Below are 144,179 nucleotides of genomic sequence, written 5' to 3' on the forward strand. Positions count from 1 at the left end.
AATATTCCATTTTTTATACATACCACATTTCTTTATCCATTCATCTATTGAAGGGCACCTAGGTTGGTTCCATAGTTTAGCTATTGTGAGTTGAGCTGCTACAAACACTGATGTGACTGCCTCACTATAGTTTGCTGATTTTAAGTTCTTTGGGTATATGCCAAGGAGTGGGATAATTGAGTCAAATGATGGTTCCGTTCCAAGTTTTCTGAGGAATCTTCATACTGCTTTCCAGAGTAGTTGTACCCAATTTGCAGTCCCACCAGCAACCTATAATTATATCTTTTTCTCCACATCCTCACCAATATTTATTGTTACTTGTATTCTTGATAATTGCCATTCTGACTGGAGTGAAATGAAATCTCAGTGTAGTTTTAATTTTCATTTCTCTAATTGCTAGTGATGTTGAACATTTTTCACATATTTGTTGCCCATCCATATTTTTTCTTCTGTAAAGTGTCTGTTCAGTTCCTTTGCCCATTTATTGACTGGGTTATTTCTTATGTTGATTTTAAGTTTTTTGAGTTCTTTATATATCATGAGATTAATGCTCTATCTGAGGTGCAGGTGGCAAAGATGCTTCTCCTCCTTTGTAGGCTCTCCGTCTCCATGGTTTTTGATTGTTTCCTTTGCTGTGAAGAAGCTTTTAGTTTGATACAATTCCATTTATATTATAAGTGCTTTAATTTATTTGGTATTCATAATATAAAATTCTGCTAAAATAATATTAATGTCACCTCTTCCCTTTCAAATTTAATCATTTCCCTCTCTATTTAGTTATAATTGGCTAGAAAACTTAAACATTAAATAGGAGCAATGATATATCATTTACTTGTGTTTAATTGAAAATATATTTCCAGCATATGATGGTTAGGATATTAATTTAGTATATAAAATGAAGTAGCTACCTCATAACATTCTTCAGTTTTGAATATAAGTGAAAATGTGTTTTATTAAGAGGCAAGTAAATAATCACTTTATTTTTCTCAGAATTATAACATTGGGCTGCATTCACATATTTCCTAATGTTACCTCATGCTGCTTTCTTGGTGTAAACACAATCTAGATATAATTATTGATTTAATGTGTTTTTATAGAATAAATTTACTATGTATCTTCTTTGTTCTTTTTTCATTCTATATAGGAATTACTTATTCTGTATAAGTATATTGAACTTTCTCTTAAAATGTGCCGTTTTCATTATTAGTGGTCAATTTTCAATAACTTCTCTAATATTTATTCCAATTTTATCATTTTTAAAAAATAATTCTAATTTGTTATTCTGGTTTCAACACTGTTTACTTTAGACTTTTTAATACATCTACAACTATATATATATATATATATATATATATATATATATATATATATATACCTTTTATTGTGGCTTTCCATTTGTTAGCCTTGCAGGTAGTTTATTTATGTTATTGATTTTCCTTGAGTTTTAATAATCAAGCCTACAGTGCCTTTTTATTAGCTTATACTTTTAGTAATATTAATCGCTTACTAATGGAGTTATTTTGATCTCCTATTAGTTTGTTGAATTGATTTTTCTTAACTACCAAAATATATTGAAGGTATGCTGCAGTCCGGCTGCAGCAAAATAACCCAAGGGGTGACGAACAACTTGTCTCAAAATGGCCATTTTTCCTCTTGCCCTATCTGCCTAGGGACAAGCAGATTTGTTCCCATCCTATATGGACAGGCAGCTTTTTTTCGCCACTTACCCCCAAGTGTCCCAGGGCTCCCCGCAACGGGCCACCAGGGCCACCATCTGCCGCAGTCCAGCTGCAGCAAACTAACCGGAGGGTGACGAACAACTTGTGTAGATTGATACAGCAGGAGTAGGAGCCGTTTATTGTAGGACAGGAGGGGTATTTATACGTTCCACACAGCTTATCTTAATTAACATAAACTAGATACAGCAGTCAACCAATAAGAAATCTCCACACTTAATGGCTCCCTGGCTCCACCTCACAAACCACTCCCTCTGGCATTTTGCCAGAGAAATGTTAGAGTCTATAAACAAGTATGGATGGCGCCTGGCATTTTGCCAGGGGGAGTGGTTTGTGAGGTAGAGTCAGCCAGCCATTAAGTGTGGAGATTTCTTATTGGTTGACTGCTGTATCTAGTTTATGTTAATTAAGATAAGCTGTGTGGAATGTATAAATACCTCTGTTGTCCTACAATAAATGGCTCCTACTCCTGCTGTATCAATCTACACAAGTTGTTCGTCAACCCCCCGACCCCCTACCCCCCATTAGTTTGCTGCAGCCAGACTGCGGCAAAGGTATAATTTTCTTCTGAACATTTTTCTAATATATTTATTGAGTGCTGATTTTTTGGAATGTGCAACTATGTTGGTATATCTACATTTTATAAATATGTTAGTAAATATAAGCAAATATTAATTAATTAAAATAGTAATGACAATGTGTACAGCTAAAACATGTGATAAAGTTAGCTCAAAAGTTGAGAATACAGTTAGTAGAGCTAAAGTGTCATAAGAATTTGGTCCATTCAGAAGGAGAAAAGTAGTAATTTAAGAGAGACTCAATAAATCAAAGACTAATTTTGTGATGATCTCCAGGAAAATCATCACCCTGCTCCATGCAATCACAATCTACAGCTAACAATCCAGGGGAAACAGAAAAAAATATAAAATACCTTTGATTAACTCATAAACCAAAAAAGTGATTAGGCAAAAGAGGAAATAAGAACAAAAGGGAAATTTGGAAAAAAGAGCAAGATAATCTAGATCCAAATAGATCAGTGATGATACTAAAAGGTAAGACAATTCAGTCAGGGTAAAAATAAATTGACTTTATTATTACCAAAAAAAAAAAAAACCCACCTAAATACAAGAAAACATTAAAGTAAAAGAATACAGAAGATATGCCCTGCTTCATTAACCAAAGAAAAACTGTGCAGCTATACTAAAATTATATTTAAAAAGCTAAAGCTAGAAGCACCACTGGAAACGCGAATAACATATAATGCTAAAGCTGAACAGAATGAGAGGACATAGCAAGATTATAGCTTTGTATACCAGAAATACAGCTTCAAGATGCAGAAAGCAAATATTCACAAAAATGAAAGAAAAATTTACAAGCCCACAGTCATATTAGGATGTTTCACCACACTTTTTTTGATAAGTCACTCATAAAAGGGACAGAATCAGAAAGTATGTAAAAATTTAAACAATACTATTATTAAAAATAATGCAACCTACATAAATAACATTCTAACTACCCAGGAAAATAGAATATGTATTTTCCCCAAGGGTACATGGAATATTGAACAAATCAAATCTTCTTGGACCACAAAGTCAAAAGTTTGAAAATCATTCAGAATATTTCTCTGACCAAAATGGAATTAAGGCGCAAGTAAATAACAACAACAACAAAGAAATTCTCAACTGTTTAGCAATTAAATAGCATTTCTAATAAGCCCATTGGATAAGCAAATTGACAAAGGAGTAAGATAATAATTTGAGCTATACAAAAATGGAAATAAAGCAGAACTTATGGAATGAAACTAAAGAGTGGTAAGTGAAATTTATAGATTTAAATAATATTGTGATATAGAAGAAAGTTTAAATACTAATAATTGAAGAATTAATCTCAAGAAGCTAGGGAAATATCAGCAAATAAAATAAGAGAAAATAAATAATAAAGAGGTTTGCAAACATGAAATAGAAAATGTGATCAGCAAAGTTCTCAGTAAAACCAAATTTAGCTTTTAAAGCAAATTAAGAGAAAGAAAGAAAGAAAGAAAGAAAAAACAAAACTAATAGGACTGATCAAGAAAAAAGGAAAAAAAAAACTACCAAATTAAGAATTTAATAATGGGGGATCACTACATATTCTATAAAAATAAGATGTTAAGGGGAAAGTAAAATAGACTTTATTTCAATAAGTCAAGTATTTAGATAAAATGTACACATTTCTTTAAAATGTAATTTTCTATTTTTTAATGGTAATAGGAAAAATGAGTAGTTCTATAGCTATTTAGGAAATTAAATGAAATATGAAAATAATATTTTCAAATAAAACACCAAATTCAGATGTTTTCACATCTGAAATTTTCTAGACATATATATCCAAATTATAAATAGTATGTGTGTGTGTGTGTGTGTGTGTATAAACTTTTTCAGGAAATAGGTAAAACTACTTGAATTCATTTATGACGTCAGCATACTCGTGAATTCAATATCTGACAAGGATTTTTTTTAAAAAACACAAATTATATGCTGATGTCTTTTATAATCATACGTGCAAATACTCTGAGAAAAAATGTTAGTAAATCAAACTCAGTGTATGAAAAGGAGGACATACCATGTTATATTTGCAAGAATGCAAATATTGTTATATTTGCAAGAATGCAAAGGTAGTGTGACACTAATAAAGTGGTTTATGCTAGACTTCCTTTTCCTGGTCAGGCCCTTCTTTCAGCTGAATCATTTGCCTATTTTATTTCTTGATTTTTTTTCCAATTTTGTTTTACATATTATTGAGATTTTTTCTTTCTTTTGACTTTCAAAAAGCCTTGCTAGTGTCAGATGAAGGTGTCTACTAACCATAATTTCACATTTTCCTTTAACAATACTGGGGAAAAAAATTGACCGAATTATACTGTTATATTGTGTATATGGGTGAATGGAATCCCACTATTACATATAATTCTAAAGCACTAATTAAAAACACTTAAGAAAAATGCTCAGGCAGCTTTCAGTAAGCAGTGTTAGGCACACAATTTTCCGATTGGATCAATTTCTGAACTCTCTAATTCAGGATTCTTTGTGAAGTAAATTTCTGTATAGCTTTCCAGGCTTCCCCTGGTGGGAGTTGAGCAAACTCCTACATCCACTGAAGATTACATTAAAACTGAAATTATGTCATTAAATATTAAATCATTTATAGCCAGTCACATTGTCTCGGGTAAAAATATGTAGATACATCTTGAAGTAAAAGCTTAATGCATCTGATTTGTACTGGCGATTGCAGCCCAATGGGAATAAGTTCGAAGGACTGCAATCACCACTGCAGCACAAGCAAAGAGGCTCTGGCTTCAGGTTCTGATTTCTGTAAAGGCAGAAGAACACATACAGGAGTGCAAGGATGCCTTTTGCTTTGTCTCACTGGATAGGTCCATAGAAGCAGAATGGAACTACTGAATCTCAAATAGTCTAGGCCAGGAAGATGCTGAGAGGGCATTTATTCTGATTACCTCAGACCTCCTATGCCTCATTGGTCAAAGTTTTTCTCTTGTAAGATTGACTTTCCTTCACTTCAAGATGGCTCATCTGTTTCAGCTCCAGTCAATGAAGCCAAATGCTTCTGACTGCTGCGTGGAACTTTCTCTGGATATGTAGTGGCAGGAGAAGGAAGGGTCACAAAAGGTGGCAGTAGGTGACGCTGCAACAGTTGAGATAGATTGACAGCAACTGGGACCAAAAAAAAACTGGTCTTGGAAAGTCAGATTAGGTAGAAAAATATGAGGTAGGAAGAAGTGGTGCCAGATATACTCATAATAGCCTGATTTGCCTGTTAGACACTAGAAATACATCCTATGTTTCTACAGTGTTGCCTTATTAATGAATAAAATTATTTCCTGGCTTTGAATGTGATACTTCAGAACACTGTTATATTGACTCCCTGACTTTTTTTTTTTTTTTTTCAAATTTTATACCACTACACTTTAGATATCTGGGGCAAAACACTCCCCATCGTAACCAAGCTAACCTAGCAGCTTAATATCCCCAGTAATTAGTCTTCCAGAAAACATAACATAAATTGAAATCCTGAATACATTAGTAAGAACAGTGTTAATGCCAAGCTTTATCAAAGCCATCAATTTTACCCAAACCCAGTTTTGTTTCATATTTTATAGCACTTATATATACTCATTAATTTTTTAGAATACTATGCACTTTTCAGACACTATGAAACCTGCTGTGATTCTTTTGAAATGGTTACAAAACATATTCATCGAAGATAAATTTTTAGAAATCTGAAAGTTGAGAGTGGATGGTTAGAAATAAGGAATAGCTGTGAGCAATATGCTAATTAGTTTTACAAGTTTGTTAACACTTTTATATCTAAGCTACAACAATGCTGGGACTCATATTGCCATAAGAGTTGGCTGTTTCCTTTTAGCATCTTCATGTAATCGTGTTTAGGAAATGGATTCAAATTTAACTTGCCACTCAGGGCTCTTAGTAAAACTTGGAAGGAGCTGCTTTTCAACACTCTCCACTCAGCAGTCCCAGTGGGCCTGTGAGAAGGATTATGTTCTTCCGACTCTTGGCCTAATATTCTAAGCCGTCAGTGCTTGGCCAAAGCTCTTATTACATTAGGAAAAGTGAGGATCTGGAAGAGGCCATGGCCATTCTTTTTGAGTAAACAGAGAAGTCCTTGGGAGGGTGCTTGCTTTGGCTGGTGCTGGACAATGATGCAGAAGTCAGGTGGTGAGGGAAGGGGGTGCTGAGTGAGGAAGCTGCTTCCTTCACCTGCTAGCTCAGGTGCACAAGTCCCTAAGTACTCTTTTATTATGCTGATGCTAAAGGAGTATGTTACTATTCTCCTGTGAGCTTAAACTTTTTTTCTGATTGAAGCTGTCCTTAAAATTTAAATTCCTGGACCCCACTCCATATCTACAAGGTTTTCAGTAAGTTCTTTCTTTCAGTAAGTTGCTTTTTTAAAATTAATTTATTTTAATTAGTTATATGTGATGGCAGAATGCATTTTGATTCATTGTACACAAATGGAACACAGCTTTTCATTTCTCTAGTTGTACATGATGTAGAGCCACACTACATGTGCAGTCATACATCTACCTAGGTAATGATATTCATCTCATTCTGCCATCTTTCCTACCCACTGTCTTTTCCTTTTCCCTGTCTCCCCTTTGCCCAATCAAAGTTCCTCCATTCTACCCATGCCTCTCCCCACCCAACCCCGCTTATGGGTCAGCATCTACTTATCAGAGAGAACCCTCAGCTTTTGTTTTTTGGGGATTGGATTACTTTGTTTAACATGATATTTTCCAACTCCACCCATTTACCTGCAAATGTCACAATTTATTCTCTTTTAATGCTGAATAATTTTCCATTGTGTATATGTACCACAGTTTCTTTATCCATTTATCTGTTGAAGGGCATCTAGGTTGGTTCCACAGTTTAGCTATTATGAATTGAACTGCTATGAGCATTAATGTGGCTGTGTCGCTATAGTGTGCTGATTATAAGTCCCTTGGATATAGACTGAGGAGTGGGATAGCTTGGTCAAATTATGGTTCTATTCCAAGTTTTCTAAGGAATCTCCATACTGCTTTCCCCAGTGGTTGTACCAATTTGCAGTCCCACCAGCAATGTATGAGTGTACCTTTTTCTTCACATCCACGCCAACACTTATTATTGCTTATATTCTTGATAACTGCCATTCTGACTAGAGTTAAGATGAAATCTTAATGTAGTTTTGATTTGCATTTCTCTAATTACTAGAGAAGTTGAACATTTTTCATATATTTATTGATTGATTGTATATCTTCTTCTGAGAAGTATCTGTTCATATCCTTAGCTCATTTATTTATTGGGTTATTTATTTATATTTTTGGTGTTAAAGTTTTTTTTTTTTTTTGAGTTCTTTATATATCCTGGATATTAGTGCTCTCTCTGATGTGCATGTAGTAAAGATGTTCTCCCACTCTGTGGGCAATCTCTTCATGTTGTTGATTGACCCCTTTGCTGAGAAGAAGCTTAGGAAAACTATCCCATTCTCAATAGCCTCAAAATAAATAAATAAGTAAATACTTGGGAATTAATCTAACAAAAGAGGTGAAAGACCTATACAATGAAAACTACAGAACACTAAAGAAAGACATTAAAGAGGACCTTAGAAAGTGAAAAGATCTCCCATGTCCTTGGATAGGAAGAATTAATATTGTCAAAATGGCCATAATACCAAAAGCCTTAAGCAGATTTAATGCAATTCCAATTAGAATCCCAACAACATTCCTCAGAAAACTTGAAAAAGCAATCATAAAATTCATATGGAAAAAATAATAGACTCAGAATAGCCAAAGCAATCCTTAGCAAGAAAAGTAAAGCAGGAAGCATCACAATACCAGACATTGAACTGTACTACAGAGCTATAGTAACAAAAAACAACATGGTATGGTATTGGCAGCAAAATAGACATGTAGACCAATGGTACATAATAGAAGACACAGAGACAAACTCACATAAATATGGTCATCTCATACTAGACAAAGGAACCGAAAACATACATTGGAGAAAAGATAGCCTCTTCAATAAATGGTGCTAGGAAAACTGGAAACCCATATGCAGCAAAATGAAATTAAACCGTATATCTTACCATACACAAAGCTCAACTCAAAGTGGGTCAGGGACGTAAGAATTTGACCAGAGACCCTGTGCCTAATAGAGAAAAAAGTAGGCCCAAATCTTTTAAGTCCTTTGGGTATAGACTGGGAATGGGACTTGCTTAACCAAACTCCTAAAGGACAAGAAATAACATCAAGAATTAATAAATAGGGCCTGGGCACTTAGCTTAGTTGGTAGAGTGCTTGTCTCCCATGCAGAAGTCTCTGAGTTCAATCCCCGGCACCACAAAAAAAAAAAAAAAAAAAAAAAAAAAAAAAAATTAATGAAAGGGATGGATTCAAACTAAAAAGCTTCTTCCAGCAAAGGAAACAATCAATAAAGTGAAGTAAGTTGCTTTTCTAATATAAAACTGAAGTTTGAGGTTAGCTCGAAATCTAAAACTTAACAGGTTGTCCTCCAGAGGTTAGGAGAAGGACTCTGTGACAATCCACCTGAACTCGGAATTTAGGCTGGGGTGATAATCTCACTGATCATGTTAACTGGGTTTTAAGCCTGCAGAATTGGGGATGTACTAGTTTTTAAAAATAAGTATTTTCCCAGAGATGAGAGCCCTACTTATTACAGTCTAGTCACTCCTCTACAAATGGAAAAGCCTAGACATCCTTAATCAGAATCATCTTTGTTGAGTTTTACACTAAATGTCAGAGAATTATAAGCCTAATTGTTCCCAAATCATTAGGACCTGTGCAAAGCAATTCAGGATCTTTAAGTTCCAAATCAAGTAAAGACTAATTGGATCTTAGATGGACAAAGAATGAAGGAACTAGGTTAGGATTGAGGAAAACCATCAAAAAGAGAATCTGGCTATGTTCAAGCAAACATTCTTTGAGTTGACAATAAACTGCATTATACACATACTCCATTATGTCTCTGACTTCAGTAAATAATTGACCTTCCATGAAACAAACACCTACCATAAGTTTGAATCTCAGCTGAAATATGTATGGTATTCAAAGTCACAAAAAAAATTAAAACTGTAGATAACATTTTAAACAACTGATTTTAGGTAAAATGATGCCATTTTGCTCCAGCAACAATTTTCAGTTTTCAATTGTACTATCACCATTCTTTTGGTCTCAAAGTCCCCAAGACTCAGAAATAGCTAGAGCAGTAATACATTTCTTATATTATTTTCACCTTTTAAATGTGTTTTCAGTTTTTTATTCCCTGCTCTTGTACTATTGAAAATCATTACCATTACAGCAAGACAAATTTTTGTACCATTACAAATACTGACATTTATTCTTAATGACTCTGTGTATGGAAGCCAAAAAGCAATTGCCATTGATTTTATGTAGAAAGTTCTTTTTGTCACAATTATAGCATTTGTGGAAATTTTAAAATCTGCAATTGTAAATGTCTCATAAGATAAATTCGCAATTATCAGTAAAACACAAAATATAATTTTCTAAAGCAAGCTCTTTTAAAAAATAAAATCTGGAACTAGTGCCTAATTCTGTCTCCTAATATGTTGTTCATTTTCTACTAGATTCCAATATAAAAGCTCTTTTTCTTTCAACTACTCCCTCCCAAAGTACAGCAAAGATTTTCTTACATTCCAAGTTCTTAAAACAAATTATCTTATTGAAATAAAGTTTAAGCATTGATTTCATAAAAATTACCTATTGTCTGCCTGGAGCTTCAAAATGCATTTCTTTCCCTGAAGCACTTTAGTGGTATTATTATTATTTTTTTTTTACAGTAGTGATTTTTAAACCATCTTATGTACTTTCTGCCAACTCATTTCTCTCTTTTCCTTACCTTTCCTATTACTGGGTTAGGAGAGGCTCAAATATTTAATCAGGAAGAGAATGAATCCTAGCATTTTTTCTTGTTTTTTATTTTAACATTGATCCCCATTTCTAAATAAAAATAGAAATATAAGTCCCTTGCTCTTAGACCTAACCAAGCCAACTGTTAGAGGTTTATTGTTGAAACTGCTGCATTAATCAAAGCTTAGCACTTCAGTGGATGTTCGCTTTCATACTACTGGGGATTGAACCTAGAGACTCAAGACACATGCTAGGCATGCACTGAGCTATATACCTCCATCCATTTTCAATTTTTATTTTGAGACAGGGCCTTACTACATTGCTGAGGCTGGCCTTGAACTTTAGATCCTTCCCCAGCTTCCTGAATCATAACCTGGGATTACAGGTGTGCACCCCCATTCTTGGCCCTATTTGATCTTTTAATGCACTTATCACATTGCATTACAAGTCCTACTTATTCATCTGCTACCCTTATTTAACTTTGAAAGGTGTCTACTTTGTGCCAAGCAAAATATAAAGCAAATAGAAGGTGTGGAACCAACATTAATGTAAATTAACAACAATAACTCCCTTGCTGCTTGCCATTGGGGAATTAAAAAGAAAAGGCCTAAGGACATGTTATCGACTTGTTCTTGGCCCTCTGTTATCTTAAATGTCCCTTATGAAACACATCTTCAGTTGTACAACGAGAGAGTTGAACTAACTTGTCTAGAGATTATGGTTAGCTCTGAGTGTCTAAATAACATGATTTCTGTTCTGCTTTCTAATGTTTGAAAGGAGAATCAAAAAACAAATTTTCTTCTTATACATTCTTTAGAATTCTCATGGACATATATATAAACTAAACATAATGATTAATTCTATATGTTAAATTGACCATACCCTGGGATGCCCAGATATTTGGTGATTTTGTTATCTGTGAGGATGTTTCTGAATGAGGTAAGCATTTGAGTTAGTGAATACTGAAGCAGATTGCCCTCCCCAAAGTAAGTGGACCTCTTCCAGTCTGCGGAAGGCTAAGAAGGAATTCATTCTTTTCTAAAATAAAATAAAAAACTGAATATCTTCTGCCTGACACATTGATCTTCTCCTGCCTTTTGACTGGGATTCAAACTGGAATGATATCATCTAGTCCCCTGAGTCTCAGTTTCACTGACTGCAGATCTTGGGAGACTCAGTTTATATAATCATGTAAACCAACTGCACACACATATAGCCAATATTAATACAATGAGTAATTAATAAGGGGGAGGGGAAGCAGCAAGGAATGGGAATGGAGAAAGAGTAGACATATACTCTTAAATTTAGATTGAATCTGTTCCAATATAGTAATTGAATAAATACAAAAATATTGAATATGATTACTATTCTCACAAAATTTACAGCTATAATGACATTAGATTTCTGACCAAAATTGTATACAACACCTTATCTCCCATTAGGAAAAAATAAAACATGGGAGTGTAGGAATGGATGGTTAACTGGATAGAGACAAGGCTGAAATTGAACACCAGGGGGCAGTAAAATGCAGTGTATCTACATTCTTGCTATAAGGGAAAACTTCATTTGAAAATTTCAGTCAGACATGGTTACAAACACTCTATGTGTGCAGATTCTTGAAGAATAAGTTGAGAAAATTCTCTAAGAAATAATGTTCACAGACCATAGGCATTTAACATGGAATAATTTCAGTTTCACTAGCTTACACTGTAAATGTTCAATATAGTTAGTGACTACTATATTAAAGTAGTAGGTATGGAATATTTCCACCATTGCAGAAAATTATTTTGGATAGCACTGAACCACAGAAACAGCAACATTAAAAACAGATCTCTTCAGAAGATGTGCCAGAGAATTGAACCAGGAAAGTATGGTGTCAACAAACAAAAAGTTTCAAAAAGGAAACAATACAACAGAAGTGTATTCTGGAATTTAGAGAAAATTCTTCCCTAACTATACACAGTACCTCCCTCTTCTCAATATCTTAATAGGATGACATGATTTTTCATCAGGGAAAAGATATCTTTTTAAAAATGAGGCACTGAATCCCAGTGGCTCAGGAGGCTGAGGCAGGAGGATCAGGAATTCAAAGCCAGCCTCAGCAACTCCGGGAGGCCTAAGAAATTCAGTGAAACCCTGTCTCTAAATAACATACAAACAGGGTTGGGAACGTGACTCAGTGATTGTATGCCCCTGAGTTTTATCGCCAGTACCAAAAAAGAAAAATGAGGTGCTGAATTGTAAGCTATGATTGTACATAATATCATTTAGTTAGCACAGAATCATTTCCAGTTGAAATTTTCATAGTGTGAATTTTGCAAAATCTTTGTGAAAATAAAAACTGAAAAAAAGAGAAAAACTAATATGGCTCTTTATGGTGATATCAACTACTATCTCTGTACACTTTGTAAGGTATTTTATTCATACAAAATGCTCTTATTGATGACCTAGCAAGAGTATTTTGTTGTAGAAAAATAAAAAGAGCCTAACACCCCAAATTCCCAAATAGATTGAAAGAGTGAATGGGTGAAGGCAGAATCCTCAAATACAAGCTATTCTCCCTGCAGAACTCATGGGGTCTCACTGTGTTGCCCAGGGTGGACTCAACCTTGCCATCCTCCTTCCTCAATCTCCCCAACACCAGGGATTATAGGTGTTTGTCACCATACTGGGCTAAGATATTCTTCTAAGAAGGTGGTATACAAAAGAAAGAGATTATCAGAACCCACTGAAAGACCCGAATTTTGTTTGCTGCACCTTTTACTTTTAGATTAATTGAGAAGCCTCAGCCTGGTTCACAAATCTTATGACAATAAGTACAAATCATTCTGGCTTGAAAATAAAGAAAAAGAGATGAAAACTAATTGAGCAAGGTTCCAGCAGACACAGGTATGAAAAGGAATCAGGAGGAGAGAGAAGAAAATCTTAGAAAAGAGTACAAAAGCCTCAGTCTTGTTAGTTAGCCCAGAATCATTTCCATCACAGGGAGGGAAGGCAGATGGATGGAGAGACAGCACTAAATAATCAGTTCAAGAAATCCTGCAACATTGTTCACAGAGCTTCAATCAAGCTTTCTCCAAACATTTTTGCTAAATATGATCTCTACATAGAAAAGCACATTTGTAAAATATCATTACCTTTTTTGCTGGATATATTTGTAAATAGATTATAAACTAATTTATCAACATTTATTAATTAAGCACTTAGAAGCTGATTGTGCTTATTACTGTTTTCATATTCTTACATGTATTTACTTGTACAAAGACCAGAACCAGCAAAGACAGACTTTGATGCAGTATAGCTTTAATGATTTAAAATATTTAGTACAGTTGGTAATCTTACTTTTATTTGCTATTCCTGATGCATAATTTATTTTTCATCTTTCTCCAGCATCTCCAAAGTCCTCCTTGTACTTTGCAGTAAGCAGTCACAGTTCCTAGGAAGCCTGTTTAATTATAATGCAGTACTATTTCCTTAAACCTGTCCATGTTGATTTTACTCTAAATGAGATGTTTGGAAATTACTTTGTTATTCTGTTATTGCTCTGATTGTCCTATAATAAACTCCAATAATAATAAACTATAACATTTTAAGTAATTAACATCAAAAAACCTTATATTAGTTACATCTTTATTCTCAATAACTTTAGACATAATTACATTATTATGTTATATATATATATATATATATATATATATATATATATATATACATATGCAATTATGTTAATATATGCAATTATCTTAGATCTCCAAAATTCATAATTTTAGCTCCTATAGTCCATTAGTCAAAACTAACAACCATGCATAAGGGTGTCTAAGACACTGAGACATGGGAAGGAAAAATGACTTTCTCTGACCTTTTGGGTGTTACATTTTGGAAAGAAGATAGAAATTAAACAAGTAATTACACAATTAATAACTTGGCTACAATAAGCAATATAAAAGCCCACAACTGTGATGATAGGAGATAGCAAAGGATTCCCCAAGGATTTTATAAAGGAAAAATGGATAGTTGAAGGGAAACTAACACAAGAGACAAAATGGCTTGCAGTATCTTCAGAGAAGTAGCTGACTCATGATTAAGTGACTGCTAACTCCTTAGGCTTTTTTATAATAAGCTGAAAAGAAAAATCTGATTTCTTATCTGCTTATAAACATTTCAGAATGATGAATTTAGATGATTAACTTTTCACCCCTGCCGATATTTGCTGTGCAAACTGAGATGCTATTGCTCCTCCTGGAGTATGTCAGTTCGAGTTGATGGTTGATCTGCTCAGAATTTCTTCCTCCATCATCTGTAATGAGGGAGGAGCACTATTCTATTTCTGCAAGAGATGCAATCACCTCTGGAAAAGAGTTGCTAACACAGGGGAGGGGACAAAATGGGGTCTGCCACCTGTCTGGAGGATGTTGCTGGTTATGGAGTGGAATTTGGAAGAAGGATGGAGAGAAATTTTTCAGCTATAGCTACAAATGTAATTTCACTTAAGACAAAAGCCAATTAAATATCTGGTGGTTTTCTGGAATTTCCCTCATTTCTGATATGGTGAGAGGATTAGGGGTTTTTGATATCTCTTTGTAGAGTCATCCTTAAATTGTCATTTTGTGAAATAAACAACTCTGTGTTTATTTTTTTTTTTTTCAGGTAGATTAGAAATAAAGCAAAACAACTACAAGCCTGAAAGTTAGGACTTTTTAAAATCTTCATATTGATATGAAAATTTCCTGGGAAATTATATATTAGCTTCATTTTTAATTTATTTTATGTTTTATTAAGTAAAACATAAGCATAGTTTAACAAGCTGGTCATATAAGATAATCAAACCTTTCTTATCTGCTGGGCATGGTGGTACATTCCTGTAATCCCAACAGCTCAGGAGGCTGAGGCAGGAGGATCATGAATTCAAAGCCAGATTCAGCAATTTAGCAAGAGCCTAAGCAACTCAGTGAGACCCTGTCCCTAAATAAAATATATATTTTTAAAAGGGCTGGAGAGGGGGCTCAGTGGTTAAGTGCCCCTGGGTTCAATCCCCAATATCAAAAGCAAAAAATACTTTCTTATCTTCCTGAGTTCTCCTTCCAATAATCAACCCCTTAAGTTATTTTATTTTATTTCATCTACAATATCGTACCAAATTTACAAATAATGCATGAATGCTGATTTCTCATGATTCATCAATTTTAGATAATCATCTATAGTATTTATACTATGAAAATAACATTTTGCCTCTCTTTTACATGTGAATATCCTTCCAATGTGACAATATGATATTAATTAAATCTACTTCCATCATATACATAATTTTGCTTCTGCTAAGGCAGAGAGTACTATAATCATATTTCTTTATAAATACACATTTCTCCTTTTCTTAAGAAAGTTAATATTTGGAGAACTTCTAGAATTTCTTAATTTTAATAACATTTATTTAGATATTTTCACATTTTCAATTTTTTTTTCTGTAAAATGCATGTATCTTCACCTGCAGTTGGAACTTGAATGATCTCAGAAACTGTTACACATCTGGCACATCTTCTTCCATCACTAGTGAATGAATGCCTCTTTGCACTTCTCCCTTGTGGAAACCCTATTTATAAGATAATGGGAACATTTTAATTTGTTTGCTTTTGCAATACCGGGCCTCATCCATGCTAGGCAAGTGATAGACCACTGAGCTATACCACTCCCAGCTCCCAGGAACCTTTTGTTTTGCTTCCTCTTTGGATATTTCATGGTTCCTATTGACTTCTTAAGCCAGAATGCATGAGATTATTCTTATTTCATAGAATAGATTGAGGTTGTGTGTATTTAACAAAATACCACATAATTGGTATTGTTAGCCTCTTACTTCTTAATAGGAGGAACATGATATCTGTCTGTCTATTTAGTGATGTTAACAAGTTTTGTTGTTTTGTTTTCTTTTGTTTCAAATGACCTCATTTTATAACAACCCGCTCTTATGATAACTAGTCATGTGAGACTTAACCCATTCCTGGAAGATAGACATAATCCCTTCTGAGGATAGTGCCCCCTATAACTTAACTACCTACCACTAGTCCTCAACTACCAAATCTTCCATTTCTCAGTACTCTACCTGGAGACCAAGCCTGAATACCTGAACCTTTGGAGGACAAAACACAGCTGGACAATAGCACCTTATGACTGAAATTTTATATTCTTTGAGCAAAAGTCTCCCATTTCCCCATACCCCAGCCCTTGGTATCCACGATATTTTATATATATATATATATATATATATATATATATATATATATATATGTGTGTGTGTGTGTGTGTGTGTGTGTGTGTGTGTGTGTGTGTATTTCACATATAAGTGAGATCATATAATACTTGTCTCTATATATCTTATTTCTTACTTTCATTAGATTTTATTTAAATTTACTTTCTGTGTCCCACTGTTTCTACCTCTATTGAGTTATTTCTTTCAATAGTTTTTTTTTTTTTTTTTTAGCTTCCTTTCTGCTGTGCAGAAGGCACTCCTTAAATGCCCAGGGATATTTTTTTCTTTTGTGATCAGTAGGAAACCAATTGGACCCTGAGAATTTCTGCATATGTTTAAGGGTTAGAGATGCAAATCCTGTGGGCTACAAGTCTTTATTCTAGATGACCTTGTAATAACTTTTTTTTTTAGAACATCAGAATGTATCACTGAGTCTACACTGTGGAGTAGGTCACTATATCAGAGAAAAAATTTATTACTTCATGCTCCTCTATGTTTAATATTCTAGATTTCAAAGACTCCATGTTGCAAATTTTCTAGAGAATATATTACTTATTTTAAATTGAGGAAGAGGGAAACATGATGAATTTAAAGGAATGACTAAAATCTGTTGCTATGCTGTTCAATTAGGTGTTCTTCAGTATCAGTTCCTTCCTGATAATTCTAACCTGAGTGGGGAAGAATGTCTTCTGATGAATTTGATTACGCTTTTGGAAGCTGTTAACGCATTAAAAGTTACAACATTATTCTCATTTGGTCTTTGGCAGGGGCAACTTTAGATGCAGACACAACATGACAGAGATTGCTAGTAATGCCCTAAAATGTATCATTACCTTTTCCTACGTTAGTTGAAACATTGATTTTTTGCTCACTGAATAGGCATGAGAATGGGCTGGCCATTCCCCCAGGCTTTCTCCCAACCAGTGATGTGTATGATATTATGTTCTAACCAATAAGATATGAATTCAAGAATATAGAAAGTAAATCTGATTTTTGCTATTCCCTTTTTCCATTGCCTGATAAACATCCTAAATCATGTGGAAAAATAGTACTTCACTACAGATGGCAAGTTCACAGGATTGAACAAGCTCATCTTCTTGGCATTTCTTAGCTCTGGGTTATTTAAACCTGGACTGCCAGGTTATACAGAAATAAATTTCTGTTGTGTTTAAATCATTGCTTTTTTTTTTCTTTTCCTTTTTCTATAGCAGCAGTCAAATCTGCCTTTTGAACAGGATGTGCACATGTCGAGTGTTTCTCATACTTTCATAAAAACAGCAACAGGACTCCCAGATAAATCACAACAAATTGCAATTTTATAATTATATGTTTTTCTTTTAGTTTTCCCACATGAAAATGCTATGGGCCTCTGCCAAGCCTGGCTAGGAATTATTTGATAGATAATTGTTGAACATGAAATTGCAAATGCAATGTATTATAGTCAGGAACATTTTGAACATAAACTCCTGATGTGTCTGTGATTTTTGTAGTCAGATTCCTGGGGCCAAAGCAATATTAGTAAAATAAATACAAGCAGAAAAATGTCCAACTCATATTATATTAGTGTGTTTTTCCAGGAGAAATTCAACATATTTTTTTCTTCCGATTTCCAATATTTAGTTTACATTTTTCTAACATGTTTTATTGATTATGCCTATACTTGGAAGATATTTGTAATGTCAAACTGAGGCAATGTGTTTACATGTATATCTCAGAGGATCTGAGAAATTGGAACCAGTTTAGAAATTTTTCAGCTGATAATTAATGTTCTAAAAGGGTTCTTATCTACTCTTTTTTATAGAGAAGTTCAAGTGGCTCTTACCATCAATTACCAGTTCTTTCATTTCTGAGAATCCTTAAGAAACAAGCTGTTCATTTTGTTCCTCTGTGATTTTCAGACAGCTCTTTACAATTGTTTCTTTTTCTACTGCCAGGTCCGAATTCTTATAATTCTGACTTAGAACAAAGTTGAAGACTGTGACAAGGTTCTCTTGGCACAATTCCAGGAACTCAAACCACAATAGATCCACAAGTAAATTTTTATGTGTATTCTTATGCACGTAAAAATAGTGATAGGGAACTGATTCTGGTTTTGTAGCATCATCTTGTATATGTATTTAAGAGTGGTAAAAACTGGGGGACAAAAAGGGATCATAGATATTTTCCAGCAATGCTAGCATGACACTTGGAATATCAATGGGTACTTGCAAAGAAAATATGAAGTCTTAAGAATGAGAAAATCCTAAACTAAGTTATGTAGCTTAGCGAAGAGCACTTGCCTAACATGTGCAAGGCCCTGGATGTTATCCTTAGCACCATAAAAAAATGTATTTTAAAAAATTATCATGAAATTCAAATGCTCAGGACAACCAGTTTCTAAAATATGTTTATATTTTATTCATCCTTCAAAAGACATAGCCCTGTATTTTGACAACAATCAAAAACCAGTTTCTATTTTTTTTTTTTTTTATTATTCCACAATGCAGACTAAGAAATCATCCCCTATACTTCTCACACCAACAGCTTTGAGGTCTGAATAAACAGCCCGGTTTAAGGAGGCAGAAAGGAGAATAAGGCTCCTGGGGAGATGGCTGATTGAGGATAGCTTGACAGAGCAGCTTTCTCTTGATAAGGACAAACATGTGGCTCTAGAGCATCCACCTTCTAAATACAAATAGAAAACCTAGCTTCCTAATTTTTGTATTTTGTTTTTTTTTAACTGACAAATAATAACTGGGCCTGTTTTGGGGGTGCATTGTGATATGCACACATTGTAAAAAGACTTAACCCAGCTAATTAGCATATCCATCAACTCACCAACTTGTTTTTTTTTTTTTTTTTGTGGTAAGAGCATTAAAAAATTTGTTGCAGCAATTTTGCAATCTGCAATACACTTTTAATAACTGGGTCACTGGGGAGTGCAATAGGTGAGTAAACCTTCTTCTTCCAATCTAACTGAAATGTTTTACTCTTTCATCCACATCTTCCTTTTCCATCCCCTCCATGGCTTTAACCTTTGGTAACCACCTTTCAACTTTGTTTCTGTGAGATTGATTTTTTTTTTTTTTTTTTTTGGCTTCCACAGTTAAAATTGACCATGTAGTATTCATCTATCTGTACCTAGCTAATTTCATTTAGCATATTTTCTCCAGTTCCATCCACACTATTGTGAATGACAAAATTTCTTTGTTAAGACTGCATAGTATTCCACTGGTTATGTGTACCACATTTTTTTCTACCCATTAATCTGTTAATGAATTTGTTCTAATTTCTTAACCACTGTGAATAATGCCAAAATGAACACAAGAGCGTAGATATCCCTTTGACATACCAATTTCAGTTGCTTTGTCTATGTACCAAAGTAAGAATGTTAGATCACAAGTTAATACTATTTTTAGGGGTTTTTTTTTTGAGAAATTTCCATACTCTTTTCAAAACATACTCATTCCCACCAACAGTGTGCCCTTTTTTCCACATCCATGCCAACACTTTTTATCATTTATCAGTTTGATATCACAATGGGATATTATTGCCTTTTACCTGTTAGAATGGCTATGAGGAAAAAAAAAAAAAAAACAGAGCTGCTTTTTGACCTTGAGTGCTTATTCTGAGACCCCTGGCATTCCTCACATGCAAGTTTGGACTTCCTGATTTTCACCATTTCTTTTCAGGCAAGTCTGTGCTTTGTATGAAGTTTCTGGAGCATGTTGGAAATTGTCATACCTATACAATATAGCAGCATCAACGTATGTTTGTGCAGCATATTAAGCAGAATGAAATCACAACAGCAAACAATTCTCATGTCTTTCATGTTACATGTGCTGTGTGGCGAATCACCACTTTATTCCAGAAAAATAATGTAGTGGATTAAGTGATGCTTGGATCATTCCTTTAGAAAATTAACTAGGTACCTACTCAATTACAACCTCTATTTAAAATACTTTGACACAGTAGGAAATAAACACCTCCCAGCTTTCATGTAGCATGCACATTGTACAAAACAATACTTTTTATTTATTTCAAATATTTTAAGTTTTCAGATAATTTATATCAGATAAATTCTATGGAGAAAAGCAAAGGAATTTTTCTATGATGAGGTTCAGCCTGGGTGTGGGAATTAAGAGTGGAGGTGGTGTGAAGAAAAGGACAATCTATGGCGGACAAAATCAGAAATTTGACTGTTAGATGTTCATCCCAAGCACTACTGCATCTAAATGAATGAATCATACGGTTCTTAAGAAGGATAGCAAGAGTTCAAGTGGAGGGCAAGACTGTCAACCATAAAATCCATAAATAAGAATGTCCATAAAGTCACATGATTGTTATCAAAAGAAAAAGATAATAAAACTGGAGCACATATTTCAATGGGGGAGGCTCCACAGCTCACTATTAAGAACTTCATCATTGTAAAACTACTTCAGGTCCAGTAATATTATCTGACAGTGTTGACAAAATATTCATTCCAGAACAACAAAAAGTTTGTGCAGCTTAGAACATACATTTCAATACCATTGGTTTTCCTTTATTTGCCTCATTTTCATAATACTGGTTTACAAATCTTGCAATCGGTTGCCTGTTCACTGCACATTGTATAAAGCAATACTTTTTATCTATTTCAAATATTTTAAGTTTTCAGATAGTCAACTATTTTTAAGTTTATGCTATGTTTGAATACACTAAAAGATGCATAGAATTTTACTGGGTAAATGAAAGTCAGGTTGCTTTAAGACAAAGTTCCATGCACTGGAAAATGTACTTGCATTTTCACTTCAGTAAAGGAAAGATACGCTTGCAATGCATACATTATCTATGGAAAATAAATCAGTGATTGTTTGACACTACAAAATAATTATTGCCACACTTAAGACATGATTATGGTAGGGGGTTAAATTGGGGTTAAATGCGCTTATCATTCAGAGATCTACACCGAAAAATTTTGTAGAAAATGATGTGATGTCTGGACAAGATAGGGTTATAAATGATTGTTCTATGGTGTGGTAAAATTTTTCAAACTCCCTTTGGGAAATAAAGTCCAACACACACTTCTGCCCTTTACCTCCAAACTTCACTGCAGCAACTCAGTGTTCTCCACCATGAGTTAGTTTTCATCTGTACCTCGTGTTCCAAATCATCAGATGTGGAAAGACATATACAGCAAGAAAATCATAGTAGTTTTCAGCAACTCTTTCCCAAAGAGCTACACTACACATACACACAACAGCAACATCATAGACTCCGGATATGCAGATTGGGAAGCTGAGAGACCATTACCCTTGCATGCTCTATCTGGACAGCTAGGCAAGGCGAGAGGACAGCAACTAAAAAAAATGAACCTGAGTTTCTCTCTTCCTCTCCTACTCCTCTCCCTCCCCATTTCCCCCACCAAACACAAAATTGAGCTCTGTCCCGCTCTTCCTCTCCTCTCTGACTTTTCTCCAGCCACTCCATTCCATCATGCCCTGCAGGTTGTCGCCCCCCTCCCTCTCTTACCCCCAGTCCTCTCTCCTCTGCTACCTCCCTCCCCAGCAGCTGGCGCAAACGCTACAGCTGCTGCTGCTATTGCCTCTGCAGCCAATCTCTGTCAATATCACCCCGCCCACGCCCGATCTGGATTCTGAAGTCGCGCACTGGCCTGGGGATGAGGGCGGGGGAGAGAGTGGCGTGGCCAAGAGAGGGGAGGAGGAGTGGGAAGGAGACAAAAACAGCTTCCAAGCAGCTGCCGGCAGGCGCGGCTGCACTGGGCATCTGGGCAGGAGGGGTCTCTGGATCAGTGGCTGGGGAGCCGCCCAGGTTGATTTGGTTTCTAGCTAGCAATTCAATGGGGCCGGTTTACTGCTGAGCCATCCTGGCCCGAAGGGGCAGCAGCTAGTGAGGACAGACGCCAGGCTAGCAACACCTCCTAAGCAACCAGAGCTGAGGAGACCAGAGATTGGTGAAGACACAAACCCAAGAGAAGGAAAGGCCTCCAGGGAACCTTGCTTCACAGGGTTCCCACGGGTGCTGGTGGAGACCTGTCCCTGGGTCGCAAGTAAGTGATTTTTCTTGCTATGGTGTCCAGTCTGAAGATGGTGATAGCTGTATCTGCTGCCAGATTTTCCCACCCACCCGGCTGCCTACTCCATACAATGCGTGGGGTCTCCAACAAAACTGAGATCAAGATTTTGGCCATGAATTAAGAGAGCCAGGGACTCCAAGAGCACTAGTGGTCTGTGGGTGCTTGCTCTGCATTGTATGTGTGGTTAGTTATCTCTTCCCAACAGGTAACCTTCTGAAACCAAGGTACTATTAGTGTACAATTTCTAGACACCTTCTATGGCAATGGCTTTTATATTACATGACACCATGATAGTAGAAATGGAATGCAATACTTCTAAGGAATCCAGTCTCCTTGTTCTATGTATCTTAGTAAGTTCAAGATTGTTATTTTCCACAGAAGAAAAACATCAGTATAAAAGTAGAGGCATAAATGTGATTGAAAATGCTTAAACAACTGGGCATTTTGGTTTTGTTTTGTTCAACAGCATGTTTTTGATTTGTGTTGTGTTTGTTTCTTCGCTTTTGCATTGTTTACATCAGGAAGATGCATACCTTTGGAGGTTTTACTTTTTGTGGGAAGAGAGTTGATGTACACTGTAACCAGAAGTGACTCTGGTTATGGGCTACCTCCAGCACTTGGGACACTGGTCAAAGCAGAATGGATGCTGAATCCATGTGGAATTATCCACTGATGGACCACCTTCATTCCTGGAAATGTTGGACTGAAGTTTGGATATTGGCCAGGAAAATATTTTGAAATAGGAGGAAATTTGGGTGTTCCTTTTTGTGGAACACAAAAGGATTTCCTCTCACCCAAGAAATCATTCAAGAGAATGTTTTATGGTAAATTTAGAAGGAAACTGGGCCATCTAATAAACAGAGTTACAGGCCCTGTACCTGCTAAGACTAGCCCCAGTTAAAGTACAATAATCCAGCTGCTGCCTTTACAGGTAAGGAAGATATTACCTACAAGGAGTAATTTCATGAAGTTGTCTAATTAACAATAGAACTGTAAATTCAATAAGGAAATCTTTGGGATTTTGAATTACAAATCTTGATCTCTATTTTTGTACAAAAGAAACAAATTACTGAGCTTGATTAAGGTTTATTTTCTTGATTTATAAATTAAAAATCAAAAAGTTCTGTTAAGAACTAATTGACAGCAGTTACATGAAGAGTTTTATGAAAGTAAAATTTTATATAACACTGTTGCTTATATAGGGAACTATTTTATGTTTTTATCAACTTCATCATTCCAATTCTCAAAGTCTAGTACAATATGAAAAGAAAAGGTTTTTCAATTGCTCTCTCTTGAATGACTAGAGGAAGTGAAACTCAAAAACTGTCACTTGCCACTTGTACAGTTATAAGCATGTTCCAAACTGTAAGCCTTCTTTCTTGCAAAAGGGTGTGCTTTGGTTAGGCAATCATTCTTACATACCTTTAAATATTCTATAAATATGCTTTACCCTCATTCTATTTTTAGTTTAAAATTATATTTTAAGTATGTGATGTTGCTTCCTAGGAATGAAATCATCAAGTATATTGGATATTGCTATCTTTGTTTGGTCCATAAATTAATAAATCAGTGTTTAGGCATAAATACTCTTGACTGGAGAACTCATTAAAATTTTGCACTCAAGTGAGAGGTATTATGAGCCCCCTATTCCTCTGTGGATATGTTTAAGTGATAGGAGAAAGATCTGAAATTGGACACAGGCTCTGGTAAAGGGGCTAACTGGTCCCAGAGGACAAGTTCAGACCCTGAAACCCATTGCTACATATTGGTCTCCATTGAAGACCTGGAAGAATGAAATTGTTAGAAACTGGTCATTCTGTTCCCAAAATGTTATATGGTAAAGAATTTGGTAGGATAGTTGATACACATGCTTACGATTTTACCTAAGTAGGATGATTGCAAATCTAAGCATACTAGAAATTAAAACAATGGTATTTTGTTCAATCTCCTATTTAGGGAAGAAGCATCCGGATACACCTCATACATGACATGTATCTTGCAACCAGGGTACTCAGAGACAGATCTGCAACTCTCTACCTACCACCTGAGATTCTTGAAAGCTTATGATGCAAGGATTAGTGTAATATAGACTTTCTTAATTTCAGCAAATCTGATTCTATTTTTTGAAATAGAATAATTTTTGAAATAGAATAATTAGAATCTGATTCTAATTATTTCCGCTAGCCACTCTCAGTATTGGTCAGTTGAGAAGGACATTTGTAAACCTTACCTACTGCCACTGGCTACCAGGAGTGCACTGTTACCTGTCATCATATGTGACTCAATCGTAGAAACAGATCTCATTTTTCCCTGACTTGGTTCTCTACTTTTGTGTTAGCATGGGCTTTGAGGTCTCATCTCTGCGACATACAAAGAGTGAACCTTTGAGGGAATGTTTTCATCTGTGCATTTGTGAAGATATTTTTTATCTGGGACACATCTCATTTAAGATCCTGGTTTCCATACATTTATTTAAAATGCTTTTTTTTAAATAAACCAGTCTCCATTTTGCTGTACTCCAACCTTATATCCTAGAAAATAGATAACCCTATTGTCTTCAAAGTATTTCTAACTTAACTGACTCAACCTGAAGCTGGCTGAGAATAGCTAACTCTGTGGACAGCTCAAAGACCTTGGTAGAAAAGCTGAAGGGAGGGTCCCAGAAAGAAAATTGTAAATTGAATGTCTGAGATTAGGATGAGGAAAGGATATCAGATTTTAAACTAGAACCTCAGATGATAGGGGTCTAGGGGCCATAGTCCCTGGTTGAATATACTGTGCTCAGTGAAATATTCCATCCCTTCTGCTTTAAATGTTAGGGTGAGCCTTCTAGTCCACCAGTCTCTTACTCTCCAAGTTCTTCCAGAGCCTTCATGGTCTAAGCACCTGATTACAAGCTAGAACTTTGGCTCTCATCCAAATTTACTTTCTGCCCTAGGCCCTTGAGCCCTAGGGAAGGAGATATATATATATATATATATATATATATATATATATATATATATACATACATATATATATTTCCTTCTATATTTTAATATATATATTTTTGTCGAACTTATAATGAAATAAAAACTAACTCATGCTTACTTCAGTACATTTCAAAACTCATCTCTAATTGCTCTCCTATTTGAAAAGGACATGGACCTATATTATGTTTGTTTCCACATTTGAAAATCTAGAGTAGCTTTTGTGGGTAGGGGAGATAAGAAAAACATACTATTTCATAGTTATCAGGAGCAGAGGTATTTAGTTCCAACAGGCCTCTAGGGTTCTAGTAAATGTGCCAAATCTGGAATTTAAAGGAACAAATAAACAAAAAAAGAATTTCGTAGATCCAGTGGCATCTAAAACTGTAGACCAGAAGGTCTCAGGGTTCCTAGTGAGTAAACAAGTTGTATTCATAACAGGATCTCCTTTGTATTACTCTAGCAAAGACAAGAGTACATTCCTCCCTTTTGAGCTCTTAAATGGCCTCTGGCCAGATTCTTCTGGTCAAGGGTCTGACTGAGTAGGGCCATAGGAATGGTTCTAAAAAGATTCTGGCTTATTCCCAGCATGCTTGTTTTGGTAGACTGGACAAGCACAAAATGGACATTTTCCTCACATCTGTAGAAGCAGAAGATCCTTCTACAGAACCATGCTGCTTTCATAGGGAAGTTTAAATGAACATGTTTTAAACCAGAGCAGCTTTCCTTCTTGTTCCTGGAACTCTTCCCTGCCTCCTTTGTCTGCCTAGTCATCAGAGTTCACCCTGGGGAGACTCATCCTCCACAGAGACTTTACCTATGCTATGTCTCCAAACCCTCAAACTTCCACTGAGCTTTCCTTGGACTCTGTTTCGTAATTGAATTTGAGATCAGGTTCTGTTCTCAGGAGTTTGTCTTATGTCTAGTCTTCTAGTGAACGTTGACAATGCCCATTGGAATTGGAATGTGTGTGACTGCAGTCCTCCTCCCTGGAAAAGAGACATCAGCAAAGACCTCAGCTCCTGGTTATTTTAATAAAGCTTCATTAGAATCTAAATTTATGAAGCTTTGGGGCAGGGGGATTCAGTCTTCAAAAGGCAATTTTTGTATTTGGGAAAAGATGGGACTTGCACCTTTGAATGTTTACTGGTACTCATTTGTTTATTGAACTATTTCCCTTTTTGTTGTTGTTGTTTTTTAATCCAGAGGAAATTCTGGATTGATATTGTTAAAAACAAAATGGCAATGCACATGACAGACTTTTGTTCTTTTTTAAGACTGGGTAGTATGCCAATTGTATACGTATATCACATTTTCTTTATGCAATCGTCCTTGATGGACATTTGTGTTCCTTCCATATGTTGGCTATTATAAATAATGCTATAATAAACATGGTAGTACAGATATATCCTAAACATATGGATATCCATTCTTTTGAACATACACTATTTTTGCAACATAAATGAAAAACATAGATGACTTTTTGCTAAATGAAATTTGTCAGGCATAGAAAAAAATGTAGCTACTCCTTGGTATTTAGGCAGTGGGTTCTTAGATCCCCTGTGGATGCCAAAATCTGCAGATTCTCAAGTCTTATATAAAATAATGTACTATTTGCATATAATTTATGTATATCCTCCCATATACTTTAAATCATCTCTAAAGTTATTTATAATATTTAATACAATGCAAATGTGTGTAAATAGCTGTCACGTTTTATTGTTTAGGAAATAATGATAAGAAATTGTCTGTTCATGCTCAACACAGATGCAGGTTTTCTCCAAAAAAAATTTTTTTTAAAGACTGTGAAATAGTTTCTTTATTTAATCAATACAAAGCAAGGACATTGGTAAACAGATGTTCTGCTGTCAGGATGGCACACAGTTCAAAGTAAAAGTCTACAAAGTAAAAATCTACAAAGCTGATGTTGTTTTCTAGGGCACTGAGACCTCAATTGCTGAGATCTGGGGTATGATCCTCATCCAGCATATTTCACTTAACTATGTCAATATTTGCTAAGTCTTATTAGCATTTATGTCTATGATCTAAATGGTTTTGATCCATTGTTAGTTGAATCTACAGTTGCAAACCCATGGCAACAGAGGGCCTACTGTGCTACATGATCTCATTTATAAGTATAATCTAAAATAGTTAAATTCATAGTTAGGGAATAGAATAGTGGTGCCCAGAAAATGGGGTGGGGAAATGGATGGGGAAAGAGGAAATGATGTAATCAAAATGTACAGTTTCAGTTAGGCAGGAGGAACATTTTACTGATTTGGACAGCATGAGAACTATAGTTAACAATAATGTAGTGTATGTTTCAGAATTGCTAAAACAATGTTTTAAGTATTTTCACACAAAGAAATAATATAATTAATCAGTTTAATTCAGTTATTTAACAAAGTATGCATATATCAAATGCAACACTGTACCTCATAAATATATACAATTACAATTTATCAACTAAAGGGCAAATACAAACTTTAAAGCTGATAATCTATACTTGTTTTTGAGAAGGTTGATTATTTCCAATTTTATTCCTCAAAATAACATATTCTAGGAATGAGTTGGCTGAAATTTTCAGAGTGAAGGAGTTGAGTTCAAAATGAGTGGATTCTAATCATTAATTGAAGAATAAGACCTGCAGCCAAAATGTCTTGACCTGAGACCCAGACATAGCTGCAGGCAGATTCTAGATCCAGGGACAAAGTGGCAAAAGTCATCTAACTCAGGCCAGATAATCTGTCTACCAAGGACAGGTAAAACACTCAGTATTAGATGGTCAAAGCCAGAATGGAAGTAATCAATGCAAGTGGAAAAATAATGCTTTCCAAAAGCAGAAAGCCAAGCTGAGAGAGGATGAGGGGAAATTTAAAGAACACTTGTTCATACGGATGCAAAATTCCAAGTGAATCAGTGCCATTTAAGTCAAACTGTCTTTTTTTTTTCAAAACTTCAGGGTGCAAACTTTTCATTTCTAGACTTTGAAAATACATTTGCATTTTGAGTTGTGTCCAAGCAGTATGGAAATATTAACTGGGAAGCAGCAGAATTCCCTACAACTGTTTAGTCTCTTTCCAAAAATATAACAGTTTATTTACTTCAAGAGCAGAAAATACTAGGCACAAAGTACTGCAGTTAGACAGGAATAAATTTCAAGACATCTACTGGACAACAAGCTGACTATAGTTAATGACTTCTTGAAAAAAGTAAGAGTGTGGATATTGCATGCTATCACTACAAAAATAGCTATTTGAGTTAATGCATTTGTTACTAGTTCTACCGTGTATATATATTTTAAAACATCATGTTATACACAATAAAAGCATACAATATTGTCAATTTAAAAATAAATAGTTTTGCCCGAAATAATGGTGCATGCCTGTAATCCCAGCAACTTGGGAGGCTGAGACAGGAACACCACAAGTTGAAGTCCAACAATTTAGCAAGGTCCTCAGCAACTTACTGAGCCCCTGTCTCAAAATAAAAATAAATAAATAAAAAGGACTGCAAATGTAGCTCAGTGGTAAAGCACCCCTAGGTACCAAAAAAATAAAATAAAATAGTTTTTAAAATTTACCCAGAAACAACTTTACATTTTTCTCAATTTTACATTTTTCACTTAATAATTGGTTTGTAAATCTTTCCATATGAGCACAGATGTATCTATGTCTCCTTTTTATTACTGACTAGTAGTCTATGATAGCAACATCCGAGTGTTAATTGCATTAATCCTTTATCCTGTGCACTTTGTTTCTCTCTGTTGAGCTAAAAGTGTGTTGTAATAAACATACTTACAGATATGACTTCTCCAAGTTCTGAAAAAATTTTCATAAGGCAGTTTAATTGTTGGGTCAGGGTACATGAAGCTAAGAAAGTATTGACAAATTTCCCTTAAGAAGAAGAAACCCACCAAATTGCACTCTTACATGAACTGTATGAGGGTGCCTGTTACCTCCATGGACCAATCTTCAGAAGGTCATATCCATTGAGATGAATCTGCATTATCCCTCTATAGAGTTTTACTATTAAAATTATTGATTATGTTAATTCTATCCATACCCTTCAGAATTTCATTATCTTCAGTCATATTTCCTCACAGGCTTCTACTTCCTAGAAGTCAATGAGTATATTTTTGAAGCCTCCCGTAAAAGAAAAAAAGTAGAGCATTGCATTTAATATCATTTGAGATCTAATCCCTGTGGGGAAAAGGAATTCTAGTCAAGAGTGCTTTAAGGACAAAAGGTTTTGCCTCAGAGAATTTAGCTGTGAGTCACTGTGCAATGTTGGAAAAGTGAATTACAAACCATAATACTAAATGCAATGAATTAGCTCCATCCCAAAATAGTTGATTTAAATTGGTTACTAAATGACCAAATTTGTCATAAGGTATGATTCCTACATTATGAACAATATAGATTCTATGTAATGATTGCATTTCCTTTATATCTTTCACTTATGTAAATGCTACATTTAGTCCCAAGTTAACTTATTTCATCAGTCTTACTATTATTAAAAAAAAACAATCAGTTATTTGAATGTCATTAGTGCAGTAGGCTTGGTACACTGTTCATGTCTGATGCTAGTGTACAATTGTTTCAAAATACCTTGAAAACTATGTGAGAAGTTGTTTTCTCCTTATTTGCTATTCTATGTCCTCTTGAAATTGGATTTTAGGATATTATCCTTAGTCTAGGGATCAACTGCCCTAATTTTTTGTTTCAGTTTTCTTTATTCTTAACTTACCTTGCTTTATGATTTACATTCTTGTCTGCTAGCCTGATTTTTCTTGAAATTCATTAGCTAGATGTGTGTGTGTGTGTGTGTGTGTGTGTGTGTGTGTGAGAGAGAGAGAGAGAGAGAGAGAGAGAGAGAGAGGTACACTCAGATGATATATCACAATTTCCCAATTCCTCTGGCAGAGCTAATCTAGCATTTGTTTTCTCTTCTCTTTCCAGTTCCCAGAAAGCATGTACATTGATTCTTCAGATGCTACAGTTTCTATTCCTGTAGATAGGAAAAAATGGGCACAAAGAATCTGTGAGTGCTGGGTGCCCACATCCTACATGGGGAGAATCTGTCTCTACTGTCTGGCTGAATTACAGGCAGGAGTCACATTAAGGAACAGGGGAAGCCATTGGGAGTGGAAGCAGGAAAGATGACTTCTGGCATCCCCTTTACAGGAGAACTGAGGGGAAAGAGCTTAGGTGCCCAAAGAGATGAAGAGAACAGGGATCTTCTGTTATGGAATATTGTTAGGCAGGTGTTTGCCCCAGCAACTCTGATTTATGCTTTCTATTTGGCATATTATCCTATATAGATCCACTATCCTATTTTTTTTTTTTTTGCTGTTGTTTCATTTATCTTCAAACTCAGCATATCAAATGAGAAGAAAAAAATGTACAAATGTGTCTTATTGCTTCGTAAAGGCAGTTGGATGAAGTGTAATTATCAGCCAGTAGGGTTGGGGGTTCTTTCTATGGCACCAGAAATTGAACCCAGGGACACTCAACCAATGAGTCAAATTTCCAGCCCTTTTTACTCTTTTGAGACACAGTCTCCCTGTGTTACTTAGAGCCCAGCTAAATTACTGGGGCTGGCTTTAAATTTGTGGTCCTCCTGCCTCAGCCTCTTTAGCTGCTGGGATTACAAATATGTGCTACCATGCCTAGCTCTAGGTTGGGGTTCTTCAGCCTGGCAGCCTTCATCAGAATCATCTCAAGGAACTGTAACCTAAGATATTCTGAAGTTGTCTGGGTTGGACCATGGGCTCCTAGGTTTTCAATATAAGCCCCAGGAGATTTCTAATGTACAGACAAAAGCTAGTATGATCTATACCACCTATATGGAGAGAATTTTCTCTCTCTCTCTACAGCTCTCAGTACAAAGGTGTAGATAGGTGTTGATAAGAGTACATCATCATTTAGCCTTTTTGTCTTCTCAAGGGCTTCAGAATTCATGAGCTACAGATTTGACACAAACACATCTAGTCTTCTTCCCAAAGTCTAGTACCTTGGTGAAGTTTTATGTCCATCTAAGCTAACACAGAGTCAAACTAGGTATTCGCCTTCTTTGTTTGGATTTACATGACAACTGTTTCAAAACTCTTTTGTTGGTCACAGATTTAGGATACAATTTATGGATCTATGAGCTTAATTCCATTGCTGAGAAACTAAGAAATAATAGATAATAATAATAAATAATAGAAGTGGACATTAAGGGAGGTCAGCAGGTTCTGACAGTTTCCCCAAAGTTTCAGAGATACTAAAAGCTCTGAAATTTTTAAAATAGAGATAGAATTCAGATCTTCCATCTCAGGATGACTAGTTATATTAAGCACTTCAAGATCAAGAGCAAATTTTAGATTCTAATCCCATGAAAGAGCCTCCTTTGTATTCCTCTGGGAAGTGACAGAGGGCACTTTTCTTTCACTTGTTGATCCCTAATATGGCCACTAGCCAGGAATTTTTGGTCAAGGATGTAATAGAATTCTAGGACAATACTGGCTCCTTCACAACTTGCTCATTTTAGTGGAGTAACAAGGGATAATTCAGAAATCCTAGAGGATGAGTTCACAAAGCAGTGGATGTGTTGAGAACATCTGGGAAAACTGGGGAGACTGAGTGTTTTAGAATATTGGGTTGGATCACTTTCTCTGGGTGACTGGTAAGGATCCAAAGACCTTTTTTGACTTGGAAAATTCAAGTGGGAACATTTAAGGCTGTATTTTCTGTATTCTTGGTAAACTCCCTTTCTGCTGGCATTTCTTATTGGGGCAGGAGGCCCTTGAGAGGATCTTTCCACCACTAATCTGCACCCCTTCCTGGCATTTTAGCTACCACTAAGCTCTTGTCACACTCATTGCACTTGTAAATTGGAATCAGATGCAGGTAGGAGGATTTGGTTTGGTTATCTGGCACAGTTTGTGTTCTTTTAATCCTATTATGTCCACTGACTGTGTCATCCTAAAGCTTAATATGCTTGCTCCCATCCAGAAGAAGATAGACATTAATTGATTATTCTTGAACTATTGGACAATGACAATCTGTAGAATCCACCAGTGTTTGGATAATTTTAATTTCAGTCTCTGCTCCTCGTGAAGATTTAATCATTTTCAGAAATGAATAAGGTTGAAACTTCATTCTAATTTATTCACAAATCTGTTTCAGATTGTTCTTAAATTTAGTCATTTTATTTCATTAATACTTAGAGGACTATTGTCTAATATCATGCTTAGCACTTAATAACTATATGTTCCACAAATGAATGTCAAAAAAAAAATAACACCCAGTACAGACTGAATCAAAATTTCACATTATACATCATATATATGTATAAATAGTATGTGTCAATCAATAATTTAAAAATACATTAAAAATGATTACACCATGGATAAACTTATTGCCAGATAGGGACATATCAAACTGAAGGAACAGTCATTTAAAGAAAAATTGGAGTTCACTTAAATATATATGAAATAAAAATAAAAATTAAAATATAGTGAACATGATTATATTGTAGAGAGACTTACTTGTTTATACAACTTTTTTCAAAAGAGAGCAAGCATATCCAGCATTTTCCAAGGAATCTGAGAGGAATTAAAATGAGGGAAGTAACGAAGATAGAGTTAAGCAATCTGGAAAGCTGGAGGCAGCAAAATCACAGAACAGGGATCCAGAGTAGGTTTATCTTACCTCAGGCAGATATATTTAGGAATCTTGGCCAAAATTTGCACTAAGAGACTCCAAAGATACATAAATGAAAAGTCATTTAAAATGGAAAATAAAATGGTCTCGGGGTAATAAAAAGTTGTAATGAAGTGATAGCATCCTGAAGAGATGCAAATACAAGAATAATCCCAAGAGTATCAACCAGTTATGCAACAGAGGAGGCAAGTTTTGAGATTGGAGCTTGTGTTTGCACAGAATTACATGACCATTTCCTACCAGATGTTAGGTCTGTTCAGCTGGCTGCCTTTTGGTCTTCCCACATAGAAATAGCTCTTTCCCTTGGGAGTGGAAGTCATTAAGTAAAATTGTGATATGTCTTGTATTAATCTGAAAACAAACAAACAAACAAACAAAAAATAAAACAAACAAGCAAACAAACACCAGATCCTTATAAACCTGACTAGACTCTGGGAATCTACAGAGAAGTATGCTACACTTTCAATTCCCAGGAGTCATCATCCACCAATATCAACTGTTCAAGCTGGGTCTCAGGACAAGAGAAAAATGAATGACACATTGAGTAGGGCAGAGGATAGGAGTGAGGAGGCTTCTAGATATTTAAGACTTTTGTAGCATGGTGGATTTTTTCCGTTGGACATGTTGGGTTGCCACTCAAAGCCTATTATTAAGGTGCTTAAACATAGTTGTAGACAATTGTTAAAAGAGGAAATACAAGCAAACAACTTGAAAGTAATAAAAATGAAATCTAAAAGTCTGATGAAGAGAGATACAAATAAAGCAGAAGAAAATGTAAAAGAATACATAAAGAACTTGGAATTTAAAAACCTATTTAAGAAAGCCACAGTATTATATATGATCATTATAACTGATTCTTATTATTACTTTGAGCTATGAGTAAAAAAATAAATTGTATTCTTCACATTCCTTGTGTAAATTCCAATAAATTATATAATTATTTCAATTTAAAAGATGGTTAAGCTTTAGTGCTTTAAAGTATTAAGAACAATGGTAACTAATATTTATTGAAGTTATATTTAGGCATTTTTCTAGATGCTCTTTTATTTAGTTAGTTTTTTATACTGGGGACTGAACCAAGGGGTACTTAGCCACTGAGTCACCTCTCTAGCCCTTTGTTATTTTGTATTGTGAGACAGGGTCTTGCTGAGTTGCTTAGGGCCTCACTAAATTGCTGAGGCTGACTTTGAACTTGTGATCCTCCTGTCTCAGCCTACTGAGCTTCTGGGATTACAAGTACAGGCCACCATATGGCTGGCTATATATTTCTTAACTCATTCATAATTGTATTACTCTAAGAGGTAGTTATTCTTATCTATTCCATTCTATAGTTGAGAAAATTGAGTTTAAGGACTAAAGTCAAAGAAAGTACCACATTTAAATCTAGAAAATCTAGCTCCAGAACTAAACATTTTTTCCCAAATATTTATCATAAGATACTTCAAACATATAAAAATATAAAAATTTTTGATAGGACTCTGCAATCAATAATTAGTATCTTCAACTACCATTTTTAGATAATTTATCATATCTCTCTCCATCTGTGCATCCCTCTAATCTTGCAATTTTATAATTATTGACATTTACTGAAACAGTTTTAAATATTCATGCAATTGTAATATATAATAAGGAGAGATCCCTTGTTCCTTTACCTGTTGTCCCCCTATGGTAACAAAACTATAGGATAACAACTAGGATATTTTAATATTTTAATAATAAGATAGTTATAAATCACTAACTGAGTATTTCTCCAATAATTAAATTCTCTATATGAATTACAGTCAGTCATATAAGCCATATGTGATAGACTATCATTACTCATGACATAGATAGATAAATAGATAGACAGAATTAGGAATTAACTATTAGGGTTTTTTTTTTAATATAAGGATATTAGGAAGCACATCATTTTCTAGTTAAGACCTGTTTCTATTTTTAAATACTTCCATATGCATACACCTTAAAATTTGATGTAGTTACAGATGCATAAAAAATTAATAGAGGACATTAATAAGGATATACCATAAATTTTTTAATGATTACACCAAATATAAATGTTGACTTCTTCTCTTATTAAAATTACACTACCATGAAACATCTTGTCCATATAAATTGTTTGACATGTTTACCTAAGTGGTAAGTACCTTTTACTCAATTTACTAGGGAAAAGTCTACATATTTCAATGTAAAGAGTTAGTGCCAGATTTTCTTCTGGAACTTTTATACCAATTTGCCAGAATATCTAGAATATCTCTAGAATATGACCTCAGCAGCACTTTCTGTTATTCAACTAGTACTTTCATCTTGAATTATTATTCATAAGTTTACTTATGCTTTTTTTAAAGAGAGAGAGAGAGAATTTTTTAATATTTATTTTTTAGTTTTCGGTGGACACAACATCTTTATTTAATTTTTATGTGGTGCTGAGGATTGAACCCAGCGCCCCGTGCATGCCAGGCGAGCGTGCTACCGCTTGAGCCGCATTCCCAGCCCTTACGCTTTCTTTTATAAGTTTTATAGTTTATTTTTTTAATTTAAATTTCATTTTTCATTTGGGTAATAGAGTCACCTAGCATTTACCTGGATAAGAAAAGTATATGGAGCCAAGTTTAATAGGGATTACCCAATTATAAATCCTCCTATATGTGCTCCCCAAACAATGGAGTACAAAAAATAAAGCAAATAAAGCTGCACAAAACCCTCACTGTCAGCATAACCAGAAGGCAGAGAATGCTCAAATTTCAAAAAGCAATAGAAGAAAAGCAAAACCAAATCCATTTGTACTTTACATCATAATCCAAACCCTTTATGGAAATTGAAGTAAGGAAGAGAGAGAATGCCACTGGTAGTGACTAAAATTGTTTTAAAATAACTGACAGGAAGGGAATGCCTACCCTAACTGTAAAATACTTGGGGTTAAGGGGGGAGCATTTTACACAAACTTTCTTGCATCAGTTATTAAATACCTCTATTTCCACTATAATTTAGACAAAACACTTAATGTTTTTGCAGATTCTATATTATATATACTCTTAGTTAAAGTTATGCTTAATGACAATAACAAAATCAGCATGGGAAAATAAAACCATATGGTAGATTAAAAGCCAACTTTGAATAGTCTTAAATTCAAGAGAGAATTAAGTTTAAGACTAATAGCCAAGACCTCAGTCATTTTCAAATGTCTGAGACATTAATAATAACTCAGCCTCAAACTGCCAAATATGCAGCACTTGGGCACTGCCACTGACTCCATTGCTACAATTGTCACTGAAGTTGCCAAAAGTTGCTACTGGAACTTCTGTTTGTTTTGAAAAGATGGATTGTCTACAGCCCCTCTTACATTATATCTCCAGGTCCAAATTCAGAATCTTCAGTGTATGCATTTGATTGGTTTAGCTGAAGAAATGTGATCATATCTTAAATTCATGAGAGATAAATTATTTTCTGTATTATCTGGCTCACTTTTTCACTTCCATTGCAGGAGCTCTCCTGCAATGAAATAACAAATTCCCTAAATCTACTCAGTGGGTGATGGATGGGAACATGGCTCAGTGGTAGAGTGATTGACTAGCATATATAAGGTCCTGAGTTTGATCCTCATCATTGAAATAATAACACTAATAATAATAACAACAACAACAACAACAACAATAATAATGGAGGGTTACCAGGTTAGGCAGTATATTGTCCTTTCCAAATTAATGTTGACTATGCTTCCTTATCTTCAGTTTTACAAAATGTAAAATATTTGACTTTGGTAATATTTGTTTAAAGTTTCTAGCCATTTCCACCTGACATTAACCTGACAACTACTTAACAATAAAAGTTGGTGGCCAAGTGGACATTTCTAAAGGATCCACACTGAAGTATCAATTGTTTAGACTTGCCTTAAAAATTTTAAGTTTGCATGCATTTTTTTGTGGTATATTTTAAATGTATACAAATTTAGATTTAAATGCAACCTGATTAGCATTCATCTCTACCATCTAAGCAGCCACACAATGATGGAGAAGTTATGAAACTGATCAAGTTCTGTCTCCACATCTGTAAAATGGCAATCATAAGGATGATATGAGAAACTGTAGTCTGGTGCCTCAAAACTGGTAGTCATTCAGTAAGAGTGGTCATAATTCAATTGTCAATACATTATAATGAATGTTGGTTTATATTTGAATTTGAAATTTAGGAAAAATAATTTTTCTTTGATAATTAACCCCATATTTTGCAGGTTCAACTTTTAATTTATACCCAAAATAAATCATTTCCAATTCAATCAGCAATTTAAATTATTAGTACAACTATAATTTGTTAGAGTCCTAGCCTGAGTTGAATGTGATGCATTTATTGCCAAAAACTTACTTTAGCTATTCAATTTTTTAGGAAGGCCTTCTAATGGACAGATTAACTATTAATCTTTCTAAGTTTTTCAGTCTTTAGTGCTGTATTAAGATAGCTCACTGAAAAGCATGGTGCCTGAACCATATTATATAAATACCCCACAGAAATGCTTTTACTGAATTATTATTTAATGATTAATAATTTACAGTCTGCTTTCAACCATCTAGAAGTCCGACTCATGCCAGTTCCATTTGACAAATGCAGCCTTGCTTTGCAATGCTGTAGAAGATAAGGCCTTCTAGCCATTCATTCTTCTAGTCAACAATCCCACTAGTTCCATTCAACGTCAGAATTATCACGGAAAGCGTCTTCTACAATAAGTGGGTTGGGAAAATTCATATTGATGAAGCCAGTAACATGGTCCCAGGATTTCTGTGTTGTCTGATTTAATCTTTACAGCATTGAGAGATGCATGAGGGCTTCCAAATTTTACATAGGAGGAAGTAAGACTTGAGAGATGTTATTGAGGTCTCATAGCTAGTAGGTAGCAAAATGAGGAGTCAGACTATTTTACCATGGAGTAATAACAGAAAAAAAGAGAGAGAAATTATACTGGACAATGCAATAAGAAGGCAGGCTAGCAAATTGAATCTTGAGGTTTCAATGAAAGAATGAAAAATATGAGATTCTTTTTCCATTAATGGAAGCATCTTTGCAATAAGTTTGAAACCTCCCTTTTTGCCTGCTTTTAAACAAGATATTCTTTATATAAATAGGTGTAATAACGTTTGTTAGCCATCAGACTAGGTCCCTAAAAACATCAGTAAGAATTCACTGTAAGTAATTCAGTAAGTAAATCAGTAAGAATTCACTGTAGTGCAAACAGATGTAAAAATGCTTTTGATTTTCTAAATTTAATGCTGTATATATAGGTTTAGTTCAGTTAATAGTGTAGTCCCAAATTTTAGGTCACCTGATACTGTGGAACAATCCAAAAATCTTAACATTGGAAGGTTCCAAAATTACAAGTTATTGATATTTCCAGTAAATATTTGGACCCATTGCAATCATCCCACCCACTGTCAAGTCCATGCTTCCCGGTGCCAGTTAAGAAAAAGGTCTGTTGCCTAAATCAAGTCATTCTGTTTTTGACAGCTATTGAGAAAACTCTTTATTGTCTTGAACCAAATCTGTTCTGGGTTCAGCTCACTGACCCCAGTTCATTCTTTCTTAATAATATGGATGTCTAATTTTCCTTCCATATCTTTCATACCTGAAAATAGTAAGGATTCATTTATATCTTTTCTGCCTCAACTGTTATACATCCTTCCTTCTTTCTGTTGGTTACTATATGGAATCTTTTTAATTCAACCAACATCCTGTCCTCACTTAAAAACACTCCAAGTAAGAAGACAGTAGAATGAATCGAACATAACTTTCCTATATTCATCTATGAATACACAACCAATGTAACTCTACATCATGTACAACCTCAACAATGGGAAGTTATACTCCACTATGTATAATATGTCAAAATACACTCTACTGTCATGTGTATCTAAAAAGAACAAATTAAAAAACTAATTTTTTAAAAAAGGGAAAAGAAAAAAACACTCCAGTTTTTGTACACACCTGTGAACTGAGAGGAGAGCAAAGGGACTTCCCCTCTGTCTTTTATCAATTCAGACAAGGTTGTATTAGTTTTCTTGCCAGACAAAAATTGTTATTGATTTGTAAGTCTCATTACTATCAAGTAAATTTCCTTGACAGGGTTTTTTTTTTTTTTTTTTTTTTTTTCTGCCACAAGATCGCATCTTTTCTCTACTGTAATTTTGAAGATTGATTTATTTAGGTCAAATTTCCAAGACTTATATGTATTTCTTTCATATATTATTCCATTAGATTTGGTCTACCATTCTAAGATATCAAATTTTATCACAATTAAAATTAGAATTTACCCCCCCCCCCCCGTATTCTGTGACAATTACTGGGTATCAATTACACCCATTAAACAATTATCATTATTTAACTCAATTTTATGACTGAAACAACAGATTCAAATATATTAGGTCAGTACATTTAACTGAAGTCTTTCAGAATTTTAGTAATAGTTTTGGATTTGAATGTAGATCTACCCAATTTCAGTTTCAAAGTTCATGATGTTTTTTTTTTATTTCACTGATTTATTTCTCTAACACAACCTAAATTATTGATCTGTCTGATAAGTCATGTAGGAAACCAAAGGCTTTGATATGTCATATTTGTTGGTCAAAGGGGTTTTGGATAAAGTGCCTGATAAGCATAAGTATTTATCCAGCACAGATTTTCATATTGAGCATTTTTAGAATTAATCTACTAAACATTTAGTTTTGTTTTCCTTATTAAATAATCAAGGCCCGTGTTGACTACATAAAGCACAAATAGAATTGGTTTTTGTACAAAGAAAAAAGTCCATCCACAGGAATTTTTGAAGATGGTGTTTAGAGGCACCCAGCACTCACCCACTTTCTGGAGGATAGGATCAAATCACCTGGAGAGCAGCTGCTCATAAAAGTAATGACTATGGGAGAGCACTGAAGTTCAATAGTGGACAGAGACTTGGAGAAACCCAAGGCCTTTGGATAATGGAACAGAGGGTGAAACAGTTTCCCAGAATCAGAAGGCAGTGTGGCAGAGGGTGGGGACTGAGGTAGAAGAGGGACAGTCCCAATGAGCACCACTAGAACAGGAATCAATTAACTATTTGCAGAAATACAGTTTACACAGGCAGTCAACCTGGGATCATCTTCATACCAGTCTGCTCTAGACAAGTTTACTACACTTAGCAGTGTATTCACATGGAACTTTCTTGAGAAAGTCCTGTCTGACTTGCTGTTCTGAGAGTCAAAGATTCCTGCATTTTCCAGCCTCTAGTTCTTCATGAAGGTAATACTACACTGACTTAATGGAGGCAGCTGCCTCCAGAGTCAGTTTGGACTTGGGGAGAGCCTCTGATGCAAAGCTGCTGAGAACTATGTGCCCTGGCCAACTGGACTGTGACACGTAAGGGAACTGAAGATGCTTCCACTTTAAAACTGGGAGTCCAGGAAGCCAGCTGCAGGAGTCTAGGGGAAGGAATAGTCAACATATGATTTTGCATGGGAGCTAAGTCTCAGAACAGCAGAATCATGGGCAGTCGATTGCATGGGGCCAGCTGCCAACCCCTAGCAAAGATAGTTGTGACTCTCTAACCTCTACCTACCCTCAGTGAGTGCAGCACAAAAAGTGTCAGAGTTCTTGACACATTGCAAATCCCCAAAACAGCTCTGCCTTGTGAGTGCACAGTGCAGAGGGCACTTAGGCCAGATGAGTTCCATACTCCACACTAGGTTAGCGGCATGCTGCAATATCAGTGTCTGCAGGACTCTTGGAGTGCACAGTCGAAATAAATACAGACTAAATCCTCTCCTCCAGAGCTCTGAGTTCCACCCTAGTTCATTCTGGAATGCAAGGCAACTCGGTTATTCCAACTGACTTCAGCAACAGACCACTTCAGTTAGTTGACTGACAAGCACCACAAAGCCAAGAAGCTTGAGTAATCCCCAGACTTTGCTGTCTTCTTAGGTGACAGCCTAAGAAGACATGTAAAGAGCCTCTGAAAAGCACAAGTCTCAAAGAACCAGTCTTGTCTCCATATTCCAGCATGATGGACAGGACATTTTTACTCTCCATTAATCCTATTTTTGTTTTTACTGTTTTTTTTTTTTGTGTGTGTGTGTGTTTGTTTATATGTGTGTATATATATATACACATACATACATATTTTTCTTTTATTCTCTTTAATTCTTCCTTTTTTACTCTGTTTTTAAATTAATTTTACTTTATATAAACACATATACTTACATGATATAAAATTTGCATTTTATATAATATGTATATCTTTTATATACATTTGTATATGAATTAGATATTTACACATACTTACATACATATGTAGTTTTTCTACTCCTTAGTCTCCTTAATTGTTTTCTTTTTTCCTTGGTTGCTCTCTTTTTAAATTAATTTTATTTTTATTATTTTTTGACTTTTTAGTTTATTCTATATTATTTCCCCTTCTTTTTATTTATTTATTTTTTTTGTTGTTGTTGTTGTGTTGTGGTTGTTTTTATTGGGATTTTACTTTATTCCTTTCTCTTTTTTTTGTTTTGTTTTGTTTTTATTATTGTTTGTTTTCTTCTTCTATGCAGTCTTGGGTATCCAACCCAGCACCTTGAGCACATTAAGTGGGTGCTCTACTGCTGAGCTACGTGCCCGGCCCAGCTTAGAGAAATTATTCCATATGCTAATAATAGTCTGTTCCTGAGGCATGGCTGGGTCATGAAATCCTACTCCTAGACATTCACTGACTTCAGTCACAGCAGAGAAAAAGAACACAATGGTTGTGGATGCCACATCAAGGAGGGCCCTCAGCATAGGTTGCTCCCACAACCTGTCTGACCGCACACATTGCTGACAAGACTGAAGGAGTAACTACACAGGTGTACCCACATATTTTTCTGAGCATACCACATCTACCTGAACTACCAGAAGGACTCCACTTAATGCAAGACCTACAGAGAAAGTGAGTCCCTCAGGCTCCAATGTAGTTATGCACTGCAACAGAATTCACTAATAAAAGCCAAAGAAACAACAGGGCAACCATGCTATGAAGTCCAATTGGAATTAAAGTCAGCACTACACAGCAAATTGATATTCCAGGGCAAATCATTGAAAGAAGGCTGCTTGCAAAGAAAGCTCTCATATAAAAATGGAAGAGACATCCATCTCAATAATTCAGCAAATCTCAACACAGAAACACAAGAAATATGAAAACACAAGGCAACATGGCACCTGTAAAGTTCAAGGTTCTCTAGTAACTGATTCTAAAGACACCAAAGTTAATGAAATGGCAAAAAATTCAAATGAACAATTTTTTTAAAGTTCAACGACTTCCAAGAGAATACATTAAATAGCTGAATGAATTAAGGATGACAATCTGGGATTCAAAGAGGAATTCAATAAAGAGAGAGAGATTTAAAAAAAAAAAACGAAGCATCAATCTTAGAAATGAAAAGCTCAACAAGTCAAATTAAAAACTTCATTGAAAGCCTCACAAATAGAATGGATCAGTGGAAGAAAAAAATATCAGACCTTGAAGACAAGGTTGGGAATTATCACATACATTCATAAATACAAATAAGAAAGAATAAAAAGAATATGTAAGATTTCTGGGACACCATTAAAATACCAGACATGCACATGATAAGAATAGACAAGAGAGAAGAGTTGAAGACAGGTTGAACACAGGTTGAAGACACAGAAAACTCATTGATGAAACCATATTAGAAAATTTCCCAAATCTTGAGAAAGACAGACATGCAGGTGCAGGAGGCATTTAGAACCCCACATAAACATGACCATAAGAGAACTTCTCTACATCAATATATTATACTTAAATTGCCAGCAGTACAGAACAAAGAAAGGATATTGAAAAATGCAAGAGATAAGTGGGCTGGGGGTGTATAGCTCAGTGATAGAGCACTTTCTTAACATGTGTGAGGTCCAGGGTTCAAAACAGAAAAATAAAAAAAAATCTATAAATGTGAAGTGCTGAGTCACATTGAAAGGCAAAATCTCTGTCCATAGTGGCACACACCTGTAATCCCAACTATGTGAGGACTGAGCAGGAGGATTAGAAGTTCAAGGCCAGCCTGAGCAACTTAAGGGAGACCCTGTCTAAAAATAAAAATATGTAAAAAAATGGGAATATATAGGTCATTGGTGGGGTACCCCTGGGCTCTCTATTTTTATAGCTAAATAAATTGGGAAAAAGGCAAATCTATCATTATAATAGACTTCTCAGCAGAATCCTTACAACCCAGGAGAGTGTTTAAATCATGTATTTCAAGTACTGAAAGAGATTAACTACCAACCTGGATTGCTAGACCCAGCAAAGTTCATGTTTCAGAACTGAAGGTGAATGAAGACCTTCCCTGAGAATCAAAAACTGAGGACATCATTACCACTAAATTAGCATTACAGTAGATACTTAAAAGAGAATACCATACCCAGAATAGTAGGAAGGATAAATACCATCATGAGAACATGGGAAAGAACAAATCTTATCTAGAATGATAGATAAGCAAGTGAAAATTAGAGAAGTATCAAACATTATTATTAAAAAAAAAAAAAACAAGCCATCAAACTTCCAAAATGAATAAGAGAGAAAGAAAAAAACCCAGAATATTCAAAACTACCAGAAAATAAGATAACTAAATGACAGAAACAAGTATAGGCTTTTCAACAATAACACTGAATCCAAATGGTCTTAATCTAATTAATCTAATTTTAAAATATTTTAATTGTTTTTTAAAAATATTTTTTAGTTGTAGTTGGACACAGTATCTTTATTTTATTTATTTATGTTTGTGTGGTTCTGAGGATCGAACCCAGGGCCTCACACATGCTAGGTGAGCACTTTACCACTGAGTCACAATCCCAGCCCCTGGTTTTTAATCTAATTAAAAAATGCAAACTTGGGGATAGATTTTAAAACATGACTTAAGAATATGCTGCATGCAAGAAACTCACCTCACCAGCAAACACATACACAGAGGTGAGAAGAGGAAAAGTGGTATTCCAAGAAATGGAATCCAAAAGCAAAAAGGAGTACTATAATCATACCTGACACAACAGGCTTTAAGCCAAAATCAGAAGAAACAAGTATCACAGCCATGTGGATAAAGAAAGGAATTCATCAAAGAAATGTGACAATTATACCACTAAATGTTGGAGAACCCAATTTTATAAAACAAACACTACTGGACAAAGAGGGAGAGGCAAGACTCCATATAATCATAGTAGTTGACTCCAATACTCAACTCTCACCAATAGATTGATCATCTAGACAAAAATAAGCAAAGAGATTGCACTTTTAAATTACACTGCATAGCAAATGTACCTAACGTACAACTACAGAATATTCCACTCAACAACTACAGAATATATATTATTTTCCTAATCATACAGAACTTCTTTTCCAAAATAGGTCACATTTTATGATATAAAGCAAGTATTAACAAATTCAATTTTTTTTAATTTCCTGAATCTTGTCAGATCATTATGAAATGAAACTAAAAATGTTATTGCAAGAGAAATTACAGAAATAATGCAAATAATTGGATATTGAATAACATACTTTTCAATGATCAAGGAGGGAGTTATTGGAGAATTCAGGGGAAATCTTTTAAATTCCTGGAATTAATCAAAACGGAAACACGACATACCAGAATCCATAGAATAGTAAAAGCAGTACGTAAAGGAAGTTTATAGCTATGAGTGCCTACATTAATAAAATAGAGAAATCTCAAATAAATAACCTAATGATGCATTTTAAGGTCTTAGAACTACAAGAACAAACTAAACTCAAAATCAGCAGAAGGAAAGAAATACTAAAGATCAGGACATAAATAAATGGAATAGAATATTTTAAAAATGATGCAAATAAGGGCTGCGTTGTGGCTCAGCAGTAGAGTGCTTGCCTTGCATGTGTGAGGCACTGGGTTCAATCCTCAGCACCACATAAGTAAATAACACAATACCTTTAGTTTATTTATTTATGCACAACTAAAAAAATTTAAAATATCATAATACAAATAATAAATGAAACAGAGTTGATTTTTGAAAAGAAAAGTAAAATTAACAAGCCCTTAACTAAATTTACCAAAGAAGAGAAAAAAACCTATATATAATAGGAGATGAAAAAGGGAACATTGCAGCATATACCATTGGCATTCATAAAATCATTAGGGATTATTTTTAAAAATTATATAACAATAAAGTGGAAAATCTAGAAGAAATGAACAAATTTCTGGACTAAAAGTGAACTACTAAAAGTGTACTGAGAGGATATAAAAGACCTAAATAGATGAGCAATGAACAATGAGATTGAAGCAGTAGTAAGAAGTCTCAACAGTGTTAGATTGAGCATATTTAAATGTATCTTCATGTTATGTATGATAATAATTCTTAGCAAACTTTCAATAATTTTCAGTTTTGTGCATGATATTGAACAAAGACATTTGGAAAATAAGCAAATTTTGAGGTGAGCAAGAGTGAATTTTTATACCATTAGTCTGGGAAAGGAGCTCCAAGTAGATATATGCTGATCTTTCTAGTCCATAATCCCCTATTTAAACTTGTTCCACATCCAATACCTGGAACATATCTTGAGGACTTTTGAATAATGCAACCATTTCCGATGTGAAGTTGTCCCTCTTTCTGGTCACAGGTGATTATTTTAATAGGAAATGGATTCATAGGCTGTGGTAGGTTCATTAGAATAACCTTTTACTTATTTATTTTTGACACATAGGTTATTAGTACACATGGGAACTTAAACTGAACAATCAAAGTTGTGACTGTGTATGTTTTTGGTGGGTATATTCTTAGAAGTACATGAAGGAAGGCTTGTTCCAGTAGAATGACGCAACATGAAAAGCAATGCAAAACCCAAAAAATTTATGATCCCATGAAAGATATAGGTAGTCAACCCAATATATTTTCCATCATACATTTATGCCACAGAAATATACTATGTGTTCACCCCTTGGGTATTTATGAGGTTGCCTTTTTTATTTAAAATTGTTTATATCCATCATTTACCTTTGTTGGTAGTGGATGTATAATTTTTATAATAAATGTTATTCCATTAATATTAACTCACCTTTTTCTTCTGATTAATAGACAAACAAAATATTAAAGTATTAATTCAATTTTTCACAACTGGGAAAATTCTGAAGTGGACACATGTTCTTGTGAATGTAATTTCTTTTTTTAAAGTTTTTTTGTATTTGTAGATGGATAGAATGCCTTTATTTTATTTGTTTTATTTTTAGATGGTGCTGAGGATGGAACCCAGTGCCTCATGCATGCTAGCTAGGCAAGCACTCTGACAGTGAGCTACGGCCCCAGTATGAATGTAATTTCAGTTGTAGAAAATCTCATAAAAGAAATTCAGCTAGTGCCAGCACTGTGAAAGACATGGCATACGATATAAAATGACACAACATCAAGTACAAAATTCCTTATTCTTTATTGCAATAATAAAATTACAGGAAAAAATAGGCAAATAAATAAAGGAAACCTGTCAGTTGGCATTAAGTAAGATCAATTGAAGAGAAAATTTTGACAAGAATTGAAATAGAACGAGTCAGCAAAATAGTATATTTATATATGTGAAAAACAAGGTTCATAAATGATGAAATAGTGCATGAAATTCTATTTAATGAACATGCTGTCAAGTAGCCTGAGTTGAAGTAGACAAAGGCTGCAAAGAGTTGACACATGCAGATTACTAGAAGCTTCACAGATAGTGTTACAAAGAGACTATATTCAGGTGGATTTATAAATCAATATTATTCAAGATACACAATGGAAATTATTGTAAGAAAATTATTTTGTTTAGCAAGGTCGATTACAGAAGTAAAAAATGTTGATTTTCAAAGCGTTGAATGTGTGTGTGTGTGTGTGTGTGTGTGTGTGTGTTTGTTTTACAATGCCTGAGAGGTGAAAGAGTTAACTGTAGTCATGGGGAAACACAATGACTTTTCATTTACCTGTTTAGTTGGTGCCTTTGGTGAAATTACCACCCCATAGCCATCTGGGGAAAGAATGTGCTTGGGAAAATGTACTTGATAAATATCCATATCATAAGAGTAATTAACCCTCTTTGTGTTTTCATTTAAAAAAATGGATATAATAGAGGAGAAAGGCACAACTTTAAAGATATCAGAGTTAAAAGTTTGTTAACATTTGACCCATACAAAAATTAAGGGAAATAATAAGACATAAAAGGGAAATGATTCGAAAAAATAAAAAGAAATGCAAAAGAATAAGGCCCAGAAACAAAGAAGATTAAGTTTAGGGAAGAAAAATAATTCAATTATTATGTACAGTTGATGTGAAATAATTGAATTTGGCCAGGGGAAAAAATCATCTCTAGTAACCTTATAATACTTTTATTATCATGCAGAAGTTGAAATCCAGATTTCAATAATATAAAGAATGTTCATGCATTAGTCTTTGGTCTTCATTCTGGTTTTGACCAATGATTCAAAGAGATTTCAATCAATTATTAACCAGGTCCATATTATGTACCACCCACTCCTAGGGCCAATGTTCATTTGGGACTCACCATATAAATCAAGCAGGAGCAGTTGACAACCTCCTGATAATGCGACAGGAGCCAGTAGTCCTCCACTGGATACCAAAGACATAGTGGGAAGATTGTAATAATTAATGCTGTCGATTGACCAACGTGAAAGATTCATGATAGATGGATAGAGAGAGAGGGAGACACATATTCCTGTGTAACAAACTCCATTACAGCATTACTCTGCCTTTGCCTCATGGAATTATTAGAATCTCAACACAAATGCACTTATCATATACAAAAAAAAAATGTTCAAGTAATGAGTAAATAAAGCCAACTGAGTCACTTGTGAAATTATAAATTAAGTCTAATATTAAGTCCAACAATTTACATTTCTATCGAATTCAGCAATGTACTCCATAATTTATGTATTTTCTTTTGCTCTTCTCCATTCTAACAATATTCTAGGTTTTGTAAATTAGATTTTCTTAATAAACCCAATTTTTATGTGGAACTGAAGAAAGGAAATTTCTTACAGGCACAATTGGAAATGTTGGATTCTCTGGAATCAAAGGGCCTTGCCCCTTTCACAGAAGAATCTCTTAAACTTATAAAACAGCATATTGCTAAAAAACACAACGAGGAACATGAAGAAGATGATTTAAAGCCGGATCCTACCTTGGAAGTTGGCAAAAAGCTTCCATTCATTTATGGAGACCTTTCTCGAGGAATGGTGTCAGAGCCCTTGGAAGATGTGGACTCATATTACTATGTGAAAAAAAATGTGAGTATTAATTGAAATTATTGTGATTACATTTTTATTATTTTATTTCCAGACAATGCAAAAGATGTAATTGACATAGGACAAAAATAGAGTGAGTGAATGAAGAAGTGATAAAGAGATAATTTTATATTATACAGAACTACCTAAGATATATTATTTGGGGAATGCAGACATTTGAGATTTTATCAGAACTGCTCTATATTGGTTGGGTAGTTTGTATTGTTAACTTCTTAATGTATATACTATGTGCCTTCATGGAAGCAATTTGTTTTATGACAGCAAAGTTGATTAGCTATTTATGGTTATCAATTTTAAAATAATTGTGAGATATTTAGAATAAACACAACTATTTAAAATGGCCAACTTGGTGAGCTTCCTCAGGAGATAGGAAAGTGAGTCAAATCTGTATGAGTTTTTAAAATCACTTTTTCTCATTTATTCATTCATATTTTCATACCTGATCTCCAGAAAGACTTGAGGCACCTATTAATATATCCTAGAACAAGCACAAAATGCTAAACATGAAAATAATTGTGCTTAGAAAAGATAGATCTGTGTGGAATGATGAAGCTGAAAGTCCTCAATGAGGAAGTAAAATTTGAATTAAAGCTTGCAGAACACTTCTGATTTTAATAACACAAAGGGAGAGCCTTTTAGAAACAGGCAAGAGCAGAGATTGTTCTGGAATGTGGAAAAGAAAGGCTGATCATGTGACTGGGAACATGGTTATGTTGCAAGTTGTGGGAAATAAGATGAGATCATGAAGATATCAACAGGGATTTAATGTGGTAATCAAAGGACAGATATGAATAAAGTGATTAAGTAAAGTCAGTCTGGTAGATTTCTAAATCATTATTGCATAAAGTCAAAAAATTGAAATATAAGGGAGAATAATCCAAACTGCTGGATTTGAGGTCCAGAGTATAGTAGGGTCTTAGAGAAGAGGGAGAGAACAAACCTGACAAGAAATAGAATCTGACTGACAAACAATGCCAGGATTTTCAACTTGGAAGAATGGTTGGAGCCATTGACAAAAATGAAGTAAATAAAAAGTAGATTAAGTTTGGAGGGATGAAGATGAGCTCCATGGTGGACAAATGTGATTTGATATTCTTGTAGTATTTTCAAAGGTATTATAAAATTAGTGAAATAAATTTGAATTGAAGTCTCTGGAGAGGAGACAAAGTGCGTTTTTGTTTGTTTGTTTTATATTAATATAACTCTGGAATACCTTTCATGATTAGAAAATAAAAATGTGTCAGCTTCATAATCTTGAGTGTTCTTTACAGTGCAAGTCTTCATCTCCATTATTTCAGCATTTAGTTGTTGGTATGCCTAAGCGATAAGATTTCTATGGCACAGTATTAATAGCTGTGATGTAGCAGAGAAAAGAGTATTTTGTCGTGTATATGATGTGGTAGGCAAAGGCATACTTGATATTGAAGACAAAGATAAGGCTATTGAAAATTAGTGCAAAGCCCAGAATTACTCATGGTCTAGTTGCCATGAAAAACATGGGGCAAAATCACAAGAATAGTTTCATGTAAAAAGTGCTGTGATTTATCAGTGACACTGTGTTATTTAAACACTTGAGTTGTATTCCGTTTATTCTGTTAAAGATAAAACATAGAAACAAATGATTATAAAATTAATACAAATTTGAGCCCTTAAAAATTGAGAAACCATTTTATCTGTAAGTATTCATCCCTTTGCAATGACACAAATTAACTGGTTACACATATATTACATCTTGTGTGAAGTTTGAAATTGTTTTGGAAAACAACATAGAAAGAACATTTTAAGTAATCAGATTTATTTTCTTTATTTCTTTTTAGATTTTTTCTCTTTACATTGAAAAATCAAAAGGGGAAAAATACAATAACAGACAAACATTCATGGGTTTTACGTTGAAAATGCATTTAACTAAGAATTATATCACAGCTTGATTTTTATTGGGACTACATATTCATAAAACACCAATGAGTATATGTTGGTATTAAGTGATTTATTTTTCTACATATCCACAAATACAACACCAATAAGTAGTTACCGCTATATTCATATATAATTTATAGTAGACTAGTTGAATATAGAATAGATTATATTTAATATAAAATATTTACTATTTGAATGCATTTATGGACAACACATAATGAACACTATTTCGAATGGATATACATATATATTATATATATATATATATATAATATATATATGTTTCTTCATAATTTCAATGAATATATACAAAAAACACATACATATGCTCCCATACATACATATACATGTATATATACACATATATAAATACATACAAGAACACACACTCATAGAGATATGAAATTCAGTTTCAATTTTAGGACACTTCTGATCATTCATCACATTTGTTAGGATTTTAATGCTTTAATGTCCCAACATCTTAAGTTTCCATAATATAAAATTTTGGATTAGATACGTTTATGTAGTGATATCAAAGAAATCAGATTTTATTTCACAGATAATTGTTAATGATTAATATAGTATTTTCATACACTAAATCATCTTTACTATTGAAACCAACATTTGATTTGTTCTTTAATAAAATTAACTTTTATACTTTCCTTACATTCTGAGATGTGACACTTCTGGTACTTTTAAGTGTCTTCATGAGCCATCAGGATACAATAGTCTTCCTGTTATGCTGGTGCTGTGGAGACCTGGTGGTGTGGTCTAAGGCAACTTTCTTGACTATAGCAGTGGCAGGACAAAATAAAATGAAATTGGTAGATGAGCACATAAAAGTAAATATGAATGAAAACTGTAAAAATCTTTTCATTTGACTTAGTCTGTAAAAGGATATCAAAAAGATATATAGCTGTTAAAATCCTAGATGGTAATGATAGTTGGCAATGTTACATAATTAATGAAATTCCAGTTCTACATTCTTATTTCACTTCATTTGTTTTTTCTTCTTATAGACTTTCATGGTGTTAAATAAAAAGAGAACAATCTTTAGGTTCAATGCTGCTTCCATCTTGTGCACATTGTCTCCTTTCAGTCCCATCAGAGGAACAACTATCAAGGTTTTGGTGCATCCATATCCTTTGCTACTGGCTTGTAGACTGTGTTTTAAACTGTGCTAATACTAAATTCAACTATTCTGTATTTAACTGTTGCTGCCAAACTTTTCTCTTTCAAATTGATATCTCACATTAGGTGATAATGAAATGTGAATAATGCTCCACTAGTTATTCCATGTTTGAAAATACATATAAAATATATTTTCTAAATACCCATAATAGTAGAAATTAACAAATATTAATGTCCATTGATTTTCAATAATGTTTTCAACATTTAAAAAATATTTTATTATGTGTTTTTATAAATTTTGATTATAGAAATATTTTTTCTAATATCATTTATTATCCACTATTCCTTGACTGTAGCTCACCTTTTTCCGACTGTTAATTTTAATTAGCGTCCTCATTGATTGCATATTTATGACTATGACTAATTGGTCAATATGGATAACAGCAATTGAGTAAGTTTATAATTTTATTATACATAATGTCACATATGACTATATTTTCATTTTTAACATTTTGTAATTTTGATGTCATAACATTAAGTTACACAATATATTATATACTATAACATTACATGATATAGTACTTATACTTTATATATAATAAAATATTTAAGGTATACAATGTTGCTGCAGCCCGGCTGGCTGGGCAAAATAACCGGGGGGGGGGGGGGGGGGGCGGTGAGGAACAACTTGTGTACGTTGATACAGCAGGGGTGGGAGCCGTTTATTGTAGAACAGGAGGGGTATATATCCATTCCACACAGCTTATGTTAGTTAACATAAACTAGATACAGAAGTCAACCAATAAGGAATCTCCACACTTAATGGCTCGCTGGCCTTACTTCACAAACCACTCCCTCTGGCAAAATGCCAGGCACCATCTTGACTTGTTTACAGACCCTAACATAATGTATTTATACCTGCAACAGAATGAGTGAATTCTCCAAATAAAAATTATCATATTTATCAACTCATTAATTTTAGTGTTTTTCTACCCTTTCATTATTCTTAGTTATATTTTAAATACCTCTATTTCTCAATAGATTAACATAATATAAATGTTTGAGACTTTAGTTTAATGTTTTTGTTATAATCCTTATGGAGGATATAATTTCAAACTTAATATTAATGATTAATATATTTTAGTGCCTTGGGTCTTTACTCTTGTAACCCAACACCTGGTTTGTTTCTAACTCAAATAATTTTTTTTATCCTTTTCATTTATTAAGAAATTGTTAGGGCTGGGGATGTAGCTCAGTGGTAGAGCACTTTCCTGGCATATCAGGGTTCAATATCCAGCATTAAAAAATAAGAAAAAGAAAGCAATTGTTATTGTTCTGTTCCCCTTTCCTCTGCCGCATGACTTACATTAGACCACAATGATGGAAAGACCCTTTGAAATTTCTAGGTAGAGACTTTCTTGAAGTTATGCCCCTGAGCTGTATCAGTTCCTAGAGCTGGTTGACTTTGGCAGGTAACTCTTAATACTGGTTCACCAAAGATATTTTTGTGTTTATATATGTATAAAATAAAGGTAAATCTTACATATTTCCTTAATTATTGTTAACTATTGTGCAATCCTAATGTTGAGTAAATTTGATATTTTTATTATTTACATAGATGAAAAGCCTATCATCTCTGAGATAGAAATAGCTAAAAGAAATTGGTAGCCAAATTCATGGCTAATGCCACAAGAGGTAACCATCCTAGGAGACCTATCTAAAATGATACTCAAGTTCAAGGGCACTTGCTGTTTTGTTTGTTGTCTTATTGGTTGTTTTGGCCTGCCTACCAGACATGATTTTACCTTTCTGATGACTTATTTTCAAATACCAGATAGTCACTTACAGATGCAGTTACATACATACAGTATGTTATTCTCACTTTTAAAATTTATGTGAAAAATTCTCTACAGGAATACTTTACTTGGAATTTACACATTTGAAATACTTGTCAAAATCATTGCAAGAGGCTTCTGGGCAGGATCTTTTTCTTTCCTTGGAGATCCATGGAACTGGCTTGATTTCGGTGTAACCTTATTTGAGTGAGTATTTCTTCAAGTTGCAAATACCTGAGTCTTTTGATAAACAAGTGCTTTTCACTTAAAAATTGAGTTCTACAAAAACTTCTGCTTCCAAAACTTCAGCAAATAAAGAATATTTCATTAGTCATAGTTGTAGTGAGTCTCTTGGGCACTATTTCTGAGTGAGTCTTCAGAACATGCAAAGAGAATGAAAGAAATGAGATGTTTTCTATCTTGAGCAAAAATGATAAAGATTGAATTTGTACATTTTAACTGATTTTTTTTTTTCACTGAGTAGAGAATTCCCTGAAGACTCAGGCGATCCTAGCATATTTGATTCTCAGTCCTTTGTCAACATTTCATTCCGCTACATTGCTTGGACCAGTAAATATCCTAAATATCAGAATAAGATATTTTAAATACACACACACACACACACACACACACACACACACACATTTTTCTGTAGTGTTATATATAATTCTAATTGTTTCTTGTATTTTTTTCAATGCTTCTATTTAGTATTTTTTCAGTAGATATATAGATGATATTATTGCCTTCAAGTTTCTTTTAAAATAATTTAAGGGCTGGGGATGTGGCTCAAGTGGTAGCGCGCTCACCTGGCATGCGTGCGGCCCGGGTTAGATCCTCAGCACCACATACAAACAAAGATGTTGTGTCCGCTGAGAACTAAAAAAATAAATAAATAAATATTGAAATTCTCTCTCTCTCTCCCTCTCTGTCTTTAAAAAAATAAATAAATAAATAAATAAAAATAAAATAATTTAAAATGATATTCTAATTTTAGTTTTTGGTCAATTAAAAAATTACCTTTATAAAGAGTTTAAGCAGTGCCTGCCATATTGTAAGCAAGCAAAAATAATAGATTAAAAAAAAACTTTTATAAAGAGTATAAACCAAAGACCAGGTGTGGTAGTGCATGCCTGTAATCCTAGCAACTCAAGAGACTGAGGCAGTAGGATTGTAGGTTCAAGGCCAACCTCTGCAACTTAGTGAGAAGCTATCTCAACAGAAAACATAAAAAGTGCTGGGTATGTGGCTTAGTGATTAAGCTCTGTGTTTAATTCCCAATACACCCTCCCCCCCCACAAAAAAATATAAGCAGTTCTTGCCATATTGTAAGCAATTAAAAATAGTTAATATCATTTGTAATTATTATCTTTACTACTTCTATTGCCACTACCATTATTTTTGTTGTTCCTGTTGCTGCCAGCTAATACTAAGCTAACTTAGCTAACAACAAGAGAGCTCTTACATGTGCAAAGTGCTGATCTGTGTACTTTCCATATATTATCCCATCTTTTTCCCCACAAAAAGACTCCGCATCAAGAAATCATATCCCTACTTTACCATTAAGGAAACTGCAGCAGTATTAAGTATTAGCCTGCCACATAGCTAATAAATGGTAGATCCTACATTGCCACACACAGTCTGGCTCCAGAAGCTGTGGCTCTTAACCAACATATATTCTGCCTTCTCCAGTCACCATCATTCACTACCGTCACAACCCGCATCAGCCTACCTCTGTCCCCAGTATCCTCATCCTCATTCCTGCCGTCACCTCACTTGTCAGAAGTTTAAATATTGAAGATGGGCCTCATTTGTTCAAAAAACAGCTGTTGTTTTTATTTTAACTCTTTTCAGTAATAGATAACAAAATTTTATGAACATGAGATAGAATATTCGACATTAAATTATTCAGTGTGAAACTGTTATAAACTCCAGTAATTTTTTATTATGCTATTTTTATTGGTTCTTTTTAGTTACATACAACATTAGAATTCATCTTGGCATAATTATAAAACAATGGAATATAATTACTCTAATTCAGTCCCTGGGACTTCCCATTCTCTCCCTTCCTTTCTCTTACTATTCCTTTCCTTCTACTGATCTTTCTATTTATTTAAGTTTCGTTTTTTTAAATTTTTTTAATTTTTTTTTTTAGTCTGTTCCTCTTCTCTCCTCCTTAATCTAACCCTTTGTCTACTCCATTGGTCTTCTATTTTTTTTTAACTCCCACCCCACCTGCTAATTTTGGATTAGCTTCCACAGATCCAAGAAAACATTTAACCTCTGACTTTTGGGGACTGAACTCCAGTAATTTAAGTTTGTAAATTAATATTACCTGGCTACATTTCTTTATAGTAATTTTTGTCTTCCAAGTAATAATAAAAAAAGTTTGCAAAATGGAATAATCTAAGTGAGGGTAGTGCTTGGATGTATAATTTTTAAGTAGATTTCAAAGAGCACAAAAAGCCAATGATAAATCGTACAGATTCAATATGACTCCTAAATAACTCTAGTTTTTTTCCACAGGATTATAACAAGATATTCACCTCTAAACTTCGTTCTAAATCTTAAAACTGTAAGAACTTTGAGAATTTTGAAAATTATTCCTTTAAACCAAGGTAAGAAGTGGAATTGGGTTGTTCTTACTCATTGTATTTTATACATGTCCATGTATTTGTTTGAATTTTCTAACTGCTGCTCAGAGAAAATGTTAAATTGAGTCATGTTCCACCTAGAAATCAGTGATTCATCTATCTTTTAATTTATTTGTCACTCCAGGAAAGGCAAGGAAAAAAAATACATTTGACTGTTATTTATGTGATATAGAATCAATACTTAGGATAATAAAATATAAATTAATCAGCTCTATTTTGTTTTAATTTCTTATTTTTACATATTAAATGTGCACTTATAAAATTATCCTTAGACTTCTGAGAGGGTAGTCTAGACAGATGTCTAGTATGCCTCCTTTTCTTTATTGTATCAAGATACCAGTTGAATTAACAAAATTAAATTAGATAAATTCCTCTTTGCTGTAAGTGCTTGGATAGGATACAATTCATGTGCTGCAAAGTACAGGGAGGTTGGAACTCCTTGTAAAATGATCATATTGATGGGAGCTACAGAGGACTAATTTACGGCTTCCATTCTGACCATGTCCTGGCAAGTTAAGTGCACCAACATCTTCTTATTTGTTGTTCTGAATGAATAAATACTTTGGAGTCCAGGATGAGCAAAAACAGAAAGACAGTATGGAGATCATAGCATATTTGTAACCTTTGAATATTCTAAAACACTGAATTGTACACATGAAACAGATGAATTCTAGGTTTTCTGCCTTACATCTCAATAAAGTTGCTTAGCAAAAATGGTCTATGAATGAGTCACCCATGTAGGAATACCCACAGCTCAGGCTCTCCTTCTGTTCCCTAGAAATGACCAGAACATAAAATCACATCACTTTTGTCATCATCTATATGTCAGAGTTAAGGATTATAAAAAAAAATCAGTTGATTTTAAGGTAAAACAAGAACACAGACACCTGAGTTGGGCACACAGGTTGGTAGGGAGCTCTTGCTGTATTTTTTTAAAGAAGAATACACAAGGCATATACCTGCAATATGGACTGCATAAAAATATTTTGCAATATATAGAAAGAAGTATTTTAATGTTCATGAGGGTAGGAACAAAAGAAATTATCCATTTTGTATTCATAATAGAAGAAAACCTGGACTTTTTCAAGCAGAAGATAAAAATAAGATAGTAAAACACACAAATGCAAATAGCTTGAAAAACAAAAAAATGATAAAAATGTAATGCTTTTGGTGAATACTCAGTGATGAGAGTAAAATGTAGCATTACCAGTGCATCAACAAAACCACCAGGTGAAGAAACACTAGAGAAGTTGTGTATTAGCTGAAAATGAGGTAGATTATTATTTATGGATAATTGGTGATCCTTGAAAAGAGGCCAGGGATAAATATAAAAAGAAAATTGTAAGCAGAATACAACAATCACTAATAGGGCATTATGTAAAAATGTGGATGTGTAACCTATGTGATTCTGCAATCTGTATTTGGGGTAAAATTGGGAGTTCATAACCATCTTGAATCTAATGTATGAAATATGATATGTCAAGAGCTTTATAATGTTTTGAACAACCAATAAAAAAATAAATAAAAAAAGAAAATTGTTTAAAAACATATGAGAACAATAGATTTTTAATTTTTTAACTGGAGGAAAATATTAAACATAGAAATAGTTCATCTGATACTAGACAAAAATAGAGGATACACTTATACTATGAAATTTAATAAAGCATTGAAGAATAATTGTATTGTAAGACTCCTACAAACAATTAAGTAGAGAAACAGATTACAGTTTCAGAGTGGGCAGACTGTGGCTAGAAGGTGGTGATACCCAGATTCTCTACCTGTCTGTTATTACATGTGAAGTCAATAGAAAAATATTCACATTCATGCAAGTGTTCTGAATTTTTACAAGCGTTCTGAATAACTGCTGGAAATATATGAAAATGAATAAGATATTCTAAATTTAATCACAGTGTTAATGACAATTTGTGTTTTAGAAAACTTTCAAATAGATACCAGCATTTAAAAAAACTTGACAATTTTCATTGAAATCTAAATTAACTCAGATGAATATTCAGCATGGATCCACCCACATTTGTGAATGGGAAACACCCTGTTGTAGTTAAAGAGCTGCTTCCCCTTTAAGCTGCTTCTCCTTTAAGTTCCTGCCATGCCTTCTCAATACCCTATTTGCATGAATTTAACTTTCCTCTTAAACTCTTATAAAGATTCTAATGTTGCCTGTCCAATACATCATGACAGATTACATATAAAGCTATGTATAAAGAAAATATATAATAATGTAATAATTAGGTCTAATTATATTTTAAAAAAAAATTCAGAGATGGGAATAGAGAAATGGGGAAAATCGGTCATTTTCTTTTCTTGTGTAGAAGAATTGGAGCAGATACCATTTTTTTTTTCCCCCAGTGCTAAAGGTAGAACCCAGAACCTGAGGTTTCCCAGGCAAGCACTTCACCACTGTATTACAATCCTCCCAGCTCTGAATTATTTTTTTCTATGTAGAGATTCACATGTTGGCCCCAAACTACAACTGAAATTTGACAGAATTTCTAAAACAGATATATTTTATCTAAAATACTAGAGAAATAAATTAGCCCTTATTCAAAACAGGAATCACAGTAAATCGAAAGGGAAATACAGATATATAAAAACCAAACAGTTGTCAAGTGTAGTGGCACACGTCTCTAGTCCCAGCTACTTGGAAGGCTGAAGCAGGGGAATCACTAAGGTCCAGGAGTTCAAGACCAGCCTGGGCAACATAGCAAGAGACTGTCTCAAAAAAAAAAAAAAAAAAAAAAAAAGAAAGAAAGAAAGAAAAAGCAAAAAGAAAAAGATTTTCAGTTCTCACAATAAATGAAATAGTGTTCTCATTTTAAAGATAATAAATTTAAGGGGTAGAAATGTTGATAACTTGCTAATTATCACAGAGTACTATATTCTCTCATGCATTGTTGAGCTGAGCATCTGTAAGTGTTCTCATATAGACAGACAAGAAGAGAGCAGTGGAAGCAGGTGGTAAAGCAGCTGAGGAAAGAAAAAAGGAAGAAAGGCAAGGAGAAGGAAGGGAGGAATAAAGTTACACACCAAAATGTTAATAGCAGTTTCCTTTAAGAGGACTAATTACATTATTTTTTGCTTTTCTCTTCTTGTTTTCTATGTTTTCAGAATTTAGTGTGTTACTTAATAATTAAAAAAATAAATATATGTCCTTAAATAAATCCAGCTTTAAGTTTGACTTCTCACTTAGGAAACTTCTTATACAGATTTAACCTCATTACTAACTCTCATTTCTAATCATGGAAATTATTGTCACGAGTTTTATTTCATTAGCTCCAAAATTGAATTCTTTTAAAACTAAAAAAAATAGTGCAGAATGATGCTATTTCAAACTATTTCTTGTTTTAATATCTTCAGTGCATTTTGATTTATAACTTTACATCTTTGCTTTTCACTCATCATCACAGTTGGCATGACAAGCAGCAAAGGAGAGAAAGCCGTTTTGTTGTCTAGTCAAGAGAAACAAACAAAAAAATCTAGTCTTAAATATTGTGTCTGAATTATCTCATCAGGTGTTATAAACTAGCAATAATACAGAAACTTCAAATTTTAATGTTTACTCACTTTGCTAGATTAGTTAATTAGATTTCAATTGATTTGGGAGAAATTTGTCACATCATTATCCAAAGTACATCTGTGAAGACACGAAATGGAGTCAGTATATTTTATATACAAGCAGAGATATGAAAAATTGTGCTGTATATGTGTAATAAGAATTGTAATGCATTCTGCTGTCATTTATTTTTTAATCAATAAAAAATATATATAAAAAAGAGATTTCTGTTTTTACCCAAACACACCTTTCTATTTCCAGGACTGAAGTCCCTTGTAGAGACCCTGATCCAGTGCTTGAAGAAACTTTTTGGTGCCATTATCTTAACTCTGTTTTTTCTGAGTGTATTTTCTCTAATTGGAATGGGACTCTTCATGGGCAACCTAAAGCATAAATGCCTGCGATGGCCCCAAGAAAATGAAAATGAGACCCTGCATAACCGAACTGGAAACCCACATTACATTCGAGGTAAGAATCACCTGCCATCTACATCATAAATGAAAACAGAATAGTTTGAACTCTCACCTTCAGGGCAAATTATTTAAATGCTGTAGCTATGTGAAAGATTAATTTGAGTCTGCTTTGCTTTTGTTTTTGATTTTATCAAGATAGCAAAGTTTCAATCTTCAGTGAGTTAAATCAGGGGAACCTAAATTTTCAAATATTATTATTTAAAATAATATAAGTCTAATTTTCAATTTTATCAGAAACAGATTAAAGTATGAGCCTCATAATATTTACATTTTTCAATAATATTTTAAAATATAAATTTGATCATTAAAAATTTTGAGATGACTTAAAATTAAAAAGTTTTCCTATGTTGTGAATTCTTACAATGTTGGATTTCAATTACTATTGCGCATTTAAATTAAATACTTTTGGTTCTACTTTGTTAAGTAATGGAAATTTTTTAGTCATAAAATAGTAATGCAGGACAACATTGATTAGCTCCAATGCATAAGTAATTCATATGTCCAGTCTCATATATTCATCATAATTTTTGAGATAATACAATATCCACTGCCCTGTTGCAAAAAAAAAAAAAAAGATGAAATAAGAATGCAGAGAAATTAAGCCCATGTTCTAGGGCACTGTAACTACAAGGTAGTAAAACTAGGATTGTGTCCAAGCTCAAGCTGCCTTTAAAATCTGTTCCATTTTCACCAGGTCATGCTTCTTTACTGCATTTTTCTCTCATATTAAAATTATCAAGTTCTTCATAACATTGTTTATGATAATAAAAACCTAGTTTTCAACCATTATGAATAATATATTAACAAATGTCATGTACCTGTGCTATATTAATTTACTTATATTTTGAATTTAGTAAGTTCTAAAGCAAATCATAACAACTTTCATATGATTATGATGCAAGTAACACAAAATTATTAGAATATGAGTTTGTGAAATTGTTTGAATATTTATATCTATGTCATCATCCTAAATCTAGTATTGAAGACAAGGAGAGATGAAGCTTAAATCTTAGATTTTAATTGAAATTCCCATTGCATTCTTTGATGTTGTAATAAAAATATGCTAATTACCTGAAAATAAACAATTTTGCTACTTGTCTGGTCACTGCTAAGAAAACAGATCCCAGATTCTTTTTATCTTTGTTAAAAAATACTATTATGGGGTTGGGGTTGTGTCTCAGTGGTAGAGCTCTCCCCTAACACTCATAAGCCACTGGGTTCATAGTTCATAAGCCATATCATAGTTCTTACATGTAGAATACTTTATACCATTCAGTGCTACTAATGTCAAATTTCATTTGCTTTTTTGACTGCCAGCCAAAAAACCTAATCAATGTTACTTAGCTATTCATAACTTCAAAATTATTCTAAAATTATTTTAGGTGACAAATTAAAGTCATATTAGTTGTATTAGGGTAATTTACACACACACACACACACACACACACACACACACACACACGTCTGTCCACCCTTCCATCCATTCATCCCATGGGCTTGGTCCATGTAATTTCAATCTAGAAACTAAAAGCCAAAACTCCTAAATAAGCATGTTCACACCATGCAACATGGTATCTACTATCTACAAATACACAATTTACATTTGATACATTTTGATTAACAGAAGATGTTAAGATATCTGGATACATTTTGTGGACCATGATTTATATTAGCAAGGATTGTGGTTGAAATTATGAGATATTATGACTGGTAGATGGCACTGTATGACCAATGTAGTAGAATCAACTTCAAGGTAGGAAGAACTCATAAATTAAACCCAGGGACGGTGGAATCTGGACTTCTTGCTCACATAGCTCATCTGGAATAAACCTTGGGGGGAAAGGTCTTCAGTTTTCAAACAATATAATCTTGGAAATTTTTCTTCCTTCAGAACTCTGGTCAGACCTGGCAATTTTATTGTTTTTTCCTGAACTCTAATTTTGAAAGGAATTTTCCCCTTTTTGTACCGAGCTTTTCACTACCAGGGCAGTGAAACTTCACATCCTCAAATGCCTTTTGACATGTGCATCAGATGGTAGGTAAAAAACATCAGGATACTTGCTGCTTCCTTTTCAGCTGTAAAGTGGTGCTCATCTTCTATGGAGGTCCAAGTAGCTACTAACTCAAGATCAGATATAGAACATGATGTCTTTCTTATCTTACAGAAACAGAAAACTTTTACTACTTGGAAGGAGAACGATATGCTCTCCTTTGCGGCAACACAACAGATGCTGGGTGAGTGGTGCTAATGTTTTCTTCTATCGAGTCAGGAATATCCATCAATAGTACTTACTGAGTGATCATTTCTTTTATCACTGCTTACCAGTTAATTACATTATCTCATTTTATTATCAAAGTCAAACTAAGAAGTTCTCTTACTTCCTTTGGGAGGTATATAACGAAATACTGCAGACTATGCAGCTTAAAATCAACGGAAATTTACTTCTTACAGTCCAGGAGGCTAAAAAGTTCTGATCAAAGCACCAGCAAATTTGTTATCTGGCAAGGGCCCACTTATTGGCTTATAGATATATCTTTTTACTGTAAGACATTAATCATTTTTATGAGGCTTTGCTCTGACCTGAACATTTACTATAAACTCCACCCCTTAATGCAACCACTTGGGGGGTTAGAATTTTAGCATACAGATTTTGATCATATCAAAAGTATACATATGGTAGTAATAATTCAGTTTTACAGAAAGGCTGCATTCAAGGTCAAAAAGCTAACAGACTGAAGAGCTAGAACTTCAACTAGGGTCTGATCTTCTGTTTCCAGTGTGCTCTTACCTTAATGAGATAAAAAATACCAAGAAAGACAATATAAATCTGTTCTTTGGCTGGAAGTTTTTAAAGAACAGACATATTAAAGATGTGCTGTCATTTCACTTTTTATGTCTTATATGACTTTTAGGGTTAGTGGCTCAGCAGTAGAGCGCTCGCCTCACACATGCAAGACCCTGGGTTCAATCCTCAGCACCACATAAAAATAAATAAATGAAATAAAGGTGCTGTGTCCAACTACAGCTAAAAAATAAATATTAAAAAAAGAACTTACCTTAATAAAATTGTTATTATTGAAACAATATTTATAAATAATTGACTAGTGAGATAACAAAGTTTTCATGTCTTATATTCCTATAATTTCAGATGGAGCAAATAAAAAAGTAGAAACAGGACACTTCTCAGCATTGTTGAACTTGTGTGATCTCCCTGTGTTACTTTGCATAGTTGGAATGACTTGATGTCTATCCACAGGCTCAACTCTTTCTTACGATCTGGGGCCCATATCCACAAAAGGCATAATTTCTGGGAAGTAGCATAAGTGTTATAGCTTAGTTAATTTCGGGTGATTTAGACATTTTATCACCTACTCAGCACAAATTATTGCATCCAGTACTGCTGGGCTTCCATATTATTCTCAAATTGAGCCCAAGAAACCATCTTGTATCTGTACATCCTACTTCAACTAGCTCTTCTTATGTACATCCCTAACTCAAATAATACCTGAAATGCATTTTGAAGGTACCTGGGGATTAATATATAGAACACAATGATATATTTCAAGACAAGAAGACAATGTCATGGGTTGTTTCACTTATACTGATCTTACTTGACTTCGTGGATAAACTACCTCATGAGTTAGTGACTAAATGTAGCAATAAAAAACTGATTTGCTCATATTCTGTGGGTCTACAATTTAGAAAGCCTCAAAGTTGTGGCCCATTTGCAGAGTGCTTACCTCACATATGTGAGGCACTGGATTTGATCCTCAGTGCCACATAAAAATAAACAAAAAAAATAAATAAAGATATTGTGTTCATCTATAACTTTTTAAAAAAGCACAAGTGCTTTTAAAACAACACTGCTTTGTTCCATTAATGAATATGAAAACATATGAAATGACTAAATTCAAAATATTATGGGAGAGAACTATTCAAGAGCTTGGCTAGAGAGAAGTAGGACTTATTGGGTCACTACTGTAATAATCTACCACAACATAAAAGTTTGAGGAGTCCCTAAAAGGAAAGAAAATTAATATTTAATCTGATTATTCTCCCCAAGTGCAAGTTCTGCTTATCAATTATTGATGTGATAAATGTTTTCTCACCCTTAAATAGTAGGATCTAAGAGTTTGAGGAGAGAGCATTTGAAAATTAAACTCTCCATCTTGGCATATTTATTTTATCAGTATCATTTTCTAACAGCTGAACTTTCATTTTGACTTTTGGATATTTCCCACTTAATTTTGGATAGCAAAGATAGAGTTAACACTATATTGTTATATTCTTGAAAATTGCCAAGGCATTTGATTTTTAAGTATTCTCACCATAAAAAATAATAAGTATGTGGGTAATACATATGTTAATTGGCTTGATTTAGCCATTTCACAATGTATACAGATTTCTAAACATCATGTTGTACCTGTAAATGAATACAATTTTTATTTGTTGTTTATAATAAATAAATTGATGCAAAAAATACAGTCTGAAAAATCCATTTTTTGGAACCCCTTTTTATTTTAGCTTTATTAACAGTGTTCATGTGTATCAACTTAAAATCATTCATTGTTTTGGCTATACATTTTTGGAGAGAAGACTAATTCTTGTGGAAAGGGGAGCCCATTACCTTTCATGAACAAATGTTCTATATTTATGATTTGGCCATAATTTGAATGTCACCTAAGAGTAACCAGTTTTTCTTTTCTTCATCTCCTTTAGTCAGTGTCCTGAAGGATATGTGTGTGTAAAAGCTGGCATAAATCCTGATCTTGGCTACACAAATTTTGACAACTTTGGGTGGGCTTTACTTGCCCTATTTCGGTTAATGACTCAGGATTATCCTGAAGCACTTTATCACCAGGTAAGAACAGAGAACATATTCATTACCTTTAAAACTTGGCCAAGATCTCTTTTCTAAAATAATGATCAAATGTAAAAAAAAAAAAAAAAAAAAAAAACCCTCATTAAATTTTGATGTACAGAATTTAAAGATAGAAGAAAAGAGAACCAGAATTAGTGAATGTCAGATTCTAAACTGGCTGTCATGCCAGGTCTGCTTTTGTATGTGATATCTTATTTAATCTTTAAAACAATTCTAAGAAATCAGTACGCATTGTTCCAAACTAAGATGGTTTCATTTAAAATTCTTTCAATGGTGTTGACATGTTACAAATTCAGTAGAAACTACACTTCAAATTTTGAATTTTGATCTTTTCCCCAGATTGTGATATGTGGTTTGAATACTTCATGCTGGGCAGCAGTAGCTAGATACAGCTCCCCAGAGGGCCATGCCATCAAGGGGGAAACAACCAATACTGTATGGTTGTGTTAGGCTATGCAGTTCAGTAGGTGGCTGTACGAAGTGTCACATTTAGGACTTGTGATGCTTTCAAAGTGTGATGAGTTTATTGCGAAGTGATCTCATCTTAAGTTGAGTAGCACCTCTGCTTTTTATGAGACACTGAGGTTCAGACAGACTAGGCAATCTTCCCACAACAGATGTCCCTGCTAGAGCTCACTCTCCTGCTCCAAAGCCTGTGATATTTACCCCTTTGATATTAATTAAGAGCATTTCTAGGTAATTCTCTAGTCAAAATATTTTAAGCCTATGAAATTATCATGTATTAAACAAATATTTTGAATTCAAACAGTGTACTGTTTCTTTTTATTCTTCCATTTCTTCTCATTCCACTTTGATACTAATTCTTGCTCCAGTTACAATAACAGAAGGCTTGCTCCTATGAGATTTAAACTCCAAATTCTAATAATTCATCTTCAGAACTAATTATATATGTGACACAGATTCTCAGAAATGTATAATATTCATTAAAATGGAGGATCGTTTTTTCTTTAATGAGAAGTACCATCACATTAGAAAATGAAAATTATTTTCAAAGCAACATAGTTAATAAGCAAAATATAGTAAATTAATACAAATTACTCTAAATTCTGAAGGTATTTATTGGTCATAGAGACCATTATTTTTTCAAACATACACATATGCCAGGTGTTGTGGTATACATCTTCAATCCCAGCTACTCAGGAGACTAAGGTAGGAGTATGACAAGTTGAGGGCTTGCCTCAAAATAAAAAAGACCCTGTCTCAAAATTAAAAATAAGGACTGCAACACATGGTGGCAGGTGCTTGGAATCCCAGCAACTCAGAAGGCTAAGGCAGGAGGATCACAAGTTCAAGGCCAGTCTCAAGCATCATAGTGAGATCTTGTCTCTTTGGGTTTGATTGCCAGTATCAAAAAATAAGAAAATAAATAAATAGGGCCGGGGATGTAGCTTATCGGTAAAACACACCTGGGTTCAATCCCTAGTACTGCAAACATCAACAAAACTTACACACATGCTATGCCTATTTTGATTGACAAGATAAATTATGGGAAGTATTTGTACGTATATATGTGTCATTAATAATGATATAATAATGTATTTTAGGCATAAAGGTTCAAAATATATTATCAAATGGAAATCAAATAGACTAAACATACATGTAATATAACTGCATTTGTGACAAAAGAAATACATGAAAATATTACAAATGATATCTTTTCTTTATATAAACTGTTTTTCAAATTTTGCTAATTTAGTATTTTTATTGTTATCTCCTAACATTTTAACAAGTATTGATGATTCCATAATACCAGGAACTTTTTATTTCTAAAATAAAATTGGCATGTTATCCTCCTTCTAAGATTCCTTTAGTGGTTTCTAAATGTCCATGGAATGAAGTTCAAAGTCCCTGTGCATGACACATAGTGCCCCTTCAGATCTAGTTTCTACATACTCGTCCAGATTTATCTTTTGGCAATATATCAGTATGTACTATCTACTCTGTTTGAGTATATATATGTACATATATACTTTTTATATATTTATTTCTCATAATTATATTTCTCATAATTCCTTGTTTCCATGAATGTTGTGCCCTGTGCCTAAATTTGATTTTCTTATTATCTGCCGTCAGTCTCTTGCTACAAACTCATATGATAGGTACACAATAAATGTTAGCTACACTGTTAAACAGAACTCTATTCTGTAATAGTTTCCCCTATTTTGTTCATTTCTGTTCTCCCTAAATTAATTAAATTAGTTAATTCATCCTTTTGTTTTGAAGTATATATTTTATGTCATATATATATATTTGAAAATTTTTTCCTTTCTTCAGGTAGAGCCAGTACTTAAGCTGTCTTGTGATTATACTGTACTTATTACTAAATTATTTTCATATTACAATTTCATTGTTCATTTAAAAATAGGAGAATACAGAAAGATGAGTAACATGTCCTCCTTTTTTCCTGCATTCTACTTCTTCTTAGATTCTTTATGCGTCTGGGAAGATCTACATGATATTTTTTGTTGTGGTCAGCTTTTGGTTTGCCTTTTATTTGGCAAGTTTGTTCCTGGGTATACTTGCCAAGGCCTATGAAGAAGGAAAGCATGCAACTGATGAAAAATCTAAGGAGGAACCAACATTTCAACAGCCTATAAGCAAACTTCAGGAAGGAAGCCAAGAAGCTGAGGTATAACTTTTTTATGCTTCTGAGAATCACAGTTCTGGAGGTATCTTCTCAAGGTCTTGGAATATATTGCTTTCTGATAGATGCCCTTATCTCTGTGTGAATGTGATCAAAAAATCAAAATGGTTTTCATAACAGAAATTGAAATATGAATTTCTTTTCTTGGTACATTATAGTCAGAATGACCAAGATGCTTTAATATTTAATTTGTATACTTTCTGTTTCAAAATTTACATTGCTGCTGATGATAAACTCTGGAGATTATATGTCTTTAGAACTGTAATTCTCCCAATACAGCTACACTTTACTGATTTAAACTTGGTTCACAGAGCACATCAGAATTTACTTTGGAAAATGCCTATGTCCAACTTAAAACTGATAGTCTATCATAACTTAGAAAGTATGAAACACTAAAAGAATGGGTAAGAACACAGTACCAAAATCACAGAGAAAATTCTTGACTTTCTAATTCCTTCAAGAGGAAATAAACTGTGCCTCATAGGGAATTAATTCACCCACGGAATAATTAATCATTCAGTAGTAAAAACTAAAAATATTTTGCCCTAATTTTTAATTAATGTTGCATTTGAATATTTTTCCAGGTTACTAGCCTCATAGCAAAAAATTTCAGTCTGTGAATTTGAAAGTCCCGATGGAGTAACATTAATGAAGCTGTGGGAAATCAATTTTCAAAATCTTAATAGTGCTAAAAGGGTGCTAAAAAGAAAAGGACTGAGGGGGCCGGGGCTGGGGCTCAGTAGTAATGCACTTGCCTGGCATGTGTGAGGCACTGGGTTTGATTCTCAGCACCACGTATAAATGAATAAATAAAATAAAGGTCTACCAATAACTAAAAAAATAAAAAGAAAAGAAAAGAAAGATAGAAAGGAAGGAAGAAAGTAAAGAAAGAAAGAGAGAGAGAGAGAGAGAGAGAGAGAGAGAGAGAGAAAAGAACTGAAGAAAGCCACCAGAAACACTTTTTGTTATTTTTCAGGAACTCTCACAGCTCTTCCCTTTTCTAGGAGATGGGAAAAGGGTCATGACTAAAGCAGAGGACAAAGCATAGAGAGGAGCCATACCTGGAAACTCTTCCATATTAAGCTGATAAGACCCAGGGAAAAGGACAGAGCCAATATATACTCTGACACCAAACTGGATGTGGAGGGCTGGTAGTGTGGTTCATTAATAACAAAGTTCCCTTCTAAATCCAAAAGGAGGCAGTGTTAACTCTCCCAAAGATATAAATGTTTTGTTAAGCCACCATTAGTGGTAGAAGCTCCAGAAAATTACCATACCCAAAGGTGGAGCCTAAATGACAGGATGTGGGATCATATCCAATGGCTCGATAGATAGTTGTGTCTGTAACGCATGTACCCTTGAACAAGAAGCAATTATGAACTCTGTGAAGAAAACACGTATAAAAAGCAGGCTATTAACACTCATGAGTAAGTCACAGAAAAACAAATTACAGAAGTTGTTTTTGTCCAAAAATGAGTCCCAGGTCCTTCAGATTGAATGATTAGTGTCTGAATGGTATGCTGAATATGTAATTTGTTCTGAAGTGGCATTTCAGGATCCCAAGGACTTGTGGGTACCCACAAATGTATCCAAGAGTAGAACAATAGTCCTCTTATCCCAAGATGAAATGCCCTATTAGCTCTGATTATGAAAGAACAGAATATTTCCCAATATCTCCTCTCACTTTGCTACTTGGGATTATATAAAGGCTTCCTGGTTTCAATTAAAATCTTCCAATTTTAAAGAACTTCTTTTCCTGGAAGATGCTTAGAACTTTTGGTCATGCAGGGTTTTCTGGGAAGTGAGATTAAAAAAAAAAAAAAATTTCTTAAGACTTATTTTATTTTATATATAAGAAAATACAGGGAGAGAAGAATCTAAAATGTAATATACCAAGGATTCTTTAGGTGACTAATGTGATTAAAGAACAGTTAGATTCCAATTCCAATGCTGAAATTATAGGGAGATGGATTAGATTCTTCATATTACCATATTATAGGAAAGCTGCAGGTCACATTGCTATCAGATAAATATGTAGATTTATGAATTTATATAATAGGTTTCAATTCATTTCAGCCCACTTAATAAATATATGATATTTGTGAAGTCCACTATCCTTGCTAATTTTTTTATATATCAAATATATATGATTACAGTATCTGTCTTATAAGTGGTTGGAAACGCCAAATGAAACAAATACACATAAAGCACTTTGTCATGTTTAGATGATATTAGGCAACACAAAAATTTTATAAGGAGATATTAATAAAATTATAATAACATGTCAGTATCAAAGATAACTTTTAACCATACTATCACACACAACAATCCACTTAAAACCTTGATCATTATAGAAAAAAAAACCTGTCTTTGAGTAAACCTCACATTTCAGATGTAGATTTTTATAACAATATAATATTCATATCATGTGACAGGTATTGTTCATTTACTGTGTGTCAAATTCTATGAAGATGATTTGTATACATGATAACATTACCCACGTGACAACCTTTTGAGACATAGAAATTATCATAAAATCTTATATGAGAAAATTGAGTTTTAGTCTCCAAAGAAGAAAACGTAGAACTAGCCACAATATAAACCCAATATTAAAATTCTTATAGTTGTACACTATCAACTTTAACTCATATGTAATAAAGATTATAAAGAGCCAATGGGCACCATTGTTCCAGTGAAGAAATGTTCATTAATACAAAATTCTTAAGTCTTTGTATGTTGCATAATTAAAACAACATGAGCAATTATAATATTAACAGCCAATAAAGTTATCATTAGCCTGTGTGACAGATATATGACCTGCCCTCAGGAATTCTCAAGTTTAGTCCTCATTGTTCCCATTCTTAGTGTGATCTATACTCACTGGTATCAGGTTTCTCTAAATTGAGGAGGAGAACCCGTCATTCTCCACTTCTCTGCCTTTTCTGGAGGGCCAATGCTGAGACACTGTCATTCCTCCAGTTACATAGTGCGAAGGTAAAACTTTCCTACTGTTTGCTACTGGCAAAACCTCAGGAAGAAAGTCAGACACTTAAAACTGCAGTAAACCGGGTGCAGTGGTACATGCCTGTAATCCCAGCAGCTAGAGAGTTTGAGGTAGGAGGACTGAGAGTTTAAAGCCAGCCTCAGCAAAATCGAGGTGATAAACAACTCAGGGAGACCCTATCTCTAAATAAAACACAAAATAGGGTTGGGGATGTGACTCAGTGGTCAAGTGCCCCCTGAGTTCATTCCCTAGTACCCCCAAAAAATAAAAAATAAAACAACTGCAGTATTATAAATATTTTTAAAAATATTTTCACATCTAAGCCGACATCATGTAGCTCAAGTAAGAAATTAATTTAAAGCATTTTTCTAACTCAACTAAGAAATGGAGATGAAAATATTTTAATAAATACAAATGCAGTGTAGTGCTTCATGGGAGACAAACTATAAAATTGACACAAACATAAAAGTTGTATCTCTGGAACACAAAATGAGGACGAGTAGGAAACACAATGCCCAATGTACATTATACTCTTGTTGAGATCCCAGTTAAATCTAGTCAGCCTTTTGGTATATTCTTTGCCTTTATTAATGAAAGACAGGAGAAAGAAGCACCTATTAAATTATACTAAAAGGATACAGTATGTCTAATAAAGAATTTGGATAACTCTATACTGGAAGTAACCCCGTATCTTTAAAAAATAAGTCATATTAGAGAAAATAAATAAAAATCACGAGATAGTTAATAAAAATCAAAGATACTTAATAAATCTCCCAAATAAATATAGTATATTGACCTTGCTTGTATTTGATTTGAACAATTCAACTACAATGGAATGCTTTTGAGCAATGAAAGAAAACTGAGTATGATCTAGGTGTTAGATATTAGAGAATTACCAATTTGCTGATCGTCTTAATGGTGCTGTGATATATGTCTTTTTAAAAGTTTTTTCTGAAAATTATGTGATGTCTGAATTTTATTTTAAATATTTCAAAAAAAAATAGAGTGAAAATAAATGAAATAAATTGTTGGAGGTGTATACTGGATACATTGCTATTCATTGTATTATCCTCTGTTTTAAAAAAAATTAATTCAAATGGGACAAATCCAATAAAGCAAAGAGACATGGTGCTTTGATAGCCTTTAATAAATGATGTCTGAGTCAGGAAAGGTTTTTATAAGAAGCTGACACTTGAGCAGAGAGGTGGAAGGGAGCATCCGCACTAAGGAGAAGGAGAGAGCAGGATGCATCAGAGTATTAAAAGGGCCTTTGTGGCTTGATGAGGAGAGCAAGTCCATGATGAGCAGGCCAGATATTCAGAGATAAGTGCAGGAAGTAGGCCAGTGTTCTTCCTTATTCGTGAATCTCCAGCAAAGAAAATTTAAACCAGTTATGAAAAGAAGAATCCTTGCCCCCTTTTCCCAGTCTAATCATGATGTAGGGCTGTTTAAAGTTCAGGCAAATGATAACTTCGATTTTGTGTAATAAGGAAATCAACTCTTAAATTAAAAAAAAATAGCTAGTGCATTGTAAATAACTATATCCTTACTAGTTAGCCAAAATGTGGGCATTCATTCAATGTTTGTAAGAAGCTCTGTCAAGGTAAACATATTACTCACCTTGTATGTGGTTCATTCTTTTTATATTCTAAAATATCTTCATAGTTCAGGCTAAATTAATAAAAAAATTGAGCCTCAACTATATAGCAGTAACATTCTTGATGATCTCACTTTCAACCCCTTTCACACATACTAGTTATCTTTGCTGGATAATTTATTTTTAATTAGTGCGATCCCAACAAATATTGTTGCTCTCTAAACAATAGCTCCATAAGAAGTAATTCCTGTGAATTCAGGAATTAATTGGGATATTCTGCACTATATTGCAAAATATCATATGTATGATAAAAATAACATAAAGTAAAATATATAAAACCCTGATCAAATTTTTTCTTTTGTTGGTTTTTATCTCATGGAAAATTAGAATTCTATACATTATAGCTTCTATTTTGTGTAACCTTGTAATTCAGCTAAAATATACTTTCTGAAAAAAACACAATTTTAGTAAATTAACTAATCTCACAACCTGAGTTTTTAGCTTACCATTCAATTTATTTTTTCAGTGAGGAAATGAAGCTCTGTAGTCCAACCATGTCTGCCATTTTCCTGGTGAAGCTCAGTATGCAGTATAAGTGGGTTTTAACTCCTCTAACTCTACTACTTAAGAAATTAAATTTGGCTGATACTGAATGACTGAATATCATGACTCCATTGCTAGATACTAGCCACTTCAGATATGCTACAGCAGAATTTGCCAAGAAGAATATGATGGCTATGCATTATCAGTGAGCCTCAACCAATTTCCTCAGTGCTGGGGCAGCAGCAGCCCCCATGACTCCATTAAAGGGCAGTCTCACCTATCTACACCACATTAACAAATACATAAATATTGTCATTCTTTGTGTTCCCATTGTGAAAACACTTGGAAATCACTACCATGCAATATATACTCATTGTTAGATGAGTTCAATTTTGTACATCACTTGAAATATCTTTGGCCATTCTTGTGATTAATAGGAATGTGATTAATAGGAATGTGATTAATAGGAATGTGTAGAGATTGTAATAGCTACATCAAATCCTAGGACTTTTGAGCACCTTTCCCATGCAAGAATTATTTCAACCTGTTAAAAAGATGAGCAAAGCAGAACATCACTTAAAAACAAAACAAAACAAAAAAACATTACTCAAGACACATGAGAAACAGAAAGAAATGATACCTATCCCAGGCAACTCTTTAAAATTCATTCCGTTATCTGATATTCTTGGAGACTTATTTCGTCATCAAAAAGCCAAATCCTATTATTTTTATCAAGATAATTTACAAAGGTATAAAGTTAACATGTCTTTAAACAAAAAATTAACATATTAGGAAAATATTCTTATTAATCAGTAGCGTATTTACTGACTAGATATTTTATAATAATCTTATTGAATTGTTTCTCAGCTATGAATAATACCACTAAAATCTAATAACATTTACTCTTTTTATAGTTTAGCTCATAGTACAAAATTTTATTGGATGCAAGTTATAATATTTGTTTCCCAAATAATCATAAATCATTTTAATATTGCCAATAATATGAAGAACTACAAATGATAAAACCCAGAAAGTCACTTGGAGGTTAAGAATCATCATTTTAGATTGGTGAGATACCTTCTCATAGTTAGAGTCTTAGACGGGTAAAAGGTAGAAGCCAGTATTAAACTAATTTTCTTTTCAGAGTAAAACCACACAAATAGAAATGAAGAAAAGATCACCAGCTTCCATGAACACATCTTTGGATATATTGGAAGAAGATACCCTCAGACATAAAGAAGGTAATGTGATAAAATTGTCAGAATCTCACTGTGGAAGGTACTACTCCTAAGAGTCTCTTGTAAATAAATCCTGCTACCAGAATTTCTGAAGCAATAGCTTCCAAACCTTGGGTGGCAATAACCAAAATTTAAAAAAACTGTGAGAATATGAGAATGAATGATATATACAAACTTCAAAAGCAAAGTGTCCTGAACATTGGAACTTGCCATCAAAGAATAATGTGGAATTTTCTCTAAATCTTAATATGTTGAACTATTAAAATGTGACTAAAATTAGAAACTGGAGTACGCAGCTTGCCCTTGATAACAGATTTGAACTGTGGGTCCACTTACATGTAGATTTATTAGAAGATTTGTGACAATTTTAAAAACCTTACAGGTGACTCAGGCTAAAAATATTGAAAAAATTAAGAAAAAGGTATTTGATGAATGCCTGAAATGTGTACATAATGGTCTATTTATTGCCTAATACCATAAAATATCCACAAATCTATTACAGAAAGTTAAAATTGTCAAAACATGCACACACGGATCTTACATGATCTTACATGCTATTTGCTGTTGAGAAAATGTAAACCAATGTAAAAATGCAATATTAAATCATAACTGCATAAAATTAACTGTAGTACCTATTGTTCCATGGTAATAATCCTGTTACCATGTCCTGTTGCTATTGCATGAGCTCAGTTGGTAACACCTGCTGAGAATGTCATATGATGTTAATCATCTCCACATGAGCAGTTCCTCTCTCCAGTAAAGCGTATCTCACAGCTAAAAGTGGATCTTGATATTGCTCAAATTATACTCTTATGTTTTGCATGTACAAATATGTAACAAAATATCCCACCATTATATTACAAGTATAATGCACCAATAAAAATTTCAGGAAAAAAGTGATCTCTCATAGTTCTAGCATATATAATACATATACATATAAACTGTTCACTGAATGTTTAAGTTATCTGTAAAGCTTCTGGTCAACATGAGGCTATTGGTACTTAGGTTTAGAGCCAGTCAACTTACATCTGGGCTTTTAAAAATTTTTATCAGTGCATTACAGTTATAATAATATTTAGGTTTATTTTGACATAATCTTACCAGCATGGAATATAATTTTCCCCACATCAGGATTTTTTAATGCACAGGTGTCTTTGTATGTAATCCCCACATTGTTCAAAGCTCAACTGTATAACATTAATATCTCAGGGTCCTTTCTAGATTCATCTCTAGGTTTTACATTTAACTGGCAATTCTTTATCTTGGGCAATACAGAACAACATTATTTGTAAATTGTGTAAGTATAGAAATTTTAAATCATAATGTTCTCAATTATGTTATTTTATATTTGTTTTCTTGGGAGATACTTCTATGTTTTTCTACTCATATGTAGTTTGCCTCATTTTTATTTCAGTTTCTTTCTCCAGTAAAGCATTACCACAGCTAAACTCATCAGGCATAAATAAAATAGGGGAAATTTATTTCTCTCTGTTTTATTTTCATATATAATATTTCTAATTAATAACTCCAAATCAGAAGTTTAGTTCTAAACCTCCCTTTGCAGACAAAATTCAATCATTTTCTATTAGTTAGTATTTAAACTATTTTCTAATGTTTAACCTTTCTATTCTTTCATTTCAGAACTTAAAAAATCCAGGAAGAAGTGCCCATTGTGTTGGTATAGGTTTTCCAAAATTTTCTTGATCTGGAATTGTTCTCCCTGTTGGTTAAAATTGAAAGAATTTGTCCATAGGCTCATAACAGACCCATTTACTGATCTTTTTCTTCTCATATGCATAATATTAAACATATATTTTTTGGCCTGGGACCACTATCCAATGAGTGATGACCACAGCTATCTGCTAAGCATTGGCAACTTGGTAAGATCTTCATTGTACATTATTTTCATTTGCAAATTCTGTTTTTCTTCATTCTTCATTATCCTCATTATTTTATATCTCAAGTATTTGTAGCATGCATCATTACATTATTATTAGATGATGTATTGTATTCATGCTCTGCCCTACACCCCATTTTCCCATCTTGTGAATGTTCTTATCATTGAAAAAAATTACATCTGGAGTTTGAAATCCCATCATTTAAATTCATGATTCCTATAGCCAGGCATAGTAGCAAACACCTATAATCCTAGCAACTTGGGAGGCTAAGACAGGAGGATCAAAAGTTCAAAACCAGCCTTGGCAATTTAGCAAGGCACTAGATAACTTAGGGAGAGCCTGTGTCCTCTAAATAAATAAACAAATAAACAAACAAATAAATAAATAAATAAGAAGGGCTGGGATGTGGCTCAGTAGTTAAGTGCCCCTGGGTTTAATCCCCAGTACAAAGTACAGAGAGAGAGAGAGAGAGAGAGAGAGAGAGAGAGAGAGAGATTGATTCCTACCCAGATGCTCATGGTAAACCTAATTGGAAATTTCTATTGCCTCTGCCTTCCGAAATATACATTCATTCACTTGGTACCTCTGTTCCATAGGTCATAGTAGGTACAGGTGAAGTAACAGGCACTGACACCTGAATTCTGGATTCTGTATCCTGATTCTAAAAGTTCCTGGCTCACCTGTTCTTTAACCACCTGTCTGTCTCAGGTTGGAGCCTGTAATTTTGGCAAGGTATTTTTGAGATTCACCTGTCCTTTTTCCACATACAATGCAAAATAAAGAACGGGTTTCTGTGAGTTTAAAAACAGGTAACATTTAAACAAATGTATACTGTTTAAATTTCTTTGCTTTCATTGTCAACATCTAGCTGCTTGGTTCCAATACAGACAAGACTACTACTATCAGTTTCAAATTATACATTTACTCAATATTAAAACATTAATTTGGTTATTTCTGCCAGTATAGTTTTTTTTTTTTTTTTCAATGTATTTAGCCTGGGGATTGAACCCAGGGGCCCTTAACCACTGAGCCACATCTCCAACCCTTTGTATCTTTTATTTTGAGACAGGTTCTCACTAAGTTCTTAGTGTCTTGCTTAAAGTGACAAGGCTGGTTTTGAACTCATGATCCTCCTGTCTCAGTCTCCCAAGCCACTGGGATATCAGGCATGTGCCACCTTGCAAGTACAGTTTAAAAGACAGTTGTCATAGGTTTACTTTATAGTTTTTTTCCTAGATCATACATGTACTTTTAAAAAAAATTCTCTCACAGATGGAAAAATTAAATTTCTTAAGATGTACTCCAGATTTTAAAAGAAACTATTCAAGAATGGAAAGTTCCACTCTCAAATATTCTTTTGATTTCTTCATCACGAGTATTTTATTAAAATAATCAGAGATTCCATATATAGGTACCTTAAATTAAGTTGTTAAATAAAATGCACGTGTCTCTCATTATAGATTCTAGAACTAACCAGCTCTTGAGAGAGGAGCTGTAAAAAATGGGAGTGAACATTGATGTTGTATCTTAAAGCTTCTGTGCCTGAAGTTTCTGATGCAGGTATTGGAATCATTCTCACCCACATGTTTTGTTTTTATTTAGGTTTTCCTTGGAATTTTTACAGCAGAAATGATTTTTAAAATAATTGCCATGAATCCATATTGGTATTTCCAAGTAGGCTGGAACATTTTTGATAGTTTAATTGTGTTACAAGGTTTAGCAGAACTTTATCTAGCAAATATTGAAGGATTGGCCCTTTGTCAATCATTCAGGATGGTAAGTAGAATCCAGTGCCTGATTTTTGTTTCATCAACGTTTATCTCAGCTTCTTCAGACATTACATGAGTTGATTCAAATATAAAATGTTCACATTAAATAGATGAATGAATTAATGTATAAAAGGACCTCATGGAGAAAAAAGGCAATTCCCAACACTATTATTATAGAATTAAAATATTTAAGGCCATAGAGATTTGACACACAGTGATAGGAACCAGTGCTAAGGTGTCTGGGTAAAACAATGACAAGTCCCAGAAATGAAATTTCCACATGGGACTAAGAAGCTAGAATCAGACAAATGTTTCTAAATGTAGGATAGCAGAATTTATCTTAAACTTGTTTTAAAATGGTAGATTGTTAGCATGGAGATTATTAGGTCTACAGGTAGGGAGATGGTGAGCATCAGAAAATTTGTCAAAGAAATAAATTGTATTAGAATAGCATTTATGGAAATGTTAAGCCCCCAATAAATAGTTTTGTCCTACTCTGGAGAGAGGTTAAAACATATAGGAGGGATCGGGAACAATGAGGCAGGTTGAGCTTCTCCAGATAATTACTTCCTAGAGGGTAGCTTCCTCAGAATTCTGCCTTAAATCCTCAACCATCAATATTAGCGTAATAATGAAAATATATACATGATGAGTCATCAAATTTATGGGTGAAATAAGACTGGCAAATGCAGAAGATGTTATAAAAGATAGTATCAAAATATTTTAAGGGTTACTAATGAACTGAATCTAACATGGTTAAATTTTATATTGGTTAATATAAAGCCTTACTCCTGAGCCCAGAAAGCTAACTATATACTAGAAAAGATCGGAAGATATAGTTCATGTTATGTGTAGGTTTTTAGATGACTCTAAGTACACTATGCTAACTCTAGTTATAGTACCCAAAAATATTAAGCTAATTTTATACTGCATAAATACAAATTTAAAAATCTAATAAAATAGGAGGATATTTAGACTAAAACTGGAGTGCTGCATTTGGTCTTGGATATGTGATTTTTAAAATAAAAATATACAATAAGATCTTCAATGTCAAAATTGAGTGGATTCTGATGAAACTTTTCAGTGTCACCTGTATGTATAATGTGGAAAATTTTCCAATGCTTGTGAAAAGCAAAAAAAAAAAAAAAAGAATGGATACTTGTCCTACCAGATATTAAAACATAAATCTGTAGTGATTATAAGAGCGCAATACAAAATTGGAGTTGACAAATAGATCAATAGAAAAGGATATAAACAGTGTATAAAATTAAAGAATATGTTAAGCTGCATTAAGAACTGTATGTAAAATATTCAGAATATTGATAATGTATATTAATACTAGTTAATACTAAATATTACTTTAAAGGTGATAAATGTGTATGTGTATATGCACATAAAAATTTAAAATATACATTGCAATGAATAACGATCAGGTTTTCTTGTTTGTTTCTTCTTGTTGTTGTTTACTTTGCTCTATTAGTTGCGTATTTTCAAGTTGGGGAAATATTGGCCAACATTTGAAATATTGATGCTGACTCTTGGAAACTCACTGAAGGCCCTGAAAGACTTAATTCTGCTGTTGTTCACATTCATCTTCTTTTCTGCTGTATTCGGCATGAAGTTGTTTGGTTGGAGTTACAAAGCATGTGTCTGCCGCATAGATGAAAACTGTCAACTCCCACGCTGGCACATGCATGACTTCTTTCATTCCTGCCTTAATGTGTTCCGAATTCTCTGTGGAGAGTGGATAGAAACCTTGTGGGACTGCATGGAGGTAGCAGGCCAACCCTGGTGCATCTCTTTTTACATGATGGTCATTTTAATTGGAAACTTACTGGTAAGGATTCCATGCTTTTACATTTTCCTTGTAGAAATTGGTGTAATATAGACTGGTGTCTTGATGACCCAGTGGTCCATAACTGCATTGTTCAAAATAGAGACCACTAGCCACATGTGGCTAATAAGAGTTGAAATATAACTAGTTTTATCTGAGATGTGCAAGAAATTTAAAAGACACACTGGATTTGAAGTTTTACCCAAAAAAATAATATAAATTGTTGAGCAATAATTTTTATTGAATGCATTTTGAAATGATGACTCTATAGAAACACATTTAATTAAATACATTACTAAAATTAATTTCACCTGTTTATCTTTGCACTTATATATTTTTGTTCAAAATTACATATGGGATTTGCATCATATTTCTTTTGGATAGCAATACTTTTATAATCTTGCTACTAAAAGGATCATCAGTATCATGCAGGAGATGCTTAGAAATGCAAAACTCAAACCCCATCCTAGACCTCTGGAAGCATAATCTATACTATAATACTAACCCCAGGTGATTTGTGTGCACATTAAATTGTAAGAAGCACATAAATATAACAATGTCTTTCAAACTTGCCTGCACATTGGAATTACCTGGGGAATTAATGATAATAGGCTGATGCCTTGGATCCACTCCCAGAGATTTTGATGCTATTCATATGTGAATGTGGCTTGGTCATCAAAATTTTCTAAAAAATCTCATTTGACTAAATAGTGCAGCAAAGACTGTAAACCGGTAGTCTATAAAAACGTTATGCATTAACTAAAAGAAGAAGGTTTCACTTTAAAGTATTCTAATAATTTAATGGGTGAAATGAATAAGTGGCTTTCTCTACTTCTAAGAAAAAGGTGTATCTTATAAAAATGATTCTTACAGGAAAAAAGACTCAATTATTGCTTTTTATCCATATGTCATAAAGATCAAATACATTTTCCAAAAGACTAGGAAAAATAAATCACAGGTTAGATTGAATTTTATCTGTGCCCTCCCTTATTGTTTCTGCTTCATCTTGGGAATCTCACTGTTATATATTTATCACATTGGCATTGTGTTTATTTCTCTATGTGATTGTTCGTTTCCTTATAGAACTGTTAACTCCATGAAAGAAGGGACCAGGGCACTTCTCTATGTCACAAAACCTGGAACAGTGCCCAACATGAAAAATACTTTAATAGTCTCTGTCCTCTGTCCTCTGTTGCTATGAATACACTTCCAACTCCCAGGGACATAGAACACTATTCTAAATGGATGAAACAAAGCCAAATTGATAGATCAGCACACATAATTCAAAATACCATTGCTAGATCTTGTTTCCATGGTAGTATAGTGCAGAGGTTCAGATGGAGACATTATAGGCATGCTCTGAACCTCTGTGTTCTGCCTTTCCTGTCCTCCTTGATTCTTGGTGTTCTGTGTTTTACCAAGACAGCTGCTGCAATCTAAAGCTTCACATATTCATATCATATTGTTTTAGACAGTTTTTTGCTGTTGGGACTAAAGGATCTGAACAGAACAACTGTAGAGGAGGAAAAGTTTATTTGAGGACTCATAGAGGTCTTCATCCATAGAAGGCCGGCTCCATTCTTTGGAGTTCTAGGTGAGGCTGAACATTATGGAGGACAGTGAACAGCTCCCATCATGGTGATCTGGAAACAGAGACTCCACTTTCCAGGTACAAATACACACACCAAAGCCACATCCTAATTCCCATCTCCTCCAACCATACTCTACCACTTCACTTACCACTCAGTTAACTCCTATCAGGGGATTAAGTCACTGAATGAATTAAGACTCTTACAACTTGATCATTTCTCCTCTGAACCTTCTTGCATTGTCTCACACTTGAGCTTTTGGGGGATACCTTACATCCAAACCATAACGCATATCTAGTCAATGGAGAAGAGAATTCCTTTCTTAAAAGCCACAGTAAACTTTTATTATTTTACTAACTCTGAGTTACATGCTCTTTTCTGAACTAATCTCTATTGCCCAGGGTGTAGAATACATTTATTACAGTAAGCTACTCAGAGCCCTCCCTCCCTTGGAGGTAGAGATAGCATCAGTCCCAACCCAACCACTAATTAGAAAAGGGCAATATCCCAAGTGAAATGTAGATTTCTGTCTCTGAAAGGAAGGGCCATGGCTGTTGAGAAAAGTAACCACAACCACAACCAAAATAACACACAAATAACACACACACACACACACACACACACACGCATGCACGCACGCACGCACGCACACGAACGTGTAGTCCAAACTCAAAGAAGCAGAAATGCTGAAGCAAATATACGAACTCCACTCTCTACTTTTCTTGTTTCTACTGACCAGAAACTTCAAGTCATGAACTTCCATTTCCAATTGTTGACCATCATATTTCTTCTTTCTATAAGTCCTTTAAGCTTTATTTCTCTCAGCAGTCATCCATCTCTGGGACACCATGATAACAGCACTAGAGTAAATACAAGAGGAAAAACAAATGAAAGGGGAGAATTGGTTGATTTTTTACCCTCCACACTTACAATGTAGATGGTGTAAACAGAAACTATTCTGCAGTTTTCAGTTTAGTTTTGTCTTTTTCTCCTAATAAAATTTCAACACTGATTCAGAGCTATATAGAAACCTTTTAAACATCATATGCAAAGGCAAGAGTTCAATGTGGTTTTAAAAAAATGTTAAATTGTAGAAAAGTAGAATGCAAACCCAAACAAACATAGGTTTAAATTCTAGTTCTATCACTTACTAATTAGTGCTTATTATGCATATTATGAAGCCTTTTTAAACCTGACTATCTTTAATGGGAGAATGAACACAAAAAATAATGACTGCTTATGATGTTATCATAACATAAATAAAACAAATAAAATCATTTAGCATCCTATAAACAGTTTATGAATGTTTGTTTTATTTTTCTATAAAATGTCAACTTCAGATCTATAGGTTTTGTTAATCATTTAACATTATTTAGAAGTTTAAATTCCTAATAGATCCTTTTTTTTTTCTAGGTGTTTTACCTGTGATTTAGATAGTTGCCACCAGGTTAAATATACAGATTGTGGTTGCATAAACCAAACAATAAATAATATAAATATGTAAATAAATTAAAAACAATACAAAATAGAGTTGCAATGTAATTCTAATCATGCACTATTCCATATATGTGTGTATATTCCCAAATTAAATGTTTGTTAAACTATTAGTGGAATATTAAAATAAAACATCTTCAATATGTGTTAGAATCCTTGATGCATGTTTATTTCTAGATTCTTAATCATACAAATAATTATTTCATCAAATTTTTAATTCTATTTATTTTTCGTATTATTTGATTTTTATATGGGCACTTAATTCTCACTCAATGTGTGGATATCTCAAAGTGAAGACAGCCACCTAGAACAAGAACTCATTTTTTTGCCTTGAGAAAGACAATCTGACTGATAAAATAAGCTTTGGAATAAGACAGTATTGAGGCTAATCCATGTGACCTTTGATGATATCTGTAAGCATTGCCTTTTTTCATCTCTAAAGGAGAAACAAATCATGTTGCACAGAATGTTGTGAGTTTACAACTAGAGTCCTGGTTACACAGATTCAGCACAACATCTGCCACAGTGAATAAGAACTGAACAGCCTGTAGACCATATGCTAGGTCCTCAAGTCTTAGGTCAGCCTTTTTAGAGGATTGCTTATTAATGTTTTAAAAGAAACACAACATGAGCTACACTTATGCTCCTTTAATGTTTTTTTTTCTTTTATTTATTCTAATTAGTTATACATGACAGTAGAATGCACTTTGTCACATCATACATAAACGGAGTATAACTTCTCATTTTTTATGGTTGTACATAATGTAGAATCACATTGGTCAGGTAGTCATAAATGCACATAGTTTAATAATGTCTGATTCATTCCACTGTCCTTTACTTTTCCATTTAGGTACTTTACCTCTTTCTGGCACTGGTGAGTTCATTTAGTTCATACAAAGACTCAACAAGTGAAGAGAACAATGAAGTAAAAAATATCCAGCTTGCAATGGCAAGGATTAAGAAAGGAGTAAACTATGTGCTTCATAAAATATTATGCAAAAAGCAAAATGTTCCACAGGAAACAACGGACCATGTAAATGATACATATGTTAAAGAAAACATTTCTGACCATACGCTTTCTGAATTCAGCAACACCCAAGTTTTCCTCAAAGATAAGGAAAAAAGCAGTGGCACAGAGAAAAACACAATGACAGACAATGAAAGCCAGTCACTTATCCCCAGCCCCAGTGTCTCAGAAACTGTACCAATTGCTTCGGGAGAATCTGACGTAGAAAATCTGGATAACAAGGAGATTCGGAGCAAGTCAGGCAATGGAGACAGCAGAGACGTAAGATGTTTTATTTTCCTGATTGCTGATTATGTATGGTGGTGTTGATAAGGAAGTCAGTTTATGCTGAAGTTCTGGAGTTAGATTACCCTTTCAACCCTATCTCCCCCACTCCTAGCTCCTGTTGTTATGCTCTTGATCATATTACTTAAATTACTTACACTTCTAAACTTCCATTTCTTCATCTGTAAATGAGAATAAAGTTGTAATTCTTAAGGAAGTACAAGACTTAAGATAGAAGTAAGAAAAATAGTCTAATAGCACAATCAACCATACCTAATATATCATAAGCACTTAGAAAACATTAACATAATTGTGAAATTCTATAAATTAATTAGCAGTGATGAAAAGCATACTAAAAAACTAAGATTGTAAAAATCAATGGGTGTGATTGGAGAAGTCATTCAACTTCCCTGTGCTTTATCATCTTCAAGGTATGAGAATGGACTAGAAGAGAGCAAATATTCTTTCTTACTTGCTCAAATTCTAAGGTTCTACTCATTTTATTTCTGCAACACATAAAATAAGTAAGTAAATTAGACTAAAAGAATAAGAAGAAAAACCAAGAGTTTGAATTATGAATAGGTGGTAGCTTTGTAAACCACTGGCTTCAAAAAAAGAAAGGGGTTACATTTTTTCAAAAGAGCAGGTGTTGTTGGCTTACTGTTTGCTCCCTTACTGGAAGAGTCTTATAATCTCCATTTGCAAGCGGCATCATAACTAGAGTATGATCTAATAGAAAGCAAAACCTACAGGATCACATAATGTACTATGAGCTTTTTGCTTGGACCTATGTGAGGAATCATTTCAGTTGCTCAAAATCCTCAAGAAGTAACAGAGAATGCCTTTTGCAAGGGTCCAACATCTCTACACCATTTTCTCCCCCAGAACTCTCCTGGTTTGACAGATCCTCTTCATAATTACTTCTCAAATTGGTATTTTAGAAAAATTGAATTTCACTTAAAAAGGATCTTTCTAGCACCTATCAAAGACAACTTTGTTTTAGTTAGAGAAACATTTTCTCCCCGTAACCTACTCAATACTCTCAGGTATATTTACATTTAATTAATACCATTAAAAGAAGACAGAAGAAATTTCTGCCAAAAACCCTACTCTAGCATCTCTGAAAACTTTGACTACATTCATCTCTAGATAAATTCATATTGGCAGATTTCTGGAAACTTCTTGCAGCATACTTAGAAAGTCTGGAGTATGAAAATACATAAGAAAGACTTAATGTAAAAATAAATATAAGTGTTCAAATTTCAGAAGTTGTCATGTATGCTACATGATTATTTAGTCCTATTTCTTGATTAACTACTCACAGGAGATGTATTCATTTACTTATATGTTTAGTTATGCATATGATTTCATTAATCAGATTTCAGGTTCTGCATCCAGTAAATATTTAATATGTTGATCTAAGAAAATCAGAGAATAAAACATAAAAACCACATGTGATCTGATAATTCATACAGTACTATTTTTATATTTGTGCTTGAAGTATTTTAATTAAGTTTTAATTAAAATATGTATTTATTGTAAAAATAATATACTTTACATCTGATTTTGTAACTTTTTCTATAACCTAGCAGTATATCATGGTCACTTTTATGCCATTAAATAATCTACTAAAATAAATTATTTGTAATTTTGATCTTAATTGGTTTATTTTTAAAACTTAGAACACAGTGTTTTATGAAAAATTCACTTCAAGCAGTATGTGAACAAGGGTTTTAAAAACTCAAAAATATAATTATAAGGTGTACGACTGTAACAATTGAATGCCAAAATATTATAGTTCTTTACTAATTTCCTACTCTTAGATAAATACATTTATATAGTTTCTTTTCCCATTAGAAATCAATAAAGAAGACATAAAGCAAATTGAGACTTGAAATAACTTTTTAAAACTCAGTTTTGTTGGGTAACATTTCTCTGGATGTTTAATTTTGTTAATTGAGCACCATAATCATTTGCTGACAACTGGCATTGTAAGGATTAAAGCAAAACTTTCTGTTATTCATGCTTATTGAAAACCAAAAGACATGATAAAATATTTATAATATTTATAATTTCCTCTTTTGTTTGAGTTCTATCCAAGTCACACTGGCTTTCTTGGAAATGTTAGAGAATACAATTTATATGCCATTAACTTTAGGATCATAGTGATTTGTTGGATGATATGTTGTATATTTATTCTTAAATAAGGAAAAATTAAAGACTATGTGAAAATAATTTTAATTAAAGATAAAGCATGTTATTTGCATTATTATCATATGTACAAAGCGGTGATCACCTGGGTTTAGCCAGACTTGAACTTTAGTCAAGAGTAGAGAGGGAAATAAGGTTCATCTCTGCAACAAGGCTCTTTCCATAGGACTCGTGCCACTCTCCTATGTCTGTCCTAGGTGCTACTTTTTGTGTCTTTCCCTCATTTCATTTCAACAGTAGCCTCATATCAGACCCAGTCACTGATGAGAAATACAAGACTGTCTGGACTGAATTTTACAATAAAAGCTATATACATGGTTATTTAATCACATAGCATCAAGGAATGATTTACTTTGATGCTACTCATCTACATCAAAGAGCATATAAGCCACCCTTGTTAATAGCCTTAATAAAACTTTGGATCCCAAATCCTTTCATAAATTGGGTGATAGTTTATGCCTTTTTGAACAAAATGTTATTACCTAAATGTTCTATTTAATCTAAAGTTATTTCAGCATACATTATTTGTTTAAAAACATCAACTCACACCAATAAATGCACATTTCAGTATCATAAAATTGGCCTAAAGTCTTTTAAGCCTAAAAATGTTCTTTCTGTACATATTTTTTCTCACTTTTGAAAATGAATGAAATGAACCTTAGTGACAAGGAGCAAATTAAACTCACAACTCTTTTCATGGATCTTTATTTATTTTAGAAAATAAAGCAATCTAGCTCATCTGAATGCAGTACCGTTGATATTGCTATCTCTGAAGAAGAGGAAATGGTATATGAATGTGAGAAGGCAAAGTATCTTAAAAATGGTAAGACAAATGTTTCTTTGGTAATGTTATGGAAATTAGACTAAATGTCCCATAATCTAAATAATATCATTGAATTGGCTTTTAATGTAAAGAGTTTATTAATTTTGCAAAGGGATACAAATATCAACATGCATGAACACTGTCCCAAATCCTGGTAGATACAAAATTTCAAGAAAAAAGTCAACATTGGAGAAAGAGAGATAGAGCCTATTTCCCAGAGAGCCTAATGTAGTGGTTGCAAAGGTTGACTCTGGAATCAGACAAATGTGTAGTATTTACTTATCTTCTCTCTGTTTCCTAATCTTCAAAATGATAAGCCCCCTGGGGTTATTAAAAATATTAAATAAGTGTGTATGTGTGCATGTGTATGTACATATAATCTCAGAAGATAAAGAGAACCTGACCCAAGGAAGAAGTAGCATTCAGTAAAATAACACCATCAGCAGCAGCAGCAGCATTCACTGAATTGTCTTATAGTTAATGTAGAAAAGAACCATGAGTAGTGGTATGGCAGTGAAATATTGTTTATGATGTTGATTTCATTGATCATGCTCTAAATAATATTAGGTAAAACTCATCATGTCCATATTTAATTTTACACTATTAATTGTGTACCTATATATATTAAAATAGAGCATGATTTAGGTCTAAAACAGAAAATCAGCATAGCTAAATGAGCACTGGAAAAATACATGTGTGTATGTGTATTCACTGAAGTGAATATGTGTGTGTGTGTGTGTGTGTGTGTTTGTATAGAAGTGGACATATTTACATGTTGAAGTATTTTTATACCTCATGGATTGGGGTCAATATTTAAAATATTCATGAAAACATCGTATAGCTTTCATAGAAAAACAAATAATGATGATGACATACTTCTATGCTTCATATGAATATTAAGAAGTGTCTACTATATGGTTTCAGTCAGTAATCTGACCCCCAGGTATATAGCACACACCTTTCAATTACTTATAATTCAGATTGGTTTCTTAGCAATATTAATGAATGATTACAGGTTTGAACATTTGACATCACTGAAAAGTCATCAAAATGTAACTGCTAAGTACTCAAATTTCTATCTTCAAAATAATAATATGTTCTCAGCAGCTTAAATTCTAGGATGCTTATCATCTAAGACAAAGGAAGAAACATGTCCTATATTTTTTGACTAGAGATGTATAATTTGACTCTGAGCAAAATTGTAAAATGAAATGTTTTTACTTTAAATTCCACACACATCCATTTCTTCATTTTCTCACCTGTTAATCACTCCCCTTTTAAGCCTCGCATTTTCTTTTTGCAACTCTCTTGACTGGAAGGCAAAGTTCAGTTTCAAACGCATACACACATCCCACAAAGTACTCCATAACCCTTGTTACCTCCTTAAAGAGTCACAATCAAATTTCCCATGCCCATGCCAACCAAGAACTAAAATTGAAACAATACACTTTATTATATCTCTTTAACGTCTTAAAAGAATTTGTGTTTCTAAACAGGAATGTCACATGATATCAAAATGCAATGTTCAGAAGATAATTGTAAGAGCAAGGAATTAGTTCTATTCTCAGGTTGTCCTGCATGCTGAGGGGATGTTCTAGGTCACTCTGCCTTTTTCCAACTCCTTTTTTCTTACTACTAATGAACCAACAAGTTAAGCTTTTCTTTTTCTCCTTAGTGATTATATACACTATAGTAAAGGTAACAATCAAATGTTCACAAATATGAGACCAGCTGTATTAGAGTCTATAAATAAATAATTATGAAGGCATAAAGAAGAAGGTTTGAGATGTTTCTTTCCATGCATTTGCTACATGCTTGTTCTGGATGGTTTCATTCTTGACAGGTTTTGAACAAAGATCTTCACCTGGTCAAATCAGTAGAGTATCCAAGAAAGCAAAAATTTGGCAGAACATAAGGAAAACCTGCTGCAAGATAGTAGAAAACAGTTGGTTTAGGTGTTTCATTGGTCTCGTGACTCTGCTCAGCACAGGTGCCCTGGTAAGTAATCCCACAGTTTGAGTAATGTTTAATGGGGACAAATGTTTCATAATTCTTGCTTTCAGAAAGTCACCTTGCCAGATTTCTTTTCCCAGAATACTTATTACTTAGTATAGCACCAACTTTCACATTCTGTGATTTTAGTTTTAGAAACTCTATGTTACACTTACTTGGAAAGTTCATCAATGTATCATTTAATATGAATATTAAATTTAAGTGTAAAGATTTAATCAATAATGTCATTTCAAAATATATGAGTTACAGCAGGAAAAGTAAATAAAAAATACCTGATTCTCCTGATTTTAATAAAGTTTTAATTAATAATTTAGGTACTCAAAACTGTTATATTGTCGTGGTACTATGGTTCCTATTCCACAATAGAAAGGAAGTATTACATGATTTTTAAGGGCCTTTGAACTGTGAATGTATTTACCCTTTGACCCAAAGATCGTAATTCTGGAATATTATCCTACAAATATCTGAACATGTACTAATTGGATAAAAGAGGTTATTCACAGAAAGATTTTTTTAATAATAGTAAAGTTTGGGTGGGGAGAAAGTCTATAATAGGTGAGCATTTCTAGTATGTTACAATGACCTCATGGATTACTGTGCAATTATTTTTAAAAAATGATGCCAAATGCATACTAATACTGCAATACTCCTTGATATGGTAAAGCAAAATAAGAAAGGTCTAGTATAATATGTAGTCATGCTGCATTTTATGTAGGAAAAGAAGACTAGAATGTGTAGTGAATTTGGTTGCATTTGGTTAAAATAGGTCAAATCTGAATATACAAGAAATAGTTAATTGTGTGATACAGGGCAAAGACACATGGTTGGGAACCAGACTTTGCAACTAATGTCTTTTCAAAGTAAGCTTTATATTGATGCTTAGCACACATTCTGAAGACTGTACATCATGTCTTGGGTGTCCAGCATCAATGATCTACATAGAGTGAATGCACCTGTGTAATTGTCACTTGGATTGATAAACAGAACATCACCGAAACTCTAGAACTGTACTCTCACCCCTTGCAGTTACTTCCCCTCTCCAATTATAGTCAAATTTTGTGGATGTCAAATGCCATAGATTACTTTTATCCATGTTTTTACTTTATAATAATAGGTGCAAAAAGTTCTGTGCTTGTTTATTTCTTCCTCTTTGCATCTTGGAGCATCCCACTTTCTTGTGATCATTGGAGTCAATTATTCCTTTAGTCTGGTAACTTCTTTCTTTTCATCTTACTACAAAATATACCATATGACATCTTAGTTCGAGTTTTAGTGAAGACAGACTATCATCTAATGCCCTATTCTAGGATCAAAAACCTCTGATTCCACTTTTGCCAGTGTTAAGGTAAGGGAAGAACAAATACCCCAAGCTGACTTGCTAGATGCTCTTCCCTACATATTTTTCCATCACAGATTTTTTCAAGCATCATGGTATCTTTACATAGCTCAAGGGGAACAGTTACTTAGAATGTAACAAAACAATTTTAGAATACCTTCTTCCACTAGGCCCTTCTGAAAAGTAACAGTTTTCATGTGAACTTTTGATTTCAAACCTGAAAAGACCCACTGGTATTGTCAGTCTTTCTTAGTTTTAGAAGATGCATGTCTCTCCAAAAGATCTATAGAATTTACTATTTCTTGTTCCTAAGATGAGATTTATAGGATGTCATCATATAATGATGAATATGATGTTAATTACTGTCACTGGAGAGTGACTGCATAAACAACATATTTGCCCTTTTATCTAGCTTTATATTGTATCCTCTCTGATCAAGCTTGTAGTAGACTAAAGAATGGTTTCTAAATATGCTCATGTCATAATCCTCAGACCTTGTGAATATTAATATATGGCAAAAGGGTCTTCTCAGATATAATTAATTTAGAATCTTGGACTGGGGATATCACCCTGGATTATCCATATGGACCTGATGTAATCACAGAGGTCCTTACAAAAAAGATGCAAGAGGAGTCAGAGTCAGAAGAAAAGATGATATGAGGATGAAAGTGCCTACCCTGGCGTCAGATGCTCTGAAGAGGAAGGAAGACAATGCAAGTCAGGTAATGTAGGCAGTCCTCAGAAGCTGAAAAAGAATGGAGATAGATTATCTCTTCAGAGCCTCATAAAAAAATCAGCCCTAGGGCTGAGGGTGTAGCTCGGTGGTAGAGCAACTTGCCTAGTAACCATGAGACATGGGTTTGATCCACAGCACCAATAAATAAACAAATAAATAAATGTATTGTTTCCATCTGCAACTAAAAATATACATAAAAAAAGGAAAGAATCCTCCCTAACACTTTGATTTTAGCCCAATGACACAGATCTCACTTCAGTCATTGTAATAACATAGATTTATATTGTACCCTCATTTTGTGCTACTCTTGTACAGCATTGTAATGTAATACCCAGCTCCTCAGGATCGCAGGCAGACTCTCTCACTTCCTTTCAGCATATATTACTGCATTCTACCTATGAACCAAGTCCTCTAGAATACAATCCCTGACCTTCCTTAGCAATATTAGTAGTGCTTCTCTAGCTACTTTATGAAGAGATTTGACTCTTTTTATTCTGCTGGTGGCCTGAACGGAAAGAGAAGGTAGATCTTTTTTTTTTTTTTTTTTAAAGTGGTTTTTGAAGGCATTTCTGTCATTAAGGTTTCTTCATGCTCCTCAAACAATATTAGATTCAGTTTGATTTTACAGGGAAGCTCTGCAGATAGAAGGTACAATAGTACTCCACCTTCATTGAAAAGATTGCTGACTTTAGCATCTCTGTGTCAATCAGCCATTGTCTGAGGTGTATCCTGTTTGGAGTGGAAATCTGCTCCTGGGTGAGAAATCTGCCTCCTTCTTGTATGGTAGATGCAATTCTCCAGAGGGTTTCAGTTGTGTGTTATCAAGCAATACTCAAAGTCACTATGGAATTAGTAGATTTTCCCAATAAAGGGGCCCTTGGTGAGCAACACCAGAATCAAGACAGTATGTACTTTTGAAGAATATGTTATGTGATGTGATGTATTGGATACAATTATGTCATTTGTAATTTCTATTGACTCTCCATCTGCTGTATTCTTACTAATGTAGTTAATACTTTGTTTCTGTTGTACTTTTAACTATAAAAAGAATGTAATTTTTTCCCACTATGACTCATCTTTTTCTAGATCTTTTGGTTTCAATTTTAAATATATTTTCTTAACCTTTATTTTGTGCACACAAATTTATTCTTATGAGACCGATCCCTTGATCATTATGAAGTGCCCTTCTTCTTTAGTTATGCATTTTATTGTATTTGAGATAGAATTTCATTCCTTTACATGTGAAAGAGTTTGTTGAAATTAGGCAAATCCTTAATTTTTTTACCCACAGGCTTTTGAAGATATATATATAGATCAACGAAAGACTATTAAAATCTTACTGGAGTATGCTGACATGATCTTCACTTACATCTTTATTCTTGAAATGCTTCTAAAGTGGATGGCATATGGTTTCAAAGCCTATTTTTCCAATGGATGGTACAAGCTGGACTTCATGGTTGTCATCGTATGTATTTTATAAAAAAATATTTAAAGGCTATTTGATTTACTCCTATTTTTACTCTTTCATATCTCATTCTTTTGCTTCATGATAGCTCCTGTTTCCCTTCTCTGTACATTTTTAGTGGTTCATGTGTCATCTTTATTTATCTGCAGTGTTTAACATCTATCCTCATCTTGTCATTCTAAAATTTTAAAAGTTCAGGACTAGGCTCCTGGATTATTGTAATACCTATGAATCCACTGCTAACAGAATAGGTTTGTTGCACAATATCTTGAAAATATCAGCTTCCGAAGGTCTTTAAATTCTTATGACTTGACTTTTAAATAAATAAATAATATCCACAATTGAGTAAGTATTATAGCAAGCAACCAGAATTTCTCATTAGGACCACTGCAATAAATTCGAAACTTGTGTTTAATGAACAAATGACTCCACATTCTAAAGCTAATAGAGAGAGATCTCCTCAATAGGGAACTCCTCAACCTACAATTAATGGCTTGCAATAACTGACCTCTGCATTTTAAATTAATTTTTACAAATTTATCTTCTACTCCAGTCAAACTGCACTTTACCAAAATCACCTTCCCACTTTCTAGTCATTGTTCTTACATGTCCACACCACTCTTTGCTTATATAAATGACTCCCATGCTTCAAAGCCTAATTCAAGATCATCCTCCCTTTAGTATAAAGAAAAAAATGTTCATCTATGTTGACTTGAAAATTTAGAAAACATGAAGACATAATAAACTGTAATCATAGCTCTGTCACCTTGCTCAATTTTGATTAATATTTCTCAAACATTAATCATTTTTATCTACACATATTTACTTTTAAAATCACTTAGTACTTAGTTATACTTTTTGTAATTTGTACTTTTGACTTAATAATATTCATATATTTCTTGAGGCCTGGTTTCTGAAATATTATTGGGTATATTTTATTGATCATAATTACACATGGGTGAATATATGAATATATTCCAAATCTTGTTTTAATGCATATATCATATACAAATACTGTGTTGCAAATAATTATAAAATTGATTCTTTAATTTTAATTTTAAAATATCATTATAAATATAATTCTTCATCACAAGAATGTAAGTACATATGCATAGTAATGTTGTTATACTCTTTATTACAGAAAAAATTGTTTTATATTTTAAGTGATTTTTAACAATTATAACATTTTGAAACATCTGATTATAAACATCTGATTATTATAACATTTTGAAATATCTGAAAATATTTCAAAGTTTTATTGACAGCTTTGACTATTATTTTATAATAAATATGAAGTTTATTTTATATGTTATTTCAATTAAGACAGTCATATTAACTCTTTTTAAAAAATATTACAGGTGTTTTGTCTTAGCTTATTAGGCAAAACTCGGGAAGATTTAAAACCACTTACTTCCATTAAGTTCCTTCGGGCACTCAGAGTTCTATCTCAATTTGAAAGAATGAAGGTAAATATAAAGTTTCTAGACTGATATATGGGTTTTTATTTGAGATTACTAAATTTCTGTGAATAAACAAGATTTGTTGTCTTTTCATCAATTTCAATATAACAAAAACCTTATAGCCTACAGCATGAAAATAGAGGGGAATGTATATATTGGTTATGTTTATTGAGATTTTAGGTCCTTATTGCTCATAATATATGAAAACTAATAAAGCTGAGCGAAAAGACCATAATAATCGACAGGGAAAATATTGTTTCACAAACAATACCTTTCTAACTCAAATAAATACATGTTAGTGAAGTTGTCTCAATTTTTAAATATGTAACTGTCAGAAAATGGAACTTTGATAGCTAAATTTTTAATTGTGAAAATATTGTACACACAAAGTTGTTATTTACTAAATGAGAGGAAACTTTGATTTCTAAAATAAATTAAATTTTTTAAAATCAGACATCACAAATTATTAATTTTTACTTGTCATTCCCTCCTACTACCATGTTAAAGACTTTTCTAACCCATATGGAGAGAACAACTAGATTCATTTATATAAAATGTCCAGGGTTTCATCTTTTGCACTGTAATAGAAATCCCATATGATTCAAACTAAAAGAAACAATGGAGTCTATGGTCACCATGAACAGTAATCATATATATGCAGATAAACAGTGGTCAATTGTGTGCAGAAATGAAAGGAAAAGTCCAATTGTACCTTTTATTACATATTTACATATATGTGCATTTCACATTTTTATTTATGTAGATTACTTAACATTAGTCTCAGTACTTAATTAAAAATACCCAATATTACATCTTCAATTCTATGATATGACTGAATAAAAACCTATTTATGTTTAAGCTGCATTAACTTTGTAATTTATATACTTTGATTAAGAAACCTTAACACTTAAAATCTTTCTGCTTGATCAAAAGCATTTTTACATCAAAATTGAAGTGAGAATTCAACTAGAAATATATGTAATTTAAAATATATGTTTAAAAATATCAGAAAATTTAATACCAACACCTTTATATAGAATATACATAAATACACATATACAAATCACAAGCACATTTATTATACATCTGTGTATATTTTTTCGTGGTTCTGGGGATTGAATTCAGAGCCTATCACATGCAATGAAGTGCCCTACCACTAAGTTACACCCACAGTCCACATTAATTATATTGGGAATATTTTATTACATATATATCCGATATATATACCCAATCATATATATACCCAATATATATACCCAATATACCCAACATATATATATATACCAAATATACCCAATATATATTATATATATAATATATATATTGGCATATATATGCCAATATGATATTATTTTTATTTTTATAATTCATGTGAATCTTTGGTTGACTCATTATAACAAGACTTAGGTTTGATCTATGTATTTCTCAAATGTATTTTATTTATTGGAGTTGGGGAAGAAACAGTTTATGTAGCAAATACAGAAAAATTCTAAATATTATATACCTAAAACACAAAAATCTAAAATAGTAATTGTAGTTGATAACTATAAAATAGATTTTATTAACCACATCATGGAACTTTGCAATATGGTGATATTTACCTCTGATTCTAAACCAAATTGTGAAAAATTAGCTGAATTATGTAATATTAATAATTACATATGTAATTAGAATTTTAAAATTTTACATTTTTGATCTAAAGTTCACATGTTCATTTTTTTTATATGCTAGGTGGTTGTGAGAGGTTTGATAAAAACAATTTTACCCACTCTGAACGTGTTTCTGGTCTGCCTTATGATCTGGCTGATATTTAGTATCATGGGGGTACACTTATTTTCTGGCACATTCTATGAATGCATTGACCCAATAAGTGAGGAAAGGTTTCCTGTATCTGAAGTCAAGAATCGGAGTCAGTGTGAAAACCTTGTGTTGAATGAATCCATGCCATGGGAGAATGCAAAACTGAATTTTGATAATGTTGGAAATGGTTTCCTCTCTTTGCTTCAAGTAGTAAGTACCCTTTTGAACTTTCTTTCTTTTTTTAATCAATAATATGTTCATCCACGTTGTAAGTTGAATGTCAAGGACAAGATATGAATTATTAATACATTTGCTTATAAGATATCTTATCAATTGCTATAAGGCAGAAGTTTTATGAGACACACTATAATTTGGAGTGACAGAGGTGACAATTTCCTGCCCTATTGGGAGGAAGAAGTGAAGAGAACAGAAATAGCAGATATTGGCCAAACCTGCTTCCACCATCACTGACCATGTGGTCACATGACCACATTCCTTGGTCCTACTTCAGTTGCCGTTAGTAATTTTCTATTTGTTGCTTTCAGAAATGGCTACTGAGGAAACCCAGTATCTAGCAGACATGAAATGGCAGACATTCCTTTCTTATTTATCTCACAGAAAATCACATCTCTAACAGCTATCAGTAATTCTGGCATTAATGCACTTCTTTACCATCCATTTCTCTATTTTTATTTTTTAATATAAACTATTTTAAAATATTTTATTATTAATTATAAATAGACTGAGTAAAATAACTGACAGATAAAATATTAATTAAAAAGCTAAATACCTCAGTTATCCAATATGTTGAAGTATGGCAAGTTTTAGTATCAAATGTTTTAAAGTGTTAATAGCAAATTGAGTTGTACTTTTTATTTGCCATGAAATATATTTCTAAGAACTAAATATGTATTATTTTATATAGGCAACATTTAATGGATGGATCACTATTATGAATTCAGCAATTGATTCTGTTGGTGTAAGTACCGTATAATCTTAAAGGCATTATTAAGATTCAAGCAAAGTCAAAATTTTTGTGACTCAAGCACAAGAGATAGGTGATAATTTATAGAAATTTAATATTTTAGGTTGGGTATTTCATGGGCAATTAAATCCTTCCAGAAATATATGTAATGATTGAGTCCCAACAGGCCCATTTGAGGGATTACCATATTTTGTAACAATAATTAAATAAATAAATAAACTTTAGAGTTTAAATAAGCAAAGCAATAGCGTTCTTTTTACCAGAGAGTAAAAAGAAAACATTACCTTGAATAACATTGTTAGACTTTCTTATCCTAAATTGTTTTATGAATCTTAGGTTTACATAAATTATCACCAATATTTTACTAATTCTTAAAAATTCAATTTTAGGTTAATATGCAGCCTGATTTTGAGTACAACCTCTACATGTATTATTACTTTATCAGCTTCATTATCCTTGGATTATTTCTTCCTCTGAGTATGCTGATCAGTGTTATTATTACTAATTTCAACAAGCATAAAATAAAGATAAGTATAATAGTCCTTTTTTGTTCATCAATGACTGAAAAAAAAACACGTTTATAAAAATGCTGATTCACATAGCTCAATGTCATTTTTAAATTTTTAAAAATTTTTAGTTGTAGATGGACACAATATCTTTATTTATTTTCTTTATTTTTATGTGGTTCTGAGGATTGAACCCAGTGCCTTCCACATGCTAGGAAAGTACTCTGCCACGGAGCTATAACCCCAGTGCTCGATGTCATTTTTATTTGGTACAAATGCAATAAAATAATGACTGATGCTCTTGCACATTGTTGCACATTGCTGTAATGTTCTTCCTTATATTGCTTTCAGTATTTAATATATACGCAGCCAGATGAAAAGTTAAAAATTAGGGCAGGGGCTATACAGTGGTAGATAGCTTGCCTAGCATGTGTGAAACACTGGGTTTGAACCTCAGAATCACATAAAAATAAACAAATAAAGCCATTCTGTCCAACTACAACTACAAAAAAAAATTTAAGTTAAAAATTGCCTGTATTTCTATATGTATATTTTATAAATAATGATGTGCTGGAAAATGGATATTAATATTGTGTATCTGCTCAAATATATGAAGTATACACCAATATACTCAATGCCTCCTAAGAAGGAGTACTCAAACCCAGGAATAGAGAATTCAGAGACAGAATTGAACAACCACTTGTGTGCACAAAGACTCCCTTCAGGGCTGCCACAAAAGTAAAGACCTCAAAAGACTGTGAGTCCATATAGATGCCCTACTAGGGGCCCTACTGTCAAAAAGCCTTTCAAAAACATCAAAAGAAAAAAATGGTTTAATTTGGAATTTCATCTTCAGCTGTGTCATCAAACTAAATCACGTGCAAAATCTGGTATGACATTTTGAGTCTCTGCTAATCAGATGGTAATAGAGAGCTCAGCGATCAAACACAGTTCTGATTGGGTGCTTAAGCTTCCTGACCACTTCCAGCTGTGGGTAACTTCCCATGCTTTGCTTCTGTACTACCTGTTGTTGACTCCTGTCAGTGTTAAGTGACCAGGTTCTATTTTAGGGCATTAACAATTCCTAATTCCTATATTATCATAAAATTATATGCACTAGAAACACAAAAACAATTCAGCTGTAGGCGGTGCTATGAAGTCAGCACAAGGTACTTTTGGAATAACAATAAAAATATTTTCTGATAGTATCTATAAAGCAAAGCAGCATAGAATATATGAAAATATATATTTGACCAATTCTCTTTATCCCTGCATATTAAAGGGCACAATAAGCTTTACTTTTATCTGCTGAGTTCAGCCATCCTTAGTAAACTTCTAAAAAGAGAAAGGGCCTCAAAAGACTGAAAGGAGAAAAGTAGGGTGAGCTGCACACAGAAAATACAAAAAAAAAAAAAAGGTTTTTTAATATCACTCATTGCCAGCATTCCAGGTTTTGTATGTATTTTTGTACAAAGTTGAAAATGTTCAAACATGATTTAGTTTCTCACATTTAAGCTTTTTGCCAAAGTTAGATCAATAATCCTCAAATTTTCTATAAGGGAAAATTTGGATTATATGGCATTTTAACATCTTTTTCTTTCATTTCTTTACCAAGGAGGCTCAAATATCTTTATAACAGTAAAACAAAGGAAACAGTACCGTAAACTGAAGAGGCTGATGTATGAAGACTCCCCTAGACCATTACCTCGCCCAAGAGTAAGAAGAAGTCTAGATCTTTTTTTGAAGCTTTAAAAAGATTGACTTTATTTTAATGAAAGTGTGCTTCCAAAATTCTTAACAAATTATTTTGACAATATTTGTAAAAGATGTTCCTTGACAAAACTTTTTTGCATGTGCATTGTTTTCACTATACACTGTGGTTGTAGTTTGCAAAAATTTAGACTCACTTATTTTCCTAATTATTTTAGGAGGAAAGCTGTAGAATCTAAAAACTATGTGCATGAATATTTAACCTACTAATAAAACTATTAAAGTTATTTTCTTTATTCACAGAATAAGTTCCAAGGCTTTATCTTTGACTTGGTAACAAATCGAGTTTTTAATATCATCATCATGGTTCTTATCCATGTTCAAGCAGTAACCATTATGATCCAAAGTGATGAACAGAGTCAACAAATGGATATTGCTGACTACTGGATCAATGCAATTTTTGTTTTATTGTATACTATAGAATGTATACTGAAGCTCATCTCTTTCCATTGTTACTATTTCACAATCACATGGAACATTTTCGATTTTGTGGTGGTAATTTTCTCCATTACAGGTAAGATTTGCTTTGTCACAATTTCCTTTGTAGTAATATCAATTCAAGAAAACTCTCATAAAATTTTCTCTAGTATTTTAAGAAGCAAAAGAGGTAGAAACTTTCTTACTCACAACATAAAAATCTCACATTTTATTACATTCATACATACTTACATGACTGACAGATAATATTTGCAAATACAATTCTTGAACTAATGGCAAAGATTTCATATCACAAACCACTAGATAAATGCTGGTTTATACATTCAGTATAAAACATGCATTCATTTTCTAGATGATACTATAAGGATCTTTATGTATTAGAATGCCATGATTTGTCAAACTCATTGTTGTTCTGTTTCCTCTAATAGTAAAAAAAAAAAAAAAAAAAAAAAAAACAATTTTAACTTTTACATATGAGAGTTGTAGGTTTAAATTAATTGTTTGCTGGTTTTCTATTACTTTGGAGATCTCAATTATTTAACATTTTTAAAATTATTCTTTTGTGAATAGACATTGTGCTACATGCAAGAGTACAGTGATCAATGAGATAGGCATAATTTCTGCATGTACACAGTTTATAGTCTACTAAAGGTTACAAATAATTGAATAGTGCATTTAAATGCTGTGCTATTGAGGTTGGTAAAGGAGATTCAGGGTGCTATAGCAGCATAACAGGGAGAAGCACCTCCAGTAAGTAAAGGTCAGAGAAAAATGTAAAATTCAAATAGAAATTTATGGATGTGCTTCAGGCAAAAATAAGTTTCTTTGTCTACTTCTCTATGACACACTCACCAAAATGTAAATTCCATGAGAGTGTGGACAATATTGAAGAGTTCATTGTGTCAAGCACTGTTCTATACAAATACAATTTGTGTTTGTTGTTGGAAAATGTAGATAAATAATTTGCCCATCTGTACTTTAAGAAAATTCAGTCAATACATGAATTAATGCAACTAGTTATTCAGAGAAAAAGTATAAAAAACTTGATAGAAGAGTACATAAAGGCAGGAGGGAGGTAACAGGAAGAAAACAGGTGAATTACAGAACTGAAGCACTCTGTGAGATTGAAGTGGAAATTATTAATCAGAGAACTGGGGTTGGGGAGGGGGATAAAATAATATTATAGCCAAAAGAAAGCTGAATTTGAGATTTCAAGGTTGTCAGGTATCCTGGGTCAAGAATGGGGTTATACATATGGACTACTGAAATTAAATGATTAAAAAACTATAAAAGTTTGAAAGGTTGGAATCTCAGAGACAGGCCTTTGAATGGGCTGTGGTAGAAGATTCTGGGGTGGAACAGAAGTGACCCAATTCCTGAAGTCTTTAATGAATATAAATGTGGTGCAATGAGTAGATTGCAGAGCCAAAGAATGGTAGAAATGGTATAGTTGAATGGTGGTAGGATCCACAGAGTTTCAGAAGTTTATTGTACTTTTTAATTAAAAAACATAGTGAGAAAGATAAGTGTCTGGAAATCTCACTGAGAAGATAGAAAAAATGCTATTCCATCCCTCTTCCCTGAGAAACATGGAGTTGGAGGTGGAGGGTGATGAGCTGCATGCACTTGAAATTAGTGCCTGGGAAATAATGTCAACAGGATGAATTCAGATTTTAGAAAAGAAAAAGAGTTTTAAAATTTAGTAGTGAGGATGTGAAGACAATTTGTTTAAAATTAAATGAGGATACTTCCTATATAAGATGAGTTTGGGAGATTGAGGAGAAATGAGAGCTTGGGTCAGAGTGGAAGATTCTCTAAAGCTCTGCAGAGAGAGGCAGGAATGATTGGAAGAATGTCTCCTGAGTCCATGAGCAAGTTTAACGGCAGTATGAGGCAGGATTCTTCCTGTAAGCAAGCATAATATCTCATTTAGAAAATGTAAAGGATTCTCCCCTCCACCACCTTCTTGACACAAAGCAAACAATCCCTAAGTGTCAGGGAAAGGCTTCTATATTCAGTTCACATGTAAACTCCTGGGACTCAAACACTCTTTATGGAGAAAACAAATTACAATCTGTCCATTACTGAATTCCAGGCGTTACTGTAATTATATTTATCAACTAGGTCTTTCTAATTTACGTTGTAATGATTTTAAATGTCTACAACTGGTAACAGATTATAGAGTGTTCTAGAAATCATGTCCTTCATCTTTGCATATCTGCATGATGCCTTTATTAGCATTCAGTGCAGATTGGATTGAACAAACTTTCTTGATACAGAAATAATCAGAAAAAATACAGCTGATGTTCTTTATTATGAATCCAAATCATCTGTGATTCTAGAAAGACTGGATCTGGTAGCGGGGTGCATGGGAGAAATGGAGAAACTTTGATTAGGGCAAAGGTGAGGGGGCATAGCAGTAGGAAAGATGGTGGAATGAGATGGACACCATTACCCTAGGTACATGTATGAATACACAAATGGTGTGATTCTACTTTGTGGACAACCAGAGAAATGAAAAATTGCGATTCATATTTGTCCTATGAACTGAAATGCATTCTGCTGTCATGTATAATGAATTAGAACAAATAAATATTTTTTTAAAAAGACTTGATCCATAAAATTTTTAAGATGATAGTCCACAAGAATTCTCTTCCAAATTTTCCTAAGTACCCTTATCATTAGCACCATTAGTATTTGACTAATCCAAACTTTTAATATCCTGTTAAATGTGAAGGACTAATAAAATATTAACCAAATACAGGAACAAGCAAGTAAGAGTAAAATAATTTAAGTTTCTCTAAATACAGTTGTATTTGAACAGTTTTATTTCCTCTTTCTTTTCCCACGCCTAGGGCTATTTGTGCCTATGACAACAGGATACTACCTTGTGCCTCCTTCACTTGTACAACTGATTCTTCTCTCTCGGATCATCCACGTCCTGCGTCTTGGGAAAGGACCAAAGGTGTTCCATAATCTGATGCTTCCTTTGATGCTGTCCCTCCCAGCATTGTTGAACATTGGTCTTTTCATCTTCCTGGTCATGTTCATCTATGCGATCTTTGGAATGTACAATTTTGCTTATGTGAAAAAAGAAGCTGGAATTAATGATGTGTCCAACTTTGAAACCTTTGGCAGCAGTATGCTCTGTCTTTTTCAAGTTACAATATTTGCTGGTTGGGATGGTATGCTCAATGCCATTTTCAACAGTAAATGGTCTGACTGTGATCCTGATAAAATTAACCCTGGGACTCAGGTTAGAGGAGATTGTGGTAACCCTTCTGTGGGGATTTTCTATTTTGTCAGTTATATCCTCATATCATGGTTGGTCATTGTTAATATGTATATTGTTGTGGTTATGGAGTTTTTAAGCATTGTTTCTAAGAAAAAATCCAGGACCTTGAGTGAAGATGATTTTAGGAAGTTCTTTCAGGTGTGGAAAAGGTTTGACCCTGATAGGACACAGTACATAGACTCTAGCCAACTTTCAGACTTTGCAGCTGCTCTTGATCCTCCTCTTTTCATGGCAAAACCAAACAAGGGCCAGCTCATTGCTATGGATCTTCCCATGGCTGTTGGAGACAGAATCCACTGCCTTGACATCTTACTTGCTTTAACTAAAAGAGTCATGGGAAAAGATGCAAGGGTGGAAAAACTCCTCTCCGAGGTAGAATCAGGGTTTGTATTAGCCAACCCTTTTAAAATCACATATGAACCAATTACAACTACTCTAAAACGAAAACAAGAGGCAGTTTCAGCCACCATTATTCAGCGTGCTTATAAAAGTTACCGCTTGAGGCAAAATGACAAAAATACTTCAGATATTCATATAACAAACGGTGACAGAGATGTTCAGGCTACAAATGAAGGTGTCTATTTTGACAAAGCTAAAGAAAAATCAACTATTCAAAGTCAGATCTAATCCCTACTTATCATCTCTTTACTTTCTTCATATATCCCCCAAATGCTAAAAGCTTAAGAAATTAAAACAACTATCAGAGAGAAAGTGGTAAGTGTTAAGCTTCTGTTCACAAGTCTTCATGCCAAACTCACTTTTCACCTCTGTTCACTCTAACCAATCTATCATGAAAGACAGTCCTTAAATATTGCTGCAGTTAAAGTAAATGACCTTTTGATAATCCAGCGTTTTGCCTGCATGGCTCATTAGATGTGTGCCTACGCTAGAGGATGGATGCAGGTGGTGGTAAAGATTACCAGCCAAATAGGTATCCTTGTGTATTTTACATCTGCTTTAATGGGCTTCTAGTTGCCACAACTATGACTTAGTTACAGGTAAAGAAGGGCTCTCTTAATATAAGCTTTCTTTTTTATTTGATAAGTTAGATTGGCAAATTTTATGGTATCACAAAAAATAATTTACACAAAACTAGTGAAATCCTACAGAGCATTATATCGTCAACTTGCTTAAACCAATGCCAGTTGGGTCAAGGGAGGGTGCAGTTGTTTAGGAAGTGCCTTTGAGATCAATCCCAGAGACTCTCAAGCTGATTAGAACCATTTTTGTGAAAGATTGGTTGAAGCCCTACCTTCTGTTTTTGTTTGTTCTTCTTTTTTTTTTCTTTTCTTTATTTCTTCCCACCTCTTCCCCCCACTGGTAATGGGAATTAATTAATGGGAATTATTGTTCTTGGTTCCTGGTTTCTTATCTTTTCCTCTAGTTCTATCTAAGCTCCAGTTCTTCAGCAGGATGAATTCATAGAACAGAAAAACATCCATCCATGAAACTGCCATTATGGCCTACATTTTCCTCTTTTTTTCAAAGTATACATTTACTAAAATGATACCGTAAATAATACATTAGTGAACCCAACTTTATCTTATTATAAATCTAATTTTTTCCCATTTATCCTTAGTGTAACATTAAGTATGTATGACTTGGCAAATGCATGTTATAATATTGATTAGAAGAGCTGAAACCTACCAGTATGTGTAGTGATTTTTGCAGTGTCTTGATCTTCCTTGGAAAACTAGCCACTCCAAAGTGCTTTTCACTTTATTTAGGTCCTCATAGCTTAAAAAAAGGAAATGAGCATTCGAACTCTGGGGGCTGTGAATTGGGAGATGAGAATGGAAGTCATCCTTTTATAGCATTAGTATATGCAGATTAAGTTTCACTTACTCATTTCTTTCTAAGCATTTTAATTTCATCATATACAAAAGTAATTTATAAATTGTTTATATTTCAGAAACTTTAAAATTTGAAATGTTAGTTTTCACCATTGAAATTATTCTTAAAGTTAGAAAGATTTGTTTTGGGAGTTTTTGATAAAAAAGTCGTCATTTATATTCATGTAGTTCAAGAATCTGGTACTTACTCCATTTTTACGAAAACTAATTTCAATGTGCCTACAAAGTCCTAAAGGATTCAAAAGAAAAACCTGCATACTGTTGACTTAAATAACAAGCTTTAAAAATGTAGTATGACATTGCCTATTATTTACATATTGGTAATTGTATTTTTATTATAAATGCATGATCTTGAGCCTTAACAATTATATTTCTGCTCCTCAAAAATTTAATAACCTTACCAAGATGCCTTTGAGGGACCCCTAGGTAAATGTAATTTCAGGGTTCAATTTTTTTCTATACATATTCCTTCCCTTTCTCCTCTTGCTCTCCATCATGAGATGGGGACCAGAGGGCAATCAGTATTGACTTACAACATGGTGATAGCTGGTGCTTTACCAAGGCTTCTTGCTTTCCATTTCTTGGGATGCTTTAGTATGGAAACTGCTTCAGAGATTGACACTGTAATATAACTTGCTTCTATAAATTCAACAAAGACAAAAAAACTGATTTAAGTCTGAAAATTATTACTTTTACTTGTAAATTGTGTTTGCCACTAACCTTCCGAAAACTGTGTAAAGGTTTATTTTTAACAAAATATTACAATATATTCTACTTTTTAGAAACTATAGAAAATAATAAAGACAATCTGTTAATGACAGTAAGATTTGTTTGTTTTTCTTTTTTATTTGATAAGTCACGTTGGTGATTTTATGGTAACATAAAAAAAACTCTACTCAGAAATTTTTTTATTCAGTCTCAAAATTTAAGTTTAGAAACACTTAGGTTTCTTTACCACACTTATTTTTATAAAGTAAATGTTAATACACTTACCAGAGCCCCTATACATTGACAAAATGTAAAAAACAATTCTCTTACCAAAATCATAACTGCAATATTACAAACTAGAGCTCAAAATCGTTAAAATTCACTTTACAGAAAATAATACCAAAATAAATTTATTGGTGTGCTGCTACTTATCAATTTCCATTTCTTCAAAACATTTTATTTCTTTTTTATTAATAAATGCAATACATTCAACGCAGTTTTAGACAATGGTGATAGCTACCATGTATTCAGCTGGTAGCTATATCCAGCCTTGTGCTAAGAATTTTTCATGAATGAAGAGGTGACCACTCTCAGTTTGTAAATCAAAAACAATAGGCTTAGAAAGGTTATAGGTTACAAAAGCTTTAATAGGACACAAAACTTGTAAAGGACATGGCTAGGACACAAAATCAAGTTTAGTTTCCGAAATTAATGGACAGCCTCTCTCTCCTCTTCTCCCCTGACACCTCCTACACCAACCCCTTTTGGTCAAGGGAATTTTAAATGTAGACAATTCCTAGAAGAAGAGAAGCACAAAGGATAAAATTACAGAAGTTTTTTTCATTCAACCTATATTAAATACTAAATGCTAGATGCACATTTAGAGCTTACTCGTATAAAAAGATAAGAGACTAAACAGCTTACTGTCGTCTATGGTTATAATTCATGGCAATTTTTATACTATTGGTCTGAATTGCAATACATATACATGAAGAAATGTTGAGTACTACATTGGAAATTGGAGATAAAGTTAGTAAAGTGGGCCCTTAGAGGAAAAAAGAAGATTTTTCTCAATTAGTGAAGATTAGCTTCGTTTCATACAGAGGGACCTTTAAGAAGAGTCCACCATGAAGATGACACCTGGGATTATGGCTCAGAGCTCTTCCTACTGGAATATATAGTAAGGAGCAAATAAAGGAGGGCATGAACCTTGCACCTCAGAGATTATAAAAAAAAAAAAAAAAAAAAAAAAAAAAAAAGTTTGAGCAGAATTACTCTAGGTGCCCTGAATTCCTTCAATACTTAATTTTCCCTTTGGTTCCTGAAGTCTCTCCTTTCTCAGGTGGGTCTACATTCTCAACTATACGGTAAATAATAAACTTATTCAAATAACTGAGTGTTACAACCACAGACAGGGATTTTTTTCACCTTTGTTAGGTAAACCAAAACTTTCAGGATCAGACACTTACTCATTCCTTATCTGGATGCAAACCTTTATCTTCGTTAACTCAAAAATCACATCATAGCTCACGGAATTCTCTCTCAACTCCAGTCTTAGTTTCCAATTAACCATCCAATTGGCTCACCCCCACTATGTTGATCAATGCTAGTCTAGGCTAGGTGAAAGTCAGTAAGTTCAAATGATCTGTAAGTTCAGAGTTCAAGTTCTTGCAAAATTCCATAAGTATCTTTCCTTATTTTCTCTCCCCCTTTCTTCCTTTAGTAAAAATCTTTTGAGTACCTCCTAGATATTCAGCACATTAATTCACAGATAAATGAAATTGTCCTTTTCCTTAAAAAGTCCTTTCTTAGTTTGACAGATAAAACATATTGGAACTATTTGTTCGATTCCTTACTATAATGGAAACCCTCAAGAGGATGTCCTGGAAAGTCTTACTGAACTTCACAGGAAAGCTGGAACTTGAGCCAAGTTCCATAATGGATGGGATGTGTTCAGGGGACACAATGAAGTTGAATTTCAATCCCAAGTTGAAACACTAGCGAATATTGAGGTTTAAAAAACTGTTAATAAAAATCATGTCTTTCTTCTTGTATGTTCATGCAAAAAACACTCAGGATCAAGTGAGGGTAACCCCAGCAGTTAGGGTGTATTCTTATGAGGGAAAGAAAGTTGAAATCTCAAGAACATTATGGCTCAGATGACCCAAAAGAACATTAAGTGTGTTCTCTCAGATACCAACCGCAACTTATACTACATGTTAGAAAGCCCATATTGGCAGTCAACTATTTTTTAAAATATTTTTGAGGAATAATTTATATAACCAACAAAATTGTCTTTGTAAGGTGCATAATTAAATGATTTTTAGAATATTAACAAGAAAGCATCACCCTAATCTACACTTAGAATATTTTCATCACTGTTGACAGTCAATCCTAATTCTACCCTGCCCCACAACTCTGGGAAGCCACTAATTTACTTTATTTCTATAGATTTACCTATCAATAAATGACTTATATGTGTGGAATCATATGTGATTTTTTGTGACTAGCTGATTCCATTTAGCATAATGTTTCAAACTTTACTTATATCAAAGCCAATACTTCATTCTTTTTTCCTGTTGAATAATATTATACTGTATAGCTATAATATACATTACTTTGTTTGTTATTCATTGCTCAGTGGATATATGGGTGGTTTCCACATGGTAGCTATGATGAATAATGCTGTTATGAACATTACAGCACAAGTTTTGTGTAAAACTATGTTTTCCAATCTCCTTATTATATACCTAAAAGTGAAATTGGTAGTACTGCATTTAATCATTTGAAAAATTTCTGTTCTGCTTGTAAAAGTGGCTGCACCATCTTACATTCCTAGAAGAAATTATGAAGGTTCTAATTTTCCCTATCCTTGTCAACATTTGCAATCTGTATTTTGTTTATAGCCATGCTATGAATGTGCAATGATGTCTCACTATAGTTTTGTTTGCATTTCCCTAGTGACTAATGGTCTTGACCACATTTTCATATTTCCTATGCATCTGCATATCTGCTTTGAAGAAATATCTACACAAATCTTTGCCCATTTTTAGTTAATTTTTTATCTATCATTGTTTTTCATAAAATATATACATATCAGATGTCAGATTTCCAAATATTTCCCCATGATATGTGTTCTGTTTTCTCTTTCTTGTGTCTTCTAATACGCAAATTTTTAAATTTTGATGAAGTCCAACTTTTGCTTGGGATTTTAGTATTCTATTTAAGACACTATTGCCTAATCAGAGTTCACGATTATTTACTCCTGTTTTCCTCTAAGAGTGTAATAGTTTTAGTCATTACATTGAGGTTTATGCTTTCCATTTATTTTTTGGCACATAAGGGTTTAGGAGGGAGTCTAAGATTAAGCTTTTGTATGTGGCTACCCAGTGATCCTGGCATTGTATGTTGAAGTGTATTTGTTCCTCATTAAGTTGTCTTGGCATTCTTTTTGAAATTCTGTTGACCATGAATGTAGGGTTTATTTTTGAACTTTCTAGTCCCTTGACTTCAATGCAAATACCAAATTGTGTTGATTTCAGAAGCTGCGTAATAGGTTGAGAAACAAGGAAATTTGTGTCCTCCAGCCTTAGTCTCCTATTTTCAAGATGATTTAGGCTATTCTATGGCCCTCATGTATCTACAGCAAATTATGATCTGCTTGTTAATTTCTGCAAAAAGGTAAACTGGGATTTTGATAGGAATTACATTGAATTTAAAGATTATTTGGGGATTTTTGATACATTAGCAATATTGAATCTTCTGGTCCATTCATATAGAATACATTTCACTTTTATTTAGAGGCTTATCAATTTTATTGACTTTTTAAAAAACAGCTTTTAGTTTTATTGGTTTCCCCTACTGTTTCTTTTTTTCAATTTTATTGATTTCTGCTAATATATTTCCTTTTTACTCTTGGTTTATATATATTTTGTTTTTTATTGTCTATTTCTTTGACAAGAAAAATTAGATTATTCACTTGAGACCTTTCTTCATATCCAATGTATTTTAATGCTATACATTTTCTTAATAACCCTATTTTAGTTGCATCTGACATATTTTGATATATCACATCTTTATTTTCATTCAGTTCTATGTATTTTTAATATTTCTTTTAAGGATCTATCTTTTACCCATGAATTTTTTGGGTGTGTTGTTTCATTTCTTAATGTTTAGAAACTTTCCAGTTGTTTTTGGTATTGATTTATACTTTAAATTCATTGTCTCCAAAGAACACTTTATGTTCAGTTTCAATTATTCTAAGAGTACTAAGGTTTGTTCTATGGCCCAGGATACCATGTTACATCTTGGTAACTGCTCCGTGGACACATGAAGAAAACGAGCATTCTGCTGTGGTTTGGTGGAGCATCCCATGTATGTAAATTAAAGTGTGTTCATTCACTGTACTGTTCAGACTGGCTATATCCTTGCTGATTTTCTGTCCCAGGTTCTATCAGATGCTAAGAGGGAAGTATTGAAATTTCCAGCTAGGACTATGAATTTTTCCATTCCTCCTTTCAGCATTATCAGATTTGGCTTCATTTTGAAGTTTCATTATTTGATGTAGAACTTTGTAGGATTGCCATTTAGGTTGCTTTTTATAGTATGTGTTGTTCCTCTTGGTTGCTACTATCTTTCTGAAGTCTGTTTTGTCAGATAATAACACAGCCAATACTTCTTTTTGAAAAATTAAGTTTTGTGTGCTACATCATTTTTTGTTTTACTATTTTATGTTCAACTTACATATGCTATTGAATTTGAAGGGAGTTTATTGTAAAAAGTCTTTAGTTCGAATTTGTCTTTTATTCTCTTTTTATTGGTATATTTAGACCAGTTATATTTAACTTGATTTGTTATGTTAGCACTTAAATTTGCCATTGGGTTTTTTTTTCCTTCTGTTTTCAATCCTTTTTTTTTTTTTCTTTTACCTTCTTAAGTATATTGAAACACATTTTAAGATTTAATGTTGATTTTATTTATGCAGTTTTTAAGTGTATGTCTTTACATATATTTTTATTAGTGGTTGTTTTGCATGTTACAATATCTATTTATCTATATTGATTTTATCAACTTATCTGTGAATTATGAGTTTACTGGAGTATTTTGCATGAAATGTATAAACTGCTCCAATTCATATATTTTTATCCTCCCCATATATAAAATATCTTCATCCTGGGAATCCAATGGTGTTATAGTTTTTGCTCCAATTATCATATATGGTTTATAAAACCCATTATATATACCCATGTTTCTGTTCTTTGCATTATTAGTTTTTCTTCCTGATGGTCTTTAATTCCTTCTTTCATTCATTTCTTTCTATTTGAAGACTTTTGTCTAGTCAATGTTTTTTTTTTAAGAGAGAGAGAAAGAAGGAGGGAAAGAGAGAGAGAGAGAGAGAGAGAGAGAGAGAGAGAGAGAATTTTTAATATTTATTTTTTAGTTATCGGCGGATACAACACCTTTGTTTGTATGTGGTGCTGAGGACCGAACCCGGGCCGCACGCATGCCAGGTGAGCGCGCTACCACTTGAGCCACATCCCCAGCCCTGCCTAGCCAATGTTTAAGAGTCATATTTGCTAGTAATGAATTCTTTTTCCCACTGAGAATGTTTTGATTTTCCTTTTTTTCCTGACAGGTAAATTCACCAGCCAGATCTAGAATTTATAATTGAGAGTTCTTTTCTTTTAGCATTTGAAACATATTTTGTCCCTTTTCTGATCTCCATGACCTCATATGGGAAGTCCATTGACCTCAATCTGGTATTCCTCAGTAGATAATGTATCGTCTCTTTTTGATTGCATTCAAGATTCTTCTATGTCTTTAATTTTTAAAATTGTTAATTGTTATGTGTCTGAAAATGTCTCAGAAATGAAACCACCCAGTATCAGAAATCATGGTGTGGGGCACAGATAAAGGGATGTTAACAAAACCTCAAGATAATTTTAATATATATATATAAAATCATTAAGAATCAGTCATCTAGATATGCACTGATAGATGTATGTAGCTATTCCAATTTAAATTAATAAGCAAATTAAATAAGGTAAATAAAATTTTAAAATTCTGTTTCTAAGTCCCAATAGTCATATTTCTGGTATTCAATAAATATCTCTCTAAAGTCTAATTCAATGTTAGTACAAACTTGTTACATTTCCGTTGTCTCGAAAAAGTTCTACTAGACAACATAGATCTAAAAATAAATGAATTTGTCCGATGAGTGTATTTGTAAACAGAAATATCTGGCAGCACTTAATATCTTTCTTGCGCCATTCCAATGTTTCTCTCCACCATCCAACCCCCAAACCTGAGCTCCTCCAGGTTTACTTACACAGTTGCTTCAATAGCTTCTCTTTGTACCTGTTGCCAAACCTCTTCTCATCTACCCTTCTTGCTACTCTCCCAGTCTCTAGTAGTTGCCATTCTCCTCTCTCCTATGAGATAAGCTTTTCAAATATCCCACAGTATGAGTGTGATCATGCAGTGCATGTCTTTCTCTCTCTGGCTTATTTCACTTAACATGATGATTTCCAGTTCCATATCTATTGCCACAAATGACAGGAGCTAGAAGATCATGGTGGAAGAGTATGACAGACAAAAGTTGCTCAGAACATGGCCACAGTGAGAGCTCCACTCACCAGGGACAAAATACGAACCTCAAAGGCATGCTCCCAGTGATCTACCTCTTTAGGCCACTTCGTTCCTGCCTACAGTTACTGCCCAGTAATACATATCAGTGAATCAAACATGGATCAGGTTAAAGCTCTCATAACCTTTTTGTTTCACCTCAAAACTTTCTTGCATTGTCTTACACATGAGCTTTTGGGAGACTACCTCATATTTAAAACATAACACAGATAGTAACATAACATACTATAACATAACATAACTATAACTATAACATAACATAACTATAACATAACATACTATCTCATTATAATTAACTCTTTACTAAAACTATGGATAATATAGGTAATAGTTTCTAACCCTATCTTAAATCTATCCCAAGATCCTTACCACTTAATTGTAAGGGAATTGTTATGAGCCCAGAAAACAGTGCAGCATGAAGTAAGACTGCTTTTGATCACTGAGTATATCATGCTGTTTCAGTATATAAAAGAGCTACCTCGGTTAGCTATTTGAATAAATGTTTTTTAAAATTGTTCTTTCAAGCTTGATAAATCTAGTCAAAGAAAGTATTTTTTCTTTCAACTGAGTGAAACTTCTTTATATCCAGGTAAAATATTGACATATTTAGGACCAGCAAGACTTCATATAGTACATCTGTTTAAGTAAAAGAGATATGTTGTTTATTTCTCTTTTATGTCACAGAAAAGTGGCAAAGATTTATTCTTAAGATGTCTGCTTTTCTCCTGAACCTTAAATTATTAAATAGATTGCTGTCTCCTTACATTGCTTTCTTCAGTATACACAAAAATTCCACTGCATTGCAACCCAAGCAAAATGAGCCAAGGTCTGCTGGGGATCTCTGCTGCAGCAGCATTTGATATACACAGGAATTGTCTCATAAATAATCTACAGTTATAAACAGGTGACCATATCAAACTCTCTTCACTTAATGCTATCCCCAAATACACTCTGAGGAAAGTAATTGGGTACTTTCATTAGCAATTGATCTATACAGGAAGAAAGTTTGATTAAAAGCCTTGCAAGGCATTGATTGCATGTGCATTATGTTACATTGACCTGCATTATTTTCTACAGAAAATTGATGTACATCAGAACAACAACCAGAAGAGTAACACTAAACAGAAATGTAAAACATTATAAAGCTTCAGTTATGAAAATCCAGAGCAATTTTTTTACTGCAGAATATTTAAGAAACAGCTATTGTGAAACACCTTGTCATTGGTAAGTGCTGGTGAGGCATGGTTTGGTGCTGATGGAACAGTTTGTAGGATATGAATACACTTTGGTCCATTTTCTTAACACCAATGACAAGAAGTGTCAAGAGGCTACAAGCAGCTTCCTGGAAAAGCTATCATTAATCTCCAGTATGATCACATTACCTTTTTATTATTTTAGATGAAAAAGAATAATTGGCCCATTTTCCCAATTATAGCCTATGCTTCAAATATACTATATCATACTCTTTGTGCATTCACCTCAATTAGCCAGAATTATCAACATAGTTTTCTAAACCCAGTTTCTGATGTTGGTGGGAGAAAGCTGGATAACCCCCATGGTAACGTCTAAGCCTTTTGACTCTTAAACCAATCTCAATAAGAAATGGAAATGTGGTATACTATCCCAACTATGTCATGAATTATTAAATAGAAAGCACTTATGGGCATTTGTAAGGCTGCATTGCAGGGTTGTCTGTATGTGTAGCTTTATTTTATAATGTTTTACCTAAGAGACTATTAAGACATCAGACATCTTACATAATACTACCTGTAAGTGCCTATTTTTTCTTTGATATGAATAATAGTCATTCATCTAGATGCTACAGAGATTCTATGTTGCTGAATACTTATAAACCATTTTATTTATATCATTACTCTATTATGGTTATGTTCTCCACTTAGTTATTCCCTGATCATCTTTGTTGGCTTAGTGCATAAGGACAAAACATGCTAATATGAAAGACAAAAAAATAAATTCTAAGATGTCATTTGTGTGGTATACAATCACTGGGGAAACAGGAATTATTTAAAGATATTTTAAAATGAAGTCAGGGTCTTCTGTTTCCATTTATGAAGGATTAACTGCTGTGGAAATTGCTGTTTCATTGTAATAACTAGAAAAGTGGATAAAATGTATGACAAAAATATTTTTAGATATTGAACAATAGCACGTAACTGAAGCAACAAAAGGGAGCCTGAGAGAACTCAATTTACAGATCTTTGTCCTGTATCACAGGCTGCTCTGTATTTGATTTCAATACCCTTGAGTACAATCCTCAGAAAGATTATACTAATCTGAAAATCGTTTAAATACATGCCATATTTAAGGAATATATAAAACATAAAATATAATGGTGAATAATGTCAAATTAATACTGTCTAATATCCTATCAAAATCTTCATTTAGGTAGGGAAGAAACTGGAAATATGACTTCCAACTAGAAATAAAGAGACAGGTTTAGTTATTATGTAAATTATGAGACAAGAAGACTAGGACATTAAAATGGACATTAAAAGTATAACTAGACAAAGAAGTAAAGGAACAGAAGAATATAATAAGGAGAGATTTTGAAAATATTCTGCATATCCAAACGGGAAACCTAGAGATAAAGTCAACTGAAATGAAAGATAAAATGAATGGATTTCAATGTAGATTAAACACTGAGTAAGGGATCAATGACTGGAAGCTGTAGGAGGGAATTATAGCATTAGATATATGAAAATGTTACCCTAAATCTAGCAATACAAATTGAAATATTGCTAATCATTTAAAGTAAATACATAAATATATATATATATATATATATTAAGATAAAAAGATAGATATGTATATTAATATACATACATGTTATATATGTATGTATGACAAATTAATGCATTAAATATTTAGTTCAAAAGACCAAGATAAAATAAATACAAAGAAAGTAGCAAAAATTACATGCATAAGAGGAGAATCAGTGAAATATAAAATAATAATAGAAATGGACATAATAAAAAAATGTGTTTTCTAAAGAGAAATAGTACATGATAGGAAGAATTTAGTATTAATACATTTTAATACATGAATTAAACAGACTAAAAAGTACACACAAACACACACACACACATACACACACACACATGAATGTATAAAATAAAAAATAGAGAAATATGGATGGATTTGTGATCATTAAATAAATCAAAATGACAATCTGAAAGCTAGTCTGTGATGAAAAATTGTCACCAGAGCCAGGTGGCTTATTAAATTTTTAAAAATAAAATCTCTATGTAAATTATCCAAGAAAAACCTCCTGAACTCATTATATCATATCTACTTGAGACTGACAAATAAAAGAAAGTACAAAAAAATCCTATATATAGACATTAAGGAAAATTATTATATACATAATAAAAATTTAAATTAGAAAACATTTAAGCAAAGGTATCCCAATCAACTTTAGTATCTGAAATATATAAAGACAGCTCCACATCAGAAAGTCTACCAGTGTTGTTTATGACAATAATATATTCAAAAAATACATTTTTCAATTGAAAGAAAATATTAATATTTATTTACAAACAAGTGAAAAGCCTTCTACATGTTCTGAATAAACTAACCTTAAATGAATAATACCAACCTCAGAGCAACAGGCCTATTTTTAAATAAGCAAATAAGTGTTACTATCATTTTTGTGTGAACCACCATTTCATAAGAGATCTTAATTTCTGTCACAATGAAAAGTAGAGTATTATATATAAAGTAAAATTGTTATTTCTAGATTACACAATTACCAGAACATATAAGAGAGCACTCAAAGAAGTTATAATAAATGAGAAGTCAACAACAACCAGAAAAAAAAACAAGTAGGTAATGTAATATTAGGAAAAAGAGCTAGCAAGATGATTCATGAAATGACTAGTAATAATTCTAGTTTTAAAATGAGGAAGAATATTATTTATTAACTGATACATAAAAGTTATATATATATATATATATATATATATATATATATATATATATATTAATGCAGTACCCTGTTATATTTATATATATGTACATATGTATCATAATGTTTAAATCAGATAAAATATTTTATCTCCTCAGAACACTTATCATTTCTTCATAGTGAAAACTTTCAAAATCCTTTTAGGTTTTTGAAATGTATTATTATCTATGGTTACCCTATGTACTATTATGTAATAGTACATCAGAACTTCTTGCTCATATCTAATCATAATTCAGACCCATGATCAACATTTCCCCACTCTTACTTTCCCCAGTCTTTGGTAACCATCATTCCATTCTCAAATTTTATAAAATCAACTTTTTATATGGTACATATGAGTGAGCTCTTGTGGCCCCTGTCTTTCTGTGCCTGCCCTATTTAACTTAACATAATGATATCCAATTCTACCCATGTTGTTGCAAATTACAAGATTTCATTCTTTTTACAGCCAAATAGTATTACATTATATCATATTTTCTTTTAATTTTTTTAAACTGTTAATTTCCCCCTTAGTCCTCCATTCTTTCTATTTTTATTTTAAGACGGGATCTTGCTAAGTTGCATAGGGTCTTGAGCTTGATCCTCCTGCCACATTCTCCCAAGTGGTTGAGATTACATGTGTGTTTTTTCTAGTTCTATAAAGAATTTCATTGGAATTTTGATAGAGATCGCATTAAATCTGTAGATCAATTTGGGTAGTATGGACATTTTAGCAATAATGAGTTTACATTCTAGGAACATGGACATCGTTCTACTTTTCTGTGTTCTCTTCCTTTTATATATATATATATATATAATTTTCATAGTAGAGATCTTTCACATCTTCACTTAAATTTATTCCTAGGCATTTTTAGTATTGTAAATACGATTGTTCTCTTATTTTCTTTTTCAGACAATTCATTATTGACATACAGCAACATTACTCATTTTTGTTGGTTTTATGTCTTTCAACTTTTCTGGATTTATTTATAGTTTCTAATAGCTTTTAGTGGAGTCAGCTTAAATTATTCTTTTCCAATTAAGGTACTCTTGATTTCTTTCTCTTGCTTGATTGGTATGGATGACACTTCTATAACTCTGCTGAATAAAAGTGGTAAAAGATTTTTTTTTTTTGTCTTGTTCTAGATCTTACTGAGGTGTTGCTGGGTGTGCAGCTTAGTGGTAAAATGTTTGTCTAGCATGCACAAAGCCCTGAGTTGGATCCCCAGAACAGCAAAAGAAAAAAATAAATAAATGAAAATAAGACACAAACAAATCTGAGAAAGAAAATATTCAGTTTTTTTTCCCTATGGGAAAAAATTTAACCAATATTATGTCCATTTAAAAAATAATGCATGGATAACTATGTTGATAGTGTCAATATAAAAATATGTAAAATCTACTAAAATTAACATATATAGTTAATGACTTTTTTACATGGCTTCTGTTATTGAAACTAAAGCATGGAATCCCAAAATTTATGTAGAAGAGGAATGCTCCACATATAGAAAGACATAATGAGTAACAAATAAATAAACAAGAAAATCAATTTCTTGTTTTTAATGAGAGAGAGAGAGAGAGAGAGAGAGAGAGAGAGAGAGAGAGAGAGAGAATTTTTTTAATATGTATTTTTCAGTTTTCGGTAGACATGACATCTTTATTTTAGTTTTATGTGGTGCTGAGGATCGAACCCAGCGCCCCACACATGCCAGGTGAGTGCATTACTGCTTGAGCCACATCCTGAGCTCCCAGTCAATTTCTTCTATACAAAAAAATAGTAGTAATTTTTTCCTTTCTTATTTACTTCCTTCCATACTTCTTCCCTTTTAACTTCCCTCAGTTCACTCTGTGCTCTCTCTGTATCTTCTTTCCTCTCTTCCTCCCTCTTCTTTCATTTTTACTCATTCATATAGCATATAGTTTCATAATGGAAAAGAATAACTGTAGCAAATGCATCAGACACAATGTTCTGGGTAGTGATTGTTCACAAACCCTTCCATGACCTACATTTTTTTTTTATAATTTCAGAGAAACTTTGACTTCATAAGCATTTGATGTTCTTTGTCTGAGCCATCAAATACCATCTAAATGAAGGAGTGCCTCTGAAGTAATGTTTTCCGGATAATAAGATGGATCCCAAGTAGATCGGGTTGAATTAATGATAATTTTGAATTAATACCAATTAAAGGGGGTTATCATAGATTAATAACTTACTCAAAATTTAATAAATGGCAGAATATTTTACTTTCTTGGAGCAAATTCTCTCGTGACAAATATTCTGGGATAGATGATTTTCGGAATACATTTTTTTCAACCAAATTATCAAGCAAAACTATCAAGCCAAACTTTAAAAAAAAACCATGTTTTAACACATTTATATTGAACACTTTAGTACTGAAAGTAGTGAAACATTCATAAAAATTATTTTAGGTGCTGGACATGGTGGCTCAAACTTGTAATCTCAGTGACTAGGGAGGCTGATGCAGGAGGATCACAAGTTCAAGGCCAGCCTCAGCAACTAAGCAAGGCCCTATGTAATTTAGTGAGACCCTGTTTCAAAATAAAAATATAATAAAGGCCTGCAGATGTGGCTTAGTGATTAAGAGGCCCTGGGTTCAATTCCCAATATAAAAAAAAATCCACTTTATGGATAATGCTATTAATTCTACTCCTGCCATCACACATCCCCAGTAGCTAATCATATAGAATCACTTATTGAATGGTTCCTTTAAGCCAAGTGCTATGCTAATCACTTTATATTTATTAGCATTATAACCTTACAAGAATGTCTTTGGATTGGTATTATGATTATTACCAATTTAAGGATGACTCAGGCTAGTATATGCCTAAATGAGATTGAAACCTATATAATCAGATATACACTTTAATATTTCTAAGTAAAAACATGTGAAATGTTTCTTCCTTTAGTCAGTAAAAACTTACTTTTATATAGATATTTATTTGTGCCCCATCTTGTTCCACAATGGAATTAAATGACTTCCAAAAACACTTAGGTGATAGATTGCAATTTCTGACAACAATACTTCACTCTTCCCTGCCTTGATATCCTTTGTCTAGTGGTTTCTTTCATTCAGTAATGAAAGAAGTTCATTTCTTAACTCATGAATCTAAGCTTAGACAGGTGACTTGTTTTGTTTAAAAGAATGTGGCAAAAATTCTACATACCAGTTCTGAAGTTGGGCCATCAAAGATCTTACACATGTGCAGTTGATGTCTTTGTCTAAAAGCATACCCAAGTTAGTCTTCTGGATGATAACAGATCTGTCCAGTAGAATTGATTTGCCCCTATGTCCTAACCTAGATCATCTGATTAGTCACAGCCAGTTAGTCTCCAAATATGTGAGTAAGCTCAGCCCACATCAACCCCTGTATTCAACACCCAGTATATTCCTGACTGGCAATAAACACAGATTGTCATATGCCAGTGAGATTTTTGTGGATATGTGTTATTCACTAGTATTATTATGTTCATAAACAAACAAAATATAGAACAAGTTTCATTGAGAAATATTTGTAGAATTCATTTCATCCTAGACAACATTCTAGGTGCTAGGTTTCAGTGGTAATTAAGAGAGACAGGGTCCCTGCTTTTTTCAGAGATTAAGAGGACAGAGGAAAAAAATTACATTAATGTACAAGATACTTCTGGTTAGTAAAATCTTCATGAAGAAAATGAAGCTAGATGGTCTAATAAAGACTGATTGGGAAACAGAAGATACAAGGCATGAAGTATGTAGTCAGAGAAAGAAGGGACATCTTGATGTGGTGTTACTATTAATTTAAGAAGGTAACATTTGAACTGGTGTTTGAATACCCAGAAAGAGTTAACCATACTAAGATTTTAAATCTAATTATTCTAGGTAGATAAAACAGCAATGCTGACTCTAGTCTGGTGTTCTGGGTAGACTTGTTTCCCACCAAAGGATATGTTCAAATTGTGACCCTCAATACCTGAAAATGTAATCTTATTTGGAAGCAGGGATCTTGCAGATGCAATCAAGTGGAAATGATTCAGTAATGGACTAGGATGGATCTTATTCAATGGCCAGTTTCCTTATAAAAGGACAAAAGTTTGTACACAGTGACTCAGCCAAGCAACTCAAAGGATTATTGGCAACTGCCAAAAGCTAGGAAAAGGCCTGGAGCATAGAGAATGTCTACCAAGAACTACAGAGAAAACACACACACACACACACACACACACACACACACACACACACACACACACCCCTAGCCTGCCAAAACCCTGATATTAGATTTCTAGTACCCAGAACTTTGAGAGAATAAATTTCTGTCATTTTAAGGTAACCAATTTATGTTATTTTACTTTGGCAACCCTAGAAAACAGACACTGTTTGGAACAGGTTTAGATACAAGATCTGAATGAAGACCCATGAGATTGAATGGAAGTGAGGGGGAGAGTGTAGAAAACAAAGTGGAAGTGATAGGCAAGGACCTGGTTTTTGCAGAAATAAGCTATGATTTAGCTTTTAATATAAAAAAAGAAAGTGAATTAAAAATAAGGAAGGGAAATATATTTTTAAATGATTGTTTGATGGATATGTTAACCAACTTGATTTAATCTTTCTATTGCACCTCATAGATAAATATGTAATTTTATTTGTCATTTAAAAATATGAATTTTTTAAAAATAAGGTAACTATTCACATCATGGAAGTCTTGTACTTGTTAGAATTGGGCTACGAATTTTGCTCTTGATTCTCTATCATCCTGTGCAAAAAAAACTTCATGAATCAAAGTGCACATTGGACAATAGCAAACTAGTTTCCCATTACTGGTAGAGTGAAGGCTAATCTCCTTATCCTGTCATACCAGTCCCCCCATGTTTCTGCTTATCTTTTCAAATCCATCTCCATTCACTTTCTTTCTCAAGCATAAAAATCACCCTGCTGATCTTATTCCTTTTAACGCACCATTTTCTTTCTCACTTCCTGTGTGTACTGTACTCACTTTTTGCTGGAGTATCTTGCCATCATCTTGCCCATCTTCACCGGTCTAACTCCTGTTATTCTTTATTGTGCCATTAGTTCACTTAACAATTGGGTTTCTTCTCCTCATGAGACATCTTTTAGTACTAGATTATATTAAGGAAAAAAAGTAGATTCTTTCTTTCTGTCTTCCTTCCTTCCTGTGGTGCTGGGGATTGAACCCACGGCTTTCTGCATGCAAGGCCAGTGCTCTATCAACTGGGTGATGGCCCCAGCCCCCACATTTTCTATTTTCACACAGCTTTTGTTTAACTGGTTAGGCTGATAAAATACTAATACAATTAGTTAATATACAAGTATGATGGAAAAGAAGTTCAATGTACTGTGACACTGTAAGTCAGGGAGAGCCTGACTCAGTCTTGTGAGTTGGCTTCAAGCTGAGAAATAATTAATGATAGAGATACCTAGACAGAGAGTGTGTGTGGCCTTCCAGTCACAGAATACTGCATGGACCAAGGCCTTTGAAATGAAAAGAACTAGTTCATCTTCAAACAACCTAAAGAAACTACTTCTTTTATCTGTCTCTCTCTTCCCCCTCCCTTCCCTTTTTCTCCTATTTGATGGTTGATTTTTGTTTTAATCTGATCAAAAGAAGTCTCTGGAGTCAAAGATGACATTAAAATCCCAGATATTCCACTTATTAATTTGTGTAAAACTTATGTATTTAAGATAAATTTCAATACCTTATCTGTTAAATCGGAATATAAAAATGTCTAACTGCTGGGTTGTTATGAAGATTTAATGTGGTTATTATGTTCCCAGGACTGGCATGGAGAAAAATGCAACAAGGCTATTTCTCTATTTATTTATGTATTTAACATTGACCATTAGCTATGTGTTCTGTGTACGAAGCTCAGCATTATACTGTTTTATAGATATGATTTTACTCATCCTCACAGACTCATGTGAGGCAGGAATTCTTGTTCCCATGACAAGAGAAGAGAGAAGGATGCTTATGTGACTCATGATCACACATTCAGCAAACTTCCCCGTCTCTGAAGCTGACCATAAAAATATTTGTTTAGCTCTGTTTAAGTGTAAGAATTTTGAACTTAAATACAAGAGAAGAAATAAGATGATATTTCATTATTTTGCAGTTGATGACCAGGCCTATTACAAAGTGAATTCACCACAAGGCACAAAAGCAAAGTAATTGAGGGAAGAGCATTAAAAAAAATCAATAAATTAGTCAAACTGATCATTATGATTTTCCTTCTTGAGAACTAGGACTTTCTTGACAATTCCACTTGTCAATTCCAACTATGAGAGACTTCAAAACCCCTCTGGTGTAGATAATGAAATGCCACCATGAGCCAATGGCCAGCAATTCAGCCTTCTATCTCCATCCTCTCCCTTCTTCAGTTCCCATGAGGCTGGTGCTTATGGTAACATGGCTTAATGTAAATCACAGACCCAAGAGGTCAGTAAAAACACTTTTGTCAATTGGATCTCAGTTTACCTGCATCTGATTGTGTGGTTTAAGTTGGGATTCACTACATGTTTTTTTTCTGTTATTTCATGGTGCTGGAGTTTGAACTCACAGCCTCACCCAAGCTAGGAAAATGCTCTACCACTGTGTTATGCCCCCAAAACACATTATAGGTTTTAATCACACTACAAAGCGTATGGTTAAAATAGCTTAGTGAAAAGAATATTAGTCCCTCCAGATGAGGGGTTACCAGTGCTGTGCCATGACTGGACCAGTCAGCAGAGGAGTTTTCACTTGTCCTCAGCTTCTGATTTCTCTACAACAGGGCTCAGTACCTCCCACCTATAGCCCCATTATAAACAGCCATGTAGATGGCTTGGAGAGCACTCCAGTCTCCTTCCCACAGCTGTTCCAATGTATCAATCACCCAATTCATTCTCTGGCCTCCTGCCTTGTTTTTTTCACCTTTCATTGTAAAGTCAGAAATAGTGCCAAATGCTAGAAGCTGGAGACTGTTTCTCTCAAAACCCCCAAAGTTATCCCAGAATGATACAACATAGTGCAATGAACTCCATTTCTCTAAACATTACTAAGCAATGCAGACTACTTCCAGTACTGAGGAGTCAGAAAGATTTGTATGGAAATTCAGTGGGATGTATTCTCCAGAATTATAGCTGAGAGGAAGCAAGGAATCCAGGTTGGGCAGAAGAGGCTGAGCAGATCTGCACCTGCAACAGCAGCCTCAGTGGGCTCCTGGGAAAAACAGAACAGTTATACTCCCGTGTTAACCATCATTGGATGTAGGCCACTACCTCCACTTAAGGACAGTTTCAAAGTAGGATCTCAACTATCCCTTAGTAAGCCCACACTACCTCTAATTTACAAAATAGGTCTACTGTTCCTGAACAAAGATGGGCGCCAATACAGTGTCCTCTACCTCTTACCACCTGTGGTACATAGAATCCCAGGATACACTGGACATCTTTTCTCCTCTCTGTGTAGTGCCACCAAATATGGGTCTCTAAAATGATAAGTATAAGTCAAGAAAATAATTACATGTAATTGGATTTTTCAAATAAAATCATTTTAACTCTTTAATTTTGAAAATAAGCATTATTAGATACAGAAAGAGACTGACAAATATTTTCCTTTGTTAAAAATACTACTTTATTCTGAGAATATTTTCCATGTACTCCTTTTATATTATATATTATATATTTTATATATTTATATTTGTATATTATATATATGTGTGTGTATGTGTGTGTGTATGTATATGTATGTGTGTGTGTGTGTGTATATATATATATATATATATATATATATATATATATATATATATATTTAGTTGTAGTTGGACACAATGCCTTTATTTTATTTATTTATTTTTATGTAGTGCTGAGGATGGAGCCCAGGGCCTCACATGAGCTAGGTGAATGCTCTACTGCTGAGCCACAACCCCAGTCCCCTACTTTGGTTTTAAAATTAGATTTTAAAAATATAAAATGTAGATTTTAAATGTTATATGTGGTAATTTTCAAATGAATTTATGTACATATTCAGCTTCCTAAATGCTTCCAGTTGGGTATCCCATAGTATCTTGAACTCACTATTTGTAAACCTCTACTCATCATCTTCCCCCAATAGAACTATTTCTACTACAATACTCCTTTTTTGTGTGGTAAAGGAAGGTTTGTTAATAAAACCAGAAGCAGCACTAATTGTCACCCATGTTAAACACTTCTGATTTAGCAAGGCCAGGCGGTGCTTGCCTGTAATCCCAGAGACTTGGGGAAGTGTGTTGGGGGTGTGGGGGTGCTGATGCAGGAGGATCACAAGTTCAAATCCAGGCTTAGCAACTTAGTGAGCCCCTGAGCAACTCAGTGAGACCCTGTCTCAAAAAAAATAAAAAGGACTCGGGATGTGGTTCACTGGGTAGCACACCTGGTTTCAATCCCAAGTACAAAACAAGAACAGGAACAACAACAACAATAAAAATCCCTTCCGATATATATTAGAGACTTCTGTCCTATCTGGATCCAGTAATTATTTTATTCCTCTCAAATCTACTTAAACAGAAAACCCATCAGTTCTTATCATGCTCCTTCACTTACACTCCATTTGTCTGTTTCTATTTTTTCCCCATTGTTTTATTGATCAAACCATCCTTCCCAGTGTTGCTAGAGTAATATTTTTTCTTTTATTAAAGAATCAAAAAATCAAACATGAAGATGACGACTCAGATTTTCAAAAAAATATAAATGACTCCTATTCTTATGGAGTACAACTCAGCAGGGTATATTGCAGCCCTCCTATAAACGTGTTCCCTTCCCCCTGGGCTTATCTTTCTTATTCTCCCAGGGGCTTCCTAACTTTCATTTTCAGAGAAACCAAGAAGCCTGAAGTCTCACAAAGGGACCTATCTTTGCACGCTATCTGCCACCACCACCACCACCACCACCGCCCCCCCCCCCGCCCCACCCTGCATGCCTGGAATGTCTCTTTCCAACCCCATCCACCTGACTAATTCTTGAGCAACTTCCCTGATCCAGCTCAAGCATCATGTTTTCTGGGAACCTTTTGCTGGCACTGGTAAAAGCAATTACAATAAAATGTGAGGCCTGTTTTGGTAAGGGAAAGATGGGACTAATAGAAACACGGCGGAAAAGAATCTAACCCATACTTTGTAGGTCAAGTAGGATTTAAAGAATGTGATCTTTGGGCTGGGGTTGTGGCTCAGCAGTAGAGAGCTCACCTAGCACGTGCAAGGCCCTGGGTTCGATCCTCAGCACCACATAAAAAAATAAAATAAAATAACAATATTGTATCCAACTACAACTAAAAAATAAAAATATATTTAAAAAAAAAGAATGTGATCTTTAAGATATGCAGGATGACAGAGGTGGCTCAAGTAGTGGTGTTAAGGCAGAGTGTTCCAGCACAAGAGCAAAGATCTTGATGCTAGAGACACAGATACAATACAGAATCAGAACTTGATCCTGAGGTCATCCACTCAGTGGGGAAATGTGGAGAATTAGTTGGACCTGATAACACTGAGATTGACAGAGCAGTGTGGAGACTGTTTCCAGAGCCCAGATTATAGTTCATACAACTCCATTTAAATAGAAAGAATAGTGGTAGAAATCTTTCTATTGAAAACATTTTGTTGTGAATTTTTCAACAGAAGGAAAGAAGGAAGGGAGGGAAGGAGGCAAGAAGGAAAAAAAACAAATCAGATCTGTAAGTCTATTTGCCAAAATTGACTCTTAGAAAATTGTTCTCATAAACAGTCAGAATTAGTTGTCTTTATTTCCTCTAAAACCAGATCTTATGTCTGAACACCAGCAAAGTTTACCTTCATCCTTGTTTATGATGTTTTTGTAAAACTTTCTACTGCTTTTGAACACCAGATGGCAGTAGATGTAGTGTTTATCACAAAATGAAGGAGGGAGGAGGGTTTTGAACTGTATCTATTAAAAGAAATAGTATATATCCAGCGTCCACTATATACATTGTGCTAGAATTTGTACTGGAACACCTTTAAAGGAAACAGTGATGATCCAGTGCTGCAAAGATAATTTCATATTTGGTTTTGAGCTTTCTATTCAATGAACTCTCACTGGATCATTTCTCTTAATTGTATAAAAGACAGAAAGTCATTTTGCTAACACTTCTCCAAATTGTCCATCACAGAGAAAACATGAATTCATGTTGCTCACAAATAATGATTCTCCAGTATGGATTATGTTGCAATGAAAATGTATTCATTTTAACTTTAATATAGAAAATTGTTCATATTCATAAAAAAGAAATAAATCTAAAATGGAAAAGAAGAAAGTACCTTGAAACTAATTTAGTACAAACTTTCCCATTTATAGAGGAAAAAACTAATATACACAGTATTAGGAGACATGCCCAGAGGCACAGTAGGAACTGCAGATCAGGAAACAGCTTTGGTACTCTATCCATCACACCACAAGATAATTTAATTTCTCCAGCATGTTTGACTTCAGTCAACAGGTTTACTTGTGAATAAATTAACTACTGAGAGGTTTATTTCATTTTTTCTTTATTTTTTTCTTGTACATAAATTTTGTTTACAATTCATAAATATGATTTGTCCAAAATTTTGTATATGCATATATCATTTTTATGAGACATAGAAAAGCCACTTCCTTATGTGGGTGATGTACCATAATGCTTACAGGCTCCAGGGACAAATTATTAAATTGATGGCTTTTGCATGTATTTGTGTGTCCTTGGGAAAGTTGTCTAATCTCTTGTATTTAGTAATCTCTTGTATTTTAGTAAACTTACCTGAAAAAAATGGGATTGATAATAAAATTAGCTATCTCTAACAGTTGTTATATGGATTAAATGAGTTATGTAAAGTTTTTGATCTAATTCCTGGTACTGTTAAATAAGCATTATAGAAAGTCATTGTTTGGGTTTACCCACCTGCACTAGGCTAAAATTAAAATGGAGTTATGCACAATAAAATTTCTTTTCAACAAGCTAAAATGAGGCTGTTTATCTAACCTCTCAAGAAATCTGGATAAGAGAATAATGGTTAATTTCCCAAAAAGGCCAGTTTCAAATGGCATAGTAATGAAGTTTTATCTGCCTTAATCCTTACATTAAAAAAGGCAACCCAAGTAACTCTATATTAACCAATCAGTTATTTTTCTATTATTCTGTCTCCCTGTCCCTTCTACGTCTTCCTTGAAAGTAACAAGTAACTTTAGAATCACCAGTTGGCTTTGGGGTTTTCTTTCTACTTTCTTTGGCTTTTTTTTTTTTTTCCTGTCTATAAAACCATTCTTCTCTGCTTGGTTCATTGTAGCCTTTAGTTTATCTCATGAAGTAATGTGTTGTCTGATTGTAGCCTTTAGTTTAACTCATTAAGTGATGTATTGTATGACTCCAAATCATGAAACTAAAGTATTAGAATTTTGTCCTAATAACATAAATAAAAAAGGTGGGGCAAGGGGGTCATAAAAACTTATTAGGCCCTTATACATGAGTTGCAGGATAGTAGTTTTAGCCTCCCAGATTCCAAAGTCTCAAGATCTGGTTAATTTAATCTTTAACCATCTCAAGTTAGTTCCTTCTAAATGTAATGATGTTATCAGGGTGATAAATAATGAGGAGAATACAATGTTCCTTCTTGTCTCAATGCTTATCTGGAACATATAAATAAGTAATCAACTGTCAATCAACAGTCTGTGCTATTTTTGTTGACTTATACAATTGTAACAACTGGTTTGCTGGACCCCCATTATTTTTGTTGTTTGTTTTTTTAATTTATAGAACCAGATCCCTTGGATGCCATTTGAGAGCACTTATTCTAGGCAAGTAGAATTTGGGATTTGCAGGTGGCTATACTTACTTTTGTTCAAACTCGTTGTCTTTACGCTTGAGGTAAAAAAAAAAAAAGAAGAGATTCGTAATGAAGTTACCAATCATTGGTAACTAAAATTTGCCTTTTAGGTTGACATTTTGTTTGTTTGTTTGGGTCCTAATGATTGAAACCGGAGGCACTTAACCACTGAGCCACATTCCCAGCCCATTTTTACATTTTATTTAGAGGCAGGGTCTCCCTGAGTTGCTTAAGGTCTTGCTAAATTGCTGAGGCTGGATTTGAACTCAAAATCCTCCCTGCCTCAGCCTCCCAAGTAGCTGGGATTACAGGCAGCTCCACTGTGCAGGAAAGGTTAACATTTTCAGAGACCACAGAGGGACCCAAAATGACTCACCTCGCCCCACTTCCCTGCAGCTCTCTGACTCTGGGACCTCAACTGGAGGCCAGGGGTAAGTTTTCTAGGGATCCCAAATCTCCCAGATTTTTTATTTTAGTTGAGACTGGTATTTATTTTAGCTGTTTTCTGACTCTTCTCTGTGAGAGTTAGGAGTAGAATTTCAACTTTACTCTTGACAGAAGTTGAACACTGCATTCCACCTACCTCTGCAGAAGGTTTGGATCTAAGATGAGAGCAGGGTTACTCACTAGTATGGGTCCTTAGGTGTAAAGGCTTTGTAAAATGCAGTTGCAAAGTTTTTTCTTTGTCATTCAGATCTACTTTTGTGACCAACCCTCTTCAATCCTATCCCAGTAAAAAAACACCAGGAGAACAAATCTCTCTCCAAAGAAAAAGACATGACTCTTTCCAGTCCAAAAGGGGGCTCTAGACAATTAGATCCTTAGTGGAAGTGGGGGTACCTTGGTTCATGAAGTCCTATCCCATAGGAACTTCTACCAGGAGGATATTTTTAGGGAACTTTCAGCACACTTGGAAGGAAGGGATAAAGGTTGTCACCTGGCACCTTGAACACCCCAGTTATAAGACAATTAGGAAAAGGGCAAAATTGATTCAAGAGTTATGGTTTGAGAAATAAGCAGTCTGTGATAGAACACATTTCAATACATAAATATTATCATTAATTTCACTGACCAGTACCAGTAATAATTTCAAGAGTTCAATCTATTGTTTCTCTAAAATTTTTTCAGTAAAAACATACTGACCATATCTTTATAAAGTATTGTATACTGTTCAACTTGTCTTCACTACATTTCACATGGAGATTCATTCTTAGAATATCAACAGGTTTTTTTGGAGAGTAGGTTAATTCAGACATTGCTGAAACAGACTTCCAATTTAAAATCTATCATGTTCTATTCATAACTATACAAATGAATCATATATTTTTTAATTCTTTCTCACTGTTCTAAAATCCTGAGTCTACTGAAATGCTTAAAACATAAGGTAAAAATAACCAAAAAAAAAAAAAAGATCAAAACAAGTGTCAAAAGATATAACAAATATTACTTAATAATTTGAAAATCTGATATTTCAATATTAAGCCTTAACTGATTATAATTTAAATAACAAACTTAGAATCTACAATGTGAGAATCTATAAATAGCAATGGAGCCCTTACAAATGCATCAAAGACCTTTGATCACTGAGCTTCTGTGGACTGCCCAGCCTCAGCTCTCTTTAGACCTCTCTCCTCAGAATTCTTGATTCACAAACTAGAAATATTCATCCACTGATTCTTCTTTCTCAACTATTTTCCCCATCTTTACCTTAAACCTAACTGTTCTGTTGAGAAGTTATTACCACGTCTTAGACTACACTTTCAAATCTGCCAACACTCTAATTATGAAAGTAATCAAAACAACCCCAACCCCCCTGTATTTCCAAACTACATTTCATAGTGCATAACAGAATTTTAAAGTAGCATTTTGGAAAGTTACATCTTGATATCACTCATGATAAATGTGCTGAAACATATTTGAATATCTCTTTTGAAAGTATCTTTAGTGCCTCTTTATATATCTTTGATGAAAGCATATTCCTGATACTTGAGAGTAAACTTATAAATCTAATATGCATATAGAATGTTGGGTAAGTATACTAAAATTCTTTTATTCAAAGTTAAAAATAGTCACAGATTCCTATGCATTATAACTATAAAACAATTATTGCATCAATATTTCATCATTTCAAATAGTATTAAAGATATATTTATTTATGTAGGTGAATAAAAGTCTGGAAAGATAGCAGTCAAACTGCTAAAAATAGGTTGTACATCAAGTTTAAAATAATAGGAGTCAGACACATCACCCCAATTGGAGTAGGAGCAGAGCAGAGCCGTCGCACGCACCTGCAAGGTAGGCAGACCTGCGACCAACCAGAACAGGCCCAGCGGCCCACCAGTGTGGTAGACACGTCACCCCAATTGGAGGAGGGGCAGAGCAGAGCCGCCACCTGCGCCTGCAAGGTAGGCAGACCTGCAACTGACCTGCAGAACAGACCCAGCGGCTCGCTGGCGTGGTAGACACACTACCCCAATTGGAGGAGGGGAAGAGCTGCCGCCTGCGCCTGCAAGGTAGGCAGACTTGCAGCTGACAGGGAGAACAGACCCAGTGGCCCACCAGCGTGGTAGACACATCACCCCAATTGGAGGAAGGGCCCAGCTGCCACCCGCAAGGTAGGCAGACCGCGAGTCCCAGAGAAGGGGCCCAGCGGCCCGCCGGCCTAGTTGAAAGATCACCCCAATTGGAGGAGGGGCACAGCCGCCATCCACGCCTGCAAGGTAGGCAAACCCACAACCTGGAGAAGGGGCCCAGCAGCCCACCAGCGTGGTAGGCAGACCACCCCTATTGGAGGAGGGGCCCAGCCGTTGCCCGCAAGGTAGGCAGACCACAAGATCAGGAGAAGGGGCCCAGTGGCCCACTGGCGTGATAGACAGATCACCCCAATTGGAGGAGGAGCACAGCTGCCGCCCGCCCCTGCAAGGGAGACTTTGCAACTATACAAGAGCAATATAAATATATAGGGGGAAAATTCAATAACACAACAGTTTCACCAAGCAGAAAGAAACGTGAGCAGTATGAAAAGACAAGGAAAGAAAGGACCACAGCAATGAAGGTCAACTCCACTTTAGAAGAGGTAATAGCTGCAGCAGATGGAATGTCAGATAAAGAATTCAGGATTTACATGCTTCAGATGATCTGGAGTCTCAAGGAAGACATTAGACAGCAAAATCAGACAATGAAAGATCACTTCGACAATGAATTACATAAACAAATCCAAGAAGCAAAAGATCAACTAAACAGGGAGATAGAGGTTTTAAAAAACAAACAAACAGAAATCCTAGAAATGCAGGAAGCAATAAACCAACTTAAAAACTCAAATGAGAATACTACCAGCAGAGTAGAACACTTAGAAGATAGAACATAAGACAATGAAGACAAAGTATTTCAACTTGAAAAGAACATAGACAGCTCAGCGAGACTCTTAAGAAACCATCAGCAGAACATCCAAGAAATATGGGATAACATAAAGAGACCAAACTTAAGAGTCATTGGGATACCTGAAGGTATAGAGGTCCAAACCAAAGGAGTGAACAATTTGTTCAATGAAATAATACGGGAAAACTTCCCAGACTTGAAGAATGAGACAGAATCCCAAATCCTAGAAGCCTACAGGATGCCAAATGTGCAAAATCATAAGAGACCCACACCTAGACACATTATAATGAAGATGCCCAGCATACAGAATAAGGAGAGAATTTTAAAAGCTTCAAGAGAAAGGAAGCAGATTACATTTAGGGGTAAACCAATCAGGATAACAGCTGATCTTTCAACACAGACTCTGAAAGCTAGAAGATCCTGAAACAACATATTTCAAATGCTGAAAGAAAATGGGTTCCAACCAAGAATTGTGTATCCAGCGAAATTAAGCTTCAGGATGGAAAATGAAATGAAAACCTTCCATGATAAACAAAAGCTAAAAGAATTTGCAGCTAGAAAACCATCTCTTCAAAACATCCTCGGGAAAACATTACAGGAAGAGGAAATGGAAAATAACAATGAAAAAACAGTGGGAGGTAGTACAGTAAAGGGAAAAAATAATCAAAGAGGAAAAACAAACCATGTTAAGTAACATAAATAAACAAATATGGCTGGAAGAACAATCCATTTCTCAATAATAACCCTAAATGTTAATGGCTTAAACTCACAAATTAAGAGACACAGGCTAGTAGAATGGATCAAAAAAAAAAAAAAAAGATCCAACAATATGCTGCCTACAGGAGATGCATTTGATAGGAAAAGACATACATAGACTGAAGGTGAAAGGTTGGGGAAAATCATATCACTCATATGGACTTCGGAAACAAGCAGGAGTGTCCATACTTATATCAAATAAAATAGATTTCAAGCCAAAGTTAATCAAAAGGGATAAAGAGGGACCCTACATACTGCTCAAGGGAACCATACACCAACAAGACATAACAATCATAAATATATATGCTCCAAACAATGGTGCAGCTATGTTCATCAAACAAACTCTTCTCAAGTTCAAGAGTCTAATAGACCACCATACAATAATTATGGGAGACTTCACACCTCTCTCACCACTGGACAGAACTTCCAAACAAAAGTTGAATAAAGAAACTATAGAACTCAATAACTAAATTAATAACCTAGACTTAATTGACATATATAGAATATACCACCCAACATCAAGCAGTTACACTTTTTTTCTCAGCACCAGATGGATCCTTCTCAAAAATAGATCATATATTATGTCACAGGGCAACTCTTAGACATTATAAAGGAGTAGAGATAATACCATGCATCTTATCTGATCATAATGGAATGAAACTGGAAATCAACAATAAAAGAAGGAAGGAAAAATCATGCATCACTTGGAGAATGAACAATAGGTTACTGAATGATCAATGGGTTATAGAAGACATCAAGGAGGAAATTAAAAAATTCTTAGAGATAAATGAAAAAACAGACACAACATATCAGAATCTATGGGACACAACGAAAGCAGTGCTAAGAGGAAAATTCATTGCCTAGAGTTCATTCCTTAAAAAAAGGAAAAACCATCAAATAAATGATCTCACACTTCATCTCAAAATCCTGGAAAAAGAAGAGCAAAACAACAGCAAAAGAAGTAGAAGGCAAGAAATAATTAAAATCAGAGCTGAAATTAATGAAATCGAAACAAAAGAAACAATAGACAAAACTGAAAGTTGGTTCTTTGAAAAAATAAATAAGATCGACAGACCCTTAGCCATGCTAACGAAGAGAAGAAGAGAGAGAACTCAAATTACTAGCATACGGGATGAAAAAGGCAATATCACAACAGACACTTCAGAAATACAGAAGATAATTAGAAATTATTTTGAATCCTTATACTCCAATAAAATAGAAGATAGTGAAGGCATCGATAAATTTCTTAAGTCATATGATCTACCCAGATTGAGTCAGGAGGATATAGACAACCTAAACAGACCAATATCAATTGAGGAAATAGAAGAAGCCATCAAAAGACTAACAACTAAGAAAAGCCCAGGACCGGATGGGTATACAGCAGATTTTTACAAAACCTTTAAAGAAGAACTAATACCAATACTTTTCAAGTTATTCCAGGAAATAGAAAAAGAGGGAGAACTTCGAAATTTATTCTACGAGGCCAACATCACCCTGATTCCTAAACCAGACAAAGGCAATTCAAAGAAAGAAAACTACAGACCAATATCTCTAATGAATATAGATGCAAAAATCCTCAATAAAATTCTGGCGAATTGGATACAAAAACATATCAAAAAAATTGTGCACCACGATCAAGTAGGATTCATCCCTGGGATGCAAGGCTGGTTCAATATACGTAAATCAATAAATGTTATTCACCACATCAATAGACTTAAAGATAAGAACCATATGATCATCTCGATAGATGCGGAAAAAGCATTCTACAAAGTACAGCATCCCTTTATGTTCAAAACTCTAGAAAAACTAGGGATAACAGGAACATACCTCAATATTGTAAAAGCTATCTATGCTAAGCCTCAGGCTACCATCATTCTGAACGGAGAAAAATTGAAGGCTTTCCCTCTAAAATCTGGAACAAGACAGGGATGCCCTCTCTCACCACTTCTGTTCAACATAGTTCTCGAAACACTGGCCAGAGCAATTAGACAGACAAAAGAAATTAAAGGCATAAAAATAGGAAAAGAAGAACTTAAATTATCACTATTTGCAGATGACATGATTCTATACCTAGCAGATCCAAAAGAGTCTACAAAAAACTATTAGAGCTAATAAACAAATTCAGCAAAGTGGCAGGATATAAAATCAACATGCATAAATCAAAGGCATTCCTGTATATCAGCAACAAATCCTCTGAAATGGAAATGAGGACAACCACTCCATTCACAATATTCCCCCCCAAAATAAAACACTTGGGAATCAACCTAACAAAAGAGGTGAAAGACTTATACAATGAAAACTACAGAACCCTAAAGAGAGAAATAGAAGAAGATCTTAGAAGATGAAAAAATATACCCTGTTTATGGATACGCAGAACTAACATCATCAAAATGGTGATATTACCAAAAGTTCTCTATAGGTTTAATGCAATGCCAATCAAAATCCCAATGGCATTTCTTGTAGAGATAGATAAAGCAATCATGAAATTCATATGGAAAAAGAAAAGACCCAGAATAGCAAAAACAACTCTAAGCAGGAAGTGTGAATCAGGCGGTATAGCGATACCAGACTTCAAACTATACCATAGAGTAATAGTAACAAAAACAGCATGGTACTGTTACCAAACAGGCGGGTGAACCAATGGTACAGAATAGAGGACACAGAAACCAATCCACAATATTACAACTATCTTATATTTGATAAAGGGGCTAAAAGTGTGCAATAGAGGAAGGATAGCTTCTTCAACAAATGGTGCTGGGAAAACTAGAAATCCATATGCAACAAAATGAAACTGAATCCCTTTCTTTCAACATGCACAAAAGTTAACTCAAAATGGATCAAGGAGCTTGATATCAAATCAGAGACACGGTGTCTGATAGAAGAAAAAGTTGGCTACGATCTACACACTGTGGGGTCGGGCTCCAAATTCCTCAATAGGGCACCCATAGCACAAGAGTTAATAACTAGAATCAACAAATGGGACTTACTCAAACTAAAAAGTTTTTTCTCAGCAAAAGAAACAATAAGAGAGGTAAATAGGGAGCCTACATCCTGGGAACAAATCTTTACTCCTCACACTTCAGATAGAGCCCTAATATCCAGAGTATACAAAAAACTCAAAAAATTAAACAGTAAGAAAACAAATAACCCAATCAACAAATGGGCCAATGACCTGAACAAACACTTCTCAGAGGAGGACATACAATCAATCAACAAGTACATGAAAAAATGCTCACCATCTCTAGCAGTCAGAGAAATGCAAATCAAAACCACCCTAAGATACCATCTCACTCCAGTAAGATTGCCAGCCATTAGGAAGTCAAACAACAACAAGTGCTGGTGAGGATGTGGGGAAAAGGGTACACTTGTACATTGCTGGTGGGACTGCAAATTGGTGTGGCCAATCTGGAAAGCAGTATGGAGATTTCTTGGAAAGCTGGGAATGGAACCACCATTTGAACCAGCTATTCACCTTCTCGGTCTATTCCCTAAAGACCTAAAAAGAGCATACTACAGGGACACTGCTACATCGATGTTCATAGCAGCACAATTCACAATAGCAAGACTGTGGAACCAACCTAGATGCCCTTCAATAGATGAATGGATAAAAAAAATGTGGCATTTATACACAATGGAGTATTACTCTGCATTAAAAAATGACAAAATCATAGAATTTGCAGGGAAATGGATGGCATTAGAGCAGATTATGCTAAGTGAAGCTAGCCAATCCCTAAAAAACAAATGCCAAATGTCTTCTTTGATATAAGGAGAGTAACTAAGAACAGAGTAGGGATGAAGAGCATGAGAAGAAGAAGATTAACATTAAACAGGGATGAGAGGTGGGAGGGAAAGGGAGAGAGAAGGGAAATTTCATGGAAAGGGAAGGAGACCCTCAGGGTTTTACAAAATTACATACAAGAGGAAGTGAGGGGAAAGGGAAAAAAAAAACAAGGGGGAGAAATGAATTACAGTGGATGGCGTAGAGAGAGAAGAGGGGAGGGGAGGGGGATAGTAGAGGATAGGAAAGGCAGCAGAATACAACAGACACTAGTATGGCAATATGTAAAACAGTGGATGTGTAATCGATGTGATTCTGCAATCTGTACACGGGGTAAAAATGGGAGTTCATAACCCACTTGAATCAAAGTGTGAAATATGATATATCAAGAACTATGTGATGTTTTGAACAACCAACAATAAAAATTAAAAAAAAAGGAAAGCTTTGAGAAAATAGATGTTTCAGAGGAGTTTTAACCCATGGCATGTAGGCTGTCTGTGTTCTGTATTCATCCTCCTTCTCTCACATATTCTGTCCCGCAAATGATAGTTGCCTCAGCCTCTCCAACTCTACTGTCTACCTTCTCAACTTCGGCAGATTGCTGAACTCTTTTGGGGTTTCTCTTTTCTGAGTTAAAGTCTTGAAATTACCCTAACGTGGTGAACTGGGCTAATGATAGGTTCATCTTAATTCCCTTCTTTAGGAATCACAGTCTTTTACATTACATTTCACAAGTCCAAAAATGGTGTTTCATATACTTTGTCTCCTTGTGTAGTTGAAGAATTTTCTTCCTGAAAAAGTAGATATCAATAATAGCAGTTTTAATCAAAAAGTACGCCACAGAAAGCACCATTCTAGTAATGGATCCTTCAGTAGGCTGTTTGACCTTGTGGGAAGAGTTCTTCATAAATAACTTTAATCTATCAGCATACTTATTAAACATCTACTACATGGAAGATGAAGATATATTTCTTTTTCTTCACATGATTTTACTGGCAAAAAATAGTCAAGACTATGGCAAATTAAACCGGAAAACACTCTGATGCTGATACATTGAAGAAACTCTTTTCTTTAGTTGTTATATTATTCATAATTTGTTCAATGTCCAGTCTAATCAATGTCTGACAGTCTTTATTGTATGAAGATTTATTGTATGAAATTCATACAAACTTTCTTTTTTAAACACAATATTTTAATTATAAATCTCTTTTATTTTAACCCGTCTTTGAAATCCTACTTTTGAACACTGTTTTTTGGCAATGTATACATACACACACATTAAAAAAAAAAGAAAAGAAAAGAAAACTTGAAGATTTAATTTTTCATTTTCAAAATAAGATAATTGTCTTTTTTTCTTAAACTATAACATTGCTGGTTTGGAGGTATAGCTCAGTGGTTTAGCACTTGGTCTGCATGTGCAAGGCACTGGGTTTATTCCCCAGTGTCTCAAAATAATCATAATCATAATAAAAACATTGATGTGTGGCAAATATTAGAAGGTAACTGTATTATTCTAATCCTTTTATATAGAAAAATCAATTCAGTATTTTAGCATCTTAATTTTATTTTCTTAATATCACTGTCTACTATCCCTCCAGAAAATTCTACACTTTTGAAAATTGGAGTGTCAATTGTGGAAAAGACAGAGGTGTGGCTTTCCATGTTACCAGCAAAGTGAAATAAAATTCTTTATTTCTGGTTTGGTTTTGATGTAGGACATTGGGAAATTTCTATACATAAACATCTCTACATTTTTGTATCCAAGTTACAGAAGATCAGCTATGAGCAACCTTAGGAATTTATTCATTGTTGGCTGGTTCAGCCAAGTATCTTTTGCCTCTCCTAATTCAAGCCTCCTCCAGTCTTGCCCTAGGAACTACTTACTCACCTCTACATGTGGCATCATCCCTTGGGGTTCCATGAACTCAAGTTTTCAGTATGATATTCAAGAGGTTTCCTGGGTTTACACAGATGAAAACAAAACAAAACAACAACAACAATAACAAAACCTCAAGGCTGACAAAAGAGTAATAAAAGCACAAACAACACAGACTAAAAGTAAAACATTACAGAATGTTCTGGAGACTGGGAGTGGCACATGATATAAACAAATGGAAAGAAAATAAATAGCTGGAAGATAAAATAGAGTTGGGAAAAACAATAAATTATATGCACCATTCTTTTCCAATAAACTCATTGGCAAAATTCTAGGAGGGATCCCTCAGACATATCATAACAAGAGCCTAGGTATACTGGGAATAGCATGTGCTTATGAATGGATGCTTAGAGTGGAATATATACAGAGAGAGATGGATAATCTATATTTAATATCCATATCATTTTAGTGGCAGGTGAAAAGTAACATCAGATCTCTTTCCAATCCACAGGTGGGAAGTACTTTTCTGTCCATTAAAATATTAATATTAATATTATTAAGCATAGTGCACATCATTAAACAGTAGATCATCCAGTCCAATATCCTGTCACTATCTTTTTTTTTTTTTTTTTTTGCACTGACTGGAGATTGAACCCAGGAGCACTCTAGCACTAAGCTACCTTCCCCACCCTTTTTATTTTTGATTTTGAGACAGGGTCTCACTGAGTTGCCGAGGCTGCCTCATACTTCTGATCCTCCTGCCTCAGTCTCCCTGGTATCTGGAATTACAAGCACTGTCCACTGAGCCTAGATTTCCTATCAATATCTTAATTGATGTTTTCTGGATAGTGCATTAGCCATCAAAGTTGACACTAAGTTCCTATACAGTCCATATAGTGCCATCATTCACCAATTCATCTTAAATCAATTTTTGTCTTTTTTTCATCTCTAGGAATAATAGATCTGATGAATTTACTCCATAATCTATAATATAATAATCTGGTTTGTTTTCAGCTTTGCTTCTTTAACAGCTTTGGGTATTGTAGGATCTGTTGTTCAAATCTGTTTACCATATTCATAACTTTAGAATTATTGATCTTTTTGCATTAATTGTCTTCTTCAGGTAGAGTCTTGGTGTTCTTAATACATCTTCATAAGGAAAGAAAAGAAAGATAGATTTAAAATCCTGTGGGTTCTAATTGTTCTAAATGTCAGATGGATTATTTTGTGATGAAGTGGATATCAGATGACAGAGAGTAAAAGAAAGGTCTGATTGGGCCAGTTTTAATTTTAGTGGCTATGCAACAGAAAACCTAGATACAGAGGTCCTTAGCAAGGTGGCACAAAAATGGCCACCAAAATTAACCCACAATGGATCGAAGACTTAAAAGTAAAATGTAAAACTATAAAACTCCTAGTAGATAACACAGAAGAAACCCAGGGCAACATTGGGTATGTTGATGATCCCCCATCCGCTGGGATCAAACCCAGGACCTAAAGCATGCTAGGCAAGCTCCCTACCCAGCAAGGTGATGACATTTTAGATACAACAAAAAAGGGAAACTCGATGAAAGAAAAAGAATGGTAAGTTAGTCTTCATTAATTTTAAAAATTTCTGCTCTTCAAAAGTTGTCATGAGAATGAGAAGATAAGTCACAAAAGAAATATTTGCAAAGGACACACTCGATAACAACCTGAAATACAAAAAGAACTCTTAAAACTAACAAGAACAGAACAACTTAGTTTTAAAAGGCACTAACCAATTTGACACCTCAGTAAACATATGCTAATTGCAAACAAGTGATCCATATCAAGGTCGAAAGGGAAATGCAAATTGAAGCAACATGACACAACACATTTGGTACCAGCAATAGGTATGAAATCCACTACATACCTATTAGAATGGCCAAAATCTAGAATAAGGATAACACCAAATGCTGGCAAGGGTGTTGGGTAACAGGAATTCTCAGTCATTGCTAATGGTAATGCAAAAATGTTCTAGCCATTTGGGAACACAGTTTGGCAATTTCCTACAAATTTAAACAAATGATCACCAACAATACAATCATTTTTTTCTTGGTGTTAACTCAAATGAATTGTGTTATGATCTAGATAGGAGGTGTCCTCCAAAAGTTTATATTTTAGAAAATGCAAGTATGTTCAGCATTGAAATGATTAGGTTATGAGAACCTTAACTAATTAGTGGGTTAATCCACTATATGGATTAACTGGATGGTAACTATAGGCAAGTAGGATGTGACTGGAGGAAATAGGTCACTGGGGTGTAACTTTGGGGTGTATATTTTGTGCCTGGTGAGCAGAGCGCTCTCTCTCTCTCTCTCCCCCCTTCCTAATTGCCATGTCCTAAGCTGCTTCCACGTACCATGCCTTTTTGTCATGATATTCTGCTTCACCTTGGGTCTGGAGCTATGGAATTGTCTGACCATGCACAAAACTTCTAAGAACATGAGCCAAAATAAACTTTTCCTTCTCTTAAGTTGTTCTTGTCAGGTCTTTTGGTGTTTAAATCAAGTTGAAATCTTCTGTGCACATAAAAAATCCTTCTATACAGAAGCTTTATTCATAATTGCTAAGGCTTGGAATCAACCGAGATGTTACTTAGTAGGTAATGAATAAATTGTGGTACATCCAGATACTCTAGTATTCTTCAGCACTGTAAAGAAAATGAGCTACAGGGCTGGGGTTGTGGCTCAGTGGTAGAGCACGCCCCTCGCATGTGCGAGGCCCTGGGTTCAATCCTTAGCACCACATAGAAAATAAATAAAAGAATTGTGCCCAACTACAACTAAGAAATAAATATATTTTTTAAATGAGCCATAAATCATATAAAGACACAAAAATATTAAGCAAATATTGCTAAATGAAAGAAACCTATCTGAAAAGACTACACACTGTATTATTTCCTTTATAGAACAATGGGGAAAAGGCAAAATGATGGAGATATTAGAAACATCAATGGTTTCCCAGCATTGTGGGATGAATAGGTGGTGTATAAAACTTTTTAGATCAGTGAAACTACTCTATATGTTAAGATAATGGTGGATACATTGTATTGTACCCCTTCCTCCATAGAAAATCTTAATTAAGCTTCTCCAGAAATCTTGACAATAATTGATTTTAGGAGTATCAGCAAAGGAGTCTCTACAAAATAGTTCAATGTAGGTAGACTTCCTATTTTCCTATTGCTCTACTTTACTTGACTACTGGCCTAGAAGAAATCAGGACTCCAGGTGTTGAACACCCCTTTACTAGTTTTTCATGAATATTTATCCAGTATAGTAGTTTGTAGAAGTGTGTTTGCAAATGCAAAATGTGATTAAAAAAATAAAACAGATCCTTTAACAAGGCCTCTGGCCTTGAGCTAGAGCTTCACAGAGATGTCTACATTTCTAAGATAGGAGAAGTTACCAATTGGGCTCCATGGTAACAGTTGACAGGGAGAGGAAAAAAAGGGGAGAAGAAGATCTCCCCTTCTCAGGTGTTATCCTTGAAGGGTGAAACAGTGAAAGAACAGTGAACAAAAAAGCTGCTTTTACATGAACTTGCAGACTGAAATTCTGAGCCCCTCTCTTTACATCCTGGGTATAAAGTTCTAAAACTACCTGAACTCAGGGTTCAGGGGATTAATTAATTACAGTGAAAGCTGTACCCTCTGAACCTGGCTGCAGCCAAGTAAAACTGTTTCCTGCCATCTTTGGTGCCTTGCCTCATTTGTCCCCTACAAGAAAGTGTTATTATACATTTGTTCAAACCCAAAGACTATGCAACTCCAAGAGTGAACCCTATTGTAAATTATGGACTTTGGATAATAATGATGTGTCAATTAAAGCTCATCCACTCTAAAACAAAAAAACTGTACCACTCTGGTAAGGGTGGAGGGAGGAAGGGAGGCTGTGCATGTCTGAGGGCAAGGGTATATGGGAAAACTCTATTCCTTCCTCTTACTTTTGCTGTGAACTGAAAACTGCTAAAAAAATAAAGTTTACCAAGGGCCTTGTACATGGGAGGTAGATATTCTACCATTGTGCTACAACCCCAGGCCTAAAATCAAGCTTAAAAGTTACATGGAACACACATAATCAAAAAGGCTGTATTTTTTATTACAATTGAATTTTCCTAAGTCTGCAACCAATCTGGGAAGAGAAAGTCACTCCTTCAGCATATGGCATTGAATAGGAGGTGACATACTTTAGTTCCAAGTAGAGCTTCTGAAGTTTTCTTCCTTCAGTAGCACATCTTACAAATCAAGAATAGAAGGTTGAAAGTCTCAAGGCAAACCCAGGAAGCTGAGAAAGCAGCAGGGCTGGGCAGGCCCTGGAGCTTATAACCCTTGTTGTTTACCACTAAGCCTCATTTCCATAATAAGGATGTGGAAGCAAATAACAACATAAAGACCTGTCCTTTAATTAGGCCTGAATCCTAAAATTCCCTGTGTCCCAGGGCCATGCCTTCTCCCCTTGGTGGAAATTTATTGTTTCTTTTTGTAAAAGATAATTCATTCCTATTTTCATTGCTTTTCCTTCCAGGTGGCTGTACAGAACACACACACACACACACACACACACACACACGCAATTATAAAGATTTTCTTTCACAGTGGCTCCTTCCAAGCTCTGAAATTCTGACCCACATCATTGATGATACAACTAGATGAAGGGGTCCAAAGTCTGGGAAAAGGCAACTCCTTCCCAGGGATTCCCTCCCCACCTACTACAGTCTCTTACTCCACCTTCAAGAAACATACATTTTTTGCCTGCTTTGAAGACTCCAACTAGATCGATTATTTAAAAAAAAAGAAAAGAAAAGAAAAAAGAAAGAAAGAAGGAAAGGAAGGAAGGAAGGAAGGAAGGAAGGAGGGAGGGAGCGAGGGAAGGAAGGAAGGAAGGAAGGAGGGAAGGAAGGAAGAGAGAGAGAGAGAGAGAGAGAGAGAGAGAGAGAGAGAGAGAGAGAGAAAGAAAATCACAGCCCAGAGACAGGTATCTAGCACCACCTCCCCATTCTCCACTAGCAAAACCCCAGGGAAGGAACTAATTCCCAGTCTCTGATTCCTGAGCCCAGGGCCAGGCGGTGTTGTCTGGCTCCTCACCCACTCCCACAGCCCCAGTTCTTTGCCACCGGTCTCCACCTCCTCCACCCCAGAGTTTTTCTCCCGCTCTGCCACCAACCTAACAAAGTGGCTTCTCGGAAACGTTAGCCAATTCTGCTGAGCTGGAAGGGAGGAAGGGGATAATGGGGGCGGGGGTGAAGTAAGGGAAGGGCTCTATCTGGCTCCTGGACACACAGGCGCACACAGGCTCAGGCCCCACCCAAAGAGGTGGCCCTGGATCGGAGGTTGTGCGACCCCCTCCTCCCTTCATTAGCGCATTCTAGAGAGGCTGCAGTAGCACCCCCACCGCGCCCCTAGCTTGGTTCCCGCCTAGCGACCGCCTGCAGAGTTGGAAGGAGGTTAGCAAGGGTTGGGGACCCAAGCGAAGAGGGAGCCAGCGAGGGAGAAAGAGCGGCGCTACTGTCTGAGGAGGGCGGGGTTCTTGCCTCCCGGGGCGCGCCCTGGAAGGAGGAGCTCAGACTCGGTGCAGGCCCTAGTCAGCGCTCCAGCTGCGGCTGTCTGGTTCCAATACCGCCGGCTCGGCAGACGGGGGTTGGACTGGGTGCCAGCCTCTGGTAGTGTCGGGCACACGCGGAGCAACAGGATAGCAAAGAAAGGAAGAAAGAGCAGCAGAGAGGCCGGGAGAGAGGAAGGGTTCCTGCAGTGCGTGCTCTCCCCTGGGCTAGATTCTGCAGGGCCACTGGGCGGGCATGAACCGCTGTCAAGGTCGCAGGTAAGTGCCTTTTTTTTTCTTGCTCCTCTAGTCTAGCGAGAAGGGAAGCTACCAGGCTCTCGCCCGTACTCACATCATCTGCCACACCCACCTGTACCCATTTTCACACGCCTTGGTTTTGGTCACTGGGTTTTACACCACCTGGAAAGTAGAAAGGAGACAAGCTGGTGGGTGATCCTTGCAATTGGAGGAAGAGAAGCTGAAAGCCAACTATTTCAACTATTTCAGCTGCTTTGCTGGATTTGAACCTGCGGATTTACTGCCAGGTTCTGAATAGTGTGCTGAGGAAAGGTAGGGACATCGAATGGTTTCCTGACTGTTATTTCTTTTGGTATCTGCTGAAAGAACTGCTAGATGAGTTTCAGTACCAGGGGCAGCTCATGATTCTTTCCCAACCAAAAACATGTGGTGTATTCCCCATCTATAAATCTGAGCGCGCAGAATCAGTGTAGCTCATACCACCTGTGGGAGATCTAAGAAGCGCCGCATCCCTTAAGAGCACACAGACGGGAATAATGGACAAGGAAGCTTAGTCCCCATTGCTCAGCGCAGTTTATGTTCTGGCGACTTATAAACCCTTAATAGTGAAATTCAGATCAGACCCAAAATCATTTGAACTTTTTATCTGCGTCAACCCAAACTTGCATGTACCTTTAGAAAATAAAAACATTTTCGCTCCTTATGTTAAAGACAAAAGATCAAAGCAAAATTATGAAACTAAAAATTTTAATGCTAATTTTTATGATTTTAGTTCACATTTACACACCTAGTATTTTTAAAGTTTTAACGTTTGTAGTCAACTGTACGTCCTCTGAAGCTTTCCATGAGAGTGAAGCTTACAGAAATTTTTCTAAAGG

General features: G+C 34.1%; 1 protein-coding gene across 1 annotated transcript; it reads left to right on the plus strand.

Moving 5' to 3' along the window:
- Window positions 1-22,164: 22,164 nt before the first annotated feature.
- Window positions 22,165-105,358, plus strand: Scn7a (sodium voltage-gated channel alpha subunit 7). Its single transcript, XM_076865422.2, has 25 exons — window positions 22,165-22,448; window positions 48,201-48,446; window positions 51,401-51,518; window positions 51,873-51,963; window positions 53,426-53,554; window positions 55,871-55,962; window positions 59,831-60,037; window positions 62,208-62,277; window positions 64,763-64,904; window positions 67,372-67,575; window positions 73,879-73,975; window positions 75,614-75,852; window positions 77,473-77,646; window positions 79,120-79,476; window positions 83,407-83,844; window positions 86,776-86,881; window positions 88,725-88,879; window positions 92,258-92,431; window positions 93,790-93,897; window positions 95,623-95,901; window positions 96,617-96,670; window positions 97,066-97,203; window positions 98,794-98,898; window positions 99,196-99,466; window positions 102,246-105,358. Exons 2-25 carry the CDS (start codon window positions 48,213-48,215, stop codon window positions 103,310-103,312), a joined length of 5,049 nt encoding a protein of 1,682 aa, XP_076721537.2. The 5' UTR covers window positions 22,165-22,448; window positions 48,201-48,212; the 3' UTR covers window positions 103,313-105,358.
- Window positions 105,359-144,179: the final 38,821 nt, after the last annotated feature.

The sequence above is a fragment of the Callospermophilus lateralis genome, chromosome 9 (genome assembly GCF_048772815.1).
Source record: "Callospermophilus lateralis isolate mCalLat2 chromosome 9, mCalLat2.hap1, whole genome shotgun sequence".
Lineage (NCBI taxonomy): Eukaryota > Metazoa > Chordata > Mammalia > Rodentia > Sciuridae > Callospermophilus > Callospermophilus lateralis.

What these genes read in the sequence shown, in the direction of transcription:
- Scn7a (XM_076865422.2), top strand. Translation starts at nt 48,213, where the DNA reads ATGTTGGATTCTCTGGAATCAAAGGGCCTTGCCCCTTTCACAGAAGAA. An exon ending in TGCTAAGCATTGGCAACTTG is followed by an intron (nt 75,853 to 77,472) that starts GTAAGATCTTCA and finishes GTTTTTATTTAG; the next exon opens with GTTTTCCTTGGAATTTTTAC. An exon ending in GCAATGGAGACAGCAGAGAC is followed by an intron (nt 83,845 to 86,775) that starts GTAAGATGTTTT and finishes TATTTATTTTAG; the next exon opens with AAAATAAAGCAATCTAGCTC.